At 44.2% G+C, this 127,809-nt stretch overlaps 9 protein-coding genes across 20 annotated transcripts in view; 5 read left to right on the forward strand and 4 right to left on the reverse strand.

Annotated features, from left to right (window-relative positions):
- The window catches only part of LOC127589780 (heparan sulfate glucosamine 3-O-sulfotransferase 6-like), a 36,177-nt gene extending 11,036 nt beyond the window's left edge, over positions 1 to 25,141 (forward strand). The window contains exons 1-4 of one of the 2 annotated variants that reach the window (XM_052049070.1): positions 2,871 to 4,089; positions 4,213 to 4,289; positions 10,313 to 10,838; positions 22,965 to 25,141. In XM_052049070.1, the coding sequence (XP_051905030.1) occupies positions 10,411 to 10,838; positions 22,965 to 23,583 (1,047 nt within the window). In that variant the 5' untranslated portion in view covers positions 2,871 to 4,089; positions 4,213 to 4,289; positions 10,313 to 10,410 and the 3' untranslated portion in view covers positions 23,584 to 25,141. Of the gene's footprint in view, positions 1 to 2,870; positions 4,090 to 4,212; positions 4,290 to 10,312; positions 10,839 to 22,964 lie in introns of those variants that run through there. The other variant, XM_052049069.1, reaches the window with a different exon arrangement.
- An 8,317-nt stretch (positions 25,142 to 33,458) lies between these two features.
- On the reverse strand, positions 33,459 to 34,387 carry fahd1 (fumarylacetoacetate hydrolase domain containing 1). Its single transcript, XM_052049074.1, has one exon. The coding sequence runs from the start codon at positions 34,290 to 34,292 to the stop codon at positions 33,630 to 33,632; it is 663 nt and encodes a 220-aa protein (XP_051905034.1). The 5' UTR covers positions 34,293 to 34,387; the 3' UTR covers positions 33,459 to 33,629.
- A 640-nt stretch (positions 34,388 to 35,027) lies between these two features.
- hagh (hydroxyacylglutathione hydrolase) lies at positions 35,028 to 39,107 on the forward strand. The gene is made up of 9 exons (XM_052049071.1): positions 35,028 to 35,335; positions 35,770 to 35,954; positions 36,647 to 36,711; positions 37,197 to 37,314; positions 37,389 to 37,497; positions 37,645 to 37,748; positions 37,982 to 38,083; positions 38,159 to 38,238; positions 38,316 to 39,107. Exons 1-9 carry the CDS (start codon positions 35,269 to 35,271, stop codon positions 38,413 to 38,415), a joined length of 930 nt encoding a protein of 309 aa, XP_051905031.1. The 5' UTR covers positions 35,028 to 35,268; the 3' UTR covers positions 38,416 to 39,107.
- A 1,158-nt stretch (positions 39,108 to 40,265) lies between these two features.
- narfl (nuclear prelamin A recognition factor-like) lies at positions 40,266 to 45,631 on the reverse strand. The gene is made up of 11 exons (XM_052049065.1): positions 45,409 to 45,631; positions 44,306 to 44,401; positions 44,087 to 44,230; positions 43,856 to 43,985; positions 43,593 to 43,727; positions 43,320 to 43,438; positions 42,022 to 42,151; positions 41,888 to 41,960; positions 41,685 to 41,822; positions 41,458 to 41,615; positions 40,266 to 40,672 (listed from the first exon to the last, which is right to left on the reverse strand). The coding sequence occupies exons 1-11, from the start codon at positions 45,472 to 45,474 to the stop codon at positions 40,431 to 40,433; spliced, it is 1,431 nt and encodes a 476-aa protein (XP_051905025.1). The 5' UTR covers positions 45,475 to 45,631; the 3' UTR covers positions 40,266 to 40,430.
- Positions 45,632 to 45,763: 132 nt separating this feature from the next.
- On the forward strand, positions 45,764 to 53,419 carry e4f1 (E4F transcription factor 1). 2 transcript variants are annotated; one of them, XM_052049051.1, is made up of 14 exons: positions 45,764 to 45,973; positions 46,203 to 46,324; positions 47,110 to 47,185; positions 47,663 to 47,847; positions 47,942 to 48,062; positions 48,142 to 48,294; positions 49,191 to 49,378; positions 49,900 to 50,115; positions 50,276 to 50,375; positions 50,599 to 50,816; positions 51,471 to 51,669; positions 51,746 to 51,927; positions 52,620 to 52,682; positions 52,932 to 53,419. In XM_052049051.1, the coding sequence occupies exons 1-14, from the start codon at positions 45,886 to 45,888 to the stop codon at positions 53,295 to 53,297; spliced, it is 2,277 nt and encodes a 758-aa protein (XP_051905011.1). In that variant the 5' UTR covers positions 45,764 to 45,885; the 3' UTR covers positions 53,298 to 53,419. The 2 variants fall into 2 exon arrangements, with proteins under 2 accessions (XP_051905011.1, XP_051905012.1); XM_052049052.1 differs by having other exon boundaries at positions 47,666 to 47,847.
- A 1,129-nt stretch (positions 53,420 to 54,548) lies between these two features.
- On the forward strand, positions 54,549 to 85,042 carry grid2ipa (glutamate receptor, ionotropic, delta 2 (Grid2) interacting protein, a). Of its 5 annotated transcripts, none has more exons than XM_052049045.1 (23): positions 54,549 to 55,401; positions 57,242 to 57,495; positions 58,216 to 58,548; positions 59,580 to 59,734; positions 67,138 to 67,413; positions 68,495 to 68,580; positions 68,666 to 68,735; positions 71,442 to 71,738; positions 71,815 to 71,966; positions 72,209 to 72,370; positions 72,888 to 72,994; positions 73,078 to 73,198; positions 74,416 to 74,747; positions 75,369 to 77,516; positions 78,011 to 78,092; positions 78,212 to 78,301; positions 78,419 to 78,615; positions 79,518 to 79,673; positions 80,062 to 80,148; positions 80,921 to 81,050; positions 81,133 to 81,251; positions 81,609 to 81,773; positions 82,091 to 85,042. In XM_052049045.1, exons 1-23 carry the CDS (start codon positions 55,320 to 55,322, stop codon positions 82,169 to 82,171), a joined length of 5,682 nt encoding a protein of 1,893 aa, XP_051905005.1. In that variant the 5' UTR covers positions 54,549 to 55,319; the 3' UTR covers positions 82,172 to 85,042. The 5 variants fall into 5 exon arrangements, with proteins under 5 accessions (XP_051905005.1, XP_051905003.1, XP_051905002.1 ...); XM_052049043.1 differs by having other exon boundaries at positions 72,245 to 72,370; positions 78,011 to 78,098; XM_052049042.1 differs by having other exon boundaries at positions 54,550 to 55,401; positions 78,011 to 78,098.
- A 142-nt stretch (positions 85,043 to 85,184) lies between these two features.
- Positions 85,185 to 93,198, forward strand: slc5a11 (solute carrier family 5 member 11). 4 transcript variants are annotated; one of them, XM_052049053.1, is made up of 16 exons: positions 85,185 to 85,641; positions 85,955 to 86,098; positions 86,511 to 86,582; positions 86,917 to 87,021; positions 87,111 to 87,170; positions 87,244 to 87,348; positions 87,427 to 87,532; positions 88,111 to 88,191; positions 88,672 to 88,877; positions 89,465 to 89,600; positions 90,196 to 90,303; positions 90,382 to 90,532; positions 90,727 to 90,895; positions 91,370 to 91,585; positions 92,499 to 92,631; positions 92,698 to 93,198. In XM_052049053.1, exons 1-16 carry the CDS (start codon positions 85,540 to 85,542, stop codon positions 92,925 to 92,927), a joined length of 2,124 nt encoding a protein of 707 aa, XP_051905013.1. In that variant the 5' UTR covers positions 85,185 to 85,539; the 3' UTR covers positions 92,928 to 93,198. The 4 variants fall into 4 exon arrangements, with proteins under 4 accessions (XP_051905013.1, XP_051905015.1, XP_051905014.1 ...); XM_052049056.1 differs by lacking the exons at positions 85,185 to 85,641; positions 85,955 to 86,098 and having other exon boundaries at positions 86,567 to 86,582; positions 86,917 to 87,035; XM_052049055.1 differs by lacking the exons at positions 86,917 to 87,021; positions 87,111 to 87,170; positions 87,244 to 87,348.
- Positions 93,199 to 94,434: 1,236 nt separating this feature from the next.
- Positions 94,435 to 114,002, reverse strand: arhgap17b (Rho GTPase activating protein 17b). Of its 3 annotated transcripts, XM_052049049.1 has the most exons (21): positions 113,598 to 114,002; positions 110,141 to 110,180; positions 104,725 to 104,829; positions 104,555 to 104,631; positions 104,304 to 104,415; positions 104,129 to 104,205; positions 103,479 to 103,581; positions 103,336 to 103,404; positions 103,181 to 103,262; positions 102,982 to 103,109; positions 102,632 to 102,743; positions 102,457 to 102,538; positions 102,305 to 102,385; positions 102,093 to 102,206; positions 101,916 to 102,007; positions 100,109 to 100,244; positions 99,121 to 99,378; positions 98,568 to 98,689; positions 97,173 to 97,586; positions 96,628 to 96,679; positions 95,177 to 95,269 (listed from the first exon to the last, which is right to left on the reverse strand). In XM_052049049.1, exons 1-20 carry the CDS (start codon positions 113,648 to 113,650, stop codon positions 96,672 to 96,674), a joined length of 2,265 nt encoding a protein of 754 aa, XP_051905009.1. In that variant the 5' UTR covers positions 113,651 to 114,002; the 3' UTR covers positions 95,177 to 95,269; positions 96,628 to 96,671. The 3 variants fall into 3 exon arrangements, with proteins under 3 accessions (XP_051905008.1, XP_051905010.1, XP_051905009.1); XM_052049048.1 differs by lacking the exon at positions 96,628 to 96,679 and having other exon boundaries at positions 94,435 to 95,269; positions 113,598 to 114,001; XM_052049050.1 differs by lacking the exons at positions 96,628 to 96,679; positions 99,121 to 99,378 and having other exon boundaries at positions 94,435 to 95,269; positions 113,598 to 114,000.
- A 6,709-nt stretch (positions 114,003 to 120,711) lies between these two features.
- On the reverse strand, positions 120,712 to 126,179 carry LOC127590370 (meteorin-like protein). The gene is made up of 4 exons (XM_052049890.1): positions 126,091 to 126,179; positions 124,351 to 124,748; positions 121,709 to 121,768; positions 120,712 to 121,423 (listed from the first exon to the last, which is right to left on the reverse strand). The coding sequence occupies exons 1-4, from the start codon at positions 126,177 to 126,179 to the stop codon at positions 121,086 to 121,088; spliced, it is 885 nt and encodes a 294-aa protein (XP_051905850.1). The 3' UTR covers positions 120,712 to 121,085.
- Positions 126,180 to 127,809: the final 1,630 nt, after the last annotated feature.

A 127,809-nucleotide genomic window follows, 5' to 3' on the forward strand; every position in this document is an offset into this window, starting at 1 on the left:
CAGTGACACAATAAAGGTCGGGCGGGTTGCGTTTTTAAATCTGACGTCAGGGCAATCAACGTCTGAGAAGATGAAGAAAAAAAAGCAGCCTTTAATTATCTCATCTGAGTAAGAGCGTGGGATTGGCCGGCGCTAAACGCTCGATACAGGAACAATAGGTCTCCACTCACACCTATACATGAAGAATGTATGATGACCTGCATGCAACGATTGCAGGCGACCTGTCAGATTTGCAGTTACATGCCTCCGTGACTCCCCAAACAGGGCTGGGGGGCACAAAAAAAACTGTATGCCAAACTAATTGTGTCTTTTTTTCTCTTTCTTGCTCCCTTTCACTCAATTGTGTCATGAACACACACACACACACACAGAGGCCTAAACCCCAGCACCTCCACACTCTTCCCCACACACCCAAATCCAAATGTGCATGAGAGCCAAACTGCGGATCCCTCTTTGGCCGCAAAAAAAAAAAAAAAAAAGCAAGCCGCGGATTAGAAGATCAGACATTTCCCAAACGTTCTTCATCCTGTGTGATGACATGATTGTCATTCCGCTTAACTCCCTTCAAACTCTTGCAAAGATTCATCCTGGGAAGTGGGAAGGTAAATAACAGTTTTTAGTTCAAAAAAAAGAACGTGGTGTTCCTGCCCAGACTTGCTCTGTGGAAAGGCATTTTATTCTTTTTTTTTTTTATTGCCAACATCAAACACGCATGAAAATCGCTGCAGTGCAGCTGGTTTCTATAGCGGTCGACGTAGGGCGGGCCATATTTTTGTTTATGAGTCGCATAGCTGTTTGCATCTATCTGCTCCTAGTTTGGGCCCATCCCGTAAAGTTGGAGCAGATCGCGGCAAGCTCCTCTTTAGATTTAAATTGCTTCCATTCCCCAATGAGAGGTTCCTTCACTCATGTGGGTTCTACCGCTGTTTAATACTTTCAACGCTCACAATTTTTGTTGTTGTTCTTCTTCTCCAGCCATCAACGTCTTTTGATGCACTGATGTCCCCGTAAAGCAGGAAGTGTGAGTGTTGTCGATGGATGCACCTGTATGAGGAATGCAGATACAGAGGGAGGGGGGGGGGGGTTGGATGAGGGTGCTTTCGTCCTGCACGTACATCCATCATTCTTATCGCTTTGCTCCCGTTTTTGAAGGCACATGAAAAGTTTGGGGAGGCTCCCGGCTTGTCGCCTTTGTAGCTTTTGTCTCCTCTTCTACCTGAGGGCCGCACTGTTGAGCATCTTACAAGCTGCGTGTGTGATGTGTGTGCATCGCTTCAAAAGGAGCCGCACTTCAAACACTGTGACGTGAGCATCGATTCATAGGAACATTCATTTTGAGTCAAAGACATCCTTTTCGGAATGTTTTTTTTTTTTACATTTGCAGTTACAGGACAGTTTAACCTAGGAATTTCTAATTAATTTAGGGGTTTTTTTTGGTTTTATTTTAGCTCAAGACTAAATATCAAGACAGTGTTCTGAATTAAAACGTCAAATAACTTGACCCAACATGATACTTGACTGGCTGCAGACTTTTCACATTTGATTGGTTGACAGTACGGCTTGTTTGCTTAAGTGTGACATAATTCGCGAAATCCTTCAAAGGCAACACTAACTGCTAATCTGTGTCCATTCGCGACTAAATTCGAGGGCGGTTCGGTACACTTGAGCTGAAACATAAGACCAAAGCCATGGACCAATGTTAAAATGACAACAAAAATCCTCAAATCTCTTTTTACAACGCGCCTTCTGAAAATATGAATTGTGTAATTCATTTTTAGCTTCTTGCCATAACTTCATAAAAAAAAATAATAATAAACCAACGTGCTTGCTCAAAAATTGGAAAGTCTAGCCGCGGACCTTGTGCCACAAAAGGAGCGGTGCTTTCCGTGGCTGCTTTAAGGATCCTGTCACTGATCTTGTGGCGATCGCAAATGGTCAACAGCTTCTTCAGACTGTCAGTGGAATATTCTACCGCCCCCCTCCACCCCCCGACCCCCCTCACACACACACCCTCCGCGCTTCTCTCTCTTCCAGCATTTTGTAATTTGCCATAATGGCTGACACGTGTACATGGCATGTAGTGCGCCCGCAGCGAAAGGAGAACTTCATCCGAGGTGGAGAATGTGGAATGCGGTGGTGCAACACACCTGGGGGCCAGCTAGTTGATACAGCCTGTAGTGGAACGCACCACTTGGTCAGCCCGTGCATCCTCCTCCTTTGCTGCTACTGCTGAATATTTGTTTCTTTAGTCTGACTGTTTAGATCACCGGGCTGGAACTTGGCTATATAACCCCAAAACAGAGCAATTAGCATCAGGGAGGAAAAAGCAAATAAAAGATGTGATGAAAGCAAACGCTCCATCCTGACCTCATTCAGACTGCGTGTGCCAGCGAGGACGTTCACTTCCAAGCCAGGATGGATTTACAATGGCTGCGCGTACTTCAAAACGTATCATTATTCTAGGGCAGGCGTGGCCAACCCGCGGCTCGCGGGCCACATGCGGCTCTTTGGCTGGCTCCACGCAGCTGCCAGGCTTTCATACGACAATTGTCGAAAATGCCTTGGCGATGACGCTGCCATTCAAACAACGGTGCTTAATACACAGGACGTACTACGTCAGCCTATCATCAATCCCGTTACTTGATTGACATAGAGGGCAACCAATCAGAGGACTGAATCACCCACCACTCAACGGCATTAAGTGCTAAGTGCTAAGCGAGTCAGCAAATTACCTCTGTTTTTAGGGCAGGGGTGCCCAGTACGTCGATTGCAATCAGCCAAGAGCCAGCAGACTGGTCCCAAGTCGACCCCGTGCGGTGGGAGGAGGAAATGGGTGGGGGGGGGGGATTTGTGTGTTTGTTCTTAAGGTTTTATTTGTGTTTGGGCACTGCGGCTGTAGCTCGTCGTGGCGCGCATGCATATGTGTGCGAGTGCATGGTCGCGTGCGTGTGTGTGTGGGGGGGGGGGGCTCTTTGCAGTAACACAGTAAAAAATTTGGCTCTTAGTCGCTGAGTGGTCGGCCACCCCTGTTCTAGGGTCACGTCGATGTCCCAGGACACTTTTTTGTTTGTGCTGATTCTTTCTCCTACCCCACCACCCTCACACGTTTAAAATCCCACTAAAAGAATTGCAATCACACTTGTTTTGAAGCTTAACTCTATACATTTTACAGTTTCCCTCAGGCTTTTTAAACCAAGGATGAAGGCGAAATCTGTCGAGATGGGGGGGGAAAAAAAATCGCAATTAGAAATCCCAATAGAAGCTTGCCAGATTCATTTATCAGCGTGTGACGAGAACTCAGCCTCAGGGCGGCGTGTGTTGTTTGTGCGTACATTCGTGTGTGTGTGTGTGTGTGTGTGCACTGTTCCTCAGATATCTATCTCCACTCTCTGGCCCCTCGTCCATTCACACGGTCATTCAGTCAGGTTCAAAGTCTGAGCATCTCTTTGCCAGAGGAAACTGGAAACCTGCTTGAGCTCTGCCGTGCGTCAAAGAGGGAGGTGGGGGCGGTGTGCTCATGCAACCCCCCCCACCCCCCATGCGCAAACTGCCTCACTCTCAACTATGATTGCTTTGAAAGTGGTGCGCTTGTCCCACCTCAAGTTCAGCCACATACTTATGTCACTGTTTGGATATTTGTCACGATTGTCATCTCAGTTCAGTGTTAAATCCTTGAAGTATTAATTTTTTTAAAAAAAGTCAGTCTAACGGGTGCAAAGAGACGTTGGGGGGCATTTGGGGACTATTACCAGTTAGGAGTCGATAAAAGTTCGTCACTTCAGCTGTTTATTTACATGGCAATGACCTTTTGGAACCTGGAAAGCTCTCAAAAGTGTATTTGCTTTGCAACTGTTTTTCTTTTTAAAAAATGCCAGGAAAAGCCTCCTAGAACATCTGAACATAATTTGGATTTTATCAGCGGCACTTTAAATGGTGGCTCGTGTGCGCTGGCTTGCATTTAACATGAGGTTGAGTGTGATTGGTTCATTCTGGATGTGTTAGAACACCGCGCATGCAAACTCCACACGGGGATGTTGCAGCCCAAATTTGAAGCCGCAGTCTGTGAACTGTGAAGACGGATGCGCGAAGGTGGTTGTCTTCTTTCTAATTTTATGCAGTGAGCATCATGTTCAAATGATACAACTTGACAAAAAGGATCAACGTTGGCTGTAACTTTTTGTTTCAAAAGCCACCGCGGTGGTTCATTTCCAGCTAAGTATGTCAAGAACATGTCATTGATGAAGTGGAGGCACCTTCACTCAACCTTTTCCTCGCATCCATCTCCAAAGGTGAGTATCATTCTATTTATTTTACTTTCACGTTTTCTTTCTCAGCATTTTTTTTTTTTTTTGCGAGCCTGTTCACAATGCCAGCAGAGCCTTCGGCAATCCTGTCCTTCATTTTACATTGAGAGCATTAATACTGTCACGTTCTGTCCGAAGCGATAACTATCGCTTCGTGCAGAACAATGAAAATAAAGAGTTGGATCCCCGGAAAACAGACACGAAAGAACCTTGTCAAAACAAAGAGTGTCTTTAATGACAAAAACAGAAAGAGCCCGACAGGGAAAAAACGGTAACACAAAACGCTGGTCAAATAAGGACCAGGGGAGAAATAAGGAAACAACCGAAAACGCTCGCCGAAAAAACAAAGTGCGAGGAACTACTGAATAGGCAATGTAAGAGAGTACAATTTAGTGACTAATCGCGAATGGCTAGAGTAAAGGCCGCAAGGCAAGAAGGCAACGAGTAATCTATAATCGAGGAATTAGCACGAGAGAGCAATGGCACGGCGTGGAATTCTCCGGCAGCGAGATGACTGTCGGAGTCTCTTAATAAAAGAGGGTAATCAGCCCGAAATTACGGACAGGTGCGCGGATGGCGGGGGAGAAAACCCGCCACCTGCTGGCGGACACGCGACGTGACAGTACCCCCCCCTCAATGGACGCCTCCCGGCGGACTACCCGGCTTGGATGGATGTGCAGCGTGGAAGTCGCGCAAAAGGGACGGATCAAGGATCCAGGAGCGAGGCACCCACTGCCGCTCCTCAGGCCCGTAGCCCTCCCAGTCGACCAGATACTGGAACCCCTTTCCCCTGCGCCGAGAGTCCAGGATGGCACGAACCGTGTACACCGGGTCACCGTCGACGACCCGCGGAGGTGGCGGCGGCGTGGGAGGAGGAGCCAAGTCACTGGGAGACACGGGTTTGAGAAGGGAGACGTGGAAGACGGGGTGAACCTTCATGGTGGGCGGTAGCCGGAGCCTGACCGCAGCTGGACTGATGACGGCCTCGACCTCGAACGGTCCAGTAAATCGGGGTCCCAGTTTCGCAGACGTGCCGGCCAGCCGAAGATCCCTCGTCGCCAACCACACCTTCTGTCCTACCACGTATGAAGGAGCCGGGCGCCGGCGATGATCCGCGATCCGCTGGTTCCTGGCCGCCGTGCGGGACAACGCAGCCCGGGCCTCCTTCCACATGCGATGGGCCCGCTTGAGGTGGTGCTGCACAGAGGGGACCTCCACCTGCCCCTCCTGGGACGGGAACAGCGGCGGCTGGTACCCGTAGGCGGCCATGAAGGGGGACCTACCGGTGGCAGAAGAGACGAGGGTGTTGTGCGCGTACTCCACCCAGGGTAAGTGGTCGACCCAGGACGAGGGACGGTGAAGGCACACACAGCGGAGGGCCGCCCCCAGATCCTGGTTGGCACGCTCGGCTTGTCCATTGGACTGGGGGTGGTACCCCGAGGTCAGACTGGCAGTGGCCCCGAGGGACCGGCAGAACTGCTTCCAGACGCGGGATACGAACTGGGGCCCCCGGTCCGAGACAATGTCCAGTGGAATGCCGTGGAGACGGAAGACGTGTTCGACAAGGAGGTCGGCGGTCTCCAGCGCCGACGGCAACCTGGACAAAGGAACAAAATGAGCCGCCTTGGAGAAGCGGTCCACGATCGTGAGTACGACAGTTCGACCCCGGGAAGGCGGGAGACCCGTGACGAAGTCCAGGGCGATGTGGGACCACGGGCGAGGAGGAATGGGCAACGGCTGGAGCAGTCCCGCCGGCGGCTGATGGGACGACTTGCCGCAGGCGCAGGAGGTGCAGGCCTTGATGAACTCCGTCACGTCGTTGCGGAGCTCCGGCCACCAGAAACGCTGGGCGACGAGTTGCACAGTCCGGTTCACCCCGGGATGACACGCCACCTTGGACCCATGTCCCCACTGCAGAACTTCAGATCGTAAGGAGGGAGGTACGAATAGCCTCCCTGCTGGGCACTCCGTCGGCACCTGAACCCCCTCCAGGGCTGCCTGGATCCGCTGCTCAACCTCCCACTGGACGGCCCCCACGACGCACCGGGTCGGGAGGATGGTCTCCGGGGATCGATCCCTCCCCGCAGGCTCGTGGAGACGGGAGAGGGCGTCGGGCTTGGTGTTCTTAGACCCGGGAGAGTAGGTGAGGATGAAGTCGAACCTGGTGAGGAAGAGGGCCCACCGGGCCTGACGGGCGTTCAGTCTTTTGGCGGAGCGAAGGTAGGCGAGGTTCTTATGATCTGTGTAGACCGTGAAGGGTTCCTTTGCCCCCTCGAGCCAGTGCCGCCACTCCTGCAAGGCGGTCACAACTGCCAACAGTTCACGGTTGCCCACGTCGTAATTGGACTCGGCGGCACTGAGTCGACGGGAGAAAAAGGCGCAGGGGTGCAACTTCTGGTCGACCGGAGAGCGCTGGGACAGCACAGCCCCCACCCCCGAATCCGAGGCGTCCACCTCCACGATAAAGGGGAGATCAGGATCAGGGTGCTGTAGTACGGGGGGACTGGTGAACGCCGCCTTCAGGTTTGCGAACGCCGCATCCGCGGTCGGATCCCACTTAAATGGGGTTTTAATGGACGTAAGGCGGGTTAAGGGGAGCGCCTTCTGACTATAACCGCGGATGAAGCGTCGGTAGAAGTTGGCGAACCCCAGAAAGCGCTGCAGTTCCTTGCGATTGGTTGGAACCGGCCAGTTAGTGACGGCACGCGTCTTAATGGGGTCCGCCCTTAACCTGCCCTGTTCAATAATGAACCCTAGGAAGGAGATGACGGGAACATGGAATTCACACTTTTCTGCCTTGACGAAGAGCCGGTTCTCCAGTAGACGTTGTAGCACCAGCCTAACGTGTTGCTGGTGCTCGTGTAATGACCGGGAAAAAATTAAAATATCGTCAAGGTAAACGAAACAAAAGATGTTAATCATGTCCCTTAGCACATCATTGATTAGGTTTTGGAAAACGGCAGGGGCGTTGGTGAGCCCAAAAGGCATAACCAAGTATTCAAAATGACCCAGAGGGGTCTTAAAAGCCGTCTTCCACTCGTCACCCTCCCGGATGCGAACCAAGTGGTAAGCGCTGCGCAAGTCTAATTTGGAGAAAATGGTGGCTGACTGTAATGGGGCGAAGGCGGAGTCCAGCAAGGGTAGCGGGTATCTATTCTTAATAGTTATCTCGTTTAAACCCCGATAATCTACGCAGGGTCGCAGGGTCTTGTCTTTTTTCCCTACGAAGAAAAAACCCGCCCCTAACGGTGAACGCGATGGTCTAATAAGACCTGCGGCGAGCGAGCTGTTGATGTACTCCGTCAATGCCTCGCGCTCGGGTTGGGACACCTGATACAGCCGCGAGGTCGGCAACGGAGCGCCCGCCTGCAGGTCTATAGCACAATCGTAGGGGCGGTGTGGAGGCAAAGAGTGGGCACGATCCTCGCTGAACACCTCCTTTAGATCCCGATAGCAATCCGGCACTCCGTCAAGGCAGATCTCCTCGGGGGGTGTGACACGTTCATGCCTCCCGACGGCCGATTGCAGACAGTGCTGGTAACAGTACTGGCTCCAGCTGTCTATCGCTGGGCGCGCCCAGGAAATCACGGGATTGTGTGTCTTGAGCCAGGGTAACCCGAGAACGATCGGGGCGTTACGAGACCGCATTAAGTAAAAACGACGATGTTCGACATGGTTGCCGGACAGTAGAAGTTTCAACGGCTCCGTCCTATGCGTAACTACCGCCAGGAGACGCCCATCAAGATCACAAACCCGCTTCCTATCTATCAGCTTCTCCACGGAACAACCCAGCTCGGAAGCGAGATCGGTGTCCATTATGCAGTCATCTGCCCCCGAGTCTACCAGAGCCCGAACCCGCCACGACCGGGACCCCCCTAATATCTCCCCCTCGAGTTCGAGTCTGTTGGGGTGACCAGGCCGCGAGTCGACTCGCCTAGACTCGAAGGGAGGCGCGCGCGGTCGTGACTCACAGTACTCCTGGTGGGCAGGGGGTGACGGCCCCGGATGGCTGGTTGCGGCGTGAGGAGATGGTGGAACGCCGTCAGTCGTCGCTCGATCGCTGAAACGACGCTTTCCTTCCTCCGCACCAGCGTCCCTGCCTCCCAGCTGCACCTGTTCCTCCGTGGGTGTTCGTCGGAACTGGGGCCGCTCACCCCCACGCTCCCGGCTTCGCTCCCTCAGGCGATTGTCCATGAGGAGGGAGAGGTCGATTAATTCCTCCAGGTTGGTGCTGTGGTCGCGGGTCGCCAGCTCGTCCTTGAGTTGAGGGTTTAGTCCACGGCGAAATAGGCCACACAGCGCCCGATCATCGTATCCACTCTGGGCGGCCAGGATCCGGAACTCGATGGAGTAGTCCGCTACCGATCGCTCCCCCTGGTGGATGGCGAGTAACCGGCCCTCTGCCTCTCTGCCCCGCACGGGATGATGGAACACCCGGCGGAACGCAGCCACGAAGTCGGGGAACGAAGTACGGAGATTCGGCTTGGCGTCACTTGTCGCAATCGCCCACGATGCTGCCGGACCTGTTAACAGACTCATGACATAAGCCACCTTGGCGGCGTCATTAGCATAGGCAGACGGCTGTTGATCAAAAATGAGAGAGCACTGGTGGAGGAAGTGTCCACACTGCCCGTGCTCGCCCCCGTAGCGAGGGGGGTGTGGAAGCGATGGCTCCCTCGTCATAATGGGATATGAGGGGGGCGCTTCGGGAATGATAGAACGAACCCCGGGGGGAGATGGTCTCCGCTCTTCCACCCGGACCAACCGAGGTTCTAAATCATCGGACCGATGAGCCAGCATGGAGACCGCGCCACGGAGTTCCCTAATGGCTTGGCCCTGCTGACTCATCTGTTGCTCTTGTCGGGAAAGAGCGGACAAAATTCTTTCGATGTCTGCGGGATCCATGGTGGCCGGAGAATTCTGTCACGTTCTGTCCGAAGCGATAACTATCGCTTCGTGCAGAACAATGAAAATAAAGAGTTGGATCCCCGGAAAACAGACACGAAAGAACCTTGTCAAAACAAAGAGTGTCTTTAATGACAAAAACAGAAAGAGCCCGACAGGGAAAAAACGGTAACACAAAACGCTGGTCAAATAAGGACCAGGGGAGAAATAAGGAAACAACCGAAAACGCTCGCCGAAAAAACAAAGTGCGAGGAACTACTGAATAGGCAATGTAAGAGAGTACAATTTAGTGACTAATCGCGAATGGCTAGAGTAAAGGCCGCAAGGCAAGAAGGCAACGAGTAATCTATAATCGAGGAATTAGCACGAGAGAGCAATGGCACGGCGTGGAATTCTCCGGCAGCGAGATGACTGTCGGAGTCTCTTAATAAAAGAGGGTAATCAGCCCGAAATTACGGACAGGTGCGCGGATGGCGGGGGAGAAAACCCGCCACCTGCTGGCGGACACGCGACGTGACAAATACCCATTTTTAGATCTTTTCAGTACGTACATGATCCAATTATTTAAGGGGAAGAAACCATTTTGCCTCCAGTTCTTGATTTTCTATTGTGCCAAATGATCAATGTGGGGCATTGTCCATAATTGACCGTTCATATTCAGCTAATAGTTGTGAAGAATTATTTAGTCTGTCCATTTGTGAGTAAAAGGAGTTACTACTTTCACTTTTTATAGTTTTTTTTAACAGAAATATCTACTGTACATTTGTACGTCAGTATATCTGAGTACTGTTGCTGCCACCTCGGGGGGTGTTCATCAGACTGCAGGGAAGGTGGAGACTTGCGAAAAGGGCGAGGTCGAGAGAGAGAGGAGAGAGAGAGAGAGAGAGAGAGAGAAAGAGAGAGAGAAAAAAACCTTGAATGAGGGATGCGAGTGGAGTTCAGAGTGCAAACACACAGCAGCCAGCAAGTGCACCTGAAAGAACAACTCGCCCGGACTTTAAATTGACCAAAAGGGGTGCAAACATGATGCTGTTGTTTGACAAATGTACTGTTTGTTTTGCGTACTTGTGCAAGCCGTTCCTCGCCTCCTCTTGACGCAACAGGTTAGCGGCCAAAGTGCACCACCGGCTGATGTTCGGAGGCTCGAAAGAAGCATGCTGTCAAAGCCGTGGCCCTTCGGCACCGCGCAGCAGGTCCACTCATGGGATGTAGTGCACGCAGAGTCAGGTTCAACTCGGCCAAGGCGCTGTCTTTCCTCACCATGCTCTTGATCTTCACCTACTTTTTCTACTGCCTCACGGGAATCTGCCACTCAGCTCCGAGGACTTTTTACGCGGACGATGAGCGGCTCGGAACCCCGCCGGGGAACAGAAGCGCTTCCCCGGTTGACGCGCGGGCTGTGCAGCCCCGCAGCCTCCTGGAGGACAGCAACAGAAACAACGACAACAATATGCCAGTGTCCAACACTTTCGGCAGCAAACGCTTCCCGCAGGCCATCATCATCGGCGTGAAGAAGGGAGGAACCCGCGCCTTGCTCGAGTTCCTCCGGATCCACCCGGACGTCAGGGCCGTGGGAGCCGAACCTCACTTCTTTGACAGGTTCTACGACAAGGGACTCGAGTGGTACAGGTATGACACGCATTCTACCGACACCCAGGTCGCGCCCCCTACACGTAGCCCGTTCCGTTTTTTGTCACCGGTCAAACCATTAGGTACACCTGCGCACAAAAGAATGCTGCAGGCGCCGTTTTGATTGACGTGTTCATTATTGGGTTGACATGTACACGCAAACTTTAAATGATATCAGAACACGCTATAAGCACGAATACATAAATATTAATAAATACACATGTCATTGTTCCGATTATACATGTTGCTGTACACACGTAAGGACTAAAATATTAGAAACAGTTCAAAGTGTGGTGCTGTATTTTTCTACCTTCAGATTTGCTGCTGGGTTTTTATTTTTTTGCCCCTTGACTCTTAAACTCAGAAATGTGCACACTAAAGTTACTCTAATTATTCTAACTAATAAAATGGAGACTTATTTCTGACTCTTTCCTCTCGGCGGCTACCTGCATAAAAGTGTCTTATAAATAAAATGTATTATTATTATTATTACAATTTTTTTATGAGGTACTTGTATGGGTCTTCCGTTAGATTGTGTGGCGTGCACAGTGACTTGTGGTTGCGCCTTGTGATTTACCCTCCTTCTCGCCCCAAACCCCCGACTCAGCCTTGAAACTAACGAGGAAAAGCGCTTTCCAAAAAAAATGCTTAGATTGTGTATGTACCTAATGAAGTGGCCCAAACGCGTCTGCCGTAAACAGCTTGAAATTGAGTTGGAATTCATTATCCATCCATTTTCTGATCCACTTATTATTACAAAGGTTGCGGAGAGGGCGGGGGGGGGGGTGCTTGTCAGCCAATCACTGGGCACACAAACAGACAAACAACCATTCGTTCTCACAGTCACACGTAAGGTCATTATAGTGTTCCATTAACCTGCCATGCATGTTTTTGGAATGCGGGAGGAAACCGGAGTACCCACAGAAAACCCACGCAGACACAGATTCAGATGTATTGAATTTCACATTCAATAGCAGCTGAGCGAATGACTGAATCCCCCACACCCACCTCATATGAATCTTAACCTGCTGTCAGTTGTGAACAATATACATGAAGTGAAAGAACAGCACAAAAGGCTAAAGAGCTACGCAGACAGAATTCCAGTTGTCGTGGCAAACCGTCGAGTGCCATCTCAGGACATGAAGGCGTTGACATTTCCTGCCAATACAAGACCGACTAAGTCTTGCATCATCATGTGCCAATATTCTCCCCCCAAAGATGATAAATTCTCCCTCGGCAGCACTTCATCGTTTTTGACACCATCATCTATAATTGTCATCCAAACATCATTTGTACACATCACACACATCAGGACATCCTGTCTGACACACTTTCGACATGAATGCAATTAACACTTGACTTTGACTGATGAGAATCACCTCTGGACAATTCTGCCTTCAAATTTGTGGGATCAGTTTTGGGTGGAACCTTTTTTTTTTCTTCCTCCTCCCAGCTTGACCCCACTGTATAGTCCTCAAAGGCATGCTGCGATGAGTTTGGTATGGAAGAACTTCAGCACCCCGCCTCGAGCGGATGGATGGTGAATCATTACGAAATGTTGCAGGAAGTCTTCCCAATAGATTGCGAAGGGAGAGCCACTCACTCTTGTCTTTCATTTTCGTCACATTAATAGGCTGGTGTCCCAATTCTTTTGACTAGCTAGTGTATAGCTGTATAGTGTACAGTGCTTCTGTCTTCCTCACGGTTTCGAAGTTTGGGGTTTGTGGAGAGAGAGCGCATGTTCTTCTTGAGGGACTCGTTTCACATGACTTGTCTCGACATAGACTTAGGTCGCCAATTTAAATCTTGGGAACCGTTTTGCTAAAATGACTTGGACTTGAACTGCATCACTTGGCAAATCTTGCCTGTTGCCTGAAAAGTAGTTCAAGGTTATTTAGTTAACATAAACTAACGAAATAAAAATAAACTAAACAAAAATGAAAATGCTTGAAAAAAAAAACAATTGGAAAATAACTGAACCTACAATATTGAAATGAACCAAAACTATAATTATGTCATATTTGTCCTTCATTTTTACCTTTGTCAATTGATATCATAGATGAGCTTTGGGGCTTCATTTTCAATTTCGGTGTTGCTGTACATTTGTAGCTACCAAAGAAGGAAGGTGAAATAGTTGCGCATTGTAGTTTACTTCATTGCACAATACAATAATTGAGCTTTTTTAATCTTGCACTCAAAAAATAATCAAAATATAAAAAAACAGCCCCCCTCCCCCCAAAAAAAATAAAAAACCTAAACTAAACCACAGCAATGGAAACCCCACCCTAAAAAATAACTGAATTTAAATAAAAGTCCAAATGAAATAAAAATGAACGATATTATAAAAATGCCAAGCTTACCTGTCAGCCCACCGGGGACAAAAGTGCTGTCGAAAATAGAGGGGTCACTGTTTTGTGTCATTTTTCTGTTAAGTTGTTGCGGCAGAGGCTGCTCTTACTTTTGCAAAGATGCAACAGGAGTTGAGCTGGTGATCATCTCCAGATGTTGTTTGAGCTTCTGGGGAAGCTTTCAATCGAGCTCTAAAAATGTGGGAAAATTCTGTTTCGGACCTGCGAGAAACCCCCAAATCATCTGATCGTGCAGAAAAGTGCATACTAAGTATTTTAAGATAAGACGAGGTGCAATTTCTGTTGTTCATAATTTTAGCATGCTGTACAGCTGACACAGCCATGTGTTTTTTTTATTACACATTTACAACCTGTTTCTCACGTTCTTTTATCCACCTTTCACTTCTCATTGTCACGTTTCCTCCTCCCAGTCTCGGTTAGAAGCATCTGATCATGGTCACGGATGAGCTGGGTGCCCCAGATGGCTGGACTGGTTGCCAGCCTAGTTGCTAGGCAGTCACACTTCTTGTGTGATGCTCGTGAACCCAAAAAGCAGGCAGGCAAACAATAAACCTGTGTCGAAACAAAACAACATGACAGGAACACACAACGATCCGACCGAGACTGACGGAACCCAGGAAACTAAATACGAGTACTGACTAGACAACAAACAATATTTGGACAAGACATAAAGGGTTGAGAAGCTGATTGGTTGACACTAGGGACCCGGATGACAACAAGTGGACACAAAACCGGATAAGGAAGACCAAAAAAAAAGCACATGAAGAAACAATACCAAAACATAATCTAAATAAAACAGAATCATGACACTTCTGACAAGCACTTTTTGGGCTTGCCTGGTGTTGTGATTTGTGTTTGAAGGGGGCGAAGAGTTGAGGAGGGGGGCGGGGATTAACTCCACAAACAGAAACGGCGGCAATGTGATCCCGAGTGAGGTCTGCGAAAGATGACTCGCTTGTTGTCACCGAATCTCAAAAATCAGGGTGGGGAAAGGACCGCTTGCTGTCATCTGCAGCGACCCGAGGAGAAGTCGCCCCGAGTCATGAAGCGTATCTCTCTTGGGCGTGTGTGTGCAATGTGGGACAGGGATTGAACTCGTTCAGCCGAAACAAGCGAGTCGTCTTCTCAAACTGCGAGCTCAGTGTCACTTCTGGAAACACGCACACATGACACCTGATTTCTTGCAGGCCGGTGTGTTCAGCAGGCCCTGGAAAAATACAACTGAAACGTTTGACCCGTTCATCTTGTTGAAGGTGCAGAGGTTCCGGGTTCGATTCCAGCTCCGGCCTCCCTGTGTGGAGTTTGCATGTTCTCCCCGGGCCTGCGTGGGTTTTCTCCGGGTACTCCAGTTTCTTCCCACATTCCAAAAACATGCGTGGCAGGCTGATTGAACAATCTAAATTGTCCCTAGGTGTGAGTGTGAGTGCGAATGGTTGTTCGTTTCTGTGTGCCCTGCGATTGGCTGGCAACCGATTCAGGGTTGACAGTCACAATGGAAAATAATGCCACGTTTTCTTTGTATCATGACATGTCACTTAGGTGCCCAGGGAACGTGAATGGAGTGATTTGTTCCTCGTGTTCAAAGATTGTGTGCGTGTGCGCGTGCATGTGTGTACACACATTAAAGTTTTATTGATTTGTTTGTGGAGTGAGAGTGACAAAAAAGACTCAAAGAAAATTTTGGCCACATTCTGCTCCACCAGATAACAAGGTTCAGATGTGGTGAAGCAGCATATGTGGCTCATGACCCATTGTTATCCATCCCAGTATTTAATTTTATGTTCATGAGGTAAACATGAAAAGCAATTTTTGGTGTCGATAAGATGTCCTTGTTGAATACTTGAGATGTGCAAAGTCTCCAAAAATGCAGTGTGAGGTGTAGACTAAAGGCACACTGTCGAAAAACACACTCCGCACGAGTGAGCCCTAGTTCAAGCAAAAGATGCAGAATTTTGAATACCAGAACTGTAATCTCCATAAAATTTCACTTCCTCATTGATGTTTTTGAAAGCTCATCAATTGTCCGACCTCCAGTTTAGAAACCAGAGGTCACATTTTGATGGCAGTGCTATTAAAACTCAGAGGAAATCCTTTAAGGCCAAGCAGCAATTTCAATACTGAGGAAAATGACAAATGTCTTCAGAGGGATTTATTATAATCTGAATATTCTGCACACATGAATATGTGGCTCATTTCATATGTATTTTTCAAATAAAATGCGTTGGACCATATGATATGTAAATTGCTAAAATAAATAAATAAAGGGAACACTTGGATTAACATTGCGCTGTTTGAGTCTTCCCTTTATTTTTATTTTTAGCAGTACATATTGTATTGCCTTCAAAATGCTAATACACAAAGCAAAACACTGTGGACAGGCTCACAAAACTAGCATCAATGTTGTGGTAGTTGTAAACCTTAAACCGGCTCTATTTAACCACAAACGATAGAAACGCACGTAGACATAGCATACAAGTTTCACAGGCATGTATTATTTATCCTCTATGAGAAACGGCTCATAAAAGTGCAGCTTAGTCGTGACAGTCTTCTTTTGTTTAGTCACTAGAGTTACATGTAGTAGAACTGCAAGTCACTTCATATTGCAGCATTTGCAAAATTTTGGATTTATCATTCAAAATAATAGCTTTACATCCATCACCAGTCACTGGCAACGTCTGGCAATGAAAACGGCAAAAGTGAACTCCCCCCTCAGTACCAGGGCCAATAAATTCTTAGAAGCCTGAGTGATATTTTGGACACTTCATTGAATGCCAGCAGCTGATTGGTATAACAGACTTGCCACATTTTTTTAACAGCAACAACGTTTTTGCTGGAATTGGAGCTTTCCATGATGCTTCAAAGGCTGATTAAAAAACATAAAATATGGCCATACTCGTACACCATATGGAGGACATATACCGAGAGTTGTGGTTCTTGTTCTTGCAAAGAGTTGAGCTTTATCACCCATGTTCAGAATAATTAGCGAGGCAAGAAAAAAAAACAGGATGGAAACAACGAATTACTGGAAGTCAACAGGCACGTACGGCAGTGCAGCATGGGACAAAGAATTTGCAGTACATATTGGCACTGATGTTATACTGTTGAACAGTACATCTGAAGTGGGAATAGCCAAGTGTTTTGGGGTTTTTTTTAGTAGATGGCTGGCTGAATACCGGTAGTTGGCACACAATTCGTAGCTTCAGTGAAAAATTTACCAACAATGTGTTTTTTTTAAATGACAGATGTCAGAGGAAAGATCCTTGTGGAATGCCACTTGTCTCTGGAAGATCCATTTGTTACATAGATACTTTTAACAAACTTATATTTGCTATCAATTAAATATGACAGAGTGGAAGCACACCAAGAATGTCAGTGACAATTCATTAAAATGATTTCAAAAATACTGTACAAGTGTTACCATTAGAAAATATAAATAAAATATGACATTGTTACTAAACTGTTTCACTTAAACATGAAAAATAATTCACACACATCCACAGCCTTCACCGTATCCTGCTAAAACCCTTCATTAGCTGGCATATAAAATATTATTACATCCTTGTGGAAGTACACGGTCATTCACCTCCTGTTGAGACAACCTCCTGTACCTCTATAACAGCATTGTTAAAAAAATGTGCTCACAGTATGTTTAGAATCTCTAAATAGCAACTATGACGGGGCTTGTCATGTGGCGCTTACCCACCACTTCCTCAGGCTGCCTATGAAGGAGGGTGTCAACTAACACTCTGATGCATAAATGCGACACCTGGCAGTGTTGTTCGGAGTATCACTGTATTGTCAACAGTTTACGAGAGATTTGAATGGATTAAATACGTGGCCATGAATTCATTCACTTTCACTGTTGAAGTTTCTGACTCCCCTCTTTCCCAGTCTCTTTTCTCCACCTAATTCTTATGAGTAGACGTCTGCCAAAAACCGAAGGCATTCTATCAATCCAAACGGTCCATTAATCTGACATCATAATCCGCTGTATCATTGATGTGTTTTTTTCCCTTTAAGAAAATGAAATTATAATTGCATTTTGAGAATACTTTTCAGCTCAATGTGCTGCACAGAATGCCTTTTGTTCTGGCGCAACAGGGGCGGAGGGAGGAGGGGGATTGAGGAGGTGTTGGGGGGACTTGGGGCAAGCCAAAATGTTTTTGGGCAGGAAGTCTCTTAGCCACATCCACGTTTGCGGTGTCTGCATTTAATCTGGAGATCCAGACTGTCTCGGGGTATCAGTAGTTTAATCAGCGTCGTATCACTGGAGGGAGGAAAAGCACTACATCCTCTCCACAGCAGGGAGTTCCAGACTAATGTGGCAAGACGGCAGTGTTTTCCGTCGTCTTGCCACTGATTTACAGGCTCTGCACATTTCCTCAAACAAACTATGTGTTGTTGTACGTCTTGGTAGTACTTCACAATGAGGGGTTTATCAATTATTTATATGTTATACTGTCTGAGAATGTCATTAACCATATAAGTAGAAAGATAAGCAGGGTCGTCTTCTGTTTGCTGAATAGTGAGTCGTCGTTTAGCTCGACGTTAGAGTGGGGCTCCCTCATGTCAGTTTCGGATGATACGGTTTTATTGATCCGTCACTGGGGAAATGGCTATTGAGGCAGCGCAAGAGAAGGGCAAAGCAGATAATGTGTATGAAGCTAGAAGAATTGTAGATTCAGAATTTGAAACATACAGTACAGGGGCTACATACGGTTGAAGTTACTTTTATGTTATCAATTCTTTTTTTTTTTCAATTCAAGTGTATTTATAGAGCACTTTTGAACAGCCATCGCTGCATACAAAGTGCTGTACATGGAGCAAGAGTTCTGTCAAATATATTGTCTGTGGATCTTTGCCATTAAAAAATGAATGTATGTATGTTATAAAAAACCCTCAAAATAATTAGTTAACAGATTAATTGTACATTTTAAAAAATGTTTGAAAAATAAACTTTTCTAATACACTTCAACCTTTTTTAATTAATGACCTGGCCCATCTCTCCATTTTAAATATCTAATGTGGCCCTCCTTGAACAACATTTGGCCATCAACATGCTACATGCTGTTAAGGTGGAATAATTCATATGATTCTGCATAATATGCATGTAGCATATTGAATAATATATAGATGAGCAAAAATGGACACCACTCAACAAACAGTACTTCATGTGATTTAAATTACCATTATAAACCATAGAGGTTTATAATTATAATTAATTCACTGCTTTTCATTGGCATACAGTACCTCAAGGCTCTGTCTTTAACCTCTTGTAATTTCAAATAATTGTTTATCAGTTATTTCAAAAAAGAAATACAAATATTTTACATGTACCATGCATGTGAAGTTATTATATTTTACTAATATTTTCTCATTCCCAATATCCATTCCATATATAAACTAAATGAATAAATCAATTTTAAACCTTTTATTTATTTATTTTAAATATCTAGATTACCACAGCAAGTATTTCAGGAATCTTGATGTCAATTTCTCACTGGGCTCTTTTTCCCCACGCCTGATACAAACAGCACGTCTGTTGAAAAGTGGTACCTCGACATCAATACGTAGACCACAACAGGACTAGATTTACATGCATGACAACGTGCACAAGAAACGAATCACGCAATTAATCACATTTGTCTCCCGGCACCTCGTACAGGAGCAAATTTATGATGACAAAATGTCTTTTATTGATTGCGCGATGAGAACGAGACTCATTGAGATGAGACTGACAACATTCATTAGTCATGAGGACGACGGATGAACAACTTATGGTCAATTACCCAAGTGACACTTCGGTGAAGGGCAAATCTCAGAGAGGTCCTCATCTGCATAGTTACACACACACACGCACACACACACACACACACACACACACACACTGGGAACAATCTGTCATATCGAGACAGACATATTGATTAGACATAGATAAAGCAGGGACAGACAGGCGGCAATGGGACATTTGCAGCTCCTGTACTTGGATAAGAATCAATTAATGGTCTTTTTATCACAGAGACCATTGGAGTAGTTTGGGATTCAAATTACTTGAAGTCAACTTTAGATCAATGTGTGACTATTTGGGGCTAACAAGCAGCAGTGAATAGTGAATTATTCTTGGAAGGCTTCAAGCTGTTGAAAACCACTTCCAGTTGGTTTACTGTCAAACTAAACATAAAACAAAATAATTTTATGTTGCATGTTTATTCAAACCATAGAACTTTATCTTAAGACAGTCCACTAACTATGGTAACTATGCTAACACATAATAGGAAACACCATGGACTGGCTAACAAAACTAGCATTGTTGTAACCTATAAAACTTTCATTATTATTATTTTTAACACAGCCGGTAGCAGCACATGAAGGCAGACTGTAAAAATACTCACTGGCCTATATTCTTTGTCCTCTGTGATAAATGACTAATATAACTGCGCCTTACTCAGTCATAGTTTGGAAGCCCTTACTTGAATTAATCATGATACACAAACGGTTTCATTCTTTACATTCCATTTAATGATGTAACGACCTGTTTTTGTAATGTAAATATCCTAGAGTGCTATTTTCCAGGTGGGTGGAAGGGATTCACCGCATTTCAATGTGGTAATGAGATTTGAGATTGTTTTATGATTTACGATCGTGGACATGGAAGGAATTAACTCGTATCTCACTGTAGTTAACTAGCATGTGTCGTAATGTTTACATGCGTAAATTAAGGTATTTTCTCAAACAGTGTGGCGCCACGACTCCATTAATCACTCATTGAATCATCCACTTAAAACAAATAAATCTTTATGCGTGGTAACCGTAATTTGTGTTTTTTTGTCTCAGCGGTGTCTACATTTTTTGGTTCTTATTCAGTATTATTATTACTTCACAATTAATTCTCCTCCTTACCCCTAACAGTTTTTTCCTTGGGTGGTGACTGTAATTATGGTTCCAGTCACCCTCGCCGTTCAGCGTTGTTTGTGTGCATCTGACTCTGTTTCGTGGAGCTGCAGTACGTACCGTCATGTTAATTCGGTCTGGTTGTTTTCATCTCCTATCTGTGTGTTTTCGAATACCGGAAAATAGTCTTTGTTCTAGTTTTAAAAATGTAGATGTTATAATGGCAAAAAAACGTTATGAAATGATTTATGTTCATAATTTTTTCTCAAACCACCAAAAATGTGAATTTCAGCAGGTGTGTGTAGACTATTTATATGCATTGTAATAATAATATAGAGGGACCTAACTATTTTTGCAAAAATTGTAAAAATACATTTGTACAAATTAACCACAGAGCATTGTCTGGAATCAGCTTACTCCTAATTGACACCCGGTTGCTTTCTTTTTTGTACAGCCCAAAATATGAATATGAATAGAATGCAAATGATTATCAACACAATATTATTATTGGGTATTCTAAAATGTGTTTGCACAAATAAAACTCCTGGCAGCCTCGATAAAACTTACCCCTAATTGATACCTTGTCCTTTCTGTGGTTGAGTACAGGAACTACGTTATGCATCTTCCAAGTTCTCATTTGATGTAGTCCCGCAAGCCCCTGTCCTTAATCCCGTCATTTCAAATAATTGTTTGCATGCTGTTTCCTACAGATCGCAATACAGTATAATAGTATGCAATTAAAGATTTTCAACGTCTTTGTCAAAAAGGAATTATGCTTCCACAGATCATATAATTAACCACAATACCATCTAAAAGATAGATGCACTTCCCCTGAACCTCCATGCATCATAACGGCTGTGATGTCTTGCTATCATCCCATGAGGCGATTATAAAACAAAACAAACGTGGCTCGCTCTTTTTACACAGCAGCTTATTCTTTAGTCATTTATTTGAACCCAAGCCACAAGAAAGCTCAATTTTTCCAGCAACACTTCAGAGGACGCATCGAGAAATCGAAGCGTGGAGCATTCATTCAAAAACAATTTGCGTCTGAAATCTCCAGCGGCTCAGCCTCACACGGTTTGACTGTGTTGAGAGCAGACACATATATGAATCCGGTAAAAAAAAAAAACACATTACACGTAATAAACAGGCAGCCAAAAATTTGGTAGGCCGGGCTAAAAATCAAACGCACACATCTGTGTGAGATCGTTGGCGTCCGGTAAGTGACAACGTCTGTGAAGAAGCGAGGGGATGCAACTTTGATGAGTTTAAGCATGAACTCACGGAATACGTTATTGTTGATAACCTCACTGAACCAGCCAACGCATGCATCTTTCAACATTGCTCCCCATGTGTTCAAGAAAACAAGCTAAGATCAGCAGTTGGCTACGCCGGTCGGGCTTTCTGAAGACATTTGGGCCAGAAGGAGTTTAGGAGGTGGTGCTGAAAGGTCTTTCCTTACTTGCTCTTGCTGGAAGAACAGAGGAGATGCTGGAAATCTGTAGGAAATTGCCGTTAAGTGTTTCATGAGTCTTTGTGGTTTTGACTGATCAGGGGCAGGGGGTGGGGGGCAGGTTCCTGGTGTGCCTTGGGACTGAGATCCCCTGCACAAAACACACAAGAGAGCAAGACTCCATGCGGCTTTAATCAGAGCAAATTTTGGGGTGCTTCCATGTGCAGCGATGTGTTTAGGTTATATCTTGATGGCCTCCCTTTTTTTTTGAAGTGGTGTGCTCTAATGAGGCGTGTGTATTCCACCCGCCTAGGCAAAGTTTGGCACAAGCCAGAGTCGACGGCAAAGACCAACTTTAAAAAAACGGGAGAAAGAGGGGGTTAAAAAAAAAAAGTCCAATCGCACGAATAAATGAATGACCTTAAACATTACCACCAAGGATGACATTTTTCAAGCTGTGGTTCTTCACTGACGAGTAACATGTTTTGACTGCAGAACCTGACGCTACTGCTTGTTGACAGTTCCTGTTATTATCGTAACCATGACTACCAAGCTCCCATTTTTCCCCCTATAGGCAGATTCTGAAACATTTGCTAAACATATATGTTTCCATGGGAGTAGACGGCAATCAACTGATGTCTGTCATTTTGGTTTGAGGCTGTGATAAAAACAATTTTAAAAGGCCCCGAGGCTTGCGCCTATTTTGTTACTTTGACACATGTTTTTGCTACCTCCTGGCGGACTTGGGGGCACTACTTGGTGTCCTTTGTAAATAAAAGCAATACCTTATATATATATATATATATATATATATATATATATATATATATATATATATATTTAGCAGTTGGAGTCTAGTCTTCCTCTCGCCTTGAGTCAGACTTCCGCTGCCCCAGCCCTTCCTACGCCATCCCTACCGCAACTCTAAACAGGATGAGCATTATAGAAAATTGATGGTGCATGGTTGATTTGTTGTGTCTGTGTGCTCTACATAACATTTCCATTGGATGGCTAATTGGGATGTAGGAAAAAAAGGCACGTCAGACATTTAGAGAGAGGATATTACTTTTTGGAGGGGGTAGGAGGTATGTAGCCTGTGGTTGGTGTCCACCATATTTCTTTGATGGTGCTAATAAAGATGGGTTCAAGTGGTTTTGTTGTAGAGGCACTTTCTCTGTCTGTCAGGACAAAAATTTTTTGTATCCATTCAAGGCTCGCTGTAGACAAAAACAAAGTGAATTTGGGAATGGTTGTTGCTCAAAGTTTGAATATATACTGTGTGTGTGTGTGTGTATATATATATATATATATATATATATAAATATAAATTTAATATAAATATAATATATATATAATATAATATAAATTTTTTAAACGAAATTAAAACACTAACATAGATTTTTGTTTCAGGAACTTGATGCCTCGGACTCTGGATGGTCAGATCACCATGGAGAAGACCCCCAGCTACTTTGTCACAAAGGAGGCTCCGAGCCGCATCTGCACTTTGAACTGCCAAACCAAGCTCATCGTGGTGGTCCGGGATCCTGTGACCCGAGCTGTGTCTGACTATACTCAAACTCTATCCAAGAACCCGGGACTTCCCTCATTCCAGAGCCTGGCCCTGAGGAACGCCTCGACGGGCCTGATCGACACGTCGTGGAGCGCCGTTCGCATCGGCCTCTACGCCAAACATCTGGAGAACTGGCTTCAGTACTTCCCCTTGTCACAATTTCTTTTTGTTTGTGGCGAGCGGTTAGTGTCCAATCCCGCTGGGGAGATGGCTCGGGTTCAGGACTTCCTGGGCCTGAAGAGGGTCGTTTCCGAGAAGCATTTCTACTTCAATCAGACCAAAGGTTTTCCCTGTTTGAAAAAACCCGAAGGAAGCAGCAGACCTCGCTGTTTGGGTAAGTCAAAGGGAAGACCGCATCCTCAGATTCCTAGCGCCGTCCTGCAGAAACTGAGAGACTTCTACAGACCTTACAACCGACACTTCTACCAGATGAGCGGGCAAGACTTTGGATGGGACTAACAGGGCAAGGTAGCACAGAAAAAGCCTGACTCTGACGTCTCAGGAAACCAAATGTGACAATACAGAGAGCAACCTCCAAGTGGACCAGCTTCACGGCTGCCCTGTCAACGGGGACTCCAGGACTTTTCCTCAAGTCCCAAGCAGCCTCGAGACACTTAAAGGGGGAGTGTGCAGTTGAAAACTCAACTTGACTATATTGATAACAATTTATAAAAATAGAATTTATTTTTAAAAATAAAGGTTTGAATGTACCCTCACTTCCCTCCCCACCTCAAGTCTCACAATATAGCCATTCATAATGCCACGCGATGATAGATGTGCAGAGGTGTGATACATAGTCACAAAGAACACAACAAAATAGCAGTGCTAAGCTAAGCTAAGCATTCGCAATGTAAACAAGCTGCCGATGTTAGCCTCGTTGTAAGGACATTGTCAGGATAATACCAAATGGCATCAGTTTGAAGTTTTGTTGTTTGGAATTTTCAATCAATTAATACTCAAAAAGAGGTGATAAACGTAATGTCCAGCAGAAATCTTGCTAACTGCATTTCGTGCGTCTGAGGTTCCTTATGAATCAAAACAGTGCCAGAGAGGGCTGATTTTTTTTTCTTTTTTCCACAATTCATTTTACTATTGTTCTACTGTCAGGTTTATACTGATAGTCTTCACAAATATGTCCAAAAGTCTTTGGGGAAAACGGCACACTCTCCCTTTAATAACTCGGACAGTCGGACAGAATTTTTGTGGGTTTATAATATTTCATTGTTTTACCATCGATTTATAATTCAAAGAAAGGCCAAAAACAACAAACAAAACATTTCTCACTTGGAACTCACATGTAGCTAAAGAATTAAAAACATTCAAATACAAATGGCTTACTTTCAACAGCCTGTACTTGATTATGTAAGCAGCTGGTTGAAGAAACAAAAAAAAAACAATTTTTAATAAATCAACGAGCGTGGCTTGTTGGAAGGCGACAGTGACTTGAGGTTTCGCGTTCACCGCTCTTGTCATCACAAATCTGCTTTTGAAGGGAAGCGTCTTCTGATGCCACCAATCAATCCCAATCGCAAAATCAAACCGAATCAACAGCAAAGAAATGAGAAAAAAATAGACAATTCACGTCGCAGTAACAACCACCATTACATGCGACTGCTTTGCTGTCGTGTAAAAACTGCCAACGCTGCTGAGGTACGTCGCCGCTTGCTTGTTTGTTTGCATCATATGGAAGACGACGAGTTGAACCAAAGGGAAAACATTGCCTCCAAGTATATTTTTTTGAATTGAATAAGCTGATATTTATAGTTTGTGTTGATTTACAGACAAAAGAAAGATTGTATTTTGTAAGAAAGATGTATTTATTACACAACAAGACATGAACAATGCCTTACTCGCTAATGATGAACCGCAATCTAATTTTAGTTGACAATATTAATTTAACTGGACTGTTCCAATTTTCACATTTACTGTTCAGAAGGAAATATTTTTAATGTTACAGGTTGCCAACTGTGTTTCATTTTAAATTCCGTAACCAAGTAAAGTTCTGTCTTCCATGACAGCCGGCGTCTGTGGTTCATTTCAGCAAAGTTGGCTCTGCCTCACAGAAAAGTCACACCGGAGCGTTTCAAAGCCGCATCGGAATCGAAACCACTTGTCCAACCACACAATCGCTTGGCCGCCGTGACTCACGCACTTTGTGTCTTGGGTGACACTTCCATACGGTGAAGTCGCATGTAAAGTGAAGCCTTTCATTATCGAGATTGTACTCTGAATTAGCAACAGAGTTGCTATTCCATACCTGTCAACTCGTACGGTTTAGCCATAGTTCATACGGATTTTGTGGTGAATCTTACGTATATGGCCGTATCGCACAAATCGTACGGATTCTGCAAAATTTCCACCCCCCCCCCCAACAGGTAGTTCCGTTTGCTTTCTAGTCTACTTGAATGCTTTCATTTCCGGTAACTTTCCAGTAAATCTGATTTACTGGAAAGTTACCGGACATTGTATTAAGGAGATCTACAATAAATATCATTGAAATTTGCTTGCATTCCTTCCATTTTATTTATTTTGGAATCTGAAAGATGCTTTATTTTGAAAGATTACCGGATTCTCTTTTACATCCGTCTACAGTGTGTCACTCTTGACGCAGGTGACGGTGCGCGTCTCGGTCACGTGAGAGGTTACCGCTAAAATGAAGCCCTGGAGTTAGCAAAATGAGTAAAAAAACAAACATCTTTGGGAAGTTTGTTTGGAAAAAGTAAAAGTTCCAGTCAGGAGACAGAAGAGGAAACCGACGATTTCCAAAAAAAAGGCTACATTTAATAGACAGCATCAGGAGTCCTACTTAAAATACGGATTTACCTCAACTGGAGATTCCCACGCACCAAGCATAATATGCAGCGAAGGTGCACTTTGTATTTGCTGTGTATATTATTTTGAAAGCACGTTTAAACATTACCATAACGGCCAGAGGGTGTTGCGGCCAGATAGGACGTTCCTCGTGTCATGATTCGTATCTATTATGTTTAGAAAATTCCACAGTTTTCACGCGGGTCATATATTATTTTGTTGTATTTATCCATCCCTGAAAATATTGTTTGACATTAAACCGGTCCATGGGGCAAAAAAGATTGGGAAGCACTGGTGTACCATTGTCCCGTACCCAAGCAACAAGGCAAATGAAAAGAACAAAACAGATGATGGCGCTACCAACACAGTTGAATACGTCAAGCCTCTTGGGGGCTTTGCTGAAAACAGTCATGATTTTTTCAGCATTTGAAGGGTTTTTATGAGACATTTCAAGCCCCCCTGGAAGCCACTCGCCAATGTCTGATGGTCTTGATGAAGAAGTTTCCAATATTGCAGAAGTTCATGCTGATGCATGGCTCGGCCTGTGCCTATTCCCCCCCGACTTCGCACGCAAACACGCCCACACGTTTTGGCCATCTTCCCGGGTCTCTGCACGCCCTCTCAAATTGCAGTCGGCATTTCTGTCACATTCGCCCTCTGTTTTATGAGTCTGGCATCAGTTTTGGAGTGGGCCCCCACCAAAATTCATAAGCGGTTGGTCGAGCCCCCGCGCGCTCTGTGCCAAGGCTGACTATGTTAGGATCAATGGAGTCCCATTAAAGCCACATGACTTTTAGCATGATTTGTGGTTGTCACTAAATCCTGGTAATGATGTGAGAAAGGCAATTGGGGTGACCCATGAGAGCAGCAGCTGAAATGACGCTCGAACGCATTGTTCTCGGACACGTCTTTAAGGCGTCAGTGCCCAAAAGCAACAGCATGGCATAAAATGCGACTTTTCTTTTGCTTTTCTCTTGGTGGCGTGCGTGGTTGACGACGAGGCGCTCTAAAGTCGGCTGCAATTTGGAGTACCACATAGTTGTCAGTCTTTGTGTGTGTGTGTGTGCGTGTGTTTTTTTTTTTTTTGCGGTTCTCTTCAAAGGTGGACGTCTTAAGAAACAAAACACTGAATTCACTTTCCGGGAGGGGGGGGGGGGGTTATGTCATTTTGACAAGGGAAAAACAAATTACTGTACGGTCTCACAAAGCTCCCTTTTCATTGGGAATGGATAATTTGTTGAACTTTTTAGCTGGAATGCAGCTTCCAAGGCTTTTTCACGCCAGTTTAAATGCATACCACCAATTCCTCCCAATGTGGATTTATTTGCATGAGTGGAAATTGGGCCTCTGTGGCTATTTGAGATCAGGCGTGATGAGTGAATTTTTGTGTGTGTCATACTCCTCCTTGAGAAAGATGGAGAGGAGGAAACACCCAGTTGAAAAAAAAAGTTTATTTCTTCAAAGCAGCTAAAAAAAATGAAGTACGATTAGAAAGTTAAAAAAAAGAGGCGGTTTCTCTTGCGAGGAGCCACAAATGAAGCAGCTTGTGGGACTCATTTTCCACCCTGTACCGCAGTCTCCTTGAATTGAGGGAAGAAACGCAGAAGATTTTTTTTCTCCTGTGGTTTTCGGGCCTCGCGGAATCTCAAGTAGTGACTCCCATCTTTAATTGACGAGAAAGCCATTTGGTTCGGAAAAAGTCTACATGCTCGAACCAAATTACGGCATGTTGAAAACTTATGGAAGCTCGAGTTTGCCTTTTACAAATGGGGATTTTTAACGAGATTGTTTGTCTGGACACGTTTCATTGCACGCTTGTTTATGTAAGTTGAGGGGTTCGTAGGTTTTGGATGCATGGCTCTACGTTCGGAATGGGCAAAAAGGAGGGATGGACTACGTTTGAACAGTTTTTTTTCCAACGTTTGCTCCGTAACTCTCGAACGAACACCCCTTTTTCCGGTAACGAAAACACTTCCTGCTTTTCTTCACCAATTAGATGCAACCTGCGAACCCCTCAATTTACACAAGCAACATAAGAATACTGTATTTCAGAAATTATTAAACAGAATATAATTTAGATAACTCTAACATAAAATAATATAATTTTCAAATATAAAATGATAATAATTAACAATTTAACAAAAGTTTACATTTATATTTTTAAAAATACGTTTTTACTTAAATTGAGCGAGATGTGTGCACTTTCACACAAAATTGAAAATAGACCTCGCGTCGAAGCTCTTTGGGATGTGGCTTTTTAGGAAATCGCAAGACAATTTTAACCTGTTCCGTGATGCACGTCCCGGCACGGTTGACTTGTCTTCTCCACCTGGGCTCTTCCAGTACAATATGCGCAGCCGATCAGTGTCAATGGAAGAGCGCTGCACCTGGCTTTTCATGCGTCCTTGCTTAAATTTTCATCCGCCGGAGAGCCCTTGCATAATTCTACAGCCTTAGCTTGGCCCATTAAAAAAAGATCTTAACTCAGGGCACGGTTTTAATATAAATGACAATAATCAGCCACTTGCTCGTGCAAAGTGTGGAGGTTTCATGCGTTTGCTCGACTTTACGACGTATAGCTTGTTTTGTGCAGCAAGTCTAGTGTGTGATTGCTTTCATTCAACCTCAGTGACTCACTTCCTCCGACACCCCCCCCCCCCCCTCCCCGCTTTCAACTTCACCGCAGCAAAGTCTGCTGACATTCAGCGCAGCACGCAACGCACAAAATGCTCATTTTCTCAATGCGCGCACGCACGCAGTCATGGGCAGCGCGGTGCAAGATCACTTTCTTCTCAGATTTAAAAATAAATAAATAAAATGCAATGGGCGGCCCGGTAGTCCAGTGGTTAGCACGTCGGCTTCACAGTGCAGAGGTACCGGGTTCGATTCCAGCTCCGGCCTCCCTGTGTGGAGTTTGCATGTTCTCCCCGGGCCTGCGTGGGTTTTCTCCGGGTGCTCCGGTTTTCTCCCACATTCCAAAAATATGCATGGCAGGCTGATTGAACACTCTAAATTGTCCCGAGGTGTGAGTGCGAATGGTTGTTCGTGTCTGTGTGCCCTGCGATTGGCTGGCAACCGATTCAGGGTGTCCCCCGCCTACTGCCCGGAGACAGCTGGGATAGGCTCCAGCACCCCCCGCGACCCTAGTGAGGATCAAGCGGTTAGGAAGATGAATGAATGAATGAATGAATGAATAAATAAAATGCAGCCGTTGTGATGGGAAAAGACCAGCATGAATTAATTGTATGAACCGGTCATTCCTCCCCATATTTAATCATATATAGCACAGGTGACAAACTCAAGGCCTGGGGGCCAGATCCGGCCCGCCAGATAATTTTATGCGGCCCGCGAAGGCAAATCATGTGTGTCAACTTGCTAAAATTTGTAGCGAAATGTCAAATTGGCATGTGTAATAAATCATGTATTTTATAAAGTATTTTAATAAGAATTTTGTTACCCTGTTTACACTCACTTGAACAATAATTGAACAAACTATTATCACTGAGTTGACTGATTTAAAAAGGAGGAGTCTATTCATTTGTTGTGTACAGTAATAATTTTGTGGTTTCACTGTCATAACGGCCCTCCGAGGGAAGACGCAACTACAAATTGGCCCGCGATTAAAATCAGTTTGAAGCCCTTGATTTATAGCAACAAACTGTAGTAGGGCTGGGTCATATGGCTGAAAAGTATATTGCCATAAACACTTCTACTTTCTTCTCTACTAATTTAATTAATTGTTATATAATATAATAAATTAATTTTAATTTCCTTGGTTAAGTCAGTAAGAGCAATGTAGAAATGCTATTAAAAATCGGTTTATAGATACACACAAGGGAGACTTAAATCACTTTTCCACTGCTGGAGCTGGTGTTGTGGCAGAAAGTCTTTGTTTAGCTCACATTCCCCCACTGCCTTTTGTGGCCTCACTTTCCACCTGGCGTGAAGTCACCGCGCAGTGACATCATGGCGGGCTGCAAGGCTCGACCTCGAGTCCGATGCCACATCTCAACTTTCTGCATGCGCCGAACGCTGCAGCACAGCGAGCTGGGCTAAGCTTTTGAAGTCATATTGTTGCTGCAGTTTTGTTTCATGTGTTTGTTCACACCCACCATGAATGTGATGAATCAAATTCTCATAAATGATCATCCCCTACATATAAAAAGTTGACCCCTTACATTTTTTTCGGCTCAGCTTTTACTTATTCAGTTATTTACGGATTTTATTAATTTTTTTCCTTGAAAAACATTTACTGGCTGTTCATCCCCATTTTTTTCATGAATAATTTAGGTTAAAAACATTTTTACCGAACAACGTGTTTCCAATGCATAACCTTAACAGCCGAACTCAATTTGACCTTGGCTGAACTTTTTTGTGACTCTTCCAGTCTTATATAATCTTCATTGAACCAGATAATACCCATAGAGATCAAGATGTCAATCCCAAGGGTGACCTGGCCAAGAGGCCAGCAGCACACGTCATGAAAAACATTAAAAAGTCAACATAAGTGATATGTTTGAAAACATATTTTTGCGAGTGCGTGGTTTCCAGTAAGAAAGCGCTGAAACTTTTTAGCATAAGTAACAAATCATAAACACACAGGCACTATTCAGTGGTCTCGTGCTGTTTGTCACTCAGAGTGGATCAAAAGGCTCCATCGGGAATAACTGGTTCTGAGAGCTTCAGTTCCAGGCTGTAAAGAGTTGCAGACTGTGTGGCCAGCAAGATGACTTCTGACGCAAGGACGAAAAGATGAGCATTTGCGTTTGAGAAGACTTGAGCCTTGTTTTTTCTGTGTTTAAAACAAATTTCAAACTCCTCAGATGAGAACGGGCCACATTAAAAGCAGCTTGTAAAAACACAAAACCCTGAGTGAGAAAGGATGAACGGCAATAAATCATGGTGTCCTCTGCATAATAGCGTTGAAATGCATTTGACACATTCACACACAGCCTGTTGATGCAAATTGAAAATAAAAAGGGCTCCAGGGAGAAGCCTTGGGGTACTCCTTTGGTAACACGCACGACCGAAAAGTGAATTCAGCGACATGAGCACACTGTATTCTTTTTGTCTCTCTTCTGCACTAAAGTGAGTGGTCACTTTCCTGTGAGAACATCCGATTGGACACCTCCAAACCGGATATGCTTGCGGGGAAATGGATGCTGGTCTTTGGGCATCATCATCAGCTTTCATCAGAGACATTGTCACACAGAGGCCTAAAAGCGGACATCCTTGGAAAGATCCCTGACTCAAACACCTGTTGTGAATTTTGCGCTTGGGCTGCTTTTTAGAGCATAGTAAGTTGCGCAACAAGTACCGGGTACTGAAATATTCAACAGTTGCACATTTGAAAGACTGGAGGTCAAATCAAGGTCTCATGTGAAGGCTATAGTTCATTTTTAGATTCATCTTGAAATTTTCTGCCGAAGCTGATGTGTACATTTTCTTCAGAAGTGCCCTGCCTGCCAGCCTCCGCACACTGGTGACTTGTGCGCAGCGTGACACGCCCTCCAGGTGAGTGACGGCAGAGCGCATGCACTCACATTACAGCCGCGCCGCTTCTGATTGATCCTGAAAGCATAGAGGCCTGTGGGAACGCACTGTAACCCAACCCGGAGCAGATGTGCATCAATGGGGACATCTGAAGAGTCCAAATCTGCAAGCATTACCAAGCAACACAATCATTTATTTTTTCCCCCCCAAGCAGACAACACGGTTGGAATGGAAAATGAATCTCACAGTGTATCTATCTTGTCCTGAAGCAGAAAGCGGGTGCTGGAGCATGACTCCATCCAAATGCTGGCGGGGGGGAAACGTGTCCTGACTGATCCAAATGAGCGGTGTAATGTGGTCCGAGTTTTAGAAGGAACCACAGATGGACGCTGCCAAACCGAGTCCTACGCAAAAACCAAAGTGAACTCCATCGGCCCTCCATTTTGAGGTCATTTTGGCGCCATTCTCAGAGGTATTGAGGTGACGCACGTCATGGTGGCAACAAACAGTAGTTTCGCATCACAACAAGCAACAGTTTGACAGCGAGTGAACAATTCTTCAAAAACAAAATTCCCGGATAAAGTTTACTGTAAAACAAAGAGAATTACAAGTTGTGCATCTCAAACTAAATTGTCTTACAAATGCACTGCTAGCTTCATGCTAACACATTACCGGTAAGTCAACCACCAAAGATGTGCTAACATAAGAATCAATAGTTGGAGACGGATACAAAACGTCTTCCTTTAGTTCCCTATGAGACTTCCAAACCTCTCAGGCTGTCAGGTACAGGTTTATTTATGCTTACATAAGCAAACAAAGTGAAGCAGCATTGGGTTTCTACATGCTCCTCAAGTGCAGAACAAACCTCTCCAACAACTGAGGTCTGGTCAAACTTGATGCCATGTGTCCTGAAAATGAATTTAAATAAATAATATTTGTGGTTTTCATGATTGTAACTTGATCTTGTGATGTCGTTTCAACGTTTTATTGGACTGCAGCTTCCTCCAACATTCTAAAAAACATAAGCGGTAGGTTCATTGAAACCACCAGTGATGGCACATTGTGATTTTCCTGGAATGTTCTACAAGTGATTTAAAATTATAAACGTGCAGAAAATTAAAGTGCTTCCTATCGATATTCATCGGCCTTGTTAAAATATTTGTTGATGAATGAAAGACACTATTTTTTTTCTTGCCTAAAACAGTATTTTAAATAAGATATCCTTTATTCGTCCCACAATGGGGAAATGTACAGCCTCCAGCAGCAAGAATGTATGTAGAAAGAAGAAAGGAGAAAGAGAAAAAAAAACAACAAACATCTTTCAATCAAATACAATATGAACACAAATGGATAAATCGCAGTACTATTTACAATGTTCCTTCACATCATTTAATTATTATTATTATTATTATTAAGAAAACCTTTATTAGTCTCGCAATGGAGAAATTCCAGATTCACAGCAGCAAAGTTATGAAAGGAAGAAGTAGAACAACCAAAAAATAGGAGCTGCTGGAAAGGCAGCCACTCTCGCGGCGCCATTTTGAAGTCAAAATAACAAAAATAACACAAGACAACACATAGGACAGAGACAGTCGTGCAATCTTCACCACTTTTCTGCATACACTTTGTTGTCTGAAGCAGTTATAGATGAAAGAGGAGAGGATCAAAGTGTCCTTTCACCAGTGGATCAGAGACATCATGCTGAAAATGTGCACACGTCTGCTACAAGCAAAGTTTTGAAAGCAAACACGAAGCTGTAGCGTCCATTGACGAAAAGAGATTAGTTCACTTATTATGATTGTTATTTTTTATTCATCAGCCTGACAGCAGTCGGTAGGAACGAGCGTCGGTATCTCTCCTTCTTGCAGCGCGGGTGTAACAGTCTCTGGCTGAAGGAGCTACCAAGTGCTGTCAGGGCGGGCTGGGAGGGGTGGGAGGGGGGGTCGGAAAAACTTTCAAATATCCGTTCCTCACATTTCGTGGTAATAAAGTTAGCACCAAAAAAAAGCAAGCAAATTGTTTTCCTTGCCTTGTCTGATTAAGTTTCCAAACCCAATTTACACAATTTATTGTCGACAGTCTTATAAAAGGGGTCTATCACTGCTATCTGCTGGACAAAATTGGCATTGGCCCGAGTCATGAAATTTGCCCTTCATTCATCATTTTATTTCCTCCCTGCTGTGTTTTTATTCAGTCCATCATTAGTGATTTTTCCTCTCAACTGTGAAGGTCATCGTGACGAGTCCATCGATGCCCGCCTGCACCTCGTCGTGCTCCTGCACGGCCGACACCCCCTTGGGGGTCCCGGTGAGGATCAGGTCGCCCTCCTCCAAGGTGATGAAGTCGCTGATGTAGCTGACGAGGTACGGGATTGAGAAGATCATGTCGGAGGTGCAGCCGCTCTGTCTCAGTTGCGAGTTGACCTTCAGCCACAACTTGACGTTGCCCGGCTCGGGGACGCGCTCCTTGGGGATGAACTCACTCACAGGGCAGGAGGTGTCGAAGGCCTTGGCCAGCGTCCAGGGAAGACCTTTGGACTTGCACTCATCCTGCACGTCCCGGGCCGTCATGTCCAAGCACAGCGCGTAGCCGGCGACGTGTTCCAAAGCGGCGGACTGTGGGATGGCCGCGCCCCCCTTGCCGATCACGACGCCGAGCTCCACCTCGTGGTGCAGGTTGCTGGAGTAGAAGGGCAAAACGATGGGCGAGCCCTCCCGAACGTAGGCGGAAGGCGGCTTCAAGAACAGTACCGGCTCCGTGGGGACTGCGTTTTTCAGCTCTTTGGCGTGCTCCGCGTAGTTTCTGCCCACGCAAATTATCTTCCTCCCCCATTCCCAAAATCGGGAGATATTTCTTGTCGACATTTCTGATCAAATTCGCAGATTGCCGCAGCTTCCGATCAGTGTGCACGAGTCGAAGTAAACTTTGACCGCTACGCTATATATTTTAACGGAGAGGTACGGCGAGTCGTAAGGGACAACTGTCGAACTATTTTTAAAGTTCGAACCAAGGTTCACAGTTGTATTAAGATGTTTTATTTAATACTTAATTGCTCAGATCAAATAAAACAAACGCATTTAACACTTCACTAATGTACCCACTCACATGTATTTTAATTTCGAGCGACGACCACCTTAAAACTACGATGATGTTTTACATTGTCAGAGACCTTGAAGGGGTTGCACGGTCTGATCGGTTAGCACGTCCGCCCCACAGTGCTGAGGTGTAGGGTTCGATTCCGCTCTTCTTGTGTGGAGTTTGCATGTTCCCCCCTCTGCTTGCGTGGGTTTTCTCCGGGTACCCCAAATACTGTACATGCGTGGCAGATTGGTGGGAACACGCTCCTTTGTCCTTAGGTGTGTTTGTCAGTGCGAATGGTGCTTGGTCTATGTGTCCTCTGAACTTGGCTGGCACTCAGTTCAGGGTGTACCCCGTCTACTGCCCGAGGACGGCTGGGATTGGGTCCTGCATGGCTGCGACCCTTGTGAGGACAAACGGATTAGAAAATGGTGGAAATGATTTACATCAATTGATGTCAATTTTGACTGACTATGTTCTGTGTAACCTCAGCTACGACGAGCCCTAATGAACTTTTTGTAAACCAACTTGAAAAAACACAAATGAATAACTAAATTTTATATTCGAATAATCATTTGATACAATAATAAAGGAAGGGAATAATGGAATGGATCATTTTGGAAATGAAATCCAAAGCGTTTAACCAGTCCCCCTATCCACTCCCCGTATTTGATTGGTAGAGCCTGCGAGATTAGTGGTGACGAAGGCGGAACTAAACGACAACCAAATAGGGGTTCCCACTCGTTGATTTTCGCATTTGTAATGTTACTCAAGTCACTCGTAGGGAGTGCCTGCACTCTACTAGGAGTTTCCACAGCCTTAAAACTCGGTAGGATTATACTTTATATATAACTTCTCGTGGCCGACAGTTTTGTGGGATTTATCGTCTTCCACTGTTGTTACGTTGCGACACATTATTTCGCTTTATGACACATGAAGAACACGGGCCCTTACATGAACTCAGCTGCTCTCCTCACAGCAACCATGATACTGTCTCTTACATAACATCTATCCATCTATCCATCTATCTATCTATCTATCTATCTATCTATCTATCTATCTATCTATCTATCTATCTATCTATCTATCTATCTATCTATCTATCTATCTATCTATCTATCTATCTATCTATCTATTGATATAATAATTGTTGTTAAAAAATGAAGTGTCAAACATGAGCAGAAAACAGCGTGCGCGTCACGTTAACACACGTTAAAGGTTAACTGTAGTCAATCAGTGATTGACTCTTGTGTTGTCCCGAAGCGCCTGTGGAAGTCAAGGCCCAAGCAGCGGCTCTCCTGCACAGCACTGTGAGGAAAACATCAGTGGTGGAGCAAGCCAACATGAGGGTTGAACTTTTGCCTGCTCTCAGTGACAATTACATGTACTTGCTCATCGACACGGACACCAAAGAAGCAGCAATAGTGGACCCGGTGGAACCTGTCAAGGTCTGTCCTACTTTGGAGTTGCATTCAAAACTTGGTCAGGGTCAACAAGGCCTTCTCTGCTCACCGACAGTAATGGAAATAATGTTAAACCACCTTGGTTTCCCCAATTTATTGTTCATTCCTGCTCCCACGAAAGGTGTGTCATGTTATTAAAAGTGTTTTTTTTTCAGTACCATACTATGCAATAACTATTGATATCATAAGTAAGGGGTGTCTGGTTATTTTCAAGTAAACTTTTGCATTTCTCTATCATAGTTATGGTTTCTCTGATGAAGATAGTGGGGCTACTATAAACAGAACTGTCTTTGAATGACATAATGTACCGTATATGAGGGAAAAAAATGTGAGAACTTTATACAAATTGAAGAAAGTGATTCAATCTGCGTTTTAAACACCCGCAATTCTTTGTCTTATGCACCTGAAAAACAAATTAACAGACCACTGTACTGGGATATACTAGCCCTTGTTTTCCTAATTGGTCTAGTTTGTGAAATATCACAAAAATATTACTTGTTGTGCTTTATTTAGCCCCCAAATACTCAAACTTTTATCCCTTCACAATTGTAAAATCAAAATGTTTAACAAAAATCTCTAAGATTGTAAATTTTATTTACTTTGTAAATTAGAGAGGCGCAAAGGTGTTTAGCTAGTCAGTATTTTTTTTCAAATTATTTTAATGTTTTTAATTGCAGGTTGTGGAGGCAGTCAGAAAACATGGCGTCAGGCTCACAACAGTTCTGACCACCCATCACCACTGGTAAGCTGCACATGAAAAACACTGACGGGAAAGATTAATTGCTAATATTGAAAGTATTATAAACAATACAATTATGCTTACAATAATTCAGCATTAAATATGATTTTTAGGCACAAAACCTTTGCCTTAAATTGATGAACACTTACACCGGTCAATAAATTTGCACAATTTTTTCATTAGAGATGCAATTGAACATTTAGATGGATTTTTTGCGCTGATTCCGATTCAGCCCTTTATTTATTTATTTTTTCCTAGAGGTGTGTAATGTAGTCATAGATTTATTAATATTTATGACTTAGAAGTTAGGTTTGGCAGCAGGTGTTATTTTTTTCTGAAATGTCAAAGCGATAAATGACGATGCACGGTAAAATCTTTATTACACTAGCTTTTATGGGTCAAACTTAAAAAAAAAAAATGTTGAAAACATCTCAAACCCTCATGTGCTTGAAAAACAGTCAAGACATTTTGAGCACTACTGTTTTCAGGGATCACGCAGGTGGGAATGAGAAGATGGTAAAGCTCATGCCCGGCCTGAAAGTATACGGAGGAGATGATCGCGTCGATGCCATAACAAAGAAAGTCTCGCACGGCAACAATTTAAAAGTAAACGCGTCAAGGTGTAACCAGAATGACTGACAATACAGTATTGGCATCCGTGACATTCTCCTTTTTCTCAGGTTGGCTCGCTTAACGTCAAATGTCTGTTCACGCCGTGTCACACAACTGGTCATATCTGCTACTACGTCACCAAAGATGACAGCTCTGAGCCTCCAGCAGCCTTCACAGGTACGACGACACACCGTTAGCCTGAGTAAGAGCTGCTTCATTTGTCTCTCTTACATGAGCAATCGGTTTGATGAAATTCCTTGAAAAAGTCAGCAGCAGTTTTCCAAGTGCGATATTACTGTTTTTTTGTTTTGTTTTTGCATGTAGGGGACACATTATTTGTTGCCGGCTGCGGGAAATTCTTTGAGGGCACCGCCGAGCAGATGTACAAAGCCTTGATTGAAATTCTGGGACGCCTGCCTGCTGAAACGGTGCCTGTCAAACACTACGGTCTTCATAGCGTAATTAAGAATTGTTTTAGTTAAACACCAAAATCTTCAGCCAATGCACATAATTTAATACTTCAAGCTTAATGCTGTCATACCATTGTATGAAACGGCATGAAATTAGTATAGCCGTTACAGTAATGATAAACCTTCAACCGCTACTTTGACATGCACCAATCAGCAACGCATACAATTTATTTATTTTTTTGTTCCTCTAGCGAGTCTACTGTGGTCATGAGTACACTGTCAGCAACCTGAAATTTGCACGCCACGTTGAGCCAGACAATGAAGTCATTCAAAAGAAGCTAGCATGGGCAAAGGTATTCACATTCAAGCAGTCATCGCATCCATCACATCCACACGATCACTGATGAAAGTTGTGCTTATTCCTGTAGGAGCAATGCAGCAATGGCGAGCCTACAATCCCATCCACTTTGGCGGATGAATTTACCTTTAACCCATTTATGAGAGTCAAGTATGTCTCACCAAGTCTTTGGTAGTTTCACACACAAGTGTGGTTGCACTTCAGCAACTTTGGTATGCTTAATACAGAGAGAAGTCAGTACAAGATCACGTGAAGCAGACCGATCCAATCGAAGCCATGAGGTTTCTTCGTAAAGAGAAGGACACCTTCCGAGTGCCCAAGGAGTGATGATGCACGGTGGACTTAAAACCGCTGGTGGCACTGTAATATGATTATCCGTACTCCACGAACTGTCTGGATGAAACAGGATCAACTCATTCTTCCTCAGTGCTCATACTCTACGTTAATTAATTTGAGGTCCAATTTAGCTCTGAAATGAGCAGTAAAGTTGTGTTTGGCATCTGCCTGGGATTGTTATCACTAATATGAGGTATTGAACAACTAATTAAATAAGAACAAATAGTTTTAGAGTTTTAGAGTAGTTGTGTTTTGTAAAAGGTAAAAAAAAACACATTACGCTGTTTGAAGCTCGGCTTTATTTCCAAGATGGGATTTTTCTGCTTAAAAACCAGTCGCTAATAATGGGAAGTTGTTCATCTGGTTACGCTTTCTCTGAACTATGCGTTCTTTACTCATTGTGTCAACACGAAACGTTAGATGTGGTTGAGTACAAAAGTTTGCATGCAAAAATACAAAGTACATATATTTTTCATGATTTCCTTAAGCAATAAGACCAAACCAGAATGCAAATAGTAACAGGGGGGCGTGATTTGAATTGTACACTTTAAGGCCGTTTGTTTATCATCATGCAGTTGAATATGTACAGCAAATCTTGATCTGCAAAGCTAATTTATATGTACGTGTTAATTTAGCGGAATGTTTATGAATGTTTCTGTCTCGATTAAAATGTCTTGGTACTGGTTGTGTCGTCATCGCGATAACTGACTAAGCGGAAGTGTCAATTAAAAACAACAGGTAACTACAGTATATGCCTACCCAGTCAGCATACGAGCTCACACTATTAATGCAAACGGTGGCTGCCTGATTATGTTCTTGCCCCTTGCCTCTAAGGCGTCGCCCATTTCTTGACGTTCGCCACCTTTACGCCTGTGATAAACTTCTTTCAGTACATTATCTTGGATTTGTTCGCCTGACCGTATGAAAGTACTGCGTCACCCGCGGCCATCTTGCCTTGCCATTCGTTAATGTCGCCTAACTTGAATACGTTGATATGTCGATGTTTTCTGTCTACGGGGGCGAAAATGAAACTTTGTGTCGCGTGTGGTTTTACCAATACAACAACGTCCGTCGGGAGCCCATGAGGGTGAAAGTGATCTTCATCCTGGTGGACAGCAATATGTACACTAGCTTGGTGATTGAGCAGTGCAGTAAATAGGCTTCAGCAGTTGCGAGATAAGTAACGTTTTAGCATTCATTAGTGTTGAAGGGTGATAATTTCTAGCATGGAGGTAACCTTCTAGGAAGATATCCGACCCTCATCTCTTTCTCAGAGAGAGTTGACATTTGTGGCTGTTCTCACCACAAAATCACTGCCTGAGTACTTGGCCCTGTGAAGACCACAAGCACCTGCCAATATGGCCTTAAAATGAGACGTCCACCCCTTTGCTTGCAGTAAAACCAACCAACAATGACACAATTCAATTTCCCTGGCTTTACATGTTCAAAATTTTCAACATGGTATCAAGAAGCGTCACACTGTGTCACTGGGCTGGTCGATGTCTTTCATTGAAGGCAGTAGTGGTCGTAGTTAGAATGGCATCCTCTGCTGCTGAACATATTGCAGCAGAAACCCCTACTTGGCAAAGACAAGTTTTCTTTTCAGCTACAGTTACAAATGTGATGCAGGCAACCTCTTGCTTGGCAGATTAATCATTGCCTTTCCGATGTCTTAACAGGCACAATGTCTGTTAATGTCTTAACAGGCATACTGTCCTTGGCAATGTTAGTCCGATACACTTTTCATTGGTTCCTCATCTTGGATACAAATTTCTGATAATCATTAACATTCGAAAATGCCGAATCAAACCCCCCACCCACCTCCCGACACAATAAACAGCTCTGAATAATATTTTTATTTGGTCAAAATATATTTGTAGGATTATTTACCGGTAATTAAAATGCTACTGAATCTGGTTGCAAACTATTGATACACATTTCACATATTTTGCCACTAAAAAGGACGCAAATGCTCGAGTCACATGTATTTGGACGGTGACGCAGCGTCACCATTTCATCGTGAGTCCGTTGGTCATCTTTTCCACGGCGTGGTAGTTGGTGTGCAGCAGCTCTCTGGCGTGCTCTTCGCCCACGCTGTGCAGCCACGACTGGTACAGCTCGGCCACGCGGGCGTCGTCTTCCGGCGTTTGTGCCACTTCTGCTTTGTAGAGTGCCTCCACCCTCTGGAGGAACTCTTTTGGGTTCTCCCCAGGGGAGGGTTTCAATTGCCCGCCGCCGTTAAGACAACCTAGGGAATTATACAACACCATAACATAAAACTTCATGTGGGGCATGATTTCCATTTGACAGTGCAGAAAATCCACAAATATAAATTATGATTCTGTTAATGGTTTGGACCGTAACGTGTCAGAAAATAGACAAAAATGTTGATAATTGTTTTTTAAATGTTTTATTTGGAACACAAATACAATCAGTCCACTTCTATGGAGGGCTACAGAAATTGGATATTTGTTATTGAGAAACTGAAATTCTATGCATTTGGACAATTTAGATTCAAGAACCGTATCTATAGGATTCATCAACGATCAAAAATACTGATTTATTTGATAATCGATTAATCGTTGCATGTTATATTTATATATATAACAGGTGTCAAAGTCAAGGCACGGGGGACAGATTTGGCCCGCCACCTCATTTTATGTGGCCCGCAAAAGCAAATCAACTTCCATGACCCTTTTGCTTTAATCTGTACCGAAATCTCAAATTGTCAGATGCAATAAATAACGATGACATTTTTGCACTGACTTTGTGACCCAGTTTACACTCACTTGAACAATAACTGTACAAGTACTTGGCTGATTTAAAAAATAGTGAGCAATCTTTTGTGTGTGTGTGTGTACAAGTAATAATATGATTTAATGATTCAACATTTATTTGGGTTCACTGTGGTAACGGCCCTCCAATGGAAGACTTAACTTCAAAGTGGCCCACGACAAAAATGAGTTTGACACCCCTGCTGTATAGTATCGTTTTCTTTAAGTAAATGGAAAAATGTGGAAGATTTTCACCAACCTGAGGGACAGGCCATAACCTCCACAAAGTGGTATGGCGACTTCCCCCTCTTGAGTTTCTGCACCAGGTTCTGGATGTTACGGAAGCCGTACGTTGATGCGAAACTCAGCACCACTGCGCCATCCTTCTCCAGCGTCACCTCCTGGAAGTCCTTATTCCTGTGGCACAGGCACGGAAGCCGCGGTGATGAGTCGCCATCGCTATTTATAAGCGCAAATCAAAATCACCTGAGGATCTTGTAGGTGAGTTCCTTGGTCTCCTCTCCAAAAATCTGCTTGGCCGCATAGGTGAAGACGTGATGGAGGTAACCGCCCGAGCCGCTGCCGGCGTGGCTCAGGAACTCGCCGTCTTTCACGTTATTGAAACTGGAAACAGAATGACATGAACAGCGGGAAAAGTAAAATACAACACTGAAAGCGCTAAAACTCACAGAGTATCGAGAGGGCCGTCTTGTATCTCATTAAGAGTCACTTTTTCCTCTTCCAGCATTTTCTGAACTTCTCCTAATGAGGAAAAGAGATGTTGTTTCCACAACGTGCATGATGATGGAAGTTGAGGCCGTACCGGACGTGATGACGCAGTCCACTTCTCTGCTCTCCGCTTTGTTCAGGTAGAAGTCCGGCCTGGAAGCCTCAAGTTTCTTATCGAAGCAGGGCATCACCGCCACGTGATAGATTTGCTGTGGGCTCAGGCCCTGACGACATGCATAACATGAAGATTAAGATGCGCCGCATAATAAATTGAGATTACATATTGCTGACGCCAGGCACAATTCTCACACGGCCAAAACCATCACTGTCAGGCACTGGTGTCAAACTCGAGGCCTGGCGGCCAGATCCGGCCCGCCACATTATTTGAATGTGGCCAGCGAAAGCAAATCATGTGTGTCAATTTGCATGATCCTTGCTAAAACATCGACTGAAATATCAAATAGTCATGTGTAATAAAGAACGCTGAGATTTTTTTGCAATCATTTTGTTCCCCTCTTTACACTTACTTGAACAATTGAATAACCTATTATAGTTGAGTCGTAATCCAGTAATTTGTTGGTTGCAAGTCAAAAATGAGTTTGACACCACTGCTTTAAGGAATTAAAAAAAATGTCAAGCCATTAAAATTGTATCCCTGCCACTTAAGATTGGTCAATAATTTGTAAAAATAGCAGAACCAGTAGTCGGCGTGCCAGGGAGTCCAGGGTGCAAAAAACGGGAACGCCGACCTTTTCTGGCTGATCGGATGTTACGTGATGGCTAGCCCATAAATTAGTTGTAGTAAATGTTATGTATCTGGGCCGCAAAGTGGTTCTTAAAATAATTCGCATTAGAGATTAACAGTACGCAATATGGTGTCTACTTTAGATTGGCATGGTGTACGCTTTGATTATTTGTTGATAGCATTTGCATTTGACAGGTTTTTCACTGAACACTTTTTCTTGAACACTTGAAACTCATTCACTCCCAAAGACGTTTTTAAACGTCTTTTTAGACTTGGTCTAGAATTGGCTGCTACTGAATGATTTAATCATCATTTCCCTTTTCACTCCAGTCTTCAGCCACTCTGGTCTTTAATCCAAGTTGGATGTTGTGCTCGTTCAAATTGTCCGAAGCACGTTCACTGCTTTCAACTTTGCATCACACTTTGTAATGAGGTAGTATGACCACACGTTGTTATTATGAATTAGTGTGATCATTATTATTATCATTGCTCTGAGCATAAGCGGTATATGCTAAACTTTAGTACGACTACCACATTACATTTTAAATTACAGTAAATTGCTCATCAACACTCCATTGACAATACAAGTCTGAAAACACAAATTACAGCTGACTACTACATTTTTTTTTCAAAGTGTGCGTCTGCACCTGTTGTTCTGCAAAATAGCCTTTAACCAGAGAGCCCATCATCGCCTGAGGGGAGCGAGTGGTGCTGATGTAAGGAAGAATAAAATCTCCGTGTGTCTTCTCTGCATAGCAGATCCAACCTGAGCAAAAATAAATAAATACAATCCAAGCGCAAGTCAGTCAGCATCCTTCAGCAGGCAATACACGCTCTGGGAGGATTCCACTGTATCGCAACGCTGACAGGAGAAGGTGTGAACGAGCTGATGAGCTTGCAGTTCTATTTTGCAAGCATACCTGGACATGCTGATGTCATCATGGGCAATGCTCGGCTGTCTTGCTCCTTCCTTTGGAAACGCTCCACAAACTCTCTCTGGTTCTCCAGCAGGCTGAAGGTCCGACTGAAGCTTGTGTCAAACACGTGATGGACGCCTGCAACAGCAGCATTTGTCAAAGCTTTCAATGAATCAACCTAAAGTTTCAAATGGAATAAAGTCCAAAACGCTCCTGGTAATGTTTAGAAGATGAGAAGGCCTTTCTGGCCGTGACATAAACCTCACCTAGGCCTTTGAAGAAAGAGGTGAGCCTCCTTCCCACCTCGCTGCTGCTGAGCCCGTAGAATGCAGCGAGGGATGCTCTGGACTGAGGTGACACTGAGACCACCACCACTTTCTTCTCTGTGGCGCTCGCCTGTGGGAGGAGCATGTGTGTCAAATAAACGGCCCATCGGAATTCTCCTCCACGGTTACTCTCATGAGGGTAACATTGTCTGGATGGACTGAAGTCACCACCTTGTTGTTGCGCAGTACTTTGAAGAGTTCCTCATGGCTCTGCTGTGTGATGAGGACACTCTCAGCCGATGTTATACATCCACTACAAGCCAAGCAGTCGTTCAGTGTGATTTTTGCTTTCTCAAGCTTCTGCTTCTGCCCGGCCTGTAAACAAGCAAGGCAAACCGTGGGTGTCATCGAGACAAAAAAAAAGGGGGGGGGTGATTCCTCAATACTCACTTGGTTGATTTGGACATAAGTGCCATCATCTTCTATCTGGATTTTGGCCACAGACTTGCCCTGTTTCTTCTCGATTTTTACAGGTTTGACACATTCCTACAAAAACGACTAGCAGTTAGTTATTGACATGTTTGACCAAAAACAACCCTTCCAAATTGGAATCATGGGATTTGGGAGGATTACCCCGGGACCAAAGTAGAGATTCAAACCCCGAAACTCAGAACAATAGTAAACCTGACATTCTAATCAATGGCTCACGTTCTGCTCTTTACTAAAAATAAACAATTCAAATTTGAATGCAATTTACCAATGAGCTTCGAATTCGCCATACATGAAAAACTAACAAAATTAGGTTGCATTCAGAAAAGGTTCAGAATTGGACTTGGATTAGATAGAACAGCTCGTCAGTCCTTTTAATGAGGAAAATACATGTACCAACAGGGAAAGATTACACAAATAGATATGAAAGAAAATGCTTCAAATGACAATACTATGACGAGGGGAAGACATTGAAGTCAGGGGAGTTGATATAAATGGGGAAAAAAACAAACTAATAATGCTTACATGGAAACATCACATATTCATAACGCTTTGTGCTACTAGGTAGACTTGACATGACTCAAGTATGAAAACAAAAATCGACAGTCAGAATGACTCAGCACACACCGAAGCCAAAATGACTGAGAGGAGACCCCAAATTTCGACTGATTGCCATTAAATTGATATGTAGATTCCTGAGATTGCCATTAAATGCACATGTAGCTTGCTGGCATTGTTTACCGTGCCATAATACTCTGTGCTACTAGGTAGAATTGACATGGCTCAAGTGTGAAAACAAAAATCGACAGTGAGAATGACTCATCACCCACCGAAACCGAGATGACTGAGCGGAGACCCCACATTTCGACTGATTGCCATTAAATGCATATGTAGCTTGCTGACATTAAACCATTTACCTTACGCAAATTACATGCGGCATTGCTGCAATGACATTGCGGACAAGCCCTCTCTCTGATATTAAGTCTTCGTTTAAGTGAAGCGCACTGTCTCACCACACACAATTAAGCGTGAAGACACGTCAAGAATATGTGTGAGTACAGTACCTGAGATGGTGTGATAAAATCGTCGAGATCTGTCAGCTGCAACACTCCGCTAAAGACAGAAGCCATAGCAGCTACCGTAAAGCGATTCGTTGTTTACCTTGGTGTCGGAAAAATCTTCGTAAACTTCGTATTCCAGTATCAGCAGTTTTTTGTCACATTTGCATTCCAGATAATTGTCTGAACGAATGAAAACGATAGCCTACGAAGGATACAATGCAACGGCTATTTTACGTTGGATTTACTGGATACTTTTTCTTAAAGTCGAGTGTTTTCCCTTTATAGACCCAACCATTGTTAACTGCCGAGAAGCGCTGGAGGAAAAATAAAATAAAAGTTTCTAAATACGATCAAATTGATGTCCCTTTTGCGGGCGACAGTTGCGCGCGCAGACCGTGTTGTTATGGCGACGGGGTCGTAAATCCGCCATTTTTGCCACTCTGCGGCCGCGTTGCGACACACACGGAGACTTCGAACGACATGAATGTCGAAAATAATCTTACGGCAGACAAACACACGAAGGACGGCAGCGAGACCATCACCATACACACCAGCCTCGGTGACGATGGTTAGCCTCATTCCTTTCTAAACGTGCCTTATATGTTGTGCTTTAGTGTTTGGGCCTAGTAATTTGTCCTTCTATTGTCGACACTGTTAGCAGCACGTAGCTAGCAGCTACGAGTCATTAGCGACCGAGTTTTTAGATTATGTCTCAATGTACACAGTACACAAAAACAAGTTCATATTTAAATGTTGCATAAGATAAACACTCTAAACTTGTGTGGTCGTTTTCCTAGATGAGGACGTGCACAAATGTGGACGCTGTCAGAGCGAGTTTTCCACCTTGGAGGCTTTTATTCAACACAAGCTGCATCACAGCAGCAGACGTGAGCCAAGCAGTCAAGATGAAGAGCAAATGGTAAGCCCAACGATATTAGTAAAGGGTTTCAATGTTCTCTAACGAAGAGCAGAAGCCACGTTCACAACAGGTGAGCCTAAAAAAAATTCCAAGGAAACGTGTTGATGCAGTCAGAATGAAACACGAATTGTCTTCTTCTGCTCCTCGTTAGAGAACAGCAAGTTGTGTGAAAAAGTACTTTAACCATTGAACAGTTGGGCCTCTGCATTCTAAAATTTAAAGAGGGTCAAATGAATAGACTTGAAACGGCCAATTTTAAGGTTATCCTTAAATTTCAGCCCATCACCTGCTTTTTATGAGTAAAGTATGTATTTTTAAACATACCCACACATGCTTACATTTTCAAAGTGCCCTTCAGAGCTCCCTGTTAAGAAACCAATAATGAACTGAAATTCACAAGTAAAGTCTATTGATATATCACAATTCATCTTAAATATGGTCACACGGTTTCACCTCTATCTTGGCACATATGTATTTTTTGACACCACTGTGTTTTATTTATTTATTTATTTATTTATTTTACTACATCTTTACAAGCCACCAGTAATGTGTTAGTGAGCCACTTTTGGGTTCTGATCCGCCAATTGAGGGTCACTTTTTGAAACAAAGCTCTCTGTACTTAAATATGTTGCATCCTAAATGATCTTTTTGTTCTAGTCATTTCTTAAAGTAATACAAGTATGGCTAAAACTACCAGAGACAAGTTCCTCGTGTGTTTAGTACATGTTTGATCCGTAAAGATGATTCTGAGTAGACCGTTGCAAGTTACATGACCATATCACCAGGTTGAGACTGCCAATGGAGGCACACAAGTGGTGCAAGAAGTTGCCAGTGAGCCAGAGAGCACCAACATTAATGACAGTAAGTCAACCATTCACTCACCTCTTATTGTGTACTTTAGGTGTATATGTACAATCCAGTGAGAGATACAAGAACCTTGTTAAAAAGTCATAATAATGCTAATTCTCAGAGATGTCATACATAGTCACTATTATTAGAGTGGTTGACTCACCTGACATACGTGAGTTTAATTCCCACTTGTTGGCAGTGTGAATGGTTGGTTGTTTCGATAAGCCCAGTGATTGTCTGGCGACCATTCCAGTGTGTAACTTGCCTTCAAGCAAAGGCAGCTCGAACTGAAAAAAAAAAAACAAGTTGAAGAAAGCTGATAATCATCCAGCCCTAATCAGTGGTCTGGTAAAGAGATGGATAGTTTAAATTATTGTAGTGTAGTTGTGGTTTGCAGTGTTGAGTAACTCCTGTATGTTTCTAATATTTTTTTTCTTTCTATCAATGTCTCTTATCTGCAAGTTGACTCAAATGCGTTTGTTGTGCAAGCAGGTGCAAGCGCTGCTGCACTGGGACGAGGCTGCAGGAAAAAAAGCACATCTCAGAAATTGTCAAGGCAGTCCGAGACACCTAAAGGCCCCGTTTCTAACAATGCTGAGGGCGATAAGCCCGTTTACAAAGTCAACGTAGACGGCCGGTACCTTTGCCACCTCTGTGACAAGACTTTTAAAACGGTGTGTCAAAAATAAGACTCATGTTAGTCAAGTGATGCCGAGCAAGGTTGGCCGAGCAAGGGTGGGAATTGCAACTCAAACTTTTTGTTGACAGAGCAACATCTTGAAAACTCATATGAAGACTCACAGCGATCAGAAGAACTTTGCGTGCGAACTCTGTGGCAATTGCTTCCGCACCAAAGGCTCCTTGATTCGTCACAGCCGCCGTCACTCTGGTATAGTAAAGTCCTCCGAGGGTTTCTGCTTTAAAAAAAAAATAAAAAAATCTGACAACACTTAACTGTTGGGGTACAGACGAGCGGCCGTACAACTGCGTGCTGTGTGGCCAGTCCTTCAGAGAGTCGGGAGCCCTCACCAGACACCTCAAGTCCCTCACACCCTGCACTGAGAAGATCCGCTTTGTTCAGTGCAAGGAGATTTTGGTGAGCAAGGATGGAAGGAAGAAAGGTATTCATGCCAGTAGCTAACAAAACAAAATCTTTATTGGCTAGCACACCTTCGTAGATAGCCACCGCCCGTAGTCCCTGCACTGTTTTAAGTGTTCCCGCATGACTAACTAATTCACGAATAAAAAATACATCGGTAGGACATCTGCATCCAGATCTGTAACAAAAGTGATTGAGCTTATATTGGCCTATTTTTTCATCACATTCTTAGCTAACAATGTAATGACAGTGATACACAGCCTCCTTTTTGGAGGTGTGAAAACAACGTGCGGTGATCTTCGGTTCCTTCTTTGTGGCAATATTATGACAATTTAGAGGAAATGAGAAAAGAATCGAGTCAAATTTGCTTCACTCCGATTTGATAAGTTCCAACTCTTTATCTTCAGAGATGCTGCTGTCTCATTACTTTGCAATATGTGCCAGTTCTATATTTTTTCTTGAGCCACAGGTTGTTACGTATTGGACATAGCCACAACAATGCAGCATTACTCTGAAAAAGAAATAAGATGGTTTGATTTTGAAAAATGCAACAGAAGTACGCATGGACATGGGTTGAAGATTCTCTTGTAACGTATTCAACTTAACTCTTCATCATACAAAGCTTGTTCCGAAGTCGAGATGTCACTTCAGCATAGTTACTTGACACCAACGTACTATTTTCCTATTACACAGCGCTTTGGCGCCATCTCATGGTTATTTGTTCACATTGTCTTTTATTGTGTTTCATTCTGTAATAATACAGTAAAGTGCTAGTTACCGTAATTGTTGGTGGCGCTGGAATGGATTAATGGATTTCAGTGGGCAAAATTGATTTCAGATTGTATTTGATGATGGAATGAATTGGATTGGCAAGGTACCACCGTATGCCGCTAAAATGTGTGCGTGGCTTATATCCAGGACTTGGCGCCGATGTCCCAGCAGAGACTGGCCAGGGGGAGTTGGTGGTGGTGAAGGGCCAACCGGCGGAGGAGCAGGTGGTGGAGACGCAAACAGCTGTGGTCAATTTGGTGGAGGCGGGCTCCCAAGAGGTCCTCCACCAGGTGCACTTCACCATGGAGGTGGATGGCACAACACAGGAACAGCAGGTGAGTGTCCAGAAGGCCTCGCCGGTCACAACATTAGGAACACCTGCAGACCCTCCCTCTTGGCGTAGATTTGTGGTATCAAACATACGGCCCACGGGCTGGAACCGGCCCCCAAGGAGGTTCGATCCGGCCCGCGGGATCATTTAAAAGTGGGGGGAAAATGCATTTCAGACACAGAATGAATATTTTAAATAAAATGCTATTTGTGGATGATCCGCTAGGGGGCACACTGTTTTGCTCAGAGTAGAAGACAACGTTGTTTTGATCGGGGAAGGAAACAGCAGTCTTAGTCTGTCACCGAGATAGACCCAATGCAGCAAATGATATGAAAGCGCCAATCAATGCTTCTTGAGACCAAAACAAAGGAAGATATAAATCAGCATGTATTGTATTGTAAAGGGATGATATTTTGGTGATTCATAGCATAGTATGGTATAATGTTACTGGTTCCGCCCACTTGACATCTACCGAGTCCGTATGTGTCCCACAATGAGAAATGAGTTTGACACCCCATTGCGTAGGTGATGGTGGATCAGTCTCAGGCAGAAGCCCTCGCCGCGGGCGATAACCTGATCTGCCAGGCCATCCTCAACTCGGGCATTGCGCTGAGGACAGAGGAGGCCGCGCAAGCTCCGCAGGCCACACATGAGGAGCTGGAGAAAATGGTCATCGAGTGTCCTCTCGCAGATGGCACGGAGATCCAAGTTAAAGAGGAGTTGGTGGAAGTGGTGGCACCGGTAAGCGGGAAAAGAAAGCGGAGTTGACAAATGATTGTATATGTTAGGAACAAAGTTCTTAGTTTTTGTCTTAGAAAGGTACACTGGTTTCATGAAGCAATATTTTCAGACATTTGCACGTCAACTTTTTCAAAGTGTTTGTTTTTGTTCCTATTTCCAGGAAAGGGATCAGACCGCCTCCAAGTTGTACACATGTCCACACTGTAATCGCTCTTTTAAGGGTTTGAACTACTTCCGCTTCCATGTCAAAGGTCATTCGGGTAAGTTGACAGGTGACAAAATGCCACAGACACAGTAAAAAAAACAAAACAAAAAGATATTTGGCGTCCACATTTCATTTTTTGAGTGTTGATGACATACGCCACTACTTCCTAGCTGCAGTCTGCAGTAAATGTTTTCATTTTCATTTTATATTGTGTCGAAAAAAATGTAAGCATAAAATATCTGCAGGATCTTTAGTGACCGAACGTTGACTGTTTGCAGGTTTCAAGCCCTTCCGGTGCACCCTCTGCCAGAGGGACTTCTTGAGTGGCTACCTGCTGAAGAAGCACATGGACGTCCACGTCAGCGAGAGGCGCTACAAGTGCGGCGAGTGCGGCAAGCTGTACAAAACCGTGGGACACGTACGGGAACACATGAGGGCCCACTCAGATGAAAGACCCTACCACTGTGCTAGATGCAAGAAAGCCTACAAGACCAAGGTGACCCATCCCAGGCATTGATTAAAACTCATTCACTCCCAAAGACATATTATATGTCTTTTCACACTCCACATGTTCAACCCCAGATGCTCTTTATTTTTAAATTTCTCCAAGACTTGGGGTAATTTTCTTTTTTAAAGGAGTCTAGAATTGGCTGGTACCATCTGACTCTACATTTCAATTTGTAGGTCATGTGCAAAAAAGGCATATAGATTAGCATAGTACTGTTTGGGGATAGTTGAGAACCCTTACCAGGTATCGGGCCGATAACGGCCTTAATTCATTTTATCAAGCACTCACGGCGGCAGTTGATACCAGTCACTGATACCAAGGTGGAACTAAATGGAATGCATGGCTGATTAATAAGTTTGAAGAATAAGTTTCTCACCAAAGAATTCACATTCCTTCGACTTCTATCTGAAAGACATGTTAAGTTTCAACTTTTGGGCAATGCTGGTCAGCCAGCTGTTTATCTATGCTTTGTATTATATCAGGCTTTTTGCATTTATTTTGCAGTATTTTTAGACCTGTCGGCATTGTAAAAAAACTGTTTCCACTTCTCACTCCATGCATCTTTTTATTCTCGGCGAGCTGTAGAGCCAAGCACAAAACCTTGTGACCCTAAATTTCTCTGTATATCTCGGTCTCGTTTAGAATGCTCTGCAGGTGCATCAGCGAACCCACGGCGAGGAGAAGCCCTACGTGTGTAAATTCTGCTTCCGAGGCTTCCGGGAGAAAGGCTCGTTGGTGCGACACACTCGCCACCACACGGGCGAAAAGCCCTTCAAGTGCCCAAAGTGCGGTCGCGGCTTCGCCGAGCACGGCACTCTCAATCGCCACATTCGCGCCAAAGGTCTGTATGGTGCTCAGGAAGACAGATTTTTATGTCAACATGCCTGTGATCGTCCAGATGCTGTCTCATCCATTAGGGGGCTGTCATAAGGACGAATCCAGCAAGCAGCAACAGCAGGTGGAGGAGGAGGAGGTTGTCACGGAGGAGCTGCTTCCTGGTGATAACGTCACCACAGCAGCAATAATCACCGAAGACCCTCACGCACTGCTAGTGGAGTTCTCCTCGGTGGTCGCTGACACGCAGGAGTACATCATCAAGGTGAGAGTCGAACATTTTAGCAGTCTAATGTTGGTTTCGGTTTGGTTTGAGTTTGGTAATTACTTAAAAAAAGTTTTTGTCATGTCTCATTCTTTTATGGGTAATTAGTGCAAACAAATTTTTTTTTTAAAATGCTATCGCTAAAAGGTCAACGAAAATGAATCTCTCGGAAATTCTCGGTTTTATGTCGCAATTCTTGGTTTACCTGCAGTTAACGCAGTTGAATGTAAAATGTAAATGTAAAATGCAGTTAAAAATACAAGCTTTTGATGTTAAAAATAATATAGTTGCCAGCCCTTATTCTTATGTGGATAAACACAGCAAATACAGATTTTAGAGGGTTTTTTTTTTTTTACTGTAAAGTATGATTTGTCTTGTCTTCAATCTTGCTCACAATTCTTCGCAAAGACATTCCTAATCTGTCAGATTATTCAGGTCACCACAGATTTTGAATTCAAATGTCATTTTTGGTTTGGCCATTCCTGCCCTTTCATTTTTCTCTACTTAAGCCATTTTTTTGTTTTCCAGTGATTTGAAAGGTACTCTCTGTGCCAGTCTGAGCGATTCGCAAAGTAGTTGACTCTCAGTGGTGATTCAAATCAGCGGAGGTTTATTGAGCATTAAAATTAGCATTCTAGCATTTTGTTCTTGTTGTTTGCCACATTATTTTACTCTTCTCATACATCCCGCAGCCTCAAACAGACGAGGAAATGCATGAAGAAGGGGAGACGCTCATTCAGGACAGTCAAAATGAGGTCAGTATCCGCAGCTTGTTGTTCTTTGAACCACTTCATCACATCGGCTGTGTTTGCAAGTCGTAGCAACAAGTGAGCCAAACGATGGCTCGTATCTAAAAAAAAATATGTTAAGTGAGGTCAGTTGTATCAAGGCGGGACTGTGTCGTGAACGGGCGCAGGAAATCGGCAAATTGTCAAAGGATATGAAAGTCCCTTCAGCTGCCGGTCACGCGATCCCCTTAACCTCGTTTCTACCACTCGCACCAGATGGGCGACCACATCGTCAAAGTGGTGCAGCAAATTGTGAGCCAGTCGCACGACGCCGGCGGCACGGCCAGCCACCAGATCATCCTGCGCAACGTGAGCGGCGGCGAGGAGGGGGCGTCCATCATGGACTGCGGCGACACCATCACCATCGCCACGCCCGAGAGTCTGACGGAGCAGGTGGCCATGGCGCTGGCCTCGGCCATCAGCGACGGCACGCTGCTGGTCCAGAGCGTCAAGACCGCACAGGGGGCGGTTGCCTTGGTGACCACCGAGGAGGTGGTCGAGGAGCGAATTCATCTGCAGGACGAGGAAGGATATGTGATCACCACGCCGCAAGAGGTGGAGATTCAGACTGTCATCGTGTGATTAAAAACAAGCGCCACCGGGGACTCCACGAACAAACTAAGGTCAAAGCGGTTCTGGCCGCACAACAGCAAAGCACAAAAGTTTTTCGTTCATTTATATTGAATAAAACTGCATGAGGATAAGCGGACCGGTGTAGCAAAATACGCTCAAGAAGACATCTTTAAAAATGCCGCAAACTCTCCCTCTTTCTCTCTCTTTCTCTCTCTTTCTCTCTCTTTCTCTCTCTTTCTCTCTCTCTCTCTCTCGATATATCTGAGGAAATCTGCAGTTGTTGACCGTCATATCATCTGCAAGCCTTCTTGCTTCTCTTAAGTTCAAAACAATTTTTATCTACCGAGCGGCTTGCAGATCTGCCACCTGTTGTACCTTCGGCAAGAATATTCATTTTTTTTTGGGGCCAGTTTAGTTTTTCGTTCACTGGCCAAGATTTCACTCAACAGTATCACTCATCAGGCAACATGAAATAAATGCTATTTTCTTAAAGAAAAATAGAAAAAAAGATGTCAATGGTTCTCCGATTTTTTTCCACCAAGTACCACCTAAAGCAATGCTTCACTCTCCAAAGTTAGAATTAGTTAGAATGTTTCTTTGCAGAGTAAGCCCAAATGTTTGTTGTTGTATTTCTGAAAATTATGAATCCTTCTCGGATTTGACACGAAATGTCTTTGAAGACAACCAAGGCAGTCCAGTTGTGATCGAGTCAATGACCAGAGAAAGAAACGACCTGAATGAATGACAATATCTTCAATCATGATGCAGTTCGCACATAAACATTTTGCTTAAATGTAAGAACGGCATTTCAATTCAATTAAAACTCACTCACTCCCAAAGACGTTTTTAAACGTCTTTTCAGACTTGGTCCAGAATTGGCTGGTACTAAAAACGTGATAAATAAATAAATGTTTGAAAACAAAACAATTCTAAATAGGGCCTGACGGGTTGATTGGCTGACAGATTTAACTATCGGTAGTTGATATTCGATTTCTAAAATTGACAAAAAGTCATCCGAATTAAGTGACCAAATAGAATTAATTTTATTCCTCTGGTATTTTTAAAATTGAACAATTAATCATCTGAATTTTATTCTGCCCAATATCAGAATTGGCATCTGCATTAAAAAAATCATATTCTGTAATTCGGGCCATAATTCTTAAAGTTTAAATGCAAATGTAGTGGACTATAGAGTGAAGTGCCACTGAACTGCTTTGTACAAATGCCTATACCCCCCCCCCCAAAAAAGTTGCACTAATTGTAGTTTGATTCCCAATTTGAGTATTTAATTCAGTAATTATTCATTTGTACCACTAGAGGGAACCGGCGTACCATGAGCGATACCCCGACCACAACTGGAAGAATCTCTGGCCTTGTGTTTGTCATTGTTGAGTTCAACTTTTCTTCAAGTCATTCGTCTCTAATGTGTGGGGGGTCGCTTGCTTTTCGTGCTTGAACTGCTTTGATTTTGCGCATGTGTGTGTGCCACCTTGAGGAGGATCGGCAGGTTTCATCTCTTAACTGGCGCTCCATCGCAGAGGTGAAGGCAGACGCTCAAATCATTTCCCCTGGCTGCGCCACGCCGCCGTTTCTGGGTCACTCTTCAGCCCTCCGAGAGGCCCGGCGTCCACGAGCGGAGCATGAAGAGAGGGAGAGAGAGAGAGCAGGGAAAGGTATTTATAGAAAAATGGGGCTTCGCTGTACCTTTTTCTTGCAAAGAACCATTTCCGAACTGGCTGTCCCACTTTTATGATCGTCATCCACTCAGCGAGGCTGGAGTGAGCCCTCCGTCTCCTTAGTTGTGTTCTCATCGCACGTTAGGACCGCCATCGTGACCTTTTTGGGGCTGTATGCAATTTCTCAAGCAGGCAGTGCAAGACAGCATTTTTTGGGGGGGGAGGTCCAGGTTGAGAGTTGTTGTGAGGGTGTGTGTCGGCGGGCACTCCTCGACTGCATCTGTCTCCCCCCCAGGCCGCGGGGGGCTGAAGGGTAAGGCTGGCCGGGACGTGCCCCGCCGCGAGCCGGGCAAGGATGAGGCGTTTCCTGAGCAGAAAGGGCCGCTTCTCCCTGCGCCAAAGCAAGTCTGGCACCCGAAGTGCTTCCAAGGATTTCCGTAAGTGTCAATTACGGGGCCCCGTCTTTGTTTTTTACATGATGTCGTGAACTTTTCTGTGAGGGGGGAAAACATCTATTTGTAATGGGATAAAGAGCAGAATGTTTCAAAAGATTTCTTATCCATATTGTAGCAGACTTGACACACCATCTTCTGTTGTGATTGAGATAGAATTAACCCAGATTCGTCTCAGACTATATCTAACGCTGATTATATTCCTTTGCACCTCTCGCTGACTTTTTTTGTTGTTACTTTTTCCAACATTGGTCTTCCTAATTGGGCTTCCTCACGTCGTCTTACTTTCTCCCGCCGCTGAACAGTTGTACAAAAGAGAATTGCTTCCTTGCCGCTGTTTTGATGGATGACTTGCATTCCAATTAGCGTGCTCGGTGTTATTTTTCCCTTTGCGATATCAATAGTATTCACATTTTGTGCACTGGCGTGATATTTTTTTCATTCTTAAATCAGCTCCTTGACTTAGGGAGGCAGTGTAGCATGACAATATAGTGTTTCAATGTATTTTTTATAACTGGAGATTATTTTCCCCTTTGGTTTAATTTTTTTCCAGCAACATTCCACTTGCCTAAGATCGGATTTAATTTGAAGATTGGGTACAGGACACAAAATTTGGAAGTCCTTTAGGAATTTAGCTGACACTGACTGGGGAAATTGTTATTGGAGTTTGTGTTGAAGAAACCTTCCCCGTTGTTGAGCAGAATGACTGTCTCCGACTAAAATAAAATTAAAAAAAATCCCCTCTCTTCAAATAGTCAGGTTTGATGTATCCAGATGTCATTTCAGCCTCTCAGGACTCCTCCCGGAAGCAGTAGAATGAGGTCAGTGACCGCCAGGGAATGGCCAGTAGAGGGCATCGCTGCGGTCCAAATAGCAACCGTCACTAATAACCTGCCTTTGCCAGCTTGTTTCGCTTTTATCTGAACCCGCTGCAGCTCCATCGTTGAGGCACGAGGTACACGAAGTCTAATTTCACACCTCACAGCCTGTTCGAGTGTGAATCAAGGGTGCATGATTGGTTTCGTTGTTTGAATGGCCTTTTTCTCAGCAGACAAAAATCAAACAACAAATAGCGGGGCAGGTGCAGGGAATGGGATTACTGTATACAAAACTGATGTCCTTAAAACTTTGTGAACTAGAAATCGGCTCAAGGCCAAAGACTAATGCATGTGTAGCTTTTTAAATGTTATGTTTTATGTGAAGAACACAAGTCACAGGTTGATTTTAACATGTCTTCGTTTTGTGTTTATCAGTTTTTGAGATCTTAACATGCACTAAAACTGGAGATTTATGACTTTTTGTGTCCGACTGTAATTTACAAATATCACCGCTAGGTAGCGCTACATTCGTGCTTTCATCCACTTTCTGGAAAAATGATTTTTTTAACTGGAACTGGGAGATTTAATCGTTTCAGTTTCAAAGTCAATGTTTTTTTTCTGACCCTTCTAAGCGACGACTGCTGAAAAAAAAATCACGGTCACTCATGCTGAATAATTCCAAAAACATAGCTAGGAATTGCAAAAACAGCTCGACAACTTGGAAACCTCCAAGTCACAAATATTTTTCACCCTAGCCTCACCGATACACCTCTGCACCGAAAAATATATAAATACAGTATACTGTATATACAGACATATATTCTGACTACAGCCATGTAGCAATTTTGATGATGTCATTTTTTTTCTGTGGAGATGGAGAAACTAGATTTTGTGTAAGGTTTCAATTTGAAGCTGATACTGCCCAGCCCTAACTAGAACAAGCTGTGTACAACTTCAAACTACAACCATGCATATCAACAAACCCAACTCTATATTTTACCTTCCAGTTCTTGGTCTTCCCGCTACTAATCAGAACTGGCCCGAGGCTTTTGGGTTCCGACTGGGTGGCACGGGGCCCAGCTACATCATGTCGGTGGTGGAGGGCAGCAGCGCCTTCCTGGCGGGCCTGCAACCCGGCGACCAGGTGGTGGACATCGAGGGCCAGGATGTGACTAACCTCAGCACCCCGGCACTGATCGCGCTTGCTCAGACCCTCAAAACGGTGCCGCCCAGTATTGGTGTGGTGTCACGAATTGAACAGGTACTATATGCTGAAATGCATCTTGCCGTTGCCCCGTTATTGTTCATTTATAATGTGAGACCTGTACTCCCTCTAGTTGTACAGCAAATAATCACTGCCTTGTCCCTCTGTATAGGTCAGTCCAAGTACAGTTCAGTTGTATTGAACTTAAATACACTTGTACTTAAGACTTCAGAAATGTTTGAGTTGTAAATGCGTATCACGGTCCAATTTCTATTGAAGTTTTATGTTCTGTATATTTTTATCGTTTTAGTGGTTTTAAAAAAATTCTATACAGTGGGTTCTTGACACAGGAGTGATCTGATATACGTCGGCGAACTTGATATTTGAGCACGCTATGGTGGCAGTGACAGAAAATGCTTCACAACATCCTGCACTTAGGCAGATAAAATTAGTTAATAATCCTGCAAAAAAAGAGGCTTCAAGCCTTGCAATGGTACTCTGTCATATATTCTTTATCGTCTGCGAAGAACGGCTAATGGTGTTTTTTTATTGAGGCTCGGCGTGAAACCCAGATGTCTCTATGCACAATATTATATGTCATTACAGCATGTTTTATGATGTAGAGTGATTTAAGTGATGTATAGTGAAGAAAACATTCTTCTTATTATTGTTGTTCTTGTTTTTTGTGTCAGGATGAAATGAATTAATCTCTTTTCCATTCATTTCAATCTGGAAGGGTTGTGACTTTACTCGCACTTCCCATTTTCTCTCCATCAGATCGACATCACTCCCAGCCCGGACGGCCGCTTCGGCTTCACCATCGTGGGCGACAGCCCCCTGATGGTGGAGGACTGCGTACCCAACGGCGCGGCCAGCCACAGCGGCCTCAAGGTCAGGGACTACGTCATGGAGGTCAACGGCATCCCGGTCAAGCATCATGAGACGGCGGCGGCCATGATCAAAGCGGCGCAGGGTCGTCCGCTGCGTCTGGGCGTGCTGAGTATGGCGCGCCGGCCCAAGCGCCTGAGCAGCAGCATGAGGGTGGTATCGCAGAGCGGGGACAGCGTCAGGGAGAGTCGAGCACACAAGGCCATGGAGTTCAACAAGAAGGTGAGTGGCATGCCTGCGTTCTGTAATTTGGCCCTTTGAGCATCCGCATAATCAAGTCAACTTTATTGATTTGAGCAGGTGTACAGAAGATGAACAGAAAATAGGGAGCACAATAAATGGAAGCATAAACAAATAAATTTTACAAATTATTTTACAATATAACATGTGGGAATCAAGAGTCTTGCTGTTTGCTGTACTTTAGCGTTAGTTTGACTCCACCTCATTTTCTGTCTATAAATCTTTTTTGGGGGACTCTGGAAAGTGATTTCAATTTTTAATTGTATTATTCGTAGTTTACATAATTAAAGTTAATCATTAAAACTAGAACTTGGGTTTTTGTGTTTTTTTGGACTTTTTAAAAATGTACAATAAATTGGTTTATTGTAATATTTTTAAATTGAAACTAGATTTTTTGGGGGGGGTTGATTTAAAAATGGTCAAAAAATATGATTTTTGTTTGAATAGAAAATTACATAAATAACGGGTATTCATTTGGCGTCTTTTAAGAGTTCCATTTGTTATTGTACGTCATTATAAATAAGGCAGTTAAAAAAAGAGGTTAAATTATTAGAGTATTATTTGAAAAAACTTTTACGTGGAGATTTTACTCAGCTTTTAATCAGCTGCATTTCAATTCAATTTTCTTTTTAAAATGTCATCCCTAGAATAGATTAAAAGAATAAGTCAAAAAAGAATACATCCCAAAATGTAGACAGTAAATTGACCGCACGCTAAACCAAAAAGCCCACGAAGATGAAAACTACCCCTTTGACTTTTGCAACGGTAATACTAATACTCAGTTTTGATTGACACAGGCGCGGGGGGATAATTTCAGCAACCAAACTGTTCAAATAAAGCTCTTTTTTTTCTTTCTTTCTTAACACAACCTCTCTGACAGCCGTCAATCAAAACTGAACGGCGGCTGTATCAATTGGATTGTCCCGTGAGCTCGTATTATTGATCGCCTCAGGGGTCGCGTGAGTGCTTCATGGTCATCTTTTGCCCCCCCCCCCCCCCCCCCCCCCCCCCAGGTGGAGGAAGTGCTGGGCGAGGATCCAGATGTGAAGGAGCAGCTGTTTGACGTGTTGAAGCAGTACGCCGCCGAGCGCCACGTCGAGAGTCTGGCCGAGGCCCTGCCGGACATCCTCATCACGGAGGAGCATCAGCAGCTCATTGCGAGTGTCAGGTAAGCTCCGTAGATTTTCCTGAAGAACGGGAAAACAATTCCTTTGCATTGCATTGCATTTCCGCCGTTTCAACCCCGATGGGAAACTCAAAACAAAACACACGACTACTCTGCTGAGGCTTGCAAGGTTTTGTCACTCATCCCCGATTCCTGCTCCTCTCACTCTGATGTTCTCCCTCTTTTTTTTTCCCTTGTCTCTCTCCATCTGCTGTGATGCATCCTTTCTTTGATACGTGAGTTCGTGCGAAGTGTGTGTGTGTGAGTGTGTAGCACATCGCTGGTTTCTTTTTATTCCTTCGTCTTGGCGGAAGCTGTCCGAGGCGCGCCAGCCAATTCGCGGGCTGGGCGGCTTTGCGATGAGCACACACACATTCCTGAAATTGAGCGAAACATGCAAGTGGCACTTTTGGCCGTACATGCGCGAGGTTCCGTAGCTTTGCTGGTCGTGTCCTGGAGGAAATTATGACTTGCTGTCTCAGGTGAGTTCTTGAGGGATCATTTGTCAGTGATGTCACTGTTCATTCTCGAGGATTCTGCTGGCTTTGTCATGAGCAATCCCTTGTTGTGATTCTAGTTTTGGTCAAAATAAGAACGCGGTTTCAACATCTCGTTTTTTTCCGGCACACTTTTAATGGCATATTCAATGGCCACAACATAAGGTTACACTGGAAAGGGAGCAGACAGACATTCAACCAAAAAATCTACCTTTCCAAAGTGATTTGATCTTGGGCATGTTTACAATTGTGTTTGCGATCGTGCAGTGTTGTGCATCTGCACTGCATCATTCCCGAAAGCTGTTTCCAATATTTTGTGCCTGAAATATAGACGCTGAACCTCATTATGTTGCAGTCAGGTTGACACCATTTCACACGACAACAGCAGTCACAAAATGCATATTGAATGAGAACAAACAACACCTTTTCTTTTGTATCTCATTCTATTGTGCGAGTGTGCCTAATGATTTGTCCAGCCAGTGTATGTCCTCTTTCGAAAAAGTGCCTGCGACAATGTTTTGTTGTTTTTTTTTTTGCACAGGCGTCCCATCTATTATGCATCAGCTAGATCCATAGAGGACCGCTATGGCTGCAGTGACAATTCCTGTATCTTGTTAAGTCTAACTTTAGCTGCTGTAACTTATAATTGCGTCTTGCTACTTCTCGCTCAGGTGCACTGTGACCTTGTGAGACTTTGATATGCAAAGTTATCCCTCCTCCTCTTCCCCGTGTAGCTGTGACATTGAGTCTTTTTAAGCTAATGCCGGGTTTGTTTTCTCCATGAAAGGCAGACGATATTAATGACACATTTGGAAGAAGAAGCAAGCAGCAGCACTGGCGGCATAGCGGAGTGATGTTGTTTTGGCGCTGAGAGTCTTGCAGAGTTTTGCCTCCAGGTTGCCTCGGGGTGCTTATTGGCATTAATGTGACAACAAAATGGCTCAGACATCTGGAGAGGAGAAGCGATGTTAACATAGTTGGCATGGTTTTTATGGCAGGGTGTTTATGGCAGCCATTAGCTTGGCTGCTTTCTCAGTGGCAGTCACGCCACTTTTGGACACTGTTCACTTCACTCAATTTATATGGACAAAATTGTTGTTAACCATCCTCATTTTTATGTTTTGTTTTTTCTTTACTGCGAAAAATACGACAACGGTATGGCAAAATTGGAGTCTTCAACAGCTTCTGCTCATGACAAAGATCATCTTGGCTTCCTCTGTACTCTTCATACATGCGTAGCTAAGTACAATACATACAGTAGGTTACAATGGCCATTAGTTAAATGAAGTCAAAATAACAACATTATGGCCTAATTTAACAAAACATTTTTAAACACTTCAATGTTTTGCCTGTATTTGATATCTTTTATTGTTGGAAGCATTAAGGGGGCCCAAATAAGTTATTTTATCTGTGATATTTACGTATATTTTTAATTGCTCGGCCAATTACCGGTAATTGGTTATCAGAAGTTGAGTCGGCCAAATATTGGAATCTGCATCAGCTTTATAAAAATCTATATCGGGCGGGCCCCACAGAAAATGACCTTCGCCGTGAATTTTCCAAATTGTCTCGGCAAGATGACAAATGAAGACTTTGGGGCGACCGAAGGGTTTGATTGAGGAGAGGTGTGTCAAAATGGTGCCTCTCTCACGCTGAGTCTGCCCCTCTCTCTTGCCTCGCCATCCCACCGGAGACGTTCTATTTATAAGCAGCCTACTTCTTTGAATACATTTTCATTTCGGATACAGTGACAGTTCTTAAACGGTTCTCGAATGGCACGGGTTAGCGAGCGCATGAAAGGCCCGCGCAGGAGATGTGATGATGAGAGAGACAATCCTGGAACGTCGAGCTTTTGTGGCTGTTGAGGGAAATTGTTGCGAAGGCGCTTGGGCTTCAACGATTTGAATTCATTCGAAATGTTCTGTGGGCTCAAATGTTGTGATGATAAGACAAAATCGGAATGGCATGATGCTTCAGGGAAATGTATGATTGCTACAATGATTATTCATCTCATACTGTATTTGGGCAACCTCGGTGGATATGAGTGAGGTAATAGAATCACATGATTTCTACCAGAAAGTCAGCAAAGAAAAGGTATTGTGGAAACTGTCCCTAAAAATGTAAAAAAAAAAACAGGATTTCAGTACTTATAGTAAAATCTCTCATTTTATTTTCTTTTTTTCCTCCTGATTTCAAACAAGTTTAGATTTCCCCTCCCCCTGAAATTTTGTTCCTCCCAGCATTAACCCTTAGATGCATATGTGGGTCAAAAATGACCCGGTGAGGTTTTTTTCTTGAAATATCTTCGGACTGAAAATGTATTATAATTTCATATTCCATGTATTCCTCAAAAAACATGTTTCTTATATAATGTCATTCACAATTTTAACTTACATTTTATACATTTTAAGAAATTTCAGTTTTTGTATTGCTACCCAAAGTTTCCATAAACTGTCCCTAAAAACAGGATTTGAGTCCTTATAGTAAAAATCTCTCATTTTCTTTTCTTTTTTTTTCCTCCTGATTTCAAACAAGTTTAGATTTCCCCTCCCCCTGAAATTTTGTTCCTCCCAGCATTAATAATCATTAACTTCTATCGAAAATACAAAACTTTTTTTCTCAAGTGATTGTAGCAGATTTGCTTCTAGCTAAAAAAAAAAAAAAAAAAAAAAAAGCTTTATGTTAGCTATCACGGTGTGCTGCTTTTTCTATAAATGACCGGGAATCGATTCAGGAGGTTGGAAAAAAAAAAAGCGACAACTCTGTACTTGTCAACTCTGAAGATATAAAGAAAATGCTTGGATGGCTGCCGAACATTTTTTCTTGTTGTAAATATTTCCATGTGCCAATAATTGTCTCTGGTTTCGTTTTTCAAAACATGAATGCCTTGTAGGGCTTTGCACACGCACACGCACACACACACACACACACACACACGCACACACACACACACACACACACACACACACACACACACGCTTCATCGGTCCACTGGGCCCTCCTCATTTCTTGTCACTTTTCCGTCCTCCTTTTCTCCCGACGGAAGAGACGCTTGCCACTTGTTCTCTTGTTGCCGTTGAATGATAGATGAGCCAGTCCATCAAGTGTGACTGCTGTGTGTGTGAGATGAAAATGAAGGAAGCGGGCGAAGATCTGCCGAAGCTGCTCAGGGAGGTTTCGCAGGTGAGGAGGGAAGCTTTTATGGCTTGGCTCCCTCCCTCGTTCTCCCCCTTCATTCGTCTGGCATCTTCCCGAACCTGCAGCGAGCACTTTTGAGAAGCCGGCACACTTTGTTTCTACTGCTTATCTTTTTCCGGGAGACTTCGTCTGCTCACGCTCGATGGACGACTCACCGGGCTTGAGGGTCCTTGAGGGCATTTGCATCGCTTAAACCGAACCGCGGCGCTTTTCCTCAAAGCCCAGAAGAGCCATGGGAAGAGAACGCAGTCTTGCCAGACATTTTCGGTATGTTCGTTTTTATTTATTTTTTTGCTTTGATGCCAGCACTTTTTTTGCACGCTTCTTTGTGCTGACTTGTGTGAGGGAGATGCTGAGGCGACGAGAACTTCTTTCCCCTCGGGTTTGCGCGACTTTCACTCGTCAGCATGGAAACACGACAAGAGCGTCAACAATCACAGTGGAGATCAATCAAATATTTCTTATTCAAGCAGCTTTTCGAATCGCTTGATTTTATATTCTCGGCAGTGCAGTTGTACTTTTGTAGCAATTGAAACAGTAAGAATCAGTTTTATTTCCCATCCCTGTCTCTTTTCAAGCACAAAAAACAGGTGATTTGATGTAGAAGAGTAGCATCACAAACATATCCGTGAGCGTGAGCCTGTGCCAGATGAGTTCCTGGACTGCTTGCCAGCCAATCACAGCAAATTAACAAAGGCATTTTTTTCCTCCACTATAGCAATTCAGTAAAAGTGCTCAGATCAAAACGTTCAATTAACCCTTTGAGGGACAGCAGTTACTACAGTGGACAGCTTCTCACGTTATCAGGTTACAAGGTGTGTGAAAGGGTCAAAAGAGTGGCACGTTTTCAGAATTGATTTCAGATCTCTTGACTTATTACAGTGGCGTGCGGTCAGGTTCATGATTGGTGAGGCACTGACTCTTTTGGCGTCACATTTACAAATATATAAAGCACAAACGGTGGCTTATTCAATTAGCTAAACATTATATTTGCGACATTCAGATATACGGCAAGCAGCACGAGCCAGTTGCATGTATCAACCCAGTTTGTGATGATTGCGCAATGCAATGCGCATTCAGAGATGAGGCTCCGCCTCACCTGCCTCCCCTGACCGCACGTCCCTGACTTATTTTTATACTGGTGAATTTTTTGGGTAAAATTCAAGAACAATACATAGTGCCGAAAATCACCGCCGAAACAATTACTTCCATGTTCATCCGAGTCATATCAACACAAATGTGGGCTCGGGGTGTGCGTCTCTCCACAAAGGTCAATTCGACACAGTTTTTGATAGGTGGTGTGCAAAATGATTCAAGGACGATTGGTACAGTTCACTTTGAGCGGGTATGACGCAATGGCTTTTTTCGTTGTCATTTTACACACACTCGAATGAACTTGTGAGGACCGTAAACGTCCCATTTCCTTCGAACAAACTGCACAACTCGCCAATAAAAGACGATTTAATATATATCTCCATACATTTCAAAGTGGAATAATTCGGTTCGACGCACTCCCATCTTTTAAATCCCCCAAATGATTTTCTGTTTCAAACCGGTTTTGGTTCCGCCCCCAATAATATGTAAACCCACCTAGGATTAGACCATTTGGCTGCTTAAGCCAATCTAAAAGCAGAAAAATGTCCTGTTTGACTTATTAAAATATTTTGATATTTCTAATGAGACCAATAAAATGTTTTCAAAAGCAATTGGTGCGGAAAACACATTTTTAAGAAACAATGGGAGAATAGATGACAAAAAGGCCAAATTCTGAAGTGAGATTAGTGTTCATCATAATGTGTCCATAAGTGACTTATGGACAAGCTTATCCGTCAAGCCATCCGTATTCTTGATGGAGCTCCTCTCGTCCTGCTTCCAATTGAGGTTCTCCCGAATGCAACTTCAACAGCAAACTTTTGGCCTCAGAATGTCTCGACGAGGATTACTTCCATCAAGTCGCCTTTTGCTGTCAGAACACAATAGTCGCCCTCATTCTGTTGCGTTTCGCCGGTGACGCATGGTTGTTGGCAAAAGTTGGGTGGCCTACATCAGGCGGGAAGCGCAAGCGTGTCCCCGTTGCTTCTGTGTTCCTTGACCTGGCCCAGAAAGAGCTCCCACTCCATATTCTTTTCGAATCTCTCCGCAGGCTTTTGCCAAATGTATGTCAGCAACGTTTTATGAACATTTAGGATATTAATGAGCGACTTGTCTGGAAGTAGTTTTATTTTTTTCCCCCTGGGGAAGCCTGGCCCATTAAAGTCTGTATGCTGCATAAAAAGCAAATCGGATCAATCCCATCTCGTAAAATAAATGTAGACATCGTTCATTTCCCAACATTTGAGATTGTTCGAGATACGCCTGCATTAAGATGGGGGGGGAGTCATTTTTCGTGATAACAATGATTTGTATAATTGCGATTGATTATTTTTGCAACCTGAGCGTTCGGATGAACAACTTCAGCGATATGCTGAACAAACAGTATCGTCCAAGTTGCGTTTATATTTGAGCATTCTCTGGTACAGATACTTGCCCATCCCATTACGTATCGCAGTTGTAACCAAATATTGTTCAAAAATATGAAATCCAAACTTTTATTGAACAGGGCACAAGTTTCAGCACACAAAAATGGTATCGATGTCATTGTATCGGACCATTAAAAAAAATTATGGTCCGAAACCTTTGAAAACCAAAGTGCGGCAGGTGTTTTTTTTCGGTGTTGTTTTTTTATTGTGCTCAAATCCTGTGGATGCTCTGCCGGAGTGGGCCGTTTTGGAACACGCAAAGGACCCCTGGAGACTTTAGATGAAGGCTACGATGTGGGGAGGAGGACGAAAGGCGCTGATGATGATGATGATGATGATGAGGAGGAGGGGCAGGGAGAAGGGATGTGGGAGATTCACAAAATAACCAAGGGCCAAATTAGAGTATGTACGGACAATTTGCATGCGCGAGTCTGTTTGTTTGGCCGTAGACAACAGAGAAGTTTTCACGACTGACTTTGTATTCTCCTGTCAAATTTCCCGCATTTCTAGGTCACTCCTGCGATTTTGTTTTCCTGCTCTCACAGCTAATTGGCATCGTACGTACCACAGTGAGATCTTGTGAAGCCGAATATGTCAGGCTCGGTGGGCTCTTGTTGATGAGACACAAAAAAAAGAAGGCGCTGCTTGTCATTTGCATGAGAGGCGCTAGATTCAAAGCGAGAGCTCTGTCGTGCTTCTCGTGATGGCTCTTGAACGCGCACTAACACACAAAACAACGGCTGGAAATTGTTGTGAGTGGAAGTCTTTAATGTTATCGCTTTGTGCCTCAGGGTGTTTTTATCCCCCATTTTTTGCTTTTTGATATACATGTTTCTGAGGAAATGCACCAGAAGTTGGTTATGGGTGTGAATGGGGAGTGGAGCGTTGACTCACAAATGCTTTTTTTTCCTTTATTTTTTATTTATTTTTTTTTTGCGCGAGTGAACATGAAACGCCCCTTACACTTGCTGCAGCAAGTGCATGAACCAAAACTGTCTTTTTACTGCTTGCTGAGAAGACATTTTTGAACCAGTTAAGTGGATAATACCCATGGACACAAAAAAAAAAATACATTTTTAAAGTTTGTCTTTGTCCTTTAGTCCGTACCTGGCGCTTATTTCATCCAGCGCGTTTCTGACTGAAAAGTTCACCTTGAGAGTTTCTCCCGCTTGTCCTCTACAATGTTGGCCAGGATCTTCATTCCCAAGAAGCACCGGGAGCGTTTCGACGAGGTGGTTTCCCAGAGCTTGATGAGCCGTCTCAAGGGGCGGAGCTTCAGCGACCCGACCCGGAGCCACCTGCGCCGCAGCCGCAGCGAAGATCACCCCGAACACTTAGTGGTCTCCACGCGCGCCAGTTCTGTGCCACGCACACACGCGGAGGAAAACTGCGCTCCCCCGCCCCGCGGCATGCGCAAGACCACGTCTCTGGTAGCTGGACACTCCAGCACCTCCACAACCAACTGCAGGTCAGTGTTGTAAATAAACATACATGACTCCATCACTCTACTTGACATCAGTAGATTCTTCTGGTATGCGTGTTTTATGTTTTGATCCATCCTTATGCTTACATTTTTCAGTTTGGGTTTAAAGCAGGGGTGTCAAACTCATTTTTGTCAGGGGCCACTTTGGAGTTACATCTTCCCTCGGAGGGCCGTTGAGACCGTGAAACCAAAGCAATGTTTATTCATTACATCGTATTTTTACTTGTACACAAAAAAATGATGGCTCACTCGTGTTGAAATCAGTCCAGTATTTGTTCAATTATTGGTCAAGTGAGGATAAAAAGGGTAATAAAATGATTGCCTAGTGTCACCGTTATTTATTACGTTTGACAATTTGAGATTTCAGTACAGATTTAAGCTAGGATCATGGTAGTTGACACAGATGATTTACTTTTGCGGGCCACATAAAATGATGTCGCGGGCCAGATCTGGCCCCCGGGCTTTGACTTTGACACCAGTGGTTTAAAGCCTGTTGACTTTTTGAAATTTGTGTTTTGAAATATCAATTTTTCATCTCCCTACCCACTATTAGACTTTTAATAGTTGGCTTTACAAATACAGTGTATGCATCAAACTTGAACAACAGTGTATGGACAGTAATGATGGACATGTTCTCCTCTATTTCCCACCCTCGCTCTTTTTGAAAGACAATTAGGCTCTTGTATAATACAATATAACATACAGAGTGTGTGTACGACTTCAGCATGCCTTTTGCACATTTCGGCACAACACTGACACTTTATAAGTTACATGTGACCTGTCCGAGATCCAATAAGTGCAGAACTGTGTCATTCAAAACTGAGCCATCCTGTAATGCTGTGTAATCTTTTGCAATAAATCAGATGTACGTAATATTGCGGCCCATGTGGGCAAGATTTTAGGTCAGTATTTCCTGTCACCGGACATGATTTCTAGATGATCAGGAGGGACTATACTGAATATTGCACGTTCCTCTTTGAATACATAACGGCTGCATCTTTGTGTCCATTATGATAATTGCAAATGGCCATCAATCCTCAGAGCCTTGCCCATTTCCTTTTTTTAGGACTGTGAGAGTGTGCAGAGGCAACATGAGCTTTGGCTTCACTCTCAGGGGTCACGCGCCTGTGTGGATCGACTCGGTCATCCCCGGTAAATCCAACATCCAATCATACGCTTGTTTCCAAATGCTTTAGTGAGCAAACGTACTCTTGCTTTGACTTGTTTTGCTGTGCAGGGGGCGCAGCAGACAAGGCGGGTCTAAAACCAGGAGACCGCATCCTGTTTCTCAACGGACTTGATATGAGGTCAATACAATCAAATTTGTTTCTGCGTTGACAAGATTCTATTGTTGGTTTCAGCACAAACTTCATGAAAGTAGCTCCTTCCAGGATTATTATCACTGAAATATATATATATATATATATATATATATATATTCAAAACAGAATGAGGCCAGACGAATAAACAGGCTGTTCACAACACAACCTGCGAAAGTGTACGCTCAGTGGCAGGGTCCTAACAACAGAGCTGACCCACCAAGACTGGAAACTGAAAGGTACTGGAAAGGCATATGGGAGAAGGAGGTTGCACATAACAGCAGTGCACAATGGCTGGTGACCCTGAGAGAGGAGCACAGCAACCTCCCTGAACAGAACCCAGTTACCATAACAGTGGCAGACATACAGGAAAGAGTCTCAGATATGAAGAACTGGACAGCACCTGGCCCGGACATGGTCCACACCTACTGGCCAAAGAAACTCACAGCACTCCATGAGCGCCTAGCAGTACAAATGAACCAGCTGCTGAGGGATGGGACTCACCCAGAATGGCTAACCGAAGGGCGAACGATCCTGATCATGAAGGATCCCTCGAAGGGTGCAGCCCCATCCAACTATCGGCCAATAACCTGTCTCTCCACAACATGGAAGCTCATGTCAGGCATCATTGCGGCTAAGATAAGTGGACACATGGATCAATACATGAACGAAGCACAGAAGGGCATTGGTAGAGATACCAGAGGAGCCAAACATCAGCTCCTGGTTGACAGAACAGTCTCACAAGACTGCAGGTCCCGACGTACCAACCTGTGCACAGCTTGGATTGATTACAAGAAAGCCTATGACTCGATGCCACATACATGGATCACTGAATGCTTGGAGTTGTATAAGGTGAACAGGACCCTACGAGCCTTCGTTGCGAACTCGATGAGGATGTGGAAAACCACACTTGAAGCCAATGGCAAGCCACTTACCCAAGTGTCCATCAAATGTGGCATATACCAAGGTGATGCACTCTCCCCACTGCTGTTCTGCTTAGGACTGAACCCCCTAAGCCAAGTAATCACCAAGACAGGCTATGGATACCGCCTCAGAAATGGAGCTACAATCAGTCACCTCCTCTACATGGATGACATAAAGCTGTATGCTAAGAGCGAAAGGGACATAGATTCCCTGATCCACACAACCAGGATCTACAGCAGCGACATCGGGATGTCATTCGGGCTTGAGAAATGTAGTCGGATGGTGACTAAGAGAGGAAAGGTAGTCCGCACTGAAGGGGTCTCACTCCCTGAAGGAACAATAGCAGACATTGAGGACAGCTACAAGTACCTTGGTATACCACAAGCCAATGGCAACCTCGAACTGGCAACAAGGAAAGCGGCTACGGCCAAATACCTCCAGCGAGTGAGGCAAGTCCTAAGAAGCCAGCTCAATGGCAAGAATAAGACCCGGGCAATAAACAGCTATGCCCTGCCAGTGATCAGATACCCTGCAGGAATAATAAGGTGGCCAAAGGAAGAGATTCAGACCACGGACGTTAAGACCCGAAAGCTGCTAACCATGCATGGAGGGTTCCACCCCAAATCCAGCACCCTGAGACTGTACGCAAGCCGAAAGGAAGGAGGCCGGGGACTAGTGAGTGTGAGAGCCACTGTCCAGGATGAAACATCCAAGCTCCATGAATACATCAAGGAGAAGGCTCCAACGAATGACGTACTCAGAGAATGTCTCAGACAATGGGGAACAGAAGATGAGGCGCTGGAAGAGGGACCATCGTGGGAGGACAAGCCCCTACACGGGATGTACCACCGGACCATAACTGAAGTGGCTGATCTCAAGTGGCTAGAGAGGGCTGGCCTGAAGGACAGCACAGAGGCACTCATCCTGGCTGCTCAGGAGCAGGCCTTGAGCACCAGAGCCATCGAGGCCCAGATATACCACACCAGACAAGACCCAAGGTGTAGGTTGTGCAAAGAGGCACCTGAGACGATCCAACACATAACTGCAGGGTGTAAGATGTTGGCAGGGAAAGCCTACATGGAACGCCATAACCAGGTGGCTGGCATAGTCTACCGAAACATCTGTGCGGAGTATGGACTGGAAACCCCAAGGTCAAAATGGGAAACACCTCCGAAGGTGGTGGAGAATGACAGAGCGAAGATCCTGTGGGACTTCCAGATCCAGACTGACAAGATGGTAATGGCGAACCAACCAGATATCGTGATCATAGATAAATGGCAGAGGAAAGCCGTTGTAGTGGATGTAGCGGTCCCAAGTGATGGAAACATCAGGAAGAAGGAACATGAGAAACTCGAGAAATACCAAGAGCTCAGAGAGGAGCTGGAGAGAGCCTGGAAGGTAAAGGTGACATTCGTGCCTGTGGTGGTCGGAGCACTTGGGATAGTGACCCCCAAACTAGATGAGTGGTTGCAACAGATCCCGGGAACAACATCGGACATCTCAGTCCAGAAATGTGCAGTGCGGGGAACAGCAAGGATACTGCGCAGAACCCTCAAGCTTCCTGGCCTCTGGTAGAGGACCCGAGCTGAATGAGGGACGGACACCACCCGAGGGGTGAGATGAGTTTTTTTTTTTTTTTTTTATGGGCGATGCCATCGACCATTCGTATTATCCACTTATGAGTTCGTTGCTGTTATCATTCACGGACACTTTCACTTTTGAGGCTAAGCCGCCGTCGCCCTTCACACATCATAATGTGTGTGGCCTTAGGACCTCTTCCCACGAGAAGGTGGTGTCCATGCTGCAGGGAAGCGGTGCCATGCCCACGCTGGTAGTGGAGGATGGCCCGCCCTCGTTCGCCATGTCGGAGCAGGATCCGGCGGGGGGCGGCAATCCCGTGGAGCGCGCTCGCTCCCCCGTGCTCAGCTCCCTGCAGTGGGTGGCCGAGATCTTGCCACCCAGTATCCGAGTCCACGGCCGCACCTTCGGCCAGCAGCTGGAGCACCTGCTGACCGTCCAGGAGAAGTACACCATCTGCAAGGCTCTGGAGAACTTCTTCCAGCACAGGTGGGCAAATAGAAGCCAAAAAAGTGTATGTCTGTGTGGGAATGAATTCCAAAATGTGGTGTTTCCATGGCGACAGGAATGTTGACACACTGATCGTGGACGTGTTCCCGGTGCTGGATACACCAGCCAAGCAGGTCATCTGGCAATTTGTTTACCAGTTGCTGACGTATGAAGAACAAGAACACTGCCAGAACAAAATCTCGCGCTTTCTTGGATTCAAGGCACCAGGTGGGAAAACAACTTCTTCTGCTTTTACGTCATTGGATTTTTCTTTTCTGTCTTCTGATTGGTCGGAGGGAGCAGACCTGTTTACCTTGCTGTTGTATGCTGTTATATTGCGCTTTTGTTTAGTATTGTCATTGCGAAGTGCTGGTGGTGCTATGAAAAGGTGTATCCCCCACCAACGGTGCAGTTACTCAATACAAGGCCCGCCACTGGTTTTTGTGTGTGTGTGTGTGTGTGTGTTCCAGTTACACCACCACCACCACCTCCTCCTCCTCCTCCAGAGGCCGAGGTTGCCCCTGAGCCCCATCGCCGCAGCAGCTCCATGAGGGTGACGGGCACCACGTACAGGAGCAGTGTGAGGGGGCGGAGCTCTGATGACCTGCTCATTGGCACACACTTGAGCATGGGTACAGAATCTGACTCGCTCCCCCCCTCTCTTTTTATCATTTTTACTGTATCCACATGCCCAGCATGTCTAGAAATGCTCATTTTTATCAGAATATGTGGTCGTGGGTACACCTGCACATTGTAATGAGACGTGGCTGGATTGTTCAAGGCAACCGTGTTTATTTTTTCTAACTAGGCAATTAAACAAGGGCATACTCTCTCTCTCGCATCTTGTGGGGGTGTAGTTGAGGCCATGAAACTGTCTCCACCAGATAAATATTTCATTTGATATCATATCAAGTGATGCAGCTGTACTTAGTGTAATTGCCTGTTTCGTTTTTTTTTCATTTAAACGTCTTCTTGAGAAAACTATATTTGCATGTAATATAGGCCCAGCGATGTAAGCAAATCTCAGTTGTCATTATGGATTACTAGCGATAGCCAAATTCATCAACTATATAACACACAAATGTTTCCCAGTTGTCGGAACAATTGTACCGTTGGGTTTAGCTCATTGTAATGCCTGGATCACTTTAGGCTTCCGTGCAGACTCGCTACTGGAGGCAGGAATGAGGTTGGCTCCAGGAGAAAGACAGTCAGGGGATGGAACCTCTCTCCCAGAGACTCCCAACAACCTCACAAATGTACGTGTGCCCGATTCCTCTCAAGTCAAATTTGTGCAACAATTTACTGTCTCAATATGTCTTTTCCATTTCCACCACACAAGCTATCAGCCGTGTACGCCGAACTGGAGAACATGTACGCGGCCAAGAGATCCAAATCCCTGAAGACACGCCCTCCTCCCACCCCCGAGACTTTTGTGGATCTGGACCCTCCCACCCGCACAGGTTCGCCTACAACACGTGCATATCAGATGCCATACATGCCATGCATGTTATTGTCTTTCTCAAGATGGGATCAGATCGAGTGGATAGATGGAATGATGAAAAAGTGCTGCAGTGCAACAATACTAAATCCCCAAGCAGCTAACCTATTTCCCAATCTTATGAATATACTTGAATTTTCGATCATTATGTTTTATTACATCAAACCCACAGCAAGGTAGGCCTTGGAAAGTTTTGTTGTCAAAGTAGCGCACTTGAGCTTTAGGATTTGGTGATGGTGGAAGTGGAACTGGGAAACACACGGGAGGCCCAATTCCTCAAAACAGTACAATTTGGATTGGATGCTGCTGGATACAGTATCAGTATGGTGGAACTAGGAACCCTTTTTTCCAAACTGCTCAATGAACAGTCTCATGCAAATATAAGTGGTGCAAAATGGATTCCTTCCACTGGTTTCCTTTACTTACTGTTTCACATTCTGTGTCTCTGTTGAATTATCAGCGAGTTAAATCGTGTTATTATTTACACACCTCGGTCTCGGAATTTGGATTGGTCTGTCGAGGTAAAGAAGGAGCTGAGCCAAAGGGCGACGCTCTCAGTTTGCCGGTCAATCTAGGTTCCAACCCTCATCTATGGTCACGAGCTATGGGGCGTGACCGAAAGAACAAGATCAGTTCTCTCCGCAGGGTGTCCGGGCTCTCCCTTAGAGATAAGGTGAGAAACTCGGTCATCCGGGAGGGGCTCACAGTTGAGCCGCTTCTCCTCCACATCGAGCGGAGATAGATGAGGTGGCTCGGGCATCTGATTAGGATGCCTTTTGAACGCCTCTCTGGTGAGGTGCTCCAGGCATGTCCCACTGCCAGGAGGCCCAGGGGACGACCCAGGAGAGACTATGTCACCCAGCTGGCCTGGGAACGCCTCGGGATCTCCCGGGAAGAGCTGGAAGAAGTGGCTGCGGAGAGGGAAGTCTGGGCTTCCCTGCTAAAGCTGCTGCCCCCGCAACCCGACCCCAGATAAGTGGTAGAAGATGGATGGATTTACACACCACTATCCATATCCCGCTTTGAAAAGAAGAGCCTTGTCAGGATTTTATGTTCCAAATAATACATGGGAAACATGTCAAAGCCTCCTCCGTTCAATTACATTTGCTCATACTCACTCTCTCTAAGACGTATTTTACGGTGTGAAATCTTAACACACGTATGTCTTCCTTGTTGTAGGTAGTCGTAAAGCCCTCCCGTCTGCGATAACCTGGCCAGAGCCTCTTCCGAGCCCCCCCACTTCCCAATTCTACCCCTCAGGCCCGACGAGCCAGAACAGCGGGGAGTCCAACCCCTACGTTAGCCTGGACAGCCCGCCGCCCTCGCCGCCGGAGCTCATCGACTTTCCCTCGAGTCCGCCGCCGCACCGAAGCAGCAAACGCCGCTATACTTTCTCAAAGCCACCGCGGTCTGACGACACCGACCGCTTTCTGGACGCGTTGAGTGAGCAGCTGGGCCAGCGAGTGGCAATCGTTGATGATTTTCTCACTCCCGAAAACGACTATGAAGAGGTATTTATACGCAGCGTTCCTCCAGCCATATTGCATCTTTCTTCAGCCATCATTTTTATTCAGTGTTTTCTTTCATATTTTATGTTTACACGTGTTTTAAGCATGTGGGAGGGGTCAACCGGTATACTGTATCATCTCCATATTGCAGAGTTTTCACCTATGTGGAACAATAAACAGTGGTTCAGTTCTTTTTTTAAGTTTATTGCAATTTTAGTGCACAGATTACGTTAGTTTAGTCCTTTATACAACCAGTGTGTGTATAAAGTTACAATAAAAGCTGTTTTAGTCTTGGAGTCAGCCGTTCATGCGCTCGAATGTGCCGCGTGAGTGCATCACTATACACAAATGTACTGACCATTGCTTTAAAAGTGGCTGTGGATCTTCTCGCAGCCCAAACTGATCATGCAATGGGCAGAGAAACTCATTGTGGGGGAGGTTACTAAATTAATGGAATGTCACAAGGGCTCGCTAGCAGAAACCATTTCAGAAATAGGCAAATAAGCGATTCTCTTGCTTGTTTAATTTCACACTTGATGGGTGGCCAAGCACTCCAGAGACTTAACAATTAGAATCAAAGCAATTTTGAAGTTTATTTTCAATGTTCTCTCCTTTAAATGGCAGGAGGTTGTACAGATAGCGTTCCCGGATGATGATGATGAGGATGGGGAGGAGGAAGATAACGATGAAGACTTGGGAGTGGACGAAGAAGAAAACGGCGGATTTGTGGGTCCCGAGCTGAGCAGTCCCAGCGACATCCAAAGCAGCAGCGGGGACGATAATGTGTCCTCCCTCACTTATTCCTCCTCTTCTGACCACATCCCTCCGCCCCCCATGACGCCTCCTCCACCTCCGCCCGTTCAGTTCAACGACACGCCGGCTCCTCCGGCTGCACCTGCGCCGTCTCAACCTGCACCACACCAACAACAGCAACAGCAGCAGCCGAGTTACACCCCTGAACACTCACCAAGAGCTTACGTGTCCATCCGTCGGAAATCCGGCCCGCCTCCCCCACCCCCGCCCCGCAATAACCCGCCACCAAAACGACACTCCTTGCACAAAGTGCTGCCCTCAAAAGAGGAGCTGCAGGTCCAGGCTGCCATACAAGAGCTAAAGGCCTATCAAGAGCAGCAGTCGTGCGAGGAGCAACAAGCGTATCGAGAGAGGCAAGCGTATGAAGAGCTGAAGGCCTTTGAGAAACAACAGGCCTTTCAGGAGCGCCATGCGTATCAGGAGCAAATCTTCAAGGAGAGACAAGCCTATGAGGAGCAGAAGGCGTTGGAAGAACTGAAAGCATTTGAGGAGCAAATATTGCAGGAGCAACAAGCCTTCCAGGAGCAAAAAGCTTTCGAGGACCAAGTCATGAAACGCATCTACCAGAGCCACCAATCAATGCCTGCCCAGCCCACCCAGCACAACATCCACTCGCCATTACCACTCCAGCAACTACACCAGTCTTTACCTCCGCTACCTGCACCAGAATCCGCCAACCATCACTCTCGACATCCTCTTTATATGATGCGGCAAGCGCCGCAGCACCAGGCCCACCCGGGGCACCTCCACCGACGCCTGTCCCGGTCAGCCCCGCCTCCTCATCATCCACCTCCTCTACCAACGGCCAACCCGAGTCAGCAATATCCCGAGGGTGTTTGCCAAAGCCACCAAAGCCTCAGGACCCAGCCCCACCACTCCTCAGCCGAGATGCTCCACCAGTTGCAACAAGCGCAGATCCACCCGCCGCCGGCGGAGATGTTGCAGCAAATGCAACAACCCAGCAGCCACTACTCGTCTGCGGAAATCTTCCACCACCAGCCCAAGATCCATCACTCCCCGACGGAACTCCTCCATCAAGCTCACCAGAGGATGCAGAGGCAGCCTCACCACTCCTCCACGGAACTTCTCCATCAAGCCCACCAAATGCACCGGGGGCAGCCCCACCACGTGTCCAACGAGCCGCCCCACCAGATACACCAAACCCAACCCCACCATTCCTCCATGGAGCTACTCCACCAGTCCCATCTGATGCACCAAGGCAAGCCCCATCATCACTCCTCCACGGAGCTCCTGCATCAAGTCCAGAAAGAGCCTTCCCCCCAACCGCTTCAGATGAACCGGGAGAGCCACTCGCATCAGAGCCAACGGAGTCTTAAAAGCCACCATCAGACCCAAGGATCACCACAAGGCCAGACGGTCCACCAAACGCATCAGCCCCAGCCCGTCAAGCCACACCCCCAGAGGCCCCATTCAATTCAGCAGACTCACCAGCACTCCAGCAGCCCTCACATCCACCACATCCACCACATGACCCCGCAACCTCTGCCGCAGGACTACCAGCACCAGATTCACGTAATCCATCCACCCCAGCAACCCCACAGGTCCCACCAATCCCTATCGACATTCCAGCCACTCCAGCCCACACTCTCCACGTTTCAGCCCCTCCCCCAGCATAGCCAAACCCAGTCGGCTCCCCAAACGACCCGTCCTCATTCCCAACCGTCCCACCACCTGATGCAGTCCCAACACCAGCTCCAAAGCCAGTCCCAGGTCAAACAGGCGCAGAGCCAAACTCAACCCCAGTCGCTCCCCCACTCTCTATCTGACCCCACCGAGCACCTGGAGCCTCACCCACCACCGCCACCCCCTCTGCCTCCGCCGTGTTCCCCTCCACCCTTACCCAGGCCTACCCTCTCCAGAATGGACTCCCATCACATGAGTGTCAAGAGGCTGCGCTGGGAGCAGGTGGAGAACTCTGAAGGCACCATCTGGGGCCAGGTGAACGTTGGGATGGTTACACGTGGGGTGTGTAAGGCTACATTTTAGAATTAATCAATTGAAAATGTATGCCGTCTACTGCCTTGGCCCAGTGCTTGGGAATCTCTTGAGTTTACATCCCAATAAGTGCAGCAGTTCTGTGAAATTCCATAAGATGGCAGTGCATCTTCCTTCACCCTATTAATTAAGCCTCTTCTCCATTGGACCGGTTCCACACCATAACGGTTTTGCTGAGCTCTGAGTGGTCGCTTTTTCATTACACTTTTATTGGTTTTGGTATGTGTTAGGGAAAAAATATTAAATTGACCATGTTTGGATAGACACGTTTCCACCTGACAATGATGCTATGTTTACGGGTTTTTTTTTTACACTTGATCTGGAAATTAGGAATAACTAATCCATTGAAATTGCTTTAACAGTAGGGTCCACTGTAACTATAGTTCATATTAACTCTGGAATTGTAACATTGCAACCCTTGTCATATGTCTTGATAGTTGGGTGCAAATTCTGACCATGAGAAACTACATGACATGGTGAAGTATTTGGACCTGGAGATGCACTTTGGAACACAGAAAGGTTCTCGTAAGTTTATTTGCCGGCTTCACTTATGACATACCTACTGTTTATTTATTGTTACATATTTAAAAAAAATAATGTTTTATATGTTTTGTTTCAACTTACAATCATATTTTTAGTGCTTGCACCACTGCCGCTACCACAACTGGAAACATTTAAGAAAAAAGATGTCATTGAAATTCTGTCCCACAAGAAGGCCTACAATGCATGTAAGTGTGGAATTGTGCACTGTGTACTCACAACTGCGTTCAAATGAATTGAACAGCTAATGTTGTCTGTAGGGGAATGTTAACGATGCTCCCCTTACCCCTCCCTTCTGTCTCCAGCCATCCTGATAGCCCACCTAAAGCTGTCCCCGGGAGAGCTGCGTCAGGTACTGATGAGCATGAGCTCCGACAGGCTGGAGCCGTCGCACATTAAGCAGCTGCTGCTATACGCCCCCGACGCGGAGGAGGTAAAAAAGTATCAAGAGTACAAGGGAGACCCCAGCAAACTCAGCGAACAGGACCAGTTTGTACTGCAGGTACCTTAAACTGCGGATCAGTCGTGTGTCTTTTTGGATTGATACTACCGCTCATACGACTTTCATGTTGTCAGGGTACAGTAGATTACATTTTTAAAACTCAATCTTTTGTCACCAGCGCAAGTCTGGTGTGAGGCGCGGTCCAAATCTGTGCAGGAGCAAAGGGGAGACATTGTTTTGGTATATTAGCAGACGTGTCTATTTTATCGCAGTTTTAAAATGTGCGTTTTGTGCAGTTGTGGGTGTGAACACTGCCGGCCTGAATCGAAGCGGCTCCATTCATTCACTTTACATCAGACCATTTCATCGATGGTATTTTCTCATTGCAAATTAGACACACCGCAGAACCTGTTCCCTCCACAAAGGCGAATCCTTCGGTCCATTCGTCCTGAAGTGTACCATACTCGTCATCTTTTCTTTCTTTTCGCCATTTTATTCGTCGAAGGATTAGCTTTAGGCTAATGACAGCGGGCTGATTCAAAAGGGGGCGTTAACCCGTTGCAACAGCAACGGCCAACGTAGGCCAGTATCATCCAATTAAAACTGCCCCTGCCAACTGCAGGACACCACCAGTGAAAAAAGTCAATGGATGTATTAAACAAGATACAATATTTAGTTTTATCTGCGAGACAGATGTAATTATCAAAAGAGCCATATATGGCTCGTGAGCCATTGGTTTCCGACCCCTGAATTAGTCCCATGAATTTATTTTTCATAGTCGGAGAGAAGCTTGAGGTTTGCACAAGTTCCTGTAACTTCTTACCTTTTCGAACGAATGAATAACAGAGTCCTCCGCAATTCATTTTTGACACCATTCTTGGCGTACATAAGCATTAGGAGCATGCATATTCATGAACTGCCTTCTGAATGTTTGCGGTTTTGTTTAAAAAAAAAAAAATCAGATGCTGTCAGTGCCTGAGTACAAGAGCCGTCTGGAGAGCCTCCTCTTCAAGTGCTCGCTGCAGGAGAAGACGGAAGAGCTGAGGGGAGCCTACGAATGCATTAGCAGGGCCTCCTCGGAGCTGAGGAGCAGCAAGAAGCTTGCAAAGATTTTAGAGGTACAGTCATAGTCAGAAAGGTTAAAGGAATGAGTCCTGCAAATGCCAAACTATTTTCTTTGTTTAAAAAAATCCTGTTAAATTAACTTTAAAATCCAAGTTACAAATTAAGAATGTATTCTTGTGTAATCCTTTTTTTGTTTTGTTTTGTTTCAACTTTTTTTTCTCATTACATTTGTTTTTTACTTTACTCTAACTTTATTCTAAAAAGGCCTAAAATTATTCTTATTAAATGACGACTTCTTAGCCTAACAGGAAAAACTTTTTTTCTGGAGAATTTATATATGCTGCATTTGCAAAGATAACGAAGGTTGCAGTCAGTAAGGCTGTCTCAAAATATACTACCGTTCTACTAACTTTGTGTATTCGGAACTGCTTCTTTCTCTAGTTTGTGTTGGCCATGGGGAACTACCTGAATAACAGCCAGCCTAAAACCAACAAGACAACTGGCTTCAAGATCAATTTCCTGACCGAGGTACACCAACTAACCAACAGAAACTACAAAATGTTTATTTTTTTCGGGGGGAATGGTACTGTAACTTTCAAAACTGCGAAGAGACGATGCCAAAAACTGGCTACTGTGCACCGCAAAACTTCAAGATAGCAAAGTGCTTAGTGGATTCCTTACATGTTAGGTTTAGCAGTCAAACCTTTGATTTGGAGCTCCTTTTTGAGCTCCTTTTTGGTATTTCAGTGGGAGGTGGGCGGAACTCTCCTTGTCGAGATGCCGTTGTTTTCTCACTTCATACTGTACTGTACCTCTACTTACAAAATTAATCGGTTGTGGAATACATTTCTTAAGTAGAAAATGTATGTAGAGAAGTGTTTTCCATGTAAATGCCTTAATCCGTTCCAACACATATCTATCTACACACAGACATATACGGTCAAAGTCCCTCTTAGCCAATGAGATGCCAGGATAATAATCGGTAATAGCCAATGGCAGGGCAGCTATAAGTATGTTGCGTTCAGGAAGCTGGGAGCTCCGAGTAGCAGCCCATTCTCTATTTTTACCTTTCTTATCTTGAAATTTCTTTGGTAACAAGAGGCAATATTTTCCCGTTGAGGCGTTTAATAACTAGAACATTTCGTATGAAGAGACGTTTCTAAATAGTGGTACCACTGTACGAAGATTATACTTAAGTAATCAATAATACTCATTTCTTGAAGACACGTCCGGATATCACAAACAATCGTGCTTGCATTCACAAACAAGTCATTTATTCAATGTTTATTCATCTTTGCAGCTGAGCACAACGAAGACGGTGGATGGGAAGTCGACATTCCTGCACATTCTGGTCAAGTCGTTGTGTCATCACTTTCCCGATGTGCTAGATTTTTCCAAAGATCTCACCATGGTTCCTCTTGCAGCCAAAGGTGATTATCATCTTGGAAACCACTGAAAAATAAATGTCCTCAATTCTTCCAATGTCGTCATTTTGTCATTCGATCAATTCAGTCAACCAAAGGACTATCACATCCGACGTGAATGACCTCCACGGAACCATCCAGAACATCCGCTCGGCCTGTCAGAAAATGCCCGCGACCGCTGAGGACCGCTTCGCCACTGTCATGAGCGTATCCTACGCCATTCGTTCGCCGCTGTCAAACAAGTTTGACCTCATCGAAGTTTCACGTGTTCAATTTGTACCGCACTTTTGAAAGCATTACAGCTAGCCATCATATCTTGCTTGCCTGGTACTGACCTGCCCCGTGTTTGTTGACAGGCTAGCTTCTGGGTCTAAATTCTTAATGACCACCTCATCTTTTTACATAATCGCCCCTGCTTGTGTTCTGATGAATTTTATGGCTAGTTTTGAACACAGGTCAAGAAAAATCATGCCGATGACGTGGAGGTCCAGATTGGGCCCGTGAGCCATGAGTTGGACACCAGTGTATTAACGGTCATCCCCTTAACTGGGACGTGTTGTGCAGACCTTTCTGGAAAACAGCCATCCGGCCGTGCAGTCTCTGGAGTCTCTCCAGCAGAGCTCTCTGGAGGAGTTTTCTCGCACGGCCTCCTACTTCGGGGAAGACGGCAAAAGCACAAACACGGAGGCCTTCTTTGGCATTTTTGCTGAATTCATCAACAAGTTTGAGGTGAGGAGGAAAGATTTAAATTGTGGATCGTTTTTTTGGGGGGGTGAAGTGTTCCCTTCCGGCAAATAGATTGCCGGAGATAAAACAATTCCAACAATGCATTGCTTCCGTACTGTAAGGCTATCACTACTTTTATTGTCACTCATGACAAAGTTTTATGACTTCAATCTCCAAAGCATCCATGTCCTTCTTATTCAGGGTCGCAATGCAGGCGCGAAACAAAGCCAAAACACCGATGCCAAGACAAATTTACTGTGACTGTGTGTATTGTGACTACAAAGTGTATTTATTTATTTTTTAAATTTTGTTCACCACAGTGGGTTCTCAGTGATCAGCAGGCAGCCGAGAACCCGAAGAGCCCGAGAAGTCCTCGAATGGCCTCCCCGCTTGCCTGGTAGCTCCTACAGAGAAGAAACATGCACATATGCGCACATACACAATATTGGTAAAGGTATGGCAGGCGACAACATACGGCTTGCTCTGCTCCTTTATTCAGCCCAACGAGCATTTACTTCATCAAGAGTTTTACGCACATTTTTTCCCAAAATTGGTTAAAGAGCCTGTGAAGTGAATTAAAGATTGTTTTTTCTAAATACATTGCACAAGTTGCTGAAAATGTGCAAAGACTGCGGACTCTGTAGTACTCAGATATAGAGATACTGTTGAGTTTTTCACCATTTCAGTTTTCTTTGGCTAAAATGGCACCCGGTGACGCACTTGGTGTTGGCATGAATCCCCCCCCCCCCACACCCAAGCCCCCGCTCAAACTATAAGAATTGAGCACTTTCATTTGCTTCGGTGCTTATCCGACACTATTGCGAGTTATTTATTATTACTAGGCCCATTACTACCACTACAGCGTGCACTTACCTAGCTAGCTAGCTATTGTCACACCCTGAAAATGCATCTTTCCCGCATGCCACAAAGTACAGAACAGCTCGTGTCGTTTTTCAAATTCCCAAGCGAGGAAGTAAGGCCGCGGATGAGCCCGTCGCGCATCCGTCAGCTCAGTGGGGCCTCGAAAACCTTTTATCCGGCAAGCTAGTTGGTATCTCGCGTCTCTCATATCCCGGCACTGGAAACTTTTAGCGGATGCATTTCCACGGCTCATCCATGTAGAGATGTGTAAGCATAAGAAAAAAAATACTTTAGAAAGTCGATTCCATTTTTCAACCGACAAGAGTTTGATTTGTGACTGTTTTCAAACTTATTTTGTATACTTGCCAATTCTTTTAGTCATTTTAATTTGGAAGTGCGGTTAGCAGCAGTCACTTCTGTGGTGTTTCAAATGTGAAATACTTTTTTTTTTCACTCTAGAGGGACTTGTATTCAAATTTGGCACTTGAGATACTATTTCATTTTTTACATCAACATCTCCTAATCTGGCTCCCGGTTTGTTTAAAATATCCAATGTGGCCCTCGGACACAAACGTTTGCGCACCCCTGTTGTAAGTACTCACTGGATTTAGTTTTAGTACAGTGTACTTGGTTTTATTCTTACCCCGCAGAGACAATAACCCTCATTTTTAATCAATACCCATAATTGAACAATGTTATGTATAATGGTCGTAATTTGGAGTAAGATTATGAAGATACGGCCCGGCGGTCCAGCAGTTAGCGCGTCGATCCCACAATGCAGAGATACCAGGTTCAATTCCGGCTCCGGCATTCCTGTGTGGAGTTTGCATGTTCTCCCTGGGCCTGCGTGGGTTTTCTCCGGGTATTCCGGTTTCCTCCCACATTCCAATAAACATGCATGGCAGGCTGATTGGACACTCGAAATTGTCCCGAGGTGTGCGCGGATGGTTGTACGTCTCTGTGTGCCCTGTGATTGGCTGGCAACCGGTTCAGGTGTCCCCCGATTACTGCCCTAAGACAGCTGGGTTAGGCTCCGGCATGTCCCGTGACTCTTGTGAGGATAAGCAGATCAGAAAATGGATGGATAGAGTATGACGGTGTATCCAATTACGTTTTTGTTGAATGTATAAAAATATAAATATTTTATAGTATATATGATATTCCATATACGTACTGTTTGTGTAACCTGCTTTTGAGCCACATCGGTTCTTATGTAGCAATTGTATGAGGAAGGAACTTAAGAGATGGATGATCTATTTATGCCAACAGTGTTCTATGTAAACAGATGCATTTTTCACATTTAAGTTTCTTTTTCATCGGCCACTAATTACCTAGGTGGCGCTGTAACATCACCATAAAATCCTTCGTGTGTAGCATAGATTCCGGAGGACAAGTTGGACTGAGTATTTTCTGTTTATTTTCTTAAGTTGCCCAACACACAGAATGTAAAAAAAGTTCTTCATTAAGTGTAGCTTATATTTGCGATTGTCTAGAGATATTGCTTTGAAAAATGTTATGACAGATGGCACTGGGTGTAATATTTTCACGCAGCTGACAGCGGGCAGTGTGCAATATGCTCATGTTTTGCCTTATGGTCCACATCTAGAAAAAGAAATAACGAAGATGCATACGTCAGGACTTTCATTTATGAAGGAAAATATGCGGATGTGTTGACTTTTTGTGTCGTAGCTGCACTAATGTACATAAACAGCTAATTATACTGCAAACCCGCTCCTCTAGTGTAAGACAACGTTGAGTAGAACACCTAGGTGAGCAACTGTTTAATTCTGAAGCTTTTATCTGAAATGAATACAGTATATTGACCTCATTGTGCATCACGCCAGCGTGGCATAGCTGAAAATGTAGCATAGTCGGTCCAAATCGGGTAAAATGTGGCCCAGTTGCCTCGATCGTACCTACTGGATTACCTTGACCTGGATGGCAGAGAATTTACATGCACATACAGAAAGAAATTTTTTCATAAGCACATTGGTAATATTTTACCGATATTGTGGGAGTAAAAAAAAAAAATATATATATATATATATAATGCCATTTGACTACAATTTTTGCAAATTCTGCACTTTTTCTTCATGAGATTCCCAGTTTCATCTGGCAATGAGCTTTTTTTTGTATCATAATTTCTTCACTGTAATCTCATGACGCTTTCCCTTTTTTTCTCATCAAGATCGATGTCTTTCTCGTAATATTTCTTCCAATAAGATCTTGACGTTATTCTCAGAAGATGGCAACTCTTTCCTAGATTTTAAATCTTTATTTAAAACGTATTTCTCGTGACATTTGGATTTGAATCTTCTCAAATGACAATATTATTCAGTTGTCAAAATTCTGAATTTATTCCTGTGAAATGACAAGTTTGTCCACTAAAATTAAAACTTGAATCCTGTAAAGTCTTTTTATTTTTTTGTTGTTGGGGTTTTTGTTTCTTTTTTTTTTTTTGGTAAACTTACATCTCTATTTATGAAATTTGTTGACTTCATTCTCGTAGTATTTCTTTTCTTTTCATTGTGTCCCCAACGCACACCAACTACTCCCTTTGACATGTCATTTTAAACCAATCATTGCCACTGATGAGCTGTCCCTAAATGATAATCTTGCTCTCCTCCCTTTTGCACTTACCCCGGCCTGCTGTGCATTTATGACCTGAAATGTATCGCGTATGCATTATGTATTGTATCTTTGAACACCGCTAAATGATATAAAGACACATTATCTCCTCGGGACAAGTTGTGTGTTGGATTTCCTGTTTGTGGAGAAAATAACGAGGTTCATTGCATGCGTACTTGCAATGATCATTTATTTGATACACTTGCCACGTGTGCGTTGTGTGCGCGAGGGGCAATAAATCTTTTACAATTTAACTCATGCCTCAGCGCGCACGTGTTGAATGTGGAGTTTGATCTCCTGCTGCGCGAAACGAGCTCGCTCATTCACTCATCCTCGGCGAATTCCTGCTCGCGCTTGGTTGTCTCTGGCAACCCGCAGAGAGGTGAGTATTGTTGCTTTTTTCTACAATATAACACACATTTTTAATAGGTGTCATTTTCCTTGTTTGTGACAGATACACCATACTTGCAAGTTATTACATGAGCCAATTTAATTGACAGCACTTCCAGATCCAAATAAACTGATTCATTGACTCGTAGTTTTTAAAATGTATAAACGTGAATGCAAGCGAAGCTTCTTGCATGTACAACAAATACCTGCTTCTATTACTAGTGTTCAAAACAAGTTTTTCTTTAATCAGTGATGGAAGTGCATAACATTTTAACCACAATTTTCAATGTCGTGATTCTTTCCAGAAGACCTTAGATCTTGCAGTCACTCAGCAAGGAAGCACCATGTCTACGACACCGTCTACAGGCGGAGGAGGTGCTGCCTTTGTCGCCGTGGACGTAGTGGTACTGGGGCTCTATTTCGTCTTGCTTCTGGCCGTGGGCTTTTGGGTAAGTCCGTGATGGTTGTTATCAAGATGATGTCATCTAATGAGATCGATTACAAGCACCGTGTTGAAAAATTGACCCATTTAATAGATCACACTGGGCTACATTTACAACCACAAATTCTAATGTTTGGTCCATAAAGTTGGATTCGTTTATTCTTGCAGAATTTTGATGTATTTTTTTTTTGTCCAGTCGTGTTTCAGCCTTGGTCATTTTAATCTGCCTAAGGCCTTCATCATAAGTAGTGCTGGCCCATGTGATGCATGAGAGAATGTAGCATTCTACACAGTGAATTATTAGTGTTAGTTTCAGCCACTCTTTTTTTTTCACAAGAAAAAAAAAGGTTGTTGAACGTCATAAAAGTCGTTTTACAACTTCATGTATCTCTCCACATAATCTGTCATGTGTCTACTAGTCAATGTGGAAGACGAAGCGCAGCACAGTGGATGGTTACTTCCTGGCAGGGAAGAGCATGACTTGGTGGCCGGTGAGTCCAAACATGTTACTGACTCACTCTGAACACTTTTTCAAAATCTGAATCTATAAATAGTTCAGACAAAATGTCTTCACTGAGCCAGACACAGTTGCTGATACCGCTTGACACTCTTATTCGCTTGACACCCAAGTCACTCACCAGGCCAAGCCGCGCCTTTTAAAGCCATTCACTGTCAAAGTCACAGTTACTACAGTAGAACATGAAAAGTGGACCAAAAAAAAATAAACCCAACTTGCACTTCAATTGTTTAATAATGCAAAAATACTCAATTTTGCGAGATATTCAATAGCTTTATTGAAAGTTTTAAGATCCATTCTACTTGCAGGTAGGGGCCTCACTGTTTTCCAGTAACATCGGTAGCGGACACTTAATCGGGTTGGCCGGCTCCGGAGCAGCGGCGGGTATCGGGGCAATCGCCTACGAGTGGAATGTACGATATGCCAAGTCAGTTACCAGTGAGAAACACGTGACTCTTGAGCGTGTCAGCATGCTCAAGCGTCCCATGTTGCTCTTTGACAGGGAATGTTCATGGTGCTGCTCCTTGCGTGGATCTTCCTGCCCATTTATCTGGCCTCCGGGGTAAGATGAGAGCACACATACATGGATATCGTCGGATCATTTTGTAACGCTTTGTCTGGTCACTTCCTACCAGGTAACAACCATGCCGGAATATTTACAGAGGCGATATGGCGGGAGAAGAACGCATTTGTTTATAGCCATCTTGTCCTTGTTTATTTACATCTTCACCAAGATATCGGTATAATTTTTACCTTTACGGTTTAATTTAACATGCCCAAATGTGTATTTAATCGGTGTCTTTTGTACGTGATGGCAGGTGGACATGTACGCCGGTGTCTTGTTTATACAGATGGCTTTGAAGTGGGACATCTACGTGGCTATCGTGTTTCTACTGTCTGTCACTGCTCTCTTCACTGTAGCAGGTGAGTGACCTGGCCTCACTTTGCTCACCTTGCTCCAGTAATTGGATAAAATAAAAATACAGGGATAAATAATAACATGCATGTAAGGTGCTTGTTATTTTTGTCCACTGGGGGTCGCTATTCTCATGTTCTACTATAGTGTCTATGACTTTGATTGTGTAGGGCTTGAAAAGGTGGGGGTCTGGCTTGGTGAGTGACGTGAGCGGCAGTTTTTCTCCCAAATTGTTTTTGCACTTTAGACAGATATATATCAAAATGAACTAATTCGATATTCTGTATATGATATTTTTATAGTGTAAAGTGCACATTTGAACATTGCGCAATACATGGACATCTGGATAGAAAAGACTGGAAAAGAACAATTATTTTATTGACCATCGGTGAAACATGTAATTTATAAAAGTAAGTTCCACCATTTTTTCACCTGAGAAAACACACAAGTGAGGCAATGCTGATTAATCGCGGGCAGTGTTCTTTGAAGTTAATACCGTAGTCATAATTTTATGCCCAACAAGACTTTCTAGTGTCTTTTGCAAGTTGTTTCTAAGTGAAATTAAATGTGTTGTCTTTTTCCTCAGGTGGTTTGGCTGCAGTCATCTACACCGATGCTGCTCAAACGGTTATCATGCTGGGGGGAGCGCTCATCCTCATGGGCTTTAGTAAGCACACCCTCAAACCATGTCTTGACATATTTATTATTATGATTATTATTAGTATGATTATTATTATTATTATTAATGAGGCGGCCCGGTAGTCCAGTGGTTAGCACGTCGGCTTCACAGTGCAGAGGTACCGGGTTCGATTCCAGCTCCGGCCTCCCTGTGTGGAGTTTGCATGTTCTCCCCGGGCCTGCGTGGGTTTTCTCCGGGTGCTCCGGTTTCCTCCCACATTCCAAAAACATGCGTGGCAGGCTGATTGAACACTCTAAATTGTCCCTAGGTGTGAGTGTGAGAGCATGGTTGTTTGTCTCTGTGTGCCCTGCGATTGGCTGGCAACCGATTCAGGGTGTCCCCCGCCTACTGCCCGAAGACAGCTGGGATAGGCTCCAGCATCCCCCGCGACCCTAGTGAGGATCAAGCGGCTCGGAAGATGAATGAATGAATTATTAATGTTGGCTTTAATTTTGTGCTCCCATTAAGGTTTTGCAAAGGTGGGAGGCTGGAATGCTCTGATGGAGGGCTACTTCGATGCCATCCCATCGGTTCGCGTGCCGAACACGACGTGTGGTATCCCCCGAGAAGATTCCTTCCACCTATTCAGGGACCCGGTGGACTCTGACCTTCCGTGGCCTGGCGTCTTCATCGGCATGTCAGTTCCTTCCATGTGGTACTGGTGTTCTGATCAGGTAGAATTTGTTCTATTTCTTTAAAAGAGAAGAAGAGTATATCGGTGTCCCGCAAGGATCACTTTAAGAAACCTTATTTATTATTAATTATTTATTATTTATTATATTTTAATCGAATTGCTTCTTTTGTCTTATCAATATAAATGGAATTCACTGACTCAGATTGACTCAAACATTCATCCTCTCAGAGATTATAAACCATACACCAGTAAAAAAATACCGAAATGAATGAAATGTGCATCATTTGTTAAACAAAATAAAACATAAGGTGTCCATTAAACATCACTTCTGAGAACCTTATTCAGTCCTCTTCTGTGTCTTTCTTAAGATATATACCACTTATAAAAACAAAACAGTTATAAAATGAATAAAATTGTGCATCACTGAGGTGTATACTATAAGACAACATGAGGCATCCCACATAGATCACTGCTTGGGACTTTTCGTCTTTATGCCGTTTATGAAAAAAATATTGCGAACAAATTAATCATCTCAAAGAAATGTTGAAATTGTGACTAAAAAATAAATGCACACAAATCAAAACCTAAAATGTGCACCACTGAGCTCTGTGTGTGCTTGTGATTCAGGTGATCGTGCAGCGTTCACTAGCTGCTAAAACGCTGAGCCATGCAAAAGGCGGTTCCCTGCTGGCTGCTTACCTCAAGGTTGTGCCGTTCTTTGCCATCATGTTGCCCGGCATGATCAGCAGGATACTTTTCACAGGTGGGAAAAGCACGCATTTAATAGTTAAGTCTTCAAACGCACAATTATTCCTGTTGCCCCTGTAAACTGGTGGCTGACATACTGCTCATGTTAGCTTACCGTGTTAGCGTACCTTGGCTGTGGATGCTGCAGAATTGTACTCCCCAGTCTCCACTTCGATGCACTAGTTAGTTTTCCTGTTGCCCTCAGTCTCCACTTCAGTACAATTTCGACGTATTGCATTTGTCTGATTTTCATCATTCACGAATTGCTGTTAACGGCAGAATGCAATTTTCTTAACCAACATGCACAAAAACAAATCCTGCATCTTCATCTTTATCCAGACCGTAATTGTTATTGATTATTCCTTACAAAGTTAGTGTGTGTGGCTTTAAAAGGCAGGACCTGACCTGGTGAGTGACGTGGGTGTCAACGAATCTAGTTGACTGTTGTCAACAACTGAGTGTAGTTGACTGTTGTTGGCTCCAGTTAGTAACGGGTTTTCCTTTTTTTAAAAAATCTAATTATCTGATTTATTCAACTGATTGTTTCAGTCCAAGAAAATGCTGAACATTTTAATACCCATTTGGATCTGACTGAAAATGTATGCATGCAGATGATGTAGCGTGTGCCGATCCAGAGTTGTGCAAGCAGATCTGCGGCAACCCAGTAGGATGTACGGACACCGCTTATGCCAGACTGGTCATGGAGCTTCTGCCTGCAGGTTACTTCCATTCTCAACACTTCCCGTCATTGTTACCCCTTCAATATTCATATAAAATATGCTTTGTGTCGCTTTCAGGACTCCGAGGACTGATGACGGCTGTGATGATTGCTGCGCTGGTCTCCTCCCTCACATCCGTCTTTAACAGCGCGAGCACCATTTTCACCATCGACCTGTGGAAGACGTTCCGATCTGGGGCGTCCGAGTGGGAGCTTATGATCGTGGGGAGGTGCGTTCATTGTTTTATTCTGACATAGCTAACTTACATTCAAATGGAAATTCTTTGGGGACTGTACCGATGCTAATAAAATGACATATGACATATTTTACTGTAGCTTCTCTCTGTAGATAACCAAAACAGCAGCACCAGAAACATACAAGAAATCATTCAGATGAACAAATGTTGTTTTTTTTACACTGTAGGGTGTTTGTGCTCATACTGGTGGTGGCATCCATTTTGTGGATTCCTGTCATTCAAGCCAGTCAAGGTGGGCAGCTGTTTATCTACATCCAGTCCATCAGCACCTACCTGCAGCCCCCCGTGTCCATCATTTTCTTATTGGGTTGCTTCTGGAAGAGGACTAATGAGAAGGTAGTGTGTTTACAATCAAGCGGTCGAGGGCTGTGCATTTGTTATCCGGACCTTTAGTGGCCACTTGGCTGCCTTCATCCGCGTTTCAATACCGCAAATGGAGAAACCGTATATAGCTTCCTGGCCCTGGAGGGACGAATTTGAAAATGATTTCACCGCTAAAGTAGTTTTGAGTTCCACAGGCCAGCATAAAAAGCATTAACATGATGCAAGTTGAAGGGCGGTTCTCGATAAACATCGTCCAGCAATGTGAGGCCAAAAGTGGATAGCCATGGCTATTTTTCGCTGCTCTAAATATATTCACACACAAGCGAGAGCACAAATCGCAGCAAGGTGATTTTATTTTATCTCTGCGATGTAAACAGTCAAATCTGATCGAACCGGTCTACCATTTGCAGCCATAGGCAGACCATCTTTTTCTGACAACCATAATTTCCGATCTTATGTCATGTCCCTTTCGTCCCTCACCCACAGGGTGCATTCTGGGGCATGGTTGTGGGTCTGACGATAGGCTGCATCCGGATGCTGATGGACTTCATCTACCCGGCCCCGATGTGCTTTGAGCCAGACGACAGGCCCGTCGTGGTCAAATCGGTGCATTACCTCTACTTCTCCATGATGTTGTCCTTCATCACGCTCGTCGTGGTCGTGCTGGTCAGTCTGGCCACCGACAAGCCCAAAGACGAACAGGTAAAGACCACCTTTAAGCTGCTAGTGTGACACACTGACAACATGGCTGCAAACATAGAAGCGCGACAGTGGATAGGAAAAGTCTACACACCCCATTTCAAATGGCAGGTTTTTATGAGACCAAGATAAATCATTTCAAAACTTTTTTCACCACTAATGTGACTTGTACACTGTACAAGTCGGTTACGTTTTTTTTTCTTCTTGAAAGCCACTGTAAAAATAAACCACTGAGATGTGATTGCATAAGTGTGCACACCCTCTGATAATTGGGCTTGTGGCTGTGTGCAGAATGACCCAGTCACTTTCATACTCATGGTAAATGGTTGTCAGTAGCGCACACAGCTGCCACCTTTTCACGTGCCTCAATTTAACACCAAATAAAGTTCAGCTTTTCTAGTAGGCTTTCCATTTTTACTTTATTTTCTGAATGACATCTTTTCAGTAAGCAAAGGGCCCCCCAAAAAATCAATATCCATCCATCCATCCATTTTTGAATCCACTTATCCTCACAAGGGTCGGGGGTGTCCTGGACCCTATCCCAGCTGTCTTCGGGCAGTAGGCGGGGGACACCCTGAATCGGTTGCCAGCCAATCGCAGGGCACACAGAGACGAACAACCATTCGAGTGCAAAATCACACGTTGGGACAATTTAAGTTGTTCCAGTAACCTGCCATGCATGTTTTTGGAATGTGCGAGGAAACCTGAGTACCTGTAGAAAACCCACACTGGCAAGGGGAGAACATACAAACTCCACATAGGAAGGCTGGAGCCGGAATCGAACCCACAACCTCTGCACTGTGAGGCGGACATGCTAACCAGTGAATCAATATCAATATTAAATTTGGAAATATGATTTTTATGGTGGTATATGACTGGAGGACGTATTTTTATTTTTATTTTTATCTTTTTTAAGATTGATCGTCTGACTTGGTTCACAAGATTGAGCCCCGTGAAAGCCAAAGAGCAGCCCCGGGAGGAGGTTGCAAGTCACGAAAGGGCTGAGATGGTGGTTACAGAAAAAGAAGGAGACAACAGCACAAGAAAAGGTAGTTTTACATCTGCTTAACCGTCTTTCATCTAGTGCTTATTTCCCCATCTCTCGCACTTTGCAGATTCGTCAGGCAAGGACTCCAGCATGAGACGACAGTCCCGGCTGGTGTCTGCTCTCTACTGGCTCTGTGGGTTGAATCCACAGAAAAAGGAGTCAAAGAAAAGTCCCGTGACGCCCGCGACCTCTGACCTCAGTCAACTGAAAGAAAATCCACGTCTGAAACAGGTGCTCAACGCCAACCTGATCATGTGTCTCTCTGTGGCTATGTTCATCATCGGCTACTGGGCTTGAGAGGCTGCCTTGCTCTTCTCGGAGGACTTTTCACCGAGGCCATAAGGTTGTGTACACTATTTTACGCCTTTCAAATCAACAAAACAGTCAGATGCGTAATTCCATATTGCCATGTTTTACTTCTTAAGAGTTAAAAAAACTTCAATGTGTTGACATACTGAGGTATTTTCTTTACTGTCAATTGTGTACATTAGCCATTTTCCCACCTTAAACAAAATAAAATTAAAAAACTGTTTTTAGTCATGAGCTATTTGGCATTACATGTTGAAAACTGTCTTCCCTTAGCTCTTGAACATTTGGAACAGAGTACCAAAAAAAGCGCAATAAGATATTGTTTACTCAATACACTTTGCATGTAAGCATTTTGTCAGAACACATTTGCTACAAATCAATTTTGCAGCCAACAACAAGTCCACTCTGGTTAATTTTACATCGATTTGTCTTCTTGACATCATGTCATCATGCCGCTGATGCTGAAAACAATAAAAAGCCAATGTATTTTTTTCTAATTTAGGAAGTAAAATTAAAAAGTTGTCAGAAAAATAGCACGGGGCAAAGCTAATGTGTTCCACCTAGTTGTTGAGGAAAAAAAATAAACTTTTTGAGAGATTCAGGGTGCCAGTTAAATTTTCCCTCTGAGAAATATCAAATACCAAAAAAAACATTGTCATCTTACATGGTTTTATAATTGCACTCATTTATGTATGTATGCACTGTACTCGACTGATGCAACAAGTTTGTCAAATACTTTTAAAATGTGATTAATCACAAGTTGCTAAAATATGTGTAACATTTTCATTCTGGACTGTTTGTGTCCCGATTGCGATGGATTCATGCCAACAAATCGCAGCACTCCTGTCAGCTTGACAGATGTCACATCTTGATCTGCAGGCACTTTGCGGAGAGTTTTTAGTGTGGCTTATCTCTTAATAATCAGTCACAGAAGAGATGACAACAGCCAGCTTTGGATTTCCCATCGGATATTTTTTTCAAGCGCAGCATTATATTTATTACAATGTGTGATTTCCTGAGGCGTGGCGTCTATTAGCCACTTTGTGAAAGTAAATGTGGTGTTATAGCTTTGACATTTGAAATCATTCATTCATTCATTCATCTTCCGTACCGCTTGATCCTCACTAGGGTCACGGGGGGTGCTGGAGCCCATCCCAGCCGTCTTCGGGCAGTAGGCTGGGGACACCCTGAATCGGTTGCCAGCCAATCGCAGGGCACACATAGACGAACAACCATCCACGCTCGCACTCACACCTAGGGACAATTTAGAGTGTTCAATCAGCCTGCCACGCATATTTTTGGAATGTGGGAGGAAACCGGAGCACCCGGAGAAAACCCACGCAGGCCCGGGGAGAACATGCAAACTCCACACAGGGAGGCCGGAGCTGGAATCGAACCCGGTACCTCTGCACTGTGAAGCCGACGTGCTAACCACTGGACTACCGGGCCGCCCATTTGAAATCAAATCAATTCAACACATTACATGACAAACATGACAAGATTGTAAAACTTTATTCATCACGTCATGATGCAGTAACAGTATATATATTTTTTCAGTGTTACCAGCAAAAAATAAACACCATGAAAATGCCGCAAAGAAATAGACAACTCGCTGAAAAGAGCCAGAGAAAGGTCAAGATTGTCGACAATAAGAAAAGCTTTTGTATTTATAGTTGGTCAAAGCTTGAAAATTTGGGAGTGGAATTGGTCATTAACCAGCACTGGATATTTATAAATAAAACAATTTTTTGGGGGGGAAATCATGCCAAATATTTCCTCAAACCAGTAAATCGGTCCAAAAAATATGCAAAAGTGAAGGTAACGCACCCCCCCTCCCCGTCCCCCCTCCTTTACAAATATACTACCTGAAATCTACACAAACCAAAATATGGGCATATGTGCCACCGGAAGACAAGCTGTGCTGAATAATTGCACTTTGGTCAACCACCACCATCACCACGGAAGCCAGCGCCTTGTTTTCATCCTATTTCCTTTTCGCATTTTCTTTGGTCCTTGCAATTTCACTTTGCACTTTATAATCTGGTCGTGCGTTAAATAGATTCTAGAAAAAAATACTTTTGATCAAGTTTGCGGTCAGACTTGTAGCGGATTGTCATACAAGAGTCACAAAGGAGTCGAGTCGAACCTCGCATTAGCCGCCGCCTTGGGCATGTAGCGCCCAGATGATCATCCCGCTCACAGCGAAGTGCTCTCCGTGTTGTGTGGGTTGAATTGCGGCTGCGGCAGAGAAACGGGGGACTCCGCTCGTGAGCCCATCACCACCTCCGGGATCCACGCTCGCCTGGCCCCCTTCAGTTCCAGGACACCGTCTGCGCATAGTTGGTGGACACATCGTAAGAGGTAAATGTCAACGCCAGATACAAATTCACACTATGCACTATCAATCTTGACGCACAATTTCAGACACTAAGGACTCCATTACAGTGGTGTTTTTGAGATACAAGCCTTTGTTTGGTCGATTTTGTTGCTTTGACTTGTGAGCATGAATTGAGGAACCAGCTGGCAGTAAATTCAACTCAGTTCATAAAACACGGCAGTTTGGCAGAATTGTCAACAATTCAGCAAAAAAGAAGCTTCAAGCGCTTTGTTGCCATTTGCTGGCTGAAGTTTAGTCAAACTAAACGCCCAACAAAGGCAATGACATGTTACAAATTTAAAGCAACCGTATCACTTTGTTTTTTGCTTAATGCTAACAAACGATGCAAAACACCATGAAATGTTTTTTCTCATTCCATTTTTTAAAAATAATCAGCATTACAACGTGGGTTGGTTTCCAACAAATCACCGATTTTGAACCCTATATTCTATGCAGTGACTTTCATGCTAATAATTGTTGCTTGTGTGACACCTCAAACATCTGAGCAAATACTCTGGCAAAGTAATCACGAGTGTAAGCATTTTACATTTGACAAACTTTCCAAACGAATTTCATGCTACTTAATCATAGCAGTAGTAGTATTTAGCAATGTGTGTGTCGTTTCTACTTTTAAATTTAAATAATCAATGTCTTCTTTTCTCTCTTTTGTGACACTAATAGATTTTACATGACAAACTGATCGATCACAACTGCATTTTGATTTATCCGCCTTGTTCATGCGTCTCCATTGAGACGCAATGCTGCCATCTACTGGGCAGAGTTTTTATTCCAGCTTGTCCATTAATGGGCTCAAACAGTGAAACCATTTTTTTTAGGAGGCTGATTTGCATTATGAGTTGCTCACTGAATTTCCTGAACTTGTATCTTAAAGCATCATTGTATAATTATATTACTAGATCTTAGTGTATGACTATGATGATTCTCCTGCGGGACCTCTAATGTAATTTGGGACTAAAATGTCATTATTTGGAGTCCTTGGTGTATATGTAAAGTATGGCATATAAACTACGCGTGCGCGCACGCAGCACTACATAGAACAAGCAAGCATTTAACAGCACGCTGTCAGTCACATTTTTTTCATTTAGTTACATGAGGCAAATGTTAGTTTGTCTGGACAGCACTGATACATACACATCACACTGTATGTATCTACTGTAGCATTTGCTTTGAAACACACCGTTAGGAGTACGCCCTCCCCCACCCCCCGCGCCACACACACACAATCACAACCACAAGAAACGTACGCTCCCATGCAAGCAAACTTGGCACGTCGGCCAGTAGGAGTCTTACCATTGCCTGCCTTGCAAAGGCCATCTAACAGGCAGGCCACCACCTCAGACATCTGCAATATTATACACATGTCATGCTTCATGTCACCACAGTCACATTCAGCGTGTCAGGTGAACCCAATGAGCCAGACAGAAAGAAAAAGGAAGCTGAAAATATCACTCGACCAGCAAGACATCCCATTATTAGTCTAGCTCAGGGGTCGGCAAACTGTGGCTCCGGAGTCGTATGCAGCTCTTTCATCCTCATGTTGCGGCCCTGCGTGGCTTGGGAAACTAAATGAGTGTCTTATTTGTCTCAAAAACGTGTATCACTTGTTACGTTTAATTAACAATTTAAAATGTCAAAAGACATTTCCCAAAAATATTCACACCCTTTGCTGAAAAACATCCAGAGGGAGAAAATAGTCAGATGAGGCGAAAGACCCACTTTTACAAAAGTGAAGAATAAAGATGACATTATAAACGTGGACCTCATACTGTCAAACGGAAGTACACACATTGCAATTTTTTAGTACTCAAGTCACAATAGAATGAGAGCTGGTTTACCTGTGATGATCTTGGACGAGGAGCCCAGGAGGCCATTGCAGCTGTCGCCGGAGGCCGCTTGAGGCAGCGGCGGCGGCATGCTAGGCCGCGGCCGCGGCTTGGGCGCCGGCCGGGCGGGGCGGGGGAGCGAGCCGTACTGGTAAGCGGGCAGCTGGGACTGGGCGCCGTCGTGAGGCGGAGTGTCGGGCGGCGTGGGCGTCCTGGGCGGCGACGGCTGCGACTGGTCTCCGTGCGCCTGCTGCGGCTGGGGCGGCTGAGGGGGCGGGTGGCTCGGAGCGTGGATGGGGCTTTCTTTGCTCGGATGGCGCCTGGGTGTGATGGGCGGGTGATGTGTGGAAGCTGGAGATTGGTTGCCAGACTGAGAGGCGAACGGACTGGCTTGTTTGGGTGGTGCTGGTGCCTGTTTCTTGGTGCCTGTGTTGATAAAATAAGGAAAGAGAACAGAAAATGCATTGGAAATATTGTATTGCTTATTTACTCAGTGTGTGCGGTGGGTAGCAGACATCTGTTTGACAGGAGGCCTTTAGCGGGCTGTGGATTTGTACCACTGATGGTGTCTGAGCTCCCTCTTGTGGTCTGCAAAACAACTCCATTTATCCTCACAAGGGGTCGTGGGGCATGCTGGAGCTTATCCCAGCTGTCTTTGGGCAGTCGGCAGGGGAGACCCTGAACCCGTTGCCAGCCAATTGCAGGGCACACACAGACGAACAACCGTTTTCGTTCACAATCACACCTAGGGACAATTTAGAATGTTCCTGGAGATGTTCCCAAAGGGCATAAAACAGTCTTGTTGCTCTTGTTTATAAACATCACTGTCATATTATTTGTGAATAAAATCGACCTGATATTTTGTTTTGAGGGTACCGTATTGTAACTGCAACCGAGGTGTTGTTGAGAATGCCGTCGTTTCACACCTGAGACGGCGGGGCATCTGCAACCCCATTTTGGTTTGGCATTTGTTTTGGTCTGATGAGTATCTTTCATACATGTTGCATCACTGGCTGATGCTGACCTTGTCACACAGTAATATGATCTGATTGTGGAATGCTGTGAAGAAGGGTCTGTGTGAAAGGCCGGTAACTCATTCACTCCCAAAGACGTTTTTAAACGTCTTTTCAGACTTTGTCCAGAATTAGCTGGTACTAAATGAGTTAAATTTCTAATGCGTCTTCGGCTGTTGGGTGTTATGACTTAACGGCTTGTCAGAGACTGTCACTTGTACGATTTGTCCGGCAGTTCTTTTAACTTCACGTGCCCCTCCTGACACAAACCTTTTTTTTTCCCAAAAAATTTGGGCTTAGAACCAGCATTGTATTAATATGGAGGCACTGGTGGGGAACCAAGCCCACATCATGTGCCCGAAGGGGAACAAACATCTTGTAGCGCTTCACTTACCCCTGCGGACCATATGAGGACTGGGCCCCCTAGATCCACTTTGAGACTGAGGCGCTCCCGCCGTAAGATGGGACGAACCATTCCTCTGTGGCGGCGGTGTGGATGTGAGCTCCCGGGCTGGGCTGTGGGCACGGAACGGGTCTAAATCATTTTCTGTGCCGAGACCGACATTCAAGGTTTTATGATAGTACTGGCGTAAAGCAAACATGAAACGAAAACAAAGCTACAAATAAATTGACACAAAAATCAGATGATGCAACACTCTTAAATGTACGTCAGGTCAGATTGGACCAGGTCGTAGATGTAAACCCAATCAAGCAGGCTTAATGAGCGCAGAGCAGGGAGAGATTAAGCACAGTCAACAAGCAGGGAAGACATACAACATCACCTGGAAACAAAGCGTCACGTGATTGAACTTGTCAGACATTTTGAATTTGATGGGATTCTCGCCAAACAGAAGAGGCGCAGGGAGATCCGGGCGGCTTGATTGCTTGAGAGCGGGCAGCGTTGCGGGGGGAGTATTTGTGGCCGCGGCAACTGGCTCGCTCCTTACCTGCTCTCCTCTGCGCCGAGCTGAGAGACCGATTGAGGTTGCGCAGCGGCTAGCTGGCCCCCAGCGCCCACACCGCCAGTCGGGCCCGGCTGCTCGGGCTCCGGCGTAGCAGCTTGGGGCTGGGGCTCAAAGCCGGTGGGACCCCCGCCTTCCTGGTGGGGCGGTAGCGCTTGGAAGGTGGGTGAGGTTAGCTGTGGCTGCTTTCTAATAGTGGTGGCAGCTCTACGAGGGTTGGGCTCCGGATGTTTGTTAATGGCGCTACGGAAGTGAAGGAGGGGGGGAGACAGGGGGGGCAAATCCCACACACATACACACACACACACACACACACATACACATTGTAAGAAAATACCCAGGAGAGCCCAAGAGGAACAGAGAGCAGACAGAGACGAGCCATCCGAAAGCAGAACCGCGCTACGAACGTCAAGCCACATGAGCGACTTAACTCATTCACTCCCAAAGACGTTTTTAAACGTCTTTTCAGACTTGGTCCAGAATTGGCTGGTACTGAATGAGTTAAAAAGGAACCAACATCGCTGCACAGGACAGATGTCAGGAAGCCAACACACAACCAGCAACCTACAGTGTGACCTAAAATTTAATTGCAAATTACGGGGTTAACACAAGAGTACACAATGGAATTCGAACCACATTTTGCCAACATCAAGAAAAACCGAAGCGCTACATGTTTTGTTCCAGGAGAGAACACAAAAGCAATCGACTCCAAAAGTATCAAAATCATACAAAAACGTTGCCGTTGACGGTCCCGACAGGTGGAATCGTGTGAGCTACTTTGGACTAGAGCACAGGCTGAAAGTTTGGACAGGGCGGCTCTCGGGTGGGCGATTCAGAGACTGTGATGGACTCGTCGGCCACTACGTAGTGGGCCGACACGGCCGGGCCCCGCGAATCCTGCCTGCTCGCTGTCTTGGGACGGGACGGGAGGGGGAGTGGCAGGCTGAGGCCGAGGTTGGCGCGAGACAGGTACCTGTCTTTGCGGGGAGGCTGCGTGTCCCCGTCTTGCCCCACAAGGCTGCCGGGGCGCTTCCTCTCGAGTTCGGCGTCCGCCGATGTCGCCGGGTGGGTGGGCATGGCGAACATACCCGACACGTTGAAGTCCACCTCTGGACAGAAGATAGTAGTGAGGCAATACGGTTACGCTGAGAACCCGCAAACTCGTTCCACTACGGGGTATCGACTTGATCAGGCTGTGTCAGCTACTGGATGTAAATTAGGACTCAACAATTTTCGCATTGCGATTTGAATTAGGAATTATGCTAGAATGAAGGTCAATGAAACACAGGAAAGACAGTGTATTTATAAACGTCAATTTGAGTTGTTCACTTCCTAAAGCAAGTCTGGTGCGTCGTCGCTTCTAGTGCATTTCTGAGGCGGGGCAAACCTGAGCAAAGACAGACAGCGAAAAGAACCAATCAGCAAAGAGCGGATGTGTCGTTAAAAAAAAAGTCTTCTTTTGAAAGAAATGCTCTCTGTGCCGTCACCTGTTGGGGGTTTCATGACTATCTATGTCACAGGTGTCAAAGTCGAGGCCCGGGGGCCAGATCTGGCCCGGCGTATCATTTTATGAGGCCCGCGAAAGCAATTCAAGCATGTCAACTTCCATGATGCTTGCTAAAGTCTGAACCAAAATATCAAATTGTCATATCTAAGTCATGATTCGGTTTGGGACCAACAGGTGGCACTTAGTGCTTTAGAAGGACTTCCAGCCCGACCACTCGGTGTCGGGTCATTGTTGATGTTTGCTCTTGGCTTCTGTCATGTTTGTTTCAGTCATGTTTAGTTCATTGTTATGTTTTAGCTTTAGTCATGATTTTTGTTTGATACTTTGGACTTTGTTTGTTTAGCATTTAGTTTTCTCTGTTTTAATACAATTCGTCGAGTACACCCTGCTCCTCTCTTCTGCCTGCTTTTTGGGGTCCACCACCACGCAACATGACAATCTAATCCATAACAAGCATTTTTGAACATGCCATTTTTCTTGATTTCAGATGAAAACTAGTTATCCATGCATTAGTTGTTTGCTGTGCTTTGCTGTGTATGTAATATGTAGTTAAGCATTTATATGGTTTCGCAAAATTCATAACGGCCCTGCAAGGGAAACCGTAACTACAATGTGGCCGGCGACAAAAACGTGTTTGACACCCCTGCTCTACGTATTTCTGGTTCTTTAACCCTTTCAGGCACGCTGTAACCTGATAACATGATAAGCTGTCCACTGTAGTAACCACTGTGGCTGAAAGAGTTTAAACTGATTTAATACTGAATGATAACATGAACAAATTTTGAAAGACAAAGGACATCCGCCGCCGAAGAGTGACGTTGAGCACAACGGATCGGTCGCATCGAGTAAACAAATTTGATTAGACAATACGTTTAGAACCGAGGCCCAGCTTCTGCGAATGGTGTGCTCTTGAGGACTATTCTCTTATTGGGTGTGGCTTGCCAAACTATCGTCAACCATGTACTTCGTCATGTCATTTTGTCTTGATTACAGACATGTGCCAAAAAATTTGAATATCGAGGGCAAGTTTATTTATTTCAATAATTTATTATAATTCAATTGTATGTAATCTAATTTCATTTTTGTCTCTTTCTGCCATCATCCTCGCAATTGAAACAAATCAAGGCTTGCAGCATTTCACTTTGTATGGAGGAAACGAATATAACATGACAATTTCTTGGTACGCACCTGCATTTTTGTTTGTAATTTCTCTTTTCTACTTTTTAGCCAGTTTGGATTAGAAACTTTTTTTTTCACATCACTGAAGTATCACCTTCAGGAAAGAACCAATCAGCATGCTGGATGATCGGCTCAATGATGGCGACCACATGGACCGATGTCGCCGCAGCCATTTCTGCCAGTGTCCTGTGGCGATAAGAGGGAGGTCAAAAGGTCAATCAAAGGCAACTGAAAATAAAACCCTCTGCGAATGTGTGCAAAGTGCCCTCACCCCTCCGTCTTTGCCCACAGCAGGTTGGGCCCCAGCACGATGGCGATGTTGCTGGGAGACATTTTGTTGACGTCACGGTCTTGAGCCAGCTTGGCCAAAAACTTCACCAGGTACCTGTCAAGTATCCATGATTATCAAAAACACTTATTATTCATTTCTTTGTACAGGTCTCCGTATTCTCAGAACTGTGAGCAAAGTCGGACAACACCTACCGAAAGTTGGCTTTGTGAGTCTTTGGTAAGCGGTCACATGTCACCCACAAAGCCTGAAGTCGCTTGTCCGGGTCAGACACACTGAAAGCACACACAGTGAGCAGAATCCAGAACGCACACAGATGCACTTTCAGATGTGGGCGTCCTCTTACTTGGACGCCTGCGTCCACTCATCATACAGGCCAAAGGTCATGAGAGGTTCAGGAAGTTCCCTGAGGTACGATTTCAGGGCTCCTGTGTGTAATCAAACATGTAAAAATAAAAGTTTGGAAACGGAGATCAGGTTTTCGGTTTTGCGAGGTTCTAAAAACACAGAAAGGTTGCTACCGGCGACGGCGTGCGGGTCGGAGTAGAACTCTTCAAGCTGGGAAGTGGAACAGTCCAGCGCGGCTTTCAACTTTTTTAGTTTGGAAGCTCCCGCTGCTATTCTGAAAAGACCCTGCGGGGTGAACATAGAGTGAATATGTGACAGGTGGCATCTGAATATCAATCATTTTGAGCAGTGATTCGGAAGGCGTGGCACGAGAAAGCATCACCGACTACGTGCAGTTCAGTTGTATTTAACTTTTGACTTCAACACATCTGCATGTAATCTTTCAGAATTGGAAAAAAAACTCAACTACTGTTTTTTTTAATTTGTTTTGTTTTGCCCAGCCCTCTCGTTCCCTTGTCCATACCTCTTCCTTCATCCCCGTCTCCAGCAGCATCATGACGCATGCCTCAATGGGCAGGGCGATGTCACGGTTACTCCGCTTCAAGTGCTCCTCAAGGGCCGTGCCAAACGCCGGCTTCTCCGTCCACGACTCTGAAGTAAAACCGACTTTGGGGTTTATGCGCTCAGGTCTCCTTCCGGGTATGAAATACCTCGCTGCTCACCTTGCTGTAATTGTATATTCGGGATCGCCTCGTCCAGAGCTGCCAGAGACCTTCTGTGGTAGTCTGCCTGGGCCTCTAATAACTGTCATACATGGTCATCTGTGAATGCGGCTCACTTTGGTTGTCGCTCATCCCGTATGAATGAAATGACCCACCATGAGATAATAGCGTGCGTAGTCTCCTTCTTTGGACGCAAAGTTGTACATGTCCGCCGATAACTGGTCCTGTGGGGAAAACATCCAGACACATTATTAAAAAAATCTTTTTGTCAGGAAGTGTAAGTGCAGTCGAAACCTACTTTACAGATTTCGACTTTGTTCAGAGCCTCGTCCATCTCGTCCTTGAGGGAGTCCACCTTAGCTGCCATGGCCTGGTTGCTGGACTTGGTGGCTTGATACCACCTGCATCACAATCAATTCTTACACCCGAGAAATGTCTTCCAGGGGCCAAATGACGACTTTTCTAATGCACTGGATCGGCAACAAAAATGTCATGTTTTCTTCTGGGGCTGGGGGCTGTCAAATATTTTGACAATCGATTATACAGGTGATTGTCCCCCGATTGATTGATTTCGAGTTATTGGATTTAAAAAAAAAAGGTATTTTACATTTCCATTTGGGGCCGCCTCATCGCTTTCTATACTGTAGTATCTGTGACTTAGAATGTATGGGAGGCTTTTTTTTTGTCTTGACTTGGCGCAGTCGCGCCAACTTATTTCAACATTATTCCAGCTAAATAAAATGGCCATTGCGAAGTTCTGGGCAGAGATTTTCAGGAAGTAAGGAAGTTTGCAGCTCGAGTTACTTCCTCGGCCAATGCGCCATATCCTTCCACAAATGGAACCGCTGATTTCAGTATGTTCAACAAACGCACTTCCACTGTCACACTTTGGGCTTCTTGGACGTCATACTAGAAAACGGCATTTTGCAAGAAGAACTGAAAATCAACCTCGTCTTAGCGGAGTCGTAGTCCAGGACCAGTTTGGCGAGTTGCTTCCTCTGTCTTAGTATGTTGGGTATCTCAATCTGTGGGAATGTCAAGTTTCAACCAAAACAGCAAAAACAAATTGACCACAGGGGAGAGAAAAAAACAAACAAACAAACATTCAGAGCGGGTTTTGTACCTCGGCCAGCGTGTTCAGAGGATCCAGAATGTCTCTCTCGATCTGCACTTCATACTGCATCAGCTCACTGGCCAACCTGCTCTCTGCCTCACCGCACACATCCATCATCTTGCTGTTCTCACACACACACACACACACACACATCAGAGAGAAAATCCATGTGGCTTTGCTCATTCAAGAGGAAACACGCAAACGTGTTCCTTATCAGTCCGTTTGCAATGGGAAGCGGAAGTTGCCGTTTCATCGCTCACCCGATCAGACTCTCGTCGCCCAGTTGAGAGCCGCCCTCTTGCATGCTTTGAGACAGTGCAGTCAATGGCAGCTTTTTCTAAAAGGACAAAAAAGATTTAAAAAAAAAAAAGGACAACTTGACTGAGAACTACACAAGTGAATGATGGCCACCGAGTGTCATTGGACTCACGTGTCTCTTCTCGGTGTCTGTGCCCGGCTGACCCTGCAGACAGGACACCAGCCTCTTGTGCGTGTTGTGCGACATCAAGCGCACCAGCTCCATACGCCTCTCGATCTGAGGGTCGACATCAGATAATTAAGACCAGCGCCGCACACACAGTTTATCATGAAAGGGAATGCGGGGGGAGGGGGCAGAGAACGGCCTTAAATCCAAAACTGTGGCGTTTGTCAGGTGAGCGTTGGCCTCGCTTCGCTTGTGTGGTGTTTCATGAACCTTACTATACACATGGTAGTTTCTTTTCGGCAAAAAACGCCTTACTTGATGTATGGTAATTTTTTGGGGGGCTAAAAACGCCTGACTACACATGGTCGTTTTTTGGAGTTAAAAAAAAAACGCCTGACTAGACATGGCCATTTTTTTGGACAAAAAAAAAACGCCTTACTATTATACATAGTCATTTTTTTCAGACCCAAACGCCTTACTATATATATATACATGGTTGTTTATTCCGGATAAAAACGCTTGACTATACATGGTCATTTTTTTCGGCCAAAAAAGCATTACTATACATGGTCGTTTTTTGGTTAAAAACGCCTTATTATACATGGTCGTTTTTTTGGGCCAAAAATTCCTTACTACATATGGTAGTTTTTTTTCGGCTAAAACCGCCTTACTATATACATGGTCCTTTTTTTTTCCGGCCAAAAATGCCTTACTAAACATGGTCATGTTTTTGGCGCTAAAAATGCTGTGCTATATATGGTCATTTTTTTCGGCCAAAAACACCTTACTATACACGGTCATTTTTTTCGGCTAACAACGCCTTACTATACATGGTCGTTTTTTGGGGCCAAAAACGCCTTACTATACACAGTGTTTTTTTCCGGCTAAAAACGCCTTACTATAGTTGGTCGTTTTTTTCAGTTAAAAACACCTTACAATACATGGTCGTTTTTTTCGGCTAAAAACGGCTTACAATACATGTTCATTTTTTTGTGGGGGGCTAAAAACACCTTACTATACATGGTCATTTTTTGGGGGGCTAATAACGCTTACTACACATGGTCGTTTCTTTGGGCTAAAAACACCGGACTATACGTGGTTGGGGTTTTTTCGGTTAAAAACTCCTTACTGTACATGGTCGTTCTTTGGGGGCTAAAAACGCCTTACCATACATGGTCGTTCTTTGGGGGGTATTGTTTTATTTTATTTTAACTGTTTTGTTAAAGACCTTCGTTTCAGCTGCAGCTGTTGTGAAAGTGCTACATAAACCAGGATGTATTGTATTGCATTGCATTGTATTAGATTTTGAAATGACTTTCATGTGTCATTCACCACTTCCAAATGATGCTGGAGTTCAAACTATCCTGCACTGTACAACATAGGAGCAGTACAGACCAGAGAAATTTATTATGAGGAAGCTTTTTCAAATAACCCCAACAATGTATTGTTGTTTTTCAACAAATCACAGCGGTGAGGGTTTTATTATTATTATTTTTTTTTTTGGTAGTCAATTCTCCTGATAGCAAGCCTTGTCCTTTGGAGTTTCTTTTTGAACTTTGAAAAGCACATCTGAGAAAGATGGCATCACCTAAAAAGCACACTTCCTCTTCCTGTCTCCAAATAAACAAACAGGGCGCCTCATTAGCAGCGAGATTCCCATCTTTTATGCTCTCATCTTCCCATTTTGACGTCTCAGATTCCCCCCCCCCCCCACCCCGACCGCAGATAAACTTGCCTGTATGGATGCAATTGATTAGCTCGATCCCCGGCTCAGATATACGCCCTTGTCTGCGGTTTTTGACTCCAATGTTTTAAGCAGATCTGGAGTGCGACAGAAGGAAGCTCCCCCCCCCCCCCCCCCCCATTTATGAATTCCATCTGAGTTGGAAAGAGCGGGGTCCAGATCACTCACCATTTAAACTGCTATCATGCATGATGTCATTCGACCTAATTTCAGCACTCGTCAATGATTAGCTCGATGTGTTTTGCTTTTTCTTTGGCTTTTTGATGGCCACTTTCCAAAAGGAGCATCCTTTAGAGTGTTTACGTTTTGGATGAATTACTGGATATATCCATTGCCTCATATGCATAAAAAAAACCAGAATAGCTCTCCAGTATGTGATGGATGGATACTGGAGTGCACCAGGGCTCCTAACTAGTCCCATCCCCGCTCTCGAGACACTCCACGTGGTAGTGTTAAGAGAAGACAAACAAGCTCTAACTTGCCAACTAGGTCAGAACGCTGCTGCGAAGCTTTTGTCCAAATCTCACTGGTTCAGCCACATAATTTCAATTCTGTCGTTCTTGCATTGGCCCCTTTCTGATTTTCGGATTCAGTACAAAACTTTCAATCACGTCAAGAGTCCTCGATAGTCAGGCACCTATTGGTGGATGGGGTGTCATATTTTTTAGGTTCAATTATGTCACTTTGGTCTGCTGACCGGCATTTTTAGATTAAACGCTAAACATGATAGAGCCGCAAGGCTCCCCCCAAATTGTGGAATGCGCTTCTTCTTCAGCTATTAACTGCCATGTCTGTAGAAATATTTAAAAAGCAGTTTGTTGTTTCTTGTATAATGCTGGTGACACTACTACATGGATCCTTTCAAGTTCCCCACAATCTGTTACTATTTTCCACGACTTTAACTAAATGTGGCCTCGCGGCATGCAGAATTTAACGATTAACAGAACACAGCCAAAATCCCTCCACCCTGAAATAGGTGAGCCGCCCGAAGGTTTTACAAGACGGCGGTTACGAACTTCTTTCCATCCTCAACAGCTGCACGTCACGAGGAGAAACAAAGATGACCTCTGGGCAGCCACCACAGAAAATACGGAGCATCTCACAAGCGGGATGAACAGGTGCAATCAACATGCCGGTCCTCATTTTTTGAATCTGTGTGACAGCAGTTGCACTACCTGGCAGGGCAGAAAATTCTGCCAATTCAATGTCTGTGTTGTTTACACAAAACAGCGACATGTGGGAAAAATACGGCGGTTTCGTTGGGCTACGACCACATGACTCCACTCTAACAAAAACAATGAACGTAATGATGCCTCAGACTTGTTTTCATTGTCGTCGTAATCTGACTTACTGACTGCTTTATGCTTACACCGCAGTTGTTTGAAAGAATTTTGCAAAGTTGTTGTGAAGAAAACAGATGCATTTATTTCTTGTTTTGTTCAAGACAAATAGATGAGAACAGGACCTTAAAAAAATGATGTTATTAGCTCATTCAGTACCAGCCAATTCTGGACCAAGTCTCAAAAGACGTTTAAAAATGTCTTTGGGAGTGAATGAGTTAAATAGCAAAAGCAATTGTGTGGTGTCACTATACGACATCCAACCGAGAGAGTTGATCGTCTAATATGCATGTTAGCTGGACATCATCATCGCTGTGCGCTTCTCCAGGCCTTCAGGTAAAATGAAAACACTCTCCCACTGAAGCAGGACGCTCAGCCGGCGCGAAGAAAGAAAAAAAAAAAAGAAAAAGGGGGGAGCGAAAATACAGCTACGCCAAGGATATCAAAGCGTCAAATTTCTCCTCGGAGGCCAATGAGGAGCGGGCGCAGGAACATGCTGCTGTGGGAAAGGGGACGGGGAAACAAACAAAAAACGCTGGAAAGGAACTTTTTACTGCTCATGTGGATGGCGCTATAAACTAAATCAAACGCACCCAAAAAGAGGTATCTCTCATTTCAGGGCCTGTAGAAAGACAAGATGACTGATGAAGCAACAATTGCAACCCTTGCACCGCGCCGCCACTCACATTCCTCAAGGAAGGAATGTCCAAACGCGGCACAAAAGCTCGTGACATTCACGATACGGACGACGGGGGAGGGCTCGGGCTCAGTTGGCTTTCAGCTCTCGCCACGGCCACGATAGTTGGACAGAGCAAAGGTTGCTCACCACGCCTTCAGTTTCACATCATCTCGGTTTATGTGGGGAAGTGCTGTTCTTCAGCGCTTCCCGCTTCTCGCAGTGATGTCAACGTAAGTTTCGGATGTGCACCCCCCCCCCACCCCCACTTGCCCGCTCGAGCTGCGAGCTTGGCAACATTTTAAGAAAGCAGAACATTGCCTCGATTTGCTTTCAGCGGGAAAGCGCAACATCTCTTCCACGAGCCAAAATGAAAAAAACCCTGGCTGATGTTGTCGTTCCAAGTTTTGTTTCAAACTTGGTCTGAGTGATGATGATGACTTGACCAGACAGAGCTTGTAAAGTGTGTGGGGAGACTTCTGTAGTTGACTTTTCAAGAAAAGGACTTCCACGGTACTGCAGCATTTCTTGGAAAACGCTACAGATGGAGCTTTCGGACCAAAAAACTTTCAAGTGGAAGTCGAGTCAAAAATGTTGACAATACAGTGAAACGCCTCTACAACGAAACCTACTATACATGGGCGAAAATACCCCTTAATGTGAAAAAATCTTCGTCCATTAACACCATTCCCACTTTCCTGCCCCCCATACAACAAAAAAACTCCCTGTTGCTTTATACAAAATATTTGTCTCTGCTCTTGCCTCGCGACGAGATTCCCTACAACGAAGTCTAATCCAACAGCGACCTCTACTGCTTCATTCGCAAACGGCAACAGCAACCACCACACTGCTATGCGCAGTAGTCCAGGAAGTATTTGTTATTGTTACTTTCAGACGCAGCAAGAACGTTGCACTGCTAAAATTACTACAAAACGGAACTTTGGATGTCAAGCAGCTAAAACAACAACAGCCTTGACGCTGGAAGAGGGTGAAAGTGATCAAAATGAAAGACAGAGGAAACTAAATAAAATACATTATCCAAGGAATTGATGTAAATGAAAGTGAATGCTGATCGTAAATTTCGTAATTTCTTTCCTTTTTTTCTTTCTACACTGACTATATGAAGTGTCAAATAAGTGTATGCTCATACTTATGCACTATTGGAGTAAAAATAGAGTACACATATGTTTGTGTATGCGTGTACACATACGTTTATGTGTGTGTGTGTGTGTGTGTGTGTGTGTGTGAGAGAGAGTGTGTGTGCATGCGGGTGTGTTTACTTCTGAGATAAAATATGCTACAGTGACAAACCCCCACTCATGAAAAATGTCTTGCTGCTAAAATTATTTTGTTGTAGAGGATTTTCACTGGAATAAGTTCTGTCTGTCCACATTAGGCCAAACATGACATTCTGATTAGTGTTGAGTTTGTGGAATATGAATTGAGCATCTTCTGAGACAAACTCAACCATTTGCATTTCCAAATGAGAAACCAAATTGGAAGATTACCAACCAAGAGCACAGCCTCAAGAGAGGACCACCCTCCCTAAATTGGGATTGGAAGTCCAAATACTCATGTTTTATCTAAGAGCGTGCAGCAGCCAATTATTGGCGCGTGAGGAAGACGGACCAGGTTAAAACTGATATGGCCACAACTATTTACCTGGAGGAGGTCATCACTCAACACCTCGGTCTTCTCGGCCCTGGGGAGCGAAAATTTGGACTTTGGGTTAAAACACATTCAACGTAAACAATACTGCTCAAAATTATTACAATGCGAGGAGAGTGATTTTAAAGCAACCTATTTTTTATTTCAGTTTTTTTTTAATACCAGCTGATGTTTTGGGGTGTTTGTGTTGACTCATCCCGCGGCGCATATTCTAGTTCAAGTGCGCAAGACTCGACTGGACGCAAACAAGCTGAAACTTGGTCGTCTAGCGCAACCTGTCTTTTGTGTACACAGCAGAGTCCCGAGTCGCTGAGAAAGTCATCGTTGGCTTCATGTTTGACTTGTACTCCGAAAGTGCACCGTCAAAAACTGCGTGTTTACTCGACAGAGCCACACACGCGCTCGGCAGAAAGGCCTTTCTGTGAAAGAGCTGTCAGATTCCTCCGGCGTGTCCCAACACACACTTCCTGTTGTGTCGCCGGGTTTGTTATGGCAACGGAAGGTGATCGGGTGTGCGTGTGTGTGCGCGCGCTGGAGCCTCGAGGTCTCAAAACTCTCCATTCGTAACGACGATGTCATGCCTAAGCTTCCCTGGGGAATGTTCAACATTTCGTCTGAACGATGTGACGCAATACACAATGACTCACACTCTTTACCTGTCGCTTGAAGCTGTCCATTACCATCATCCGAACACTATGTATTTGTTTGACACTCCTCATACCGTCGTCATAATAAAGATGATGTCTCTTTGAAGGTGTCGAGTAAAAACCAAGCATGATCTTTTCAAAGAGGGCTGCCCTGCTAAAGCCGTTGCCCCCGCGACCCAACCACGGATAAGCGGTAGAGAATGGATGGATGGATATTGTTCAGTTATTCTCTTCGGATTGTGCAAGTGTACCTAATGTTGTGACCCGTGAGCGGATCGTGTCTCAGTCTGAGCCCTTAGTCGCGTCTCACAGGGATCAATTAACCTCCCCACATGGAAGTTATTGCTCCTGTCAGATTCGAAATAAAGACTTCGCAAGTTGTATGTACAGTACATCTTGCTGAGCTAAGAACTGAAACGTTGGTCACACGCTCGCAAACGGCAAACCTTGTACAAGTGCGGAACGCCTTCTTTGCATTTTTTTTTTTAACTGTGCACAGTTAAATGTGGCCAGTAAAATGCAAACTAACAGCAATCACTGCCCAAGCTTCATCAAAAAATGATCCTCTATTGTGTGTTCCCATCTGGGTTTTTTTACATGCTAAACCAAATGTTTTGACCTTAGAAATTACTCGTCGTTTTATACTTTGTGTATGTCAGACATCTGATGGACTTCTAATAGAGGAATAAGCAAGCCCCGACCCCCACTCTCAAATCCATTTTGAAGTCCCCGTTGACGTATGTGAAGCTGACATGGGGAAATAATTTGAGTCGGTTTTTAATGACAGTCTCAAACTTGCTTCCCTGGCCTGCTTGACAACCGCTTAAGCCGCCCACTTAATTTAACCCGTGTACTAAATTTGTGGACTGTACATTAAAACTGCTTATAAGACGACACATATTACGGTGTGACATTTAGGTTCAATTTCGCAGGTCAGACTTTGGAGTTATGTTCTCAAACTGTTTCACAAGCCCGTTTCCATCCTGGATAAATTCACAGCATCAACTGCGCAGCAGCCATCTTCATCATAGGAATAGAAAGGATGTTTCCATTCAAGCCTATAAAAGCAGCTCCCTCTTTTTTTTTTTTTAACAGTCAACACCCTCTCTATGGAGGCTTTTATTCCCACCCCCCTCGACTGCCATCCAATGTGCTGTCAACATCGCCAAAAAGCTGACTCCACACAATTCACTTTGGGTGGACTGTAGGGTAAACGCGTCAGTGGGTGTGTCTCGGTGACCTTTGACAATGGCTACGCACGGAACATATGGACACATGCGTGGGTGACATCCCAAGGCAGTCAGACATGGACGCGCACAAAATAAGATATCCTTTATTTTTAAAACAGCAGTGAGGATAACCTGAATGCCATCAGACACCTTTGGGAAAGTGACTTGTCACTCAATCTTATCGCCCCTATTTTTTTGCAATGGCTTGCAGGTTGTCAACATAAACTTTTAAAGCACTTCCCGTGATGTCATCGCCTTTTTTTAAACCCCAAACTGAGTCGAACTTTGTTCTTGTCAAGGCTAAAACTGTCTTTTAAGTGTTGTCATCTTCTCCGACGTTTAATGTCATTCGTCTTAATTTTTTTTACCTGCAATGTAAAGATGGGCTAACGCTGAATGACTTTTACAGTCTCAGACTAAAAACTGAAAGTCGAAAGGAGTTTTTGAGTTTGTTTTTAGTGCACGGTGCTAAAGTCAGCTGTTTCTGATCAGTTTTTTTCCCAGTCTTGGCCTGACGTTTGAAGTTGTCAACATGTCACAAGTTTTTCAGTCTTTGCAATGCTGAGTTTAAATAAGACCCGAAACAAGAAACTACCAAGAGCATGATGGGGGGGGGGGGGGGGGGGGTTGAATTGTGGGGGGGAAATGCCGAAATAGTCTTGTCGTCTTATAAATGCTTTATTTCATATAGCACTTATTGAACTGTGTACAGTTCGTTTCTGAAACATTTATTTTGTGCAATGAAACACTTTATTCTCCCCCAATTTTGCTGCTGTAGACTGCAAATTTCCCCAGTGTGGGACAAATAAAGGTTATCTTATCTTAAATAACGACCTGCAAAATTCACAATCTTTGTGAAATCTCAATTCTGAGCCTTGGTTGCATTTTATCATCCCGCATCTGCGTCTCCTGGTGTCACTTGGTTCTTGTACGGTTAGCTTTTATAGGAAGTTCCCAAAGGTTAGTTATGTCCAAGGTATCTGGGTGTAGGTTGGTCAGTAGGTCAATAGGGCAGTTAGTTGGTAGGTAGTTAGGTCAGTCGGTGAATCGTTTTTGGTGTGTGGGTTTCTCCAGGAAGTTATCAGGGGTTAGCTTAGGTTGGTTAAGAGGTTTGGTGTGTTGGGGTGAGGAAATTATGGGGGTAAGTAGGAAGGTCTGTAGATTGCTTGATAGCTAGGTTGGTACCTGGTGGGTGGACTGGTTCATAAATCTCGCACTGTAAATTACAAAGGCCGTTATTATCTTTGTAAAGCGGTTATGTTCTGAATGTAGCTGGTGTACTGGCTGTCATTACATTTCACATTTATTCTTTTTCATTTGCCGTGATTCAACCCTTCAAGTACGAATCTAACAATAGAGTACTTTCAAGTCTTTAAAGGATTTACATTGAGTTAGTTTACATGAGGTAACCGAGTGCCGTCCTGTCCTTTCCACCGCGCCCACGTTTTGAGGACTACAAAATGACGTATAGAGGTTCAAATGTTCCATTTGAACATCAAAGTCGCTCGTTAAAGGCGTCGGAGAATTACGCAGCGAGTTGAATGTCAGTTACATGCTGTTGGACACAAAACTCACCTCCCGACTGTTTGGTTGGCCAGTTGCCTCATTCGGTTGAACTGTTTCTTCATCTTCCTCTCGCCCTCTAGTACAGTACTTGAAATAGGGGGGAAGTCAACCGCACCTCCGCGGAACTCTTTTCCTTACAGTGACTCCGAAAAAGTTAGGTCGGGGCCATTGATATCCTCCGGGGGGGAAAAAAACCAAACCCCACAATGGCACTCAGATGTTCATCGAAGCTTCCGGAAAGACTTGAGAGTGAAAAGCAAGCAGCGGCGGACATAAAGCGGCGCAACTTGTGTCTCGAGCAGCTGACAACATGCCAGCGAGCACAAGGAGAGACTAAAAAGTTCTCGGCTGGCTCGCTGAGAGCAGAAGGAGGAAGTGACTCGACTTTCCGACCGTAGCACTCGCGCACGCACACGTGATACCGCCGCACGGGAATGACACTTCATTAGGGACACCTCCTCCACAGACAATCCGACAAATTATTTGGAAACAACATAACAAATATCATATAGGGCTCACTTTTGAGTGTGTAAAAAATATATATATATAAATAAAAGCAAAAAATAATGAAATAATCATCCCAAAATTTTTTTTCGCACTAATCATAGCCACGGTAGCAGTAAAAAAAAGAAGTAACATTTGACGACAAAAACCACAAACAAAAATGCTAAAAATAATACTGGTCAACATTTTCTAAAGACAAAGATGCAGGTAAACTTTTCAAGATGATTTTTTTTGCACTGATTTCAAATCTGCCCTCGTTTTTCTCGAGTATGTCAGGTTTTCATAATAATAAGAAGAAGAAGAAGGAGGAGGAGGAGGAGGAGGAGGAGGGGTCCGAGGTGGAGGAGAAGATGAACACTGAAGCAGTACAGTATTTTTTTTTTAAATTTTGACTTCAAGATGGCGCTGCGAGAGTGGCTGCCTTTCCAGCAGCTCCTATATTTTGTTCTCCTAGTTCTTCCTTTCATAACTTTGCTGCTGTGAGTTGGGACTTTCTCCATTGCGAGACTAATAAAGGTTTTCTAATCTAATCTAATGTTTTCCGTTTCGTTTGTTTATTGAACATAAAACGTATACAGTAATAATTTGACAGAAAGTAAGGTAAGTAAAATTGTAAAAAGGAAAGAGAATCAGTAGGCAGTAGGAAGAAGTAAAAAAACATCTCGTCCTACCCCGTGTTATGTGTTTATATATAAATAGATCATTTTTATATCAATCAGAAAAGAATTCAGAAAAGTAGAAGATAGAAGTCTCCATTAAGGCTCATGCTTTACCCTTAACCGTGATATTTTTGCAAATTTTGGTTGGTATCGGGATTTTATACATACACACCCTAGCACTCTAATAATCTAATCCAATGATTAAACTCTGCAGAATGCTGCATTGGCTTCTGTATTATTATTATTTTTTGTGCTTGATGCAAAAAGTCTACATCTGTGTCAAGACATCTTTTTAGACTTTTTAGTTGTACTTAATGAAGCGTCCAGGGAGTGCATATCTATAAAATCACACCTACCATAGGTTACCCCGTGAGAAATTTCCTAACCATCGTTCTATTCAACATTTCCAAGTTCTTCAGTCATCCAGCTGATTGGAGATCATTTGGCTCCCCCTGGCTGAGGGGTTTGCATTCTTCGTGCGCCAAGCTGCCCAAGCATGGTAAGAATGTTACACTTTTTATAATAATACATTCAGTATTTTCATAACTTTGCAGAGCACAATAGCCTCAGGAATAGTTTCCTATCATAGCTGCGACACTCCTCTTTGTCTTATCGACCTTATCTGGCCTCTTATTACAAGAGCCCGTCATGTAAAATCCCGACTGGAATTCCTATCTGTCGACCTCTGGACCTGTGCGGTTAGTCATCAGCGCCAAAGTGTTTTGTCCGTGGAGCGCACGCAGCCTCTTGTACTTTGCTACTCGGGTGATTAAGCTGATTTTAACCGTATTGTTGGGCAAACTCTTCTAATCTTTGAACAATGTAGGGAGGTCGTGTGGAGTTGTGAAAATCACATTCCGAACTGGAAACGGAGGAGGCCCTCCCTCAGGATGCAAGTCATGAAACGTTTACGCGCGCCATCTACGGGCACGTTGTGGTCATTGCAGATTTTTCAGATTTTTCAATTCAAGCCTTTTCGTTGCAAGTTGTTTCAAGAAGCAATTTAGTGTGATCAAGGAAAACGTATTTCTCTTTTTTTACCAGGTTCTAGGACAAATTGTACCTGTTGTATCTCAATGACGTAACATTTTGGTTAGCTTTAGGGACACATTGCTGCGCTGGACTGGAATGATTGAAAACATTTCATATTGCAAGCAGGTAAGGATGATACGCGGACTCCCTCTAGTGTAGGAATTTGTAACTGACGGCCAACGGGCCACCCTCGGAGTGGCCCAATTGATTTAATGAAAAAAACCATAAATAAATAATATTTATTATTATTATTATCCATCCATCCATTTTCTAATCTACTTAACCTCATGAGGGCTGCGGCCGTGCTGGGGTTTTTGTTTTAAGTTTGTACGTATGGTTTGTGTATTTAATTCACTGCCTAAATGCAATATTGCACCCTCTAGTGTCTAATTCTGACATTGTCATTCAAATCTGAATGTTTTACTGCGGTTCTCACCGTTTCTCTCTAGTGGTTAAATCCATTCATTCATTCATTCATCTTCCGAGCCGCTTGATCCTCACTAGGGTCGCGGGGGGTGCTGGAGCCCATCCCAGCTGTCTTCGGGCAGTAGGCGGGGGACACCCTGAATCGGTTGCCAGCCAAACGCAGGGCACACAGAGACGAACAACCATTCGCACTCACACTCACACCTAGGGACAATTTAGAGTGTTCAATCAGCCTGCCATGCATATTTTTGGAATGTGGGAGGAAACCGGAGCTGGTTAAATCCAGAAGCGTCTAAATCAAGGATGGTGAACTCAAGTGGTCAAATTTTTGGAATTGCAAATCCATCTATCCATTTTCCGATCCACTTTATCTTCACAAGGGTCACGGGGGGAGCCTATTGCAGCTGTCTGGACACCCTGAATCGCAGGGCACAGAGATGAACAACCATCTATGCTCACATTCACACCTAGGGACAATTTAGAGTGTTCCATTAACCTACCATACATGTTTTTGGAATGCGGGAGGAAACCAGAGTACCCGGGGAAAACTCACATAGGCATGGGAAGAACATGCAAACTCCACACAGGAAGGCCAGAGCCAGAATCGAACACTGCACCTCTGCACTGTGATGCTGAGGTACTAGGAGAGCTGGGATTTGCTCCAACACCTTGTTAGGTTAAAGCGGATCACAAAATGGATGGATGGATAAAGTCCAAAAGAGCATTCACTAAATCGAGTTCTCAGCCAGGTGCTTGGCATCTGCATGACCGATAGGAATTATCTGTAAAAGCGTTTGTGGGTTGGGGGTAGAAAATTCCTTCAATAGGTTGTCAGTTTGGGCAAAAGGTCAGTTACGCCCCACTTTCAACCCCAAATGCAAACCTGCGGTCAAAAGAATGGCTATTGGCAAAATTTCCAAAGCCAACTCGCCATCTTTCTCAATCTTTGTTTTGCAGCAGCTCAGTGCCGACCTTCTCTAGCAGTTGCGGTGAATGGCTGCTTGCCACCGGAGGGTCTCACGCTGTTTTCATATTGTACCCCCGGGCCTCTACACAGCAGTGGCCCACATGGGAAAGCGGACCAGGCGTCGGGATAAACCAATTACCCCCCAGCCAGGGTGGACTCCTGCCGGCGAGTCGATCGGCCGATTGGCGCTGAGGCCTCCCGGGCTTCATCCCCATGAGAGCCAGCTGGAATTCCCAGAGATGAGAAATTGGGAGGTCTCGAGAACCCGCAGAGAGGTTATATTTTAAGTTTGACATTAGGGGGGGTTGAGGGGTCGGGGGTGGCCCTCCAAGGATAATACAAGGGGAGGAGACCTCAAACCAAGCCTCATTTGGGCTACAAAAAAAGTTTGATTTATGTCCAGTATTGATGGGAATGTCTGTTGGGTCCGTTCATTTAAAGCAAAGGTGCGAATTTTAAGGTCCGGGGGCCAGGTCTGGATAGTATATTTGTGTCTACTTTCTTGCAAAATAGATTTGGTCTTTTCTTTGAGCTAGAATGTTTTGTCAGCAAAAATGTTCACATTCTAACGTGAAAATATGTCACAAAGTGTAAAAGCAAACTTTTCACAGAGCTAGTTATACGTGACTGAGTTTTTTTCCCCTGGCAGTGATAAGACGCTTCTGTGCGCTAAACGGCTATACTCCCCGTTATATTATTAAAGAACAGCCACTGCATTCAATTGTCATCATATAATGAGTTTTAAACTGAAGTCAAGGGACAATACAGTGACTAACTGTCCAAATAAAACGAGCAGAAGGCCGGTTCGGGCCCACGGGCCTTGCGTATGACACCAATGCAATAAAGGAATACTGTACATTATCGTTCAAAGGAGCAGCTCAAAACAAGCTGAGCTCCAGCTTGTTGGAATCCTGGAGCCGTAACGTTTTCCACTTGGCAGCAGCCGCGACAATGGTCATTATGTCTGCCGGGGGGGCTTGTCAGCGCAGGGGCTATTGTGCAGGTGCCATTCACCACGGAGTCATTTACACTTTCACTGGCAGCCATTTGCTCCCCACAAAACATTCAACGCACCAATTTGTGAATCACCCCCCCCCCCCCACCCCTTACACTGAGGAGAGGCGCGGAATATGTTGGCGCTTTTTAAGTCAATTAATTGTTCCCCTCGGGTGGGAGGTGCCCCGGGGGAGGGGGGGCTTCACATCTGCCCTTTGGGTCATCGCGGGACGCGATGTTGCGGGGGCCACATGGCTCAATAGCAAAACATCAGGTTTGCATTTGGCTCAACTATTATCACAAGAATGTAATTTTGGAGGAAAGATGAGACGCAGAGAAAGGAACAAAAAGGAGCTGCTGTATTGATGTCAAGCCAGCACATTTGACATCTTCGTGTGGAAAATATCAGGAAGGAAATATTAACAATGGTGCAAAATGGAAAACAGATGTTATTACACAATCAGTGGACTCTCATTCTCACCTATTTTCCAATTGACTTTTTTTACATAGTATTTACATCCAGAGAAAGAAATTTAATTTATCTCCCTATTATGCAAGTTTCTTTTTCCTTATGTCTCCAATGTCAAGACAAATAGAGAACAAAATGCATACATTTTGGGTCGTCTGTAACACAACATGTGGATGTGCCAGGAAACAAAAAATATTTGATTTGCATTGATCGTTCATATCTATTCCATATACTATACTGGGATATTGGAAATATGGGAAAATGTACAATCTTACAATGTGGGTGGGAAAAAATGGCAACAAAAATCCAGTACCAGTCCTCACAATTTTGTTGAAAATCACTCAAGTTGGGCACAACTGCGGTGGAGGTAGCATCGTATCGACTGAGGGTGGTAATTCTAAATGGCTCAGGCAAGACCTCCCCTCCCAACTCAGTTCAAAGGTCAGTTCTCTGGCAGAAAGCGTCAATGTGGCAACGAGCGCAATGAGCTCGCTCCCCTCCCAGGGTGGACGCAACAAAGGCCATACTGAGGTTATTTATATATATATATATATATACAGTATATATATTAGAGCTGTCAAACGATTAAAATATTTAATCTAATTAAAAATGTAACTGTCATAATTAACTCAAATGAACTAAAAAATTAATCGTGATTACTCACACATTTTTTAACGTTTCTGACTTTCCTTTTACATTTTTGTCCTATTTTTCTCCATTTTAATGCTCTCGTCAACATGGAATCATGAATCAGTTTTCTATGTGCCAAATGCGAATCTTTACTGAAATAACAATTTCGATTTTCAATTTTACATGAACATTTTTCACTTGGTGCAGTTATTCACACATAATCTCTCACACAATATTACTGTCCATCAATAACGGTGAAAAAATATTTTGTCACACAATAGCTGCTTTAACAGTTTTTTTATTAAATCAAAACAGAGCAATATAACATTATAAAGTGCACATCTAAGGTACACTAGTACTCAGCCTATAGTGGATTTAAACCATGGTTGTATACTTCATTATTCTCAAGTTTGCTTTGAACACAGCAGTCTGTTTCTGTATGTTTGTCGAAGAATAACGAGACACCGGACACCAGCGTTCATTATGTGCCGCTGTATTCGAAACTTCCGACCGTACAAACAAGCACAACACTTCCCCCGTGCTGCAGGAGCAAACCATTCTGAAAGGGGACGGGAGGTTCACTCCCTCTAACACAGTCAGGCTATGTTGATGTTGTTGGTCCTTCTTACGCGGAAGTCTCTCTACGGTTTTGTGTAGACCTCATTTCGAATGACTACACTTGGTTCGATGACAACAATGGAAACATTTTACTTTCGCTAGGTCGCTACCACTGTAGCGCACTGTCACTGTCAGACGAATACAGAGAAGCTCCACCCGCTCTATTTATATGGACACAGCACACTGTAACCCTCCACACAAAATAGTTCCAAACAAGTAACAATCGCGTCAGTGGCATACATCGTATACCTGTCTGATACAGAGAGAGAGTGAAGAACAGATAACTTTGGTCTTGTCAGTGGAGCAATATGGTGACTTTTTAAATGTAAACTTTCCATTCATAAACTCTTTAAGTATCTGTTTTTGGTGTCTCGCACTGCCATGGCTGGCAAAACAGACATGGGCGTGGACTTCTGCAGCGCGCTTGTTGTTTTGTTTCTGGTGTATTTATAGAGCAACGTAACATCCGCTTGTGACGTGTGCCACGTTAATCTCGAGAAAATTTTTAATCGCGTTAAAATTCATTTAAATAAATGCCAATAAAAACGCACTAAACTGACAGCTCTAATATATATATATATATATATATATATATATATATATATCCATTCATTTTCTAATACGATAATCCTCACGGGGGTCGCAGGTGTGCTGCAGCCTATCCCAGCTGTCCTCGGGCAGCAGGCGGGGAACACCCTGAACTGGTTGCCAGCCAATCGCAATGCACACATCGACTAACAACCTCAGATGGATACAGAGATAGAAATACTCCCTGGACTTGCTTTTATAGCACGTCATTTGAACACATTTTACAATAAAGATAAAATTTCACAAACATATGGTAACAATCTATTGAGGGACAGCAAGAGCAACGGATTAGACAAAAATATTGGACGAATGGCGTAGCCGTCTCCTGATGTCGTACCAAATTCATTTCCTAAAAAGAAGACAAACTATTGATGCTGCGCTTTCCTAAAAAGAAAAGATTGAAGCTGTTCATCTAAGCAATTGCAGATTGATCCCGACTGTCCCCCAGTGTGAAACCAACACTGACCTTAACACCGAGGTACGTAACACACCGTCCTTTTTGCTGAACTGTTCGACCGTCATCTCGGACGATGTGGCCTGTGATGCAAGCAGATTTGACACCCGTGAATTGTCACATCTCGATAGTTGACGGGAGTTGTAACGGCCCGTCATTCCAAAGGAAAATCGCAGGGATTCACAAGCCTGGCCTTGGCAGTCCGGTAGACAGACACAAAGTATTTGTAACGCGGAGCGCAACCCAACCAAGCGTCCCCGAAGTGTTCCGAGCCCGTGAAAAGGAATTCTCCCTCTCCGGGCTTCACGCCGCACTGGAGGTGGGCAAGGATAACGCCGCGCCACAACGGGACGGCCGGAACCGATCCAGGAGTCGTCGCCTGGAGCTCGAACACGCCGCTACGCTGCCGATGGACCTTCACTGCCAACACTTCCACCAGTGATATGTGACCATCACGGTTGTGAAGCACGTCCTTGATGAAGCCTCGGACGACTGGAAGAGTACATAGAGAGGAATTTGGATCATCTGTGACCACTCCCACAGCACTACAGCCCTCCCTCTTACGGATCGGCTGGCCTGCGAAATTACCAACATCGGTTCTAACCCGATGGCAGTTTTGTGCCGAGCACGGCGCAGGCTCTATACGGGTTGTGAAAAGAGAGCCCTAAATGTTATTTTTGCGTGATTTGACTCTTTCCTTGGATTCAAATTTTGAGGCAGTCTCCTGGCATGATCAAAGTCAACCGGGGCGAGTGTTGGTCAATCGTGCGTACTCACCAAAGTCACTGTTGCAGACGGCCATGAGAAGCTCGGTATCGTTGCATGGACGACATGAAGCTGTGGTGCAAAACAAAAGAAACGGTCTTGCATTGTATTGAAAAAGACTTTAACAAAGATCAAGATTTTTTTTTCCCCCCTGGCAGTCCACCATCCAGACTGACGCTGATGGATGCAGTGTCATGTGACCACCTGAGGTTCGGCTAATCCCGCCTCTTTTCAAACGCTCGCAACCCTCATAGCAAAGAAAGTAAATGTTGAATGAAGGAATGTTGTGTGCCCGCCGTATTATCCTCCACCTCTTGACCTGCTCTTTGACTCCCATTGTTACGTAGCTAACGCGATGACCCCACCGCCCCCACCGCCCCCTTCCCGTGCCAGTGGAAGAACCAACCACTCTGCCTTCCAATCCACCGCTCGCGTATTCTCCAACTTTGCTCGACGCTCAGCAAGCCCGCACACATGGATCAATGCTGAGGCATTTGTGGAATCTGCAAACTATTTGCAGACTCAATTGAGGCCTGTTTGGCCCGCTGCCCTCCGACCGCCCGGAAGCTCTTAGGCCCACTGTGCTTTGTCGTCCAGGATGGGAAGCAGACAAAACGGCAGGCCGACTAGCAGCTGCTTGTCGTCTACATCGTGAACGCGATGTGGAATAAACCAGCTGCTGCTTTTTAGGACTTTATTAAGTTTTGGTCAAAAGGGTTAATGTTGGATTTATTATTTTTTAGTAATCATACATTCGCGTATTATTCGATTGATTCTCGCGTCGTCAATTTATGCTCGCAAAGAAGAATGCTTCTGCCTGTCATGATAGTTTGATTTTGCTTGCAATGAAGAACGCTTACGCTTTCAATAAAGATATATCCTTTATTATTTACTCACATATATAATAATTATATATTCTTCATTATATGATCACTTTTGCTTGCTGTACTGTGTGAAAGGTTAGGGTCGCAACCACCTTTCCGAGGACGTCGTTGGGAAGAGATAACTGTTAAGACTAAACAGTGAGCAAGGGTGAACAGTGAATGGAGACATCAACACCAGCTGCAACGTGATGTTTATGTGACATTTGCACACATGTACGTAAATTGCACTCACATACACACACATAGTCAAACAAGTTCAGTGTGTGTTCAACAGCCCCCACCCTTTAGGTTGGACACACCTATGTAGTAGCTTTCCCAATAAATGAGGAGGTGAAGGGGGAGATCGTTAGGGTTACGTGCCGAGAACTGAAACCGAACGCTTCTCCTCGTTCCCCCTGGTACCAGAATCGAGTCTCCTGTCTCCTCCTTTTGGTTATTCCCGAGTGTCAAATTGGACCAACCTGACAGTTATGAGCTAGTAGAATCAATTGAATTGCTCAAGTGAAGACCCTAATTGGCCCTTTTCTACTGAATTCTAACCACTCGCATTGATCAACAGTATTACCATTTCGTAAATCGGAATCATTTTGAATGAGAAACATTTGTTGTATGCTTCATAATTGTTGCCCTTACATTTATTATGGCTCTTGAAAAACAACAACCAGATTTTTTATTTTAAAAAAGATTCTCTTAAAGGGTGTCACGTCGCGTGCCCGCCAGCAGGTGGCGGGTTTTTTCCTCCGCCTGTTCTGCACACCTGTTCGTAATCTCGGACTGATTACCCTCCTATATGAAGTGACTCCGGCAGTCCTCTCACTGCCGGAGAATTCCTTACCGTGCCATTGCTCTCTCTCGCTATTTTCGTCGTTCGATAATTCTCGCTGCCCTTTTGCCTTACGGCCACTACCATCGTTTATTCGCGTTGCGACCAAATTGTTATTTGCTCTAGTTCTCCGATCTCTGTACTTCCTCGCTCTTTATTGTTTCGCGAGCGTTTTCGGTTGTCTTCCTTATTTCCTGGTCCTTATTTGACCAGCGTTTTCTGTTACCGTTTTCCCTGTCGGGCTCTTTTTGTTCATTATTAAAACCCTTTTGTTTCTTACAAGATCTTTTCGTGTCTGCCTTTTCCTGGGATCCACCTCGTTTTTTTTCTGTTGTGCACGAGGCGATTTCTCATCGCCTCGGGCTCAACGTGACAAAGGGTAACTCAAGGCACACATTTTTTTCTACGTTCCCCTCAGTAGTCTGAACACAGTGTTCTCATTTCTAATTACGAATGAAGTGAGGATAAGAAAATGGATGGCATGGGTTCAACATTAACAGTGGCCCAGTTGCCCGGGACCACAACATGACTGTTTACTGACACTGGACCAACCGAGCCAGAACAAATGTCGTATTTTATTTATTTTTAAGACCTCAATAATCGACAATTAAGACGTCTTTATAAGATAAGAAAATAAAGGTCTTCTTATCTTATACAGACGCAAACTATAAAATACTCATTCAAAATTCTCCATTCCATAAATAATCGGTCCAGTTCCGGTTCTGGCACACAACATGGCTCACCCAAATAGGCTTAATGTAGGACCCCCGAGTAGATCGAGAGGGTTAGTTAATTAAATAATTACATCTGAATTCCTCTTTCGGCTCATCAGTACGGCACTGATATTAATCGTTCTATGCAGAGGATAAAGGATATATGAATAAATGTCATGTTTTATAGTCAGAGAATGATTGCTTCTCAAGGGCAGATGAAAGGGGGAAACTCACTCATGTGGTCCAGACCGGGTGCTGCACTCCTGTTGCCCATCAGCTCATATCTGAAGCCCATCCGACGTGGGCTCCATGATTCACCTCCCGGCCGGCTGGTCTGGATGTAGATGGCCGGCACGTGTGTCCCTTCTGCCCTGATGCAGCTCACGTGCTGCGCCTGCCCGCCGTCGGTCCCCAGCGGCTCCAGCTCTCCGCCGCGGTCGATAAACAGGCTGGCGGCGCCGAAGCTGGGCGATGCTTTGATGCAGAGCATGTTGCGCCTGGCCGAGGAGAACAGGTTGGGTTCCAGGACCACCCGCAGAGCTTGGCCTGGGTAGAGCCACCTGACAGAGCCTTCTGTGCAGCGCAATCGCACCTGAAGCACCATCCTGGAGTCTACGCCGACTGGAAATCCACTGCATCAGCAGGAAACATCATTCAGGTCTGTTAGATATTTACTCTTTTTGTTCTCTATTTAATTTAATTTTATTGTATTTTTTGGGGCGGAGGGAAGCTTTCGAAAAACAAGACAAAAACACAACAAATTCATCAAACAAGAAAAATCCAATTGGGTTGATTCAACATGGACGGAGTGACCTGGATAATTGAGAACCTACACCGATGTAAAGTGTAAACAATTTTTAGTCAGCACATCAGTAGTAATTTTTTTTCTATCGATACGGTAACCGTATCTTTAAAATAATTGAAGCAAGGTCATATTCCAATTGAACAAAATGCCTTTTGTGAAAAATAGGCATTTGTTGCCGATGTTTCGGGGCTTTTGCATCATCTTTGATACGAGTCATGGCCCTCAGAGTACAGTACTGGTGAGAAAAACTGAAATAGCGGTGATGCGGCACAATCTGCTGAGATCCAATTCAAGAGCTCTATCAAAGAGTTAATATGGATTTGATCAACTCTGTCATGAATGAATGAATTTATTCAACAAAATGTTTCTTACTGTTGCTAGTTTGCAATGGTGTACAGCTGAGTTGGGTATCTACCGAATGGCGTATGGCAGGTTTCAAGGCAAACGTGGTGAAGCGACATTTAGCCGTTATGCTGCACGGATAAATGCTTTTTAATCCAGATTCATAACTTGGCTTCCCTCTGATACTTTTGATTCAGATCTTTCTTATAAGCATTTAAAATCAATTTCGCTGCCAGTAATGTTAGAAATCTATTGTTTATTTCTTTACTTGACTGGCGAATTCCCTGATATGTTTTGTTTGTAAACACATTTAAATGTTGTCAATGTACAGGCTTTTAGTCATTCTGAATAAGATACTTTTGTCTGCTCTACTTTGCTGTAAATGCTTTTAGGTGTTGTCCTTTTAGCTGTGTGACGCACACCTGAGTTGCCTTGTGTATGAAATGCATGAGCTATATAAATACAATTTACCTTGCCTCAACTCGACTGCAAACCACAAGCCACAATTTTGAATTCCACACTTTGACAGTGCCTATCACAACAGAGCCTAATAAGATTTACAAAGACTAGTTTTAAGAATGTCTCACCGTCTTTTGGCTTTTTTTTTAACCTCAAGAGTCTGAACCATCAACATATCTGAATGTTCGAATTGTTACGATTCGTATGTACTCAAACCTGTTGTGATAAAAAAATGCCAATAAAGGCATGGTGGATAAACAGTAATATAATTCATCTACTTGAATGCGGTTTAGGGTTATTTTCTCAATCACGTCTTCGCAGTCCGCATGGTTCCTTCCATGCAAATCAATGCCCGAAGCCGCACTTGCCTTCCGCTCCAGTTGCACAAGTCAGCCGCACAAAACCACACTCGCCGGCTCAGAATGAACGCGACCAAGACGAGCACGCTGGCAAACATGTCGAGCACGTTCCGAAGCATCCAAAGTCGTCGTGAGAGAAGCGCATGGCTGGAGTGTAACGAGCCGCCGCCCACTACGCAATCCTGGTTGATTATATGAGGCGCGTTCACGTGGTCCGCACGCGCGCTCACGTTCGAATAATTGATTGAAAACAGTGCCGCGCTGGTAACGGAATTTGGTAGCGTTTTGTCACTTTAACAAGAATGAGTTGCTTGGATGGGTCATTTTGAAGCTCCACAAATGAACGATGGATGGAAATCTAGATTCAACTGACATTTTAAATACAGTTCTGTCCCAGAGCCTGTGGGTTGAAATATTCAAATTGTAAATAATAATTTGATAGTTGAGAGCTGCGAGTTCAAATTAGTTGTGGGTTTATTTTTGACTGGTGGGTTGTTTATAAATTATTGTAGTTTTTATGATTATCTAATTTAGAGGATATTTTTGTAATTGTGCCATCAGATAGAAAGATGAGACTTTTGCATGAAAAAAGACGCATTGAGTAGTTTATTGAATTTTTGTGTATAAATAAGTAATTATTGTACAGTCGTGAACCAACTGTACGTTTACAAACGCAGGCAAACTTTGGGAAGAACAGCAAGGGTTTTGGAAAAGCAACATGCACAGGGACCATCCCACTATTTTCTTTCTTATGGTATTTTATTAAATGATTCATGTTGTTTTGAAATGCCTCACCGTTTAATTTGAAAATAATTTAAAAAATATTCTGACGAGCACGCGTTCCCGGTGTTCGCAGCGTCATTGAGCTGCCGAATGACATCACGCCAGCTTGCCCCTCACGTGAAAGCACAAAATGGAGGCTATGACTCAGCCACCTGCAAATATGTCAAGTGAGGTGTCTCCACCCAGACAATAGTTATATTGGATGGGTTTATAGTTTATATTTACAATGTGTGTAAATATAAACATGAATCAATCTTGGCTGACTTTAGGTTTATTATGCGAAACCTAGGGCGTGGGTGGAGGGGTGGGAGTGATGTCGATAGTGGCGCCATCTTGTGGAGACAAATGTGGATGTAACATACACGTCATCGCGAAGGCCCGCAAGCACAATTATTTAAGTTCTATGTGTGGAAATTATTGTCGTCACATACTGTATGTGCAAAAGATGATTCATTTTTGGGAGTACAATTAAAAAATACAAGTAAACGGTTTGTCAACGCAGTCATTTACGGATTATGATACATGTACGTAGGTGATTACATCAAAAGTAAAAGTAAGGTTTATTGTTTTTGCTTCAGATATGTTTCTACAGAAGTGAGTTTTCAGATAGAAATTCGTTTAATTTTCATTCATATTATATGGACATGGAAATAAAAGCAACGCAAAACTGAGTCTTAGCTTTGTGGTCCAAGGAGATTTTTTTAATGAAAGAATGAATGCAGCCGACGGCCCGACGACGGGGGGAAAATGTAAAGTTATACAAACATTCACCTCCAAAATTGATTGATCGGGTGTAAGCATAATAACGACTACATATATTTCCAGTGTCAAAACTAAGCCCCGAAGGTCACCGTTAAGGGCCGCGTAATTATAAGCTTTCATAATGAAAGCATTTTTTCTGTCAATGTCGACTCAAATCTCAGGTGAAGAAACTGAAATGAAGAC

Source organism: Hippocampus zosterae, chromosome 17 (assembly GCF_025434085.1).
Source record: "Hippocampus zosterae strain Florida chromosome 17, ASM2543408v3, whole genome shotgun sequence".
Classification (NCBI taxonomy): Eukaryota; Metazoa; Chordata; class Actinopteri; order Syngnathiformes; family Syngnathidae; genus Hippocampus; species Hippocampus zosterae.

Coding starts and splice junctions, on each gene's coding strand:
- e4f1 (XM_052049051.1), top strand. CDS start 45,886: ATGAATGTCGAAAATAATCTTACGGCAGACAAACACACGAAGGACGGC. Junction 50,817..51,470: donor AGAAAGCCTACAAGACCAAG/GTGACCCATCCC, acceptor GGTCTCGTTTAG/AATGCTCTGCAGGTGCATCA. Junction 52,683..52,931: donor TTCAGGACAGTCAAAATGAG/GTCAGTATCCGC, acceptor CACTCGCACCAG/ATGGGCGACCACATCGTCAA.
- LOC127590370 (XM_052049890.1), bottom strand. CDS start 126,179: ATGTTTGCCAGCGTGCTCGTCTTGGTCGCGTTCATTCTGAGCCGGCGA. Junction 124,749..126,090: donor TTGTGCAACTGGAGCGGAAG/GCAAGTGCGGCT, acceptor CTGCTGATGCAG/TGGATTTCCAGTCGGCGTAG. Junction 121,424..121,708: donor CGTCTGCAACAGTGACTTTG/GTGAGTACGCAC, acceptor GTACTCTTCCAG/TCGTCCGAGGCTTCATCAAG.
- hagh (XM_052049071.1), top strand. CDS start 35,269: ATGTTACTCAAGTCACTCGTAGGGAGTGCCTGCACTCTACTAGGAGTT. Junction 35,955..36,646: donor ACCCGGTGGAACCTGTCAAG/GTCTGTCCTACT, acceptor TTTTAATTGCAG/GTTGTGGAGGCAGTCAGAAA. Junction 38,239..38,315: donor AACCCATTTATGAGAGTCAA/GTATGTCTCACC, acceptor TGCTTAATACAG/AGAGAAGTCAGTACAAGATC.
- fahd1 (XM_052049074.1), bottom strand. CDS start 34,292: ATGTCGACAAGAAATATCTCCCGATTTTGGGAATGGGGGAGGAAGATA.
- narfl (XM_052049065.1), bottom strand. CDS start 45,474: ATGGCTTCTGTCTTTAGCGGAGTGTTGCAGCTGACAGATCTCGACGAT. Junction 43,986..44,086: donor AAGTACTGCGCAACAACAAG/GTGGTGACTTCA, acceptor CTCCTCCCACAG/GCGAGCGCCACAGAGAAGAA. Junction 41,823..41,887: donor GACGGCCCTCTCGATACTCT/GTGAGTTTTAGC, acceptor TTCTGTTTCCAG/TTTCAATAACGTGAAAGACG.
- slc5a11 (XM_052049053.1), top strand. CDS start 85,540: ATGTGGAGTTTGATCTCCTGCTGCGCGAAACGAGCTCGCTCATTCACT. Junction 87,171..87,243: donor CCATTTATCTGGCCTCCGGG/GTAAGATGAGAG, acceptor ACTTCCTACCAG/GTAACAACCATGCCGGAATA. Junction 92,632..92,697: donor AGACAACAGCACAAGAAAAG/GTAGTTTTACAT, acceptor CGCACTTTGCAG/ATTCGTCAGGCAAGGACTCC.
- arhgap17b (XM_052049048.1), bottom strand. CDS start 113,650: ATGAAGAAACAGTTCAACCGAATGAGGCAACTGGCCAACCAAACAGTC. Junction 104,206..104,303: donor CTCTGAACACGCTGGCCGAG/GTACAAAACCCG, acceptor ACATTCCCACAG/ATTGAGATACCCAACATACT. Junction 99,379..100,108: donor CAGCCTCCCCGCAAAGACAG/GTACCTGTCTCG, acceptor TCACTTCCGTAG/CGCCATTAACAAACATCCGG.
- grid2ipa (XM_052049042.1), top strand. CDS start 55,320: ATGAGGCGTTTCCTGAGCAGAAAGGGCCGCTTCTCCCTGCGCCAAAGC. Junction 58,549..59,579: donor CCATGGAGTTCAACAAGAAG/GTGAGTGGCATG, acceptor CCCCCCCCCCAG/GTGGAGGAAGTGCTGGGCGA. Junction 78,616..79,517: donor AGGACCAGTTTGTACTGCAG/GTACCTTAAACT, acceptor AAAAAAAATCAG/ATGCTGTCAGTGCCTGAGTA.